This window comes from Oryx dammah, unplaced genomic scaffold (genome assembly GCF_014754425.2).
Source record: "Oryx dammah isolate SB20612 unplaced genomic scaffold, SCBI_Odam_1.1 HiC_scaffold_18, whole genome shotgun sequence".
Taxonomy (NCBI): Eukaryota; Metazoa; Chordata; class Mammalia; order Artiodactyla; family Bovidae; genus Oryx; species Oryx dammah.
Genome location: NW_024070202.1, coordinates 83,242,452 through 83,386,630, shown reverse-complemented (window position 1 = coordinate 83,386,630; position 144,179 = coordinate 83,242,452).

Genomic DNA, 144,179 nt, shown 5'->3' with positions numbered 1-144,179 from the left:
CGAGCTCACTTCACTTCAAGGAATGTAGAAAAGGAAAAAAAGTTTATCCTTTCTTCCTCCTTGAGAATTCCAGACCCCTCTCTCCTTGGGGACCCCTAGACTTCTTATCAACCTGCCTAGGAAATGACTCTCTCAATACAAAAACCCACATATAACATTTTCATCATCAATGTAGAAGTTTGTCTGATTCTAGTTTGTGTTAATTTTTAGATGGATTGTAAGCTTTCTGTGGACAAAGATAGAATTTCATTTTTATTTGTAACTATCATAATCTGCATTCCCATGAATATAGAATGCTGTTCATAATTACTAAATTTTTTTTTGGCATAGTAATGAAAAGAATTGGGTTTATTTTTACAGAGCATTTGTGGGAGACATTGGATTGAATAATTGACATATTAGCATTGTGTACTACTTAAAAATGTCCTATCTTCCTTTAAAAAATTTTTTTCATTGATGAATTATCTCAAGTTTGAAATACTGTGTTAGATTTGTAGGTCTAGAACTTACTGTGTAGTTCTGGACAATTTACTTAAAAGCCTCTGTTTTTCCATCATTAACATGGGAAAAATAGAATTCACAGGTTGATATAATATTTAAATAATATATAAAAATGGTTTAGCACAGAGATTAGTAAATATTCTTTACTCAAAGATGTTTGTTTTACTGTGTCTTTGTGGTTATATCCTAGAATTTCTAAAATTAAGAGTCCATAGTCCATTTGACATTTGGGTTTGGTTCTTTAAAGACATTCAGCATAGTAAACCTACATCTGATACAATTAGATATTTTATATTTATTATTTCATCAGACTATTCAGAAAATCTATTTTGGTACAAGATCCAACAGAACTATTTATGTTAAGATTCCAGCTTAGATTTTAAAAAGTTTAAATTATGCAAATGCAAGTCTAGAAGATACAGATATAATTGATTTGTTGGTGAGATATTAGAGAAATTTATTTAAATTAAAAAATATTGACTTAATTTTTCTACATAACAATTGAACCATGTGAGTGAATGTGTACTAGTCATGTTGTACTCCTTTTGTTCAAGATGTATATGAGGATATCATTTCCCCAGAAGAGGATCACTCTGTATTCTTTCTTCCAGAGGCTATTAGGTACAAATGAATGTACATGGTCATAGCTGGTTCTTTTCTAAATAGTGTGGACTGAAATAGGATATTAGTGCTAGTGCAAAATATTGAATTAAATTTTGACAGTTTGGAATTTGTAGTATTTTAAAGCAGCAAAATCATTAAGGATAGGGAGAGTTTATTAAGCACAGAAACATCAACTCTTAATGAAATCTCATTGATACCCATTTTATAGTGTCCATATCCAGAGGATGACTCTGTGAGTACTCCTCCATTATTCACCAGAATAGAAAAAAAAAAGTGCTTTATGAAAACTATCAAAATCAATTAGAGTTTGTCCACTTTGGGGGGCCAATGAGGCAGAGAATTAACCTCCAACTAATTTCCAAAGTCATTTACCAGCTGATGGCTTAGTACATTTACTGCCACAGGCACCAGGCACTTTGAAACATTTGCAGAATGCATGCTGTAGAGTGCAAGAAACATATCATCTGGGTCATGATAGATCCATGAGCAATGCTCATTTACTTCACACTCATAAAGTCCCCTGGGGTTCAGAAAATACAGAATTTAATTTTATTCTTAAATAATTAGTTATAAAATGCTTCTTTAAAAAAAAGCCTCTAAAGTCAACAAGAAATTCTGTGCTCTCTTAAGTAAAAATTTAAGTTATTCTAAAGGGCACCATGAAGATAGATCATTGATATGAGTTCAAATTAGTTTTACCCTGAAATCCTTTTGTAATAACCAGGAGCCACCTCCAGACATTATGACTTTTAAAGATGACAATACCTCTTATAATGATCAATTGTTTAAAAATAAAATCATAATGGCTTAATATATTCTATGGTCTAATTACCTTCTAGCTTCTAAATTATTGGAGTAGATATTACAAACATATTAATGCTCCATGGGCACACTTTTTACTTGTCTAGAGATTTATTCAAAGTCTAATTATTTTATATTTTTACAGTAATCACTATTTATATCATTTGAGGGTCTGATTTGGACATTAGTCTAAATTTGGGAAAAATTTTATGTTTAAGGATATATATGTGAGTAATAAGTGTTACTTTATATAAAAGCATTAACTGAATATGAGATAAGCTAGGAAGAATATGTTTCCAAAGGTATCAGGATAACAAGATGAGAATATGTAACTCTGTGCTTAGCATCAACATGTCTAAGACAGTCTTCCTTATGCATTCTGCCAGACAGATAAATTAATCTACATTAGCCTCTAAGAAAGATGACCTAATAAAGATTTTCTAATCTAATAAAGATGTAGTGTGAAAGGAAATTAATATTGGGTTAGGATGTATTCAGACTGCCATCTCTAGCACTGGTTGATCAAATGAGACTAAATCCACATTTTCAAAAGAATGAAAACACTTAATAGTATTTGTTTTGCTTTGTTACTGCAGAGTCTAAACAGGTACAATGTTTCCTAATTCAATCTTGATAATATTTATCTCATTAATTCAAAGGCCTGTGGCTTATAATTATTATGTTATACACATAAAAGGAACTCTCAAAACAGTCACATCAGATATATGAGACAAGTATATTCAAAGGGCTGTTTAAGTAATCAGGAAATATCCATAGGGGAAACAGGCAAGCTGAGGATTTCTCAGAAACTTACATGAAGTGAAAGTCACTCAGTCCTGTCCGACTCTTTGCAAGTCCATGGACTGTATAGTCCATGGAATTCTCCAGGCCAGAATACTGGAGTATTCTTTCTCTTCTCTTTCCCTTCTCCAGGGGATCTTCCCAATCCAGGTATTGAACCCAGGTGTCCTGCTTTGCAGGCAGATTCTCTACCACCTGAGCCACAAGGGAAGCCCAATAATGGATTAAGTATGCCATTTACCCCATTAAATTTTAATAAAGTAGAATTAACCCACTGAAATAATGTTCTAATGTGACAGTAAGTTGGGAATTGCTGAGGCAAGCAACAAATATCAGGAAGCAAACTAAAGAGGTGGGCAAGAAAGAATTCCAGTGGTCATAAGGCAACCAAGTATGTCAATTCTATGCAGATGCTGAATATAAAAGTTAATATTTGGGAACAACTCTTCATGTTGTTTGGTCGCTAAGTCACATCTGACTCTTTTGTGACCCCTTGGACTGTAGTCTGCCAGGCTCCTCTGTCCATGGGATTTCCCTGGCAAGCCTACTGGAGTGAGTTGCATTTCCTTCTCCATTCTCAGAAATGTACATATCTTCAAATGTCTCCTGTCTCCTCCAAGCATATATGATTATTATTAAAATCCTCACAAGTTAATGAATAATGTGGACTTTTTTCCAGAAATACCTGAGATTGATCACCATTCCATGAACTTAGGGCCATACAGGAGGTGCAGACGTAAGCGGTGGGGCTGAAGAGGCAGAGGATGGAAGCAGAACATAGTAAAGGAAGCTGGCTCATTCCAAATGCTTTTTACAGAGCAAAGGAAACCATTGAAAAAATGACAACCTACCGAATGAGAGAAAATATTTGCAAATTATATGACCAATTAAGAGTTAATATCCAACATATAGAAACAGTTCATACAACTCAAAATTTAAAAAAAAAAAAATCCAATTTAAAAATGGACAAAAGACATGAACAGATAGTTTTTCCAAAGGAGAAGTTCAGATGGCCAACAGGCATATGAAAAGATTCTCAATATCTCTAATCAGGTAAACTCAAATCAAAACCACAATGATCTATCACCTTACACCTATCAGAATTGTTGTTGTTTAGCCACTAAGTCATGTCTGACTCTTTGCAACCCCATGGATGGTAGCCCACCAGGCTTCTCTGTCCAAGGAATTTCCCAGGCAAGAATAGTGGAGAGTGTTGCCATTTCCTTCTCAGGGGATCTTCCCAACCCAGGGATCCAGCCTTTGTCTCCAGCTTAGCAGGCAGATTCTTTACCACTGAGCCACCTGGGAAGCCCATGTATGAGAATTGTTCAGTCACTCAGTCATGTCTGACTGTTTGAGACCCCATGGACTGAAGCATGCCAGGCTTCCCTGTCCTTCAATATTTCCAAGAGTTGCTCAAACTCATGGCCATTGAGTCGAGATGCCATCCAACTGTCTCGTCCTCTGTCATCCCCTTCTTCTGCCTTCAATCTTTCCCAGCATCAGGGTCTTTTCCAATTAGTCCACTCTTCACATCAGGTGGCCAAAGTCTTGTGCTTCAGCTTCAACCTCAGTCCTTCCAATGAATATTCAGGGTTTATTTCCTTTAGGATTGACTGGTTTAATCTTGCAGTATGAGGAACTCTCAAGAATCTTCCCTAGCACCACAGTTTGAAGACATCAATTATTTAGTGCTTGGCCTTTTTCTATCATTAAAAATAAGATAGACAATGTTCGTGAGGTTTTACAGGAAAGGGAATCCTCATATACTGTTGGTGGAAATATGAATTGGTGCCACCAATGTAGAAAACATTATAGAAGTTTCTCAAAACACTAAAAATGGAGCTACCATGTGACCCAACAATTCCACTCTTGGGTACATAGCCGAAAAAAAAACAAAAAACACTAATACATGAAAATACATGAATCCCTATGGTCATAGCAGAATTATTTACAATTGTCAAGATATGAAAGCAACCAAGTATCCATCAACACTTAAATGGATAAGAAAGATGTGCTATGTATGCACAATGGAATAATACTCCTCCATAAAAAGGAATTAAATTTTGCCATTTGTAGCAACATGGATAGACTTAAAGAGCATTATGCTTATCAAGTGAAATAAGTCATAGAAAGACAAATACTCTATGATATCATTTATATGTGAAATCTAAAAATACAACAAAACAGTTACTATAACAAAAAAGAAGATTCGTAGATTTAGAGTATGAACAAGTACTTATCAGTATGGGGGAAGGGGCACTGTGGAGTTAAGGGAATGGGATGTATAAACTATTAGGTGAAAGATAGACTCAAAGATGTATAGTACAACATGAGAATATAGCCAATATTTTGTAATATCTATAAATGGAAAGTAACCATTAAAATTGTATATTAAAAAAACAATAATACAAATAAATTTTAAAAATTTAAATAAAACAAAATGAGACTAACAGTCAACAAGATATATATTATTTTCCTCATATATCTTCACGGTGGTTTTCAATTTGATTTAGTTTCCTTTGAAGTAAAAGATAATTTTAATAACATACTATAAGCTGACACAACTATAACTATAATATTGTTATCTACCAACTAGGATTTATTTCATTGCATTAAGCATTATTTTTGAGGTGTCTTTGATAAACTTATAAAGATTTTGATACTAAACGCTTCTCAAATCAGGATTGACAGAAGAATCTATGTATAAACTAGAATACAAAATCTCTGTACTTTTTCACATAAACAGGAAATATCAAAAGTAATTCTAATTTTCAATGGATTACTTTGACATATGCCTTCTCCCAGATCCCATCAACAGGGGTTCTTTGCATTCAGTGAGAGTTACTTTATAAAATAGTTGAGAAAAGCAAAATTATAAGGGTACCTCGCTTTTTCAAATCTTCTTTTTGACAATATCATCAGTGAATTAAATCCTGCAAATGTAGCAGATGGCATAAACAAGCTGCTTTTATCAACACATAGCACATGCAAAAGATTAATTGAACTACCTCATCATAAATTATATGTCTCTGTATGTGTATATATGTATATATGTCTAGCAACATTTAGAACTAAGTGATGTTTATTCCCATAGTTTAGTGCAATGACATTAATTATAATCATAACAGTTCAAACGCTACTAAAAATAAACCATGAAACTGTGAGTGTATTTTTAAAATTAAATGTTATTTAACCCCTCTTGGTATTGGAAATGATACTTTAATAGGCTTTAACAATTGAAGAATCACCCTCATCTAAAGATGATGGCATTCTGCTGGTTGGTGTTCTGTGCAAAAGCCATGGCAACCTGCAGGTTCCGAATACTATTTCAAAACACTTACCCCCAAAAGTGTACAATTTCAAAATGGCATTAAAGAACTTGTGACACAGTTGACTGGCTCTGGTTCTCAAACATAAGGAAAAAAATATGAGCTGGTTTCATGTCTTCACTGTTGTAAATAATGTTGCAAGGGGGCTGCAGATATTTCTACAAGATAGTAATTTTATTTCCTTTGAATATATGTCCAGGAGTGTAATTGCTGGATCATAGAGTAGTACTTTTTTTTTTTTTTTTGAAGAATCACTGTTTTCCATAATGGCTGCACCATTTACATTCCCACTAATAGCGCACATTTGCATTTTTCTGGTTATCAGTGATTTTGAGCAAGTTTGTATGTACCTCTTGGCTCATTTGTATGTTTTCTTTGGGAAAATGTCTGTTTAGATTCTCTGCTCATTTTTTAATCAGATTGTATTTGTCATTGAGTAATATGAGCTTTTTATATTTTTTGGATATTAACCCCTTATCAGATATATGATTTGCAAATGTTTTCTTATATTCAGTAGGCTCTTTATATATATATATAAAATTTTCTTTGCTGTGCATAAGCTTGTTAGTTTCATGTGGCCCTAGTATTTACTTTCACTTTTTACATCTTTGCTTTTGGTGTCAAATCCAAAAGTCATTCCAAGACCAATGTTAAGGAACTTATTCCCTATATTATCTTCTAGTTCTGTTTAAGCCTTTTATCCATTTGAGTTGATTTTTGTGCATAGTATACACAAAACCCCTTGGTCCAGTTCAATTCCCTTACATGTAGCTATCCAGTTTTCCCAACACTGTTTATTAAGAGATTCTTCTTTCCCTATTGTATATTCTTGACTCCTTTCTCATAAGTTAATTGACTCTATATAAGCAAGTTTATTTCTGGGTTTTCAATTCTATTCCATTGATCTATATGTCTGTTTTTATACCAATATTCAGTTTTGATTTCTACAGCTTTTTAATATAATGTGAAGTCAAGGTGTTTGATGTCCCCAGCTTTGTTCTTTTTCAAGATTGCTCTGGCTATTCAAGGTTTTGGGGTTCCATACATATTTTAGCATTGTTTTTTTCTACTTCTGTGAAAAATACCAGTGCCATTTTGATAGGAGTTGCATGAATTTGTATATTTTGAGGATAGTATGAACATTTAAATAATATTAATTCTTCCATTCCATGTTCATTAGATATCTTTCAATTTATTTGTATGTTCACTTAAAATCTTATGACCTGTTTTCTCAAATTTGCTTTATTTGTCTTTCTTCTTGTGTTCAAGTTTGAATAAGTGAATTTATCTACTATTCTGATTGGTTATTTTAACTAGATTTAACTACTTTATAAGTTATTATCCTAAAATGCAAATCTTTCCGGTTTGTTACGTTGGTGATCCTTTGCTTGCAAATTTTCAATTTGATTGCTACCATTTTTCTAGAATGACTCTGCCTAATGCCAGTCAATTTTTCACACAATAGAAAAAATTTTTTTTCTTAACAGAGACTAGATCATATCTCCAGTCATCCCCCTAAGCAGCTTCAATGCCATCTCAACACACGCAGAGGGATTTAAAAAATATATCCATTTCCTTGTGAGGTCCTCTAAGGCCCTGAATAATCAGTCTCCTTCCTGGCACTCTAATTGTATTCTCTACCAGTCTCCCTTTTCTCATTATATTCTCATTGCATTATTGTTCTTTCAATTAATTAAAAAGCCACATTCTTTCCCATAATGAGCTTTGTGTATGTGCTGACCCTCTGATGAATGCTGTTTTCCTGCTCTGTGTCACAGACTTGATTCCTCTGAAGGCTCAGACAGTCTCTCCCTGACCAATTCACTTACCTGCTAGTGAATTTTCCTCTTCTGTTTGGCTCCCCTTTTCCTTAGTAACACAATTTTAAAATTTGTAAGTATTATACAATTTTATTTTTTTCCTATATCCAAAGTTAGCACAAAGCCAAATAAGGACAGGCCACTTTCTTGCTTTATACATCAACACATTCCCTAATATAGTTCTTTAGAACTCAGCATCAATCTAATTTTGTGAATGAACAAATAAATGAATAACTAGGTGCTCAATAAATATATGTAAATTGTGTGTCAATCCCAATTGATTTTCCAGAATGTGGCAGTCATAAAGGGAAGTGAAAAATATTTTTGGTGAAGAAAAATATATAAAGTAGGAAATCCATCGTTTGTTTTTTTTTAATGTACAATAGTCAGTTGATTTCCAAAATGTCATTGATGGATTAAATTGTTTACTGCAGAGGAATATTGAATGCCTCAACTTTGATTTATTACAGTTTTACTATAAAGGTAGATTTATACTGTCAGATGTCAAAAAATGTTTTTTGACATCCAGATGTAATATTTATCTTTCAAGTTTCTTCTCAGTTTTCTTTTCTGATTAAATTAAGGTAATGTAAAACAACTTGGTAAACAAGAACTTTTATGTTTCTGCAATTATCTGTGCAGGGAATTAATGTTAGTCATACAGCATAAGAGGTTTAAAAATATAATCATATATAGAGAATGTGTAAATATTCACACATATACATAAAATATTTGTTAACACTTTTGCTTAGATCCATAGCTATGATGATGCCCACAATGCACCCACTTCTTCATTATCCTTTTGTTTCTGTACCATGGTACACAAATGGTATTATTAACTTTATTCAAGCTCAAGAATAAAATTAGGAAAGCAGTAACTGAGTAGAATTTCCAATCAACCTGTCTCTCCTCAAAGAGTAAATGGCCAACTTTCCAAGTGTAATTTCCAAGTGTAACTAACAGTCATCTTTGTGACCTTAGAGTTGCATCTGAACCAAACCTTGAAAGCAAACATGTTCCTCATGATATAAGCTTTACAAGAGATTATTTTTAATTGCTTGCCACCAGCAAAATGTTTCAGTGTCAACTGAGGTACTATTTTTTTTTCTTTTTTTTACATTTGATACCACGTGTTTATCTTGGATTTTTCATTAGCTACTCTTTAATAAGAATTAATTCATTTACTATTTTTGGCATGTTAAGACCTATTAATTGCTTGTGTAACAATAATTTAGTTTAAAGTTTGAATGGTTGATAATCCAAAATAATACTTTTTGATATTTGTATACTATTACTTATTGTGTGTAATATGAAAGCACATCATCACATTTTATAGATACAAGTATATAGTGTTTGCTACACCATTAAAATTGCTTATACTGGCATAAAATCATCCTTATTGTTAGTGTAATATCAATACCATACAAATTTCAGAAAAATGTTGAGTTACCAGAGAAGTTTAAGAACTACCAGTTTAAAAAAATTTATGTACTATTGGTACTTTTAAGCTATTTACCATTCTAGCTAATTACTCCATTTTTTTCCAGTTTTTAAGAATATATCCATTATTATTTCATATGTAATTTTTAAGAACTGTTGCACTCTACAGTTCCCTGGTGGCTCAGACGGTAAAGCATCTGCCTGCCATGCGGGAGACCCAGGTTCAGTTCCTGGGTGGGGTAGTTCCCCCGGAGAAGGAAATGGCAATCCACTCCAGCACTCTTGCCTGGAAAATCCCATGGGCAGAGGAGCCTGGTAGGCTACAGTCCATGGGGTCACAAAGAGTCGGACACGACTGAGTGACTTCACTTTCACTTTCATTGTACTCTATTTAATCTTTTTCAAAAGGCAAAATCATTACCTGAAAACATATTTAGGGATGGAAAATACAGCTGGTCAAAAACTATGTATTTTGAAATGAAGTTTTCCACTCAGTTCAGTAGATCAGTCATGTCCAACTCTTTGTGACTCCATGGATTGCAGCATGCCAGTCCTCCCTGTCCATCACCAACACCCAGAGCTTGCTCAAACTCATATCCACTGAGTCAGTGATGACATCCAACCATCTTATCCTCTGTAATCCCCTTCTTCTCCTGCCTTCAATCTTTCCCATCATGATGTTTTCACATTACCCATTTCTTTGCATCAGTTGGCCAAAGTATTGGAGTTTCAGCTTCAGCATCATTCCTTCCATTGAATTTCAGGATTGATTTTCTTTAGGATTGACTGATTTGATTTTGTTGCAGAAGAACTCAAGAGTCTTCTCCAACACCACAGTCCAAAAGCATCAATTCTTCAGGGTTCAGCATCCTTTATGGTTCAACTCCCACATCCATACATGGTACTGCTACTACTATTAAGTCACTTCAGTCGTGTCCGACTCTATGCGACCCAATAGACAGGGGCCCACCAGGCACCACCATCCCTGGGATTCTCCAGGCAAGTACACTGGAGTGGGTTACCATTTCCTTCTCCAATGCATGAAAGTGAAAAGTGAAAGTGAAGTCACTCAGTCATGTCCAACCCTCAGCGACTCCATGGACTGCAGCCTTCCAGGCTCCTCCATCCATGGGATTTTCCAGGCAAGAGTATTGGAGTGGGGTGCCATTGCCTTCTCCCATCTGTACATGACTACTGGAAAAACCATAGCTTTGACTAGATGGACTTTTGTTGGCAAAGTAATATCTCTGCTTTATAATATGACGTCTAGATTCGTCATAGCTTTTCTTCCAAGGAGCAAGTGTCTTTTAATTTCATGGCTGCACTCACCATCTGCAGTGAGTTTGGAACTCAAGAAAATCAAGTCTCTCTCTCTTTCCATTGTTTCCCCATCTGTTTTTCATGAAGTGATGGGACCAGATGCCTTGATCTTCATTTTTGAATGTTAAGTTTTATGCGAGCTTTTTCACTCTCTTCTTTCACTTTCATCAAGAAGCTCTTCAGTTAGTTCCTCTTTGCTTTCTGCCATATGGTTGGTGTTATCTGCATATTTGAGGTTATTGATATTTCTCCTGATAATCTTGATTCCAGCTTGTGCTTCATCCAGCCCAGCATTTCGCATGATGTATTATTCATATAAGTTAAATGAGCAGGGTGACAATGAACAACCCTGATGTCCACCTTTCCCAAATTGGAACCAGTCAGTGGTTCCATGTCAAGTTCTATCTATTGCTTCTTGACCTGCATACAGATTTCTCAGGAGGCAAGTAAGGTGGTATAGTATTCCCATCTATTGAAGTATTTTTCACAGATTGTTGTGATCCACACAATCAATAAAGCTTTGGCATAGTCAAGAAAGCTGAAGTAGTTGTTTTTATGGAACTTTTTGATGATCCAGAGGATGTTGACAATTTGATCTCTGGTTCCTCTACCTTTTTAAAATCCAGCTTGAACATCTGGAAGTTTTGGTTCATGATGTTGAAGCCTCACATGGAGAATTTTGAGCATTACTTTGTTAGTGTGTGAGATGAGTGCAATTGTGCAGTAGTTTGAACATTCTTTGGCATTGCCTTTCTATGGGATTGGAATGAAAAGTGACCATTTCCAGTCCTGTGGCCATTGCTGAGTTTTCCAAATTTGCTGGCGTATTGAGTGCAGCACTTTCACAGCATCATCTTTTAGGACGTGAAATAGCTCAGCTGGAATTCCATCACCTCCCCTAGCTTTTGTTTGTAGTGATGTTTCCTAAGGCCCACCTGACTTTGCACTCCAGGATGTCTGGCTCTAGGTGTGTGATCACACCATTGTGGTTATCTGGGGCATGAAGATCTTTTTTGTATAGTTCTTCTGTGTGTTCTTGCCACCTCTTCTAATATCTTCTGCTTCTGTTAGGTCTATCCCATTTTATGTCCTTTATTTTGACTATCTTTGTATGAAATATTCCCTTGATTTCTCTAATTTTCTTGAAGTGACCCATTCTATTGTTTTCCTCTATTTCTTTGCATTGATCACTGAGGAAGGCTTTCTTATCTCTCCTTGCTATTCTTTGGAACTCTGCATTCAGATGGGTATACCTTTCCTTTTGGTTTAATCTTCCAGGAGTAAAACAGGTGTGAAAAGCCAGCCCAGTCAAAGAAGACGCCCCACACATTCAAATAGCATCTTAGCGGAGTCCTGTTCAGAGACCTTGAGAAATTGAATTAGACCTGTCACAGCTGGGGGCGGGAGGACCTTACTCAGTTTTAGTGAGGTTCTCAGAGATTCCAAATGACGTTTTAGGAATACTGAAGTTACAGTGTCCACTCAGAACTAAAAAAAGGAGTATCTCATAGGTATTTTTGTTTAAAAGTAGTATGGGGGAATAGTGACTAAGTGTCTTGTTTTGAACTTTTTCTCTCACAATTAAGAAATATAAAACTGGACAAAATACATGGAGCACCTGCACTCGGGCAATAAAAACTGTCAGAAAAAGGTTTTTATATTTGAAAGAAGGGAAACATAAGAGGTAAACCCCACAATTATTTTAGCTTTTTCTATGGTAGAACTTTGCAGGTCATAGCACAGGGAAGAATCAACCAAACATGCTGGGACAACTGAATAGAAACATGCAAAAGAATGAAAATGGACTTTAATTTGCACTGTATAAAATTAGGTTAAAATGGATCAAATATATAAATGGGAGAACTAACTGAACTATAAAACCCTTAGCAAAAAAACATAAGACAAATCTTGAAAACTCTGATTTGGCAAAACATTCTTAAGTACAATACCAAAAGTATGAGCAACAAAAAGAAAAATTGATGATTTCAGCTTCTCAAAATTAAAAAGTGCATGCTTCAAAAGTCTCCATCAACCAACACTGAACTTCCAGCACAATGTGAGAAAATAAGCCCTAATTTTAAAGCCACTTTTTGATGCATATTAATTTTCTTGCATTTAAAAGCCTCTGAAACAAGACTATGATGAAGAGACTGTGAATACCATAGTAAAATGCCTGTGGTAGACAGAATTCTTAGTTGTCCCACAGCATTCCTGCTCCTGGAATCCAAATCTTTGTGTCATCACCTCCACTTGAGTGCAGGTAAATCTGACTTGCTTCTCACAGGTGGAATATGGTGAAAATGATCAGATAATTACATCTCTGAACGCCTTATGTTGCATGAAACTCCATCTTAGCATGTTGAAGAGAGATTTCTTGTTAACCCTGAAGGCACAAACTGCCATGTTGTGGAGAGAGCCATGTGATATGCAATGAAGCAAGCCTCTAGGAACTGAGGACCTCACTCTCCAATCACAAGGAAGTGAATGCTGCAGACAAGTACCTTGGGATGGGAACAACCCAAGCCTGAGATGAAATCCCAGTCCTGGACAATAGGTTCAACCTGGTAAGAGTGTGGGCAGAGGACCCAGTAGCTATACCAGGACTCCTATATAGAAAACAGTAAAGATAAAAAATACGCGTTTCAAGCATCAGAGTTAGTGATAATTTTTTTTATGCCAATTTAGAAAGCTAAAACAATACCCCAAGGGAAACAATCTCTCCAGTTAAAATAAGTTGGTTACATATTTTCTAGTAAATGTTCTTTTAGATCATTATTAACTGCCCCTGTGAGTTCTTAATTTTCCAATTAAGTATTCACATATAAATGCTTAAAAATATCCAAATAAAACATTTAATCTTTACTTCATTATTATAATACTGGTTTTTAAACCATCCCTTGAACTTTAAACTGCTCTAAGATGCAGACTTCTTCAAAGGATGCACTTTGTCTAATTTTTATTCATTAATAACTTATCAATATGTCAAACTTGAGTCTGCTACTTAAAACTATTAATTTAATGATGAAATTTAAATTTTCTAAGAATGAGTTAAATTGCAAGTCAACTGTATTTACAAACCCAAACATAGCAGTACCATAAAATAATTCTAAGAAAATTATCTGCCAAAAAGAATTTATACTTCTTTGTACTACTATATACTTAGAAGGCTGATAAGAGCATAAGAAAGGGAAGGAAAAAGGAAATGAGGAAGGAATGAAGAAAGGGAGAGAAGAAGGAAGGATAGCAAATAACCACCATAGGGCCATATTTAGAGAAGGGCACAGAAATAGCTTGTTAATAAATACATGTTGCATGATAATTTAAAATAAATATTCAAGTAACACTCAGATGAGGAAAGTCCTGAAGGAAATTTCTGGTCTTAATTTGAATACAATCAACTAATCAAGTTGCTGAAAATAACTTTCAGTTGGAGAAAGAAAGATAAATTTTTCACATAAATACATGTGGTTGAATTTTTGTGGGTGTATATGTGTGTGTGTGTGCACATGTGCATTCAACTCTAGAGGAATGATCTTTGGAGGAAAGACACCAAGAATTCTACTATTTAGCTGGGCAAAAACAGATATAATCAAGGTAAAATTTCATTTCATTTATACCTCTTTTGTTTTTTAATGGACAGTATTGTTTTTGTTCATTAATTTTTCACATGTAATTGAGTCATGTGGACATGTTAAGTGTTACCTCATTGCACTCACTGATAGTTTTCTCTTGAACTATATGGCCTCCTGAACTCTAGTGCTTGCTATAATGGTAATTGCAATTTCTTTTTTAATTTTTTGAATCTTATCAGCTTCTGTTCATGATGCCTCAGTGTCTAAAATGTACAATAATTTCTTAAGAGAAAATAAAACTTAAAAAGCTTTTGAATCATCTACTATTAGGCTTAAAGTTAAATTATTTTATTACTCTTGAAAATCGTTACTAATCAAAATGTAAAGCTTTATTTCCTTTGGAAGATGTCAGGAAAGCGTTAAGAGAGTTTAAAGAAAAAGACTATGGAAAATAATTTGAAGATGAAAGGAGATTTTCTGGGAAATACCATGGCCATTTAATTTATTTATTTATTTTTTTTTTTTGATGTACAGTAATTTTTATTTTTTTAATTTACATTTTTATTTTTACTTTATTTTACTTTACAATACTGTATTGGTTTTGCTATACATTGACATGAATCCACCATGGGTGTACGTGAGTTCCCAAACATGAACCCCCCTCCCACCTCCCACCCCATATCATCTCTCTGGATCATCCCTGTGCACCAGCCCCAAGCATCATGTATCCTGCATCGAACATAGACTGACGATTCATTTCTTACATGATAGTATACATGTTTCAATGCCATTTTCCCAAATCATCCCACCCTTTCCCTCTTCCTCAGAGTCCAAAAGTCCACTCTACACATCTGTGTCTCTTTTGCTGTCGCATACAGGGTCATCATTACCATCTTTCTAAATTCCATATATATGTGTTAGTATACTGTATTGGTGTTTTTCTTTCTGGCTTACTTCACTCTGTATAATTGGCTCCAGTTTCATCCACCTCATTAGAACTGATTCAAATGTATTCTTTTTAATGGCTGAGTAATACTCCATTGTGTATATGTACCACTGCTTTCTTATCCATTCATCTGCTGATGGACATCTAGGTTGTTTCCATGTCCTGGCTATTATAAACAGTGCTGCGATGAACATTGGGGTACATGTGTCTCTTTCAATTCTGGTTTCCTTGGTGTGTATGCCCAGCAGTGGGATTGCTGGGTCATAAGGCAGTTGTATTTGCAATTTTTTAAGGAATCTCCACACTGTTCTCCATAGTGGCTGTACTAGTTTGCATTCTCACCAATAGTGTAAGAGGGTTCCCTTTTCTCCACACCCTCTCCAGCATTTATTGCTTGTAGACATTTGGATCACAGCCATTCTAACTGGTGTGAAGTGGTACCTCATTGTGGTCTTGATTTGCATTTCTCTGATAATGAGTGATGTTGAGCATCTTTTCATGTGTTTGTTAGTCATTAATATGTCTTCTTTGGAGAAATGTCTATTTAGTTCTTTGGCCGATTTTTTGATTGGGTCGTTTATTTTTCTGGAATTGAGCTGCATAAGTTGCTTGCATATTTTTGAGATTAGTTGTTTGTCAGTTGCTTCATTTGCTATTATTTTCTTCCATTCAGAAGGCTGTCTTTTCACTTTGCTTATATTTTCCTTTGTTGTGCAGAAGCTTTTAATTTTAATTAGATCCCCTTTGTTTATTTTTGCTTTTATTTCCAGTATTCTGGGAAGTGAGTCATAGAGGATCCTGCTGTGATGTATGTCGGAGAGTATTTTGCCTATGTTCTCCTCTAGGAGTTTTATAGTTTCTGGTCTATGTTTAGATCTTTAATCCATTTTGAGTTTCTTTTGTGAATGGTGTTAGAAAGTGATCTAATTTCATTCTTTTACAAGTGGTTGACCAGTTTTCCCAGCACCACTTGTTAAAGAGATTGTCTTTTCTCCATTGTATATTCTTGCCTCCTTTGTCAAAGATAAGGTGCCCATATGTGTGTGGATTTATCTCTGGGCTTTCTATTTTGTTCCATTGATCTATATTTCTGTCTTTGTGCCAGTACCGTACTGTCTTAATGACTGTGGCTATGTAATAGAGCCTGAAGTCAGGCAAGTTGATTCCTCCAGTTCCATTCTTCTTTCTCAAGATTGCTTTGGCTATTCGAAGTTTTTTGTATTTCCATACAAATCTTGAAATTATTTGTTCTAGTTCTGTGAAAAATACTGCTGGGAGCTTGCTAGGGATTGCATTTAATCTGTAGATTGCTTTGGGTAGTGTACTCATTTTCACTATATTGATTCTTCTGATCCATGAACATGGTATATTTCTCCATCTATTAGTGTCCTCTTTGATTTCTTTCACCAGTGTTTTATAGTTTTCTATATATAGGTCTTTAGTTTCTTTAGGTAGATATATTCCTAAGTATTTTATTATTTTCATTGCAATGGTGAATGGAATTTTTTCCTTAATTTCTTTTTCTACTTTCTCATTATTAGTGTATAGGAATGCAAGGGATTTCTGTGTGTTGATTTTATATCCTGCAACTTTACTGTATTCATTGATTAGCTCTAGTAATTTTCTGGTGGAGTCTTTAGGGTTTTCTATGTAGAGGATCATGTCATCTGCAAGCAGTGAGAGTTTTACTTCTTCTTTTCCAATTTGGATTCCTTTTATTTCTTTTTCTACTCTGATTGCTGTGGCCAAAACTTCCAGAACTATGTTGAATAGTAGTGGTAAAAGTGGGCACCCTTGTCTTGTTCCAGACTTTAGGGGAAATGCTTTCAATTTTTCACCATTGAGGATAATGTTTGCTGTGGGTTTGTCATATGTAGCTTTTATTATGTTGAGGTATGTTCCTTCTATTCCTGCTTTCTGGAGAGTTTTTATCATAAATGGATGTTGAATTTTGTCAAAGGCCTTCTCTGCATCTATTGAGATAATCATATGGCTTTTATTTTTCAATTTGTTAATGTGGTAAATTACATTGATTGATTTGTAGATATTGAAGAATCCTTGCATCCCTGGGATAAAGCCCACTTGGTCACGGTGTATGATCTTTTTAATGTGTTGTTGGATTCTTATTGCTAGAATTTTGTTGAGTATTTTTGCATCTATGTTCATCAGTGATATTGGTCTGTAGTTTTCTTTTTTTGTGGCATCTTTGTCAGGTTTTGGTATTAGGGTGATGGTGGCCTCATAGAATGAGTTTGGAAGTTTACCTTCCTCTGCAATTTTCTGGAAGAGTTTGAGTAGGATAGGTGTTAGCTCTTCTCGAAATTTTTGGTAGAATTCAGCTGTGAAGCCATCTGGACCTGGGCTTTTGTTTGCTGGAAGATTTCTGATTACAGTTTCAATTTCCGTGCTTGTGATGGTCTGTTAAGATTTTCTATTTCTTCCTGGTTCAGTTTTGGAAAATTGTATTTTTCTAAGAATTTATCCATTTCTTCCACGTTGTCCATCTTATTGGCATATAATTGCTGATAGTAGTCTCTTATGATCCTTTGTATTTCTGTGTTGTCTGTTGTGATCTCTCCATTTTCATTTCTAATTTTATTGAGTTGATTTTTCTCCCTTTTTTCTTGATGAGTCTGGCTAATGGTTTGCCAAAAGCAACATTTACAAAATAGCATGTCAGTATAACAAATTACATTGGTAAATTTCAAATGATTTTGAGTGGCTTTGATATACCTGAGGTTTGACTTCTAAAAAAAAATCTTAGAATTCTGAATCATTGATTGAATTTTTCAGCTCATTCAATTCCTAGAGACCCAAACATCTATGAACATCCACGAGAAACTGAACCAAGAGTTCATACTTGAAAGAAACATTAGTTTCATTGTAGAAATAAGTGATGATAGAAAAGTAAAGAAAATAGAATATAAATACAATTTTTGACATGTTTTCAGTCAATGGGTACTAAAAGAATAGATCAAAACTTTCCAAAAAGCTAGTAGTTAGGTATATATTATAGTCCTGGTACCCAGATTCCTTTCAGATTGGAAATTCTCAGAATGTGAAAGGCCATTTATCAGTACTCAGGAAGCTGAAAACAGTGAGCCATATTTAAATTCATATAAAAATATGCACAGTGTCCATAAATATATATTCTCAGATAACATTGCTAATGATGGTTACTCCTGTTAAAAATTATTACAAAAATAATGAACATGTTGCTTGTGATTTGTTGTTACCTAGAAAAATTTACTTTCCTCTTCCAATTGAAAGATAGCAAAACCCCTAAAGCTGCTGGATTGTGTGTTTCCTAGCAGACCATCTGCCCTAACTGCATGTAGAGATGGCCACCTACACTTTTATTACCTGATATGACTTGTGCACATACCTATTACAGATCCATTAACACTATATTTGCAGTTGTAGACTTACTACATATCTCCTCTATTTGTCTGTAAAGCCAGTTGGGAACGTTTCTTATCCTCATTTCTTTCAGGATACCATAGCACCTTTAAAAGGCCTGGAACACAATAAGCACCAATAAAAACATACTGAATAAATATCAACAACTATCAAGACTAAATCCAGCACAATCTCAACCTTTCCACAGTTATGACCCACCTTGGAATGTACCTCATCTTTCATATCTAGATAGGACAAAAAATATAAGAAGGTAATCTTTTCCCAAGTTTACTTGCTATTACTAATATTCACACACTGTTTCTCTTCTGTGATTGTTTTTATCACTCATCTATTAAGAAAGAGTCCATGATAACTTGAGTCAAAGTAAGGACTTAGAGAATTAAAAAGGTGGTTTACTTTGGTAGTCATCCAGAATCACATACGGCCTTCATTCATGAAGCAACATTCATAAGCTTCTCTCCAAAGTCTTTTAGGCCAAGTATCATTGCATATTGCTAGCATTAATATTGACAAAGTCAAGGCACCACTACCTAGAATACCCCTCTGTTATATATATATATATATATATATATATATATAGAGAGAGAGAGAGAGAGAGAGAGAGAGAGAGAGAGAGATGTGCTAAGTCGCTTCAGTCATGTCCAATTCTGTGTGACTCTGTGTACAATAGCCTGCTAGTCTCCTCTGTCCAAGGATTCTTCAAGCAAGAATACTGAGGTGGGTTGCCATGCCCTCCTACAGAAAACTTCCCGACCCAGGAATCGAACCTGCGTCTGTTATATCTAAACTGCACTGGCAGCTGAACTCTTTACCACTAGCGCAACCTGGGAAGCCTGTGTATATATGTGTGTGTGTGTGTCTGTAAATTTATAATTATATGGAGCCACATATGCAATTAAGAAAATGTTAATACCTCCATTTATAAGGTAAAAATAACATGAAATTAATGTTAATAATGTTTTAATCACTCAATAGATAATATTTGAACATGAAATTTCTTTGAAGAAAATATTAACGAGATCGTATAAATGACATGAAAACATTAGTTAGTATAAGTGACACTATTTAAAGTTAGAGCTAGGATATTCTACAAGTGCAAGTCACTGTACTCTAGAATATTTTCAAGGTTTTATTTATCCAATGTCAGCTTTGATATTTCCTGTTAAAGCTGCTTTAAACAACAGCAGTGAATAAAACACACTGAGCTTTTTCCATTACAGTTATCCCCCTTAGAAAAATCACATATGCCTCTTCACCTTTTCCATACATCTAATAGTTAGGTAAGAGAAAAATTATCAACCCATTAGCCCAAGCCTTTATTAAAATGTTGCAATGCAAGAATAGTTCCAAGATTAATGTTCTGAAGGGAGCAAATAACTGAAAGATTTCATATGTTAGAGTGAGGAAAGTTAGTCAATGTTTTGTTTTGTTTAAAAATTAGGCCCTGATCATTATCTCAGAAAGTATGGAGAATCTTACACATGGATCATGGGATGGAAAGCATGACCAGAGTCATGACTTAGCAAATGTTTTTTAACAATCTAGTTTCAGTAAGCAATGGAAGGAGAACAAGAAGTTTAGTTGGAACTATATGAGTCACAGTGGCATCCAGGATCATTCTTAATCCTTCCAGTCCTTCCAGTCAGGCCAGCACTGACTTCAAAGTAAACATATTTAGGTCAAATTTCAAAGTCCAGATTTTCACCACTAGCTGATGTTTCTGAGTCTGAATAATTAGTGAGGGATATTATTATGAGAAGTAATTGAATCTAGAATGCATTCATCAATTTCTCCTCTGACATTTTGTTTTGTATAGTGATTTCAGTTATCATTAGGCTTGGCAGTTACACAGAAGCATTTAAGACTGTAAGAAATACAATGTAGGGCTATGATGGAAAATAAGAGGAATCCTTAGTAATTCATGAATCTTCTGCTTAGTCCTCCAACTATTCCCCTTAGTCCTATTAAGGAAAAAAGTACCCCAAATATCAGATTTTGTCTGAATCCTTCCTCTGGATGACCCAGAAATTGGTACAAGACCTAGGTCTTCATTTTCTTAAAAATACATTTCTTCTGTTGTTTCTTTTATCCCATTATTTTTTTGTGAAAACATCAAATCTTGGAGAACATCAAATCTTGATTAATCTTATAAATTAAGGCATTAGTAGTAAAAGAAAACATCCCTTTTCTAGCTTTTCCCAACCCAGGAATCAAACCGGGGGTCCCCTGCATTGCATATGTGTATGTGTGTATACATATGTGTGTGTATATATATATATATATATACACACATACATATACATACACATACATATATACATATACATATATATGCATAACATACATATATGTGTATATATATACAGACATACACACATATATTGTCTTTCCTAATAGTTCATCTGGAAAAGAATCCATCTGCAATGCAGGAGACCTGGGTTCTATCCCTGGGTTGAGAAGATCCCCTTGAGAAAGAAATAGCTACCCACTCCACTCCAGTGTTCTTGCCTGGAGAATCCCAGGGATGGGGGAGCCTGGTGGGCTGCCATTTATTGGGTCACACAGAGTTGGACACAACCAAAGCAACTTAGCAGCAGCAGCAGCAGCCACTATACTGGCCTGGAGAATTCCATAGATTCTATAGTCCATGGGGTTGCAAAGAGTTGGACACAACTGAGTGGCTTTCACTTTATATATAACCTGTTAGCCTTAGAGAAGCCCACTTTTCTCCTTCTCCCAGCCTTCCTTTGTTCTACCTCCAAAAAGGATTATGTCACTGAACTATTCAAGTACTATGATTTATCTTTCATGTAGCTTTAGTATCTTGGGAGACTTGCATTTTTCTTAACAGACTAGAACAATGGGAAGGCTTGGGAGGATCTAGCAGTATTCTTGTCTGTCTATTGAGTTCTTTCCTTCCACGTTGTCCAAGAAGTTGTCAAGCTGAGACTGATCTTCCTTCCTAAAGCTCTAATGTCTACGACAAAAGCCAAAAATCAGCTTTCTACAAGGTATGGAGCAAAACACTGATTCTCTTCTTTCTGCAGTTACAATTTCTTTATGGATTGTGAACACTTCTTGCACAAATCTTTTTTCATGAACATAGTTGTGAAATACAAAGAGCTAAAGTCCAGGTGTATGTTCAGAAAGAGATTGGCAAAAAAAATCATCTTTCTTGCTTTGATTCTCAGGTCACCATCCTCAGAAAAATGTTTCTATGTGGATCAGTCAAGCCAGGTCTAAATAGAAGTTTTAGAAACAAAACCACAAGTAGAAACAATGTTGTTTCTTTGTTAACCACATCCTTTGTCTATGTATCTTCTTTCAGGCCCCAGATAAATAAAAGGTGGCTTATTAAGGATAACATGCAAGGTTTCAGAATTCTGAACTATGGATTCAATCTTTTGATGTCTTCATGCACCCAAAATATCGTGTTTGTCATATCATGATTACTATTTCATAAGTCTGTCTTCTCCATCACAGAAACACCTTAAAATCAGGATCATTTGTTATTCACATTCTTTTTCCAGGTTACCTTATTGCCTAGCAGGCACTTGATGTTTGCTGAATAAAAGATCAAAGAAATGACAAAAGAACTACAGGACATGCCCATAAGACAACCTAGAGAACATTTGACAGATGGAATTCAAAAACTACCACTTGAATGTTCAACTTACATAAAAACATGCTTTAAAAAATAAAATGGCTGGAAATTAATTGTTGAAGTCAGTTTGGTTTGCGAAGTGTTGACATAGCAAGCTTAGTGTGGTATCAGTTTCTTCCTACTTTTATACATGAAAATGCTTCATGTAAGATAATTAACTACTGAAGATCACATGTAAATTCCTCCATCAGTTTTTGGAAGTATTCTATCTAGCTATGTCTCTACTTTGTGGATACAATTTATTAATTTTTTTTCAGAAAATGTTTACCAAAGAGGATAGATCTATATCTAACATTTTATTTTTAGATATAAATCACAGGGATCCCAGTAATCAATGCTTCTTTTATCATTCTTTTATATAATATTGAGAGATACACTCAAGTATTATTTTAGGCAAAGTAAAATTTAGTGAATTTAAAGTGAATATTAAGTGAATATAAAGTGAATATTGAGAGTAATTCTAAGTTATTACAGTTTTAGCAGTTTGCAAAATGGGATTTCTGAAAAGCATTGTGAAAATGCAAAATTGAATGATTTCTCAGCTTGTTTACTTCAACCTTTTTCTTTTGGTAATATTGATTGTTTTGTATGTTTGTTCTTTGCAGTATTAATTCATCTATTGAAAATAATATTTATCTCTAAGATATTATTTTCTGTTCAAAGTTATGATGTGAAGAAGAATATGAATCTGGCATAAATAGAAGTGATAAGTGCATTTTAACCAAAAACAAAAGCAATGCCTTAAACCCCCTGAAAACCAAAGTAGTTATTATAAGCTGTAGGGCAGAAGAGGCTTAACTATCACAGTATTCACCTAATTTGTATTCAACAACAGGAGTCTCATTTTTTTTTTTAATATTTAGTGAAAGAAAGGGTCTGCATTGATGTTTTAAAACATACTGTCTGATATTCCTCTCATTTGTTTTGGCCCTTCAGCTATAAGAGAATCGATAAACAACAGGCATAATATTAACATTTTAGATTGTGTCTAAAGTGATTATTCAGCTGGCTTAAATCTGTAAACTCAGGTGGTAATTTTGCAATTACTGTGTTGTGATGTTTCCAGCCTGACCTTTTGTTTTTCAGTTAATAAGTGTTATTTCATGATTGGATCTTTTGCTCTGGAAGTTCTTGAGTTGGCTCCTGTTATGAAACACTGATTCGGTTAAACACTGCTATGTTTGATTGCTTCTAAAATGCCTTATTCCAATTTGGAACAGAGAATGGAACTGCATGTTTTCATGTTAATTTAATCTCATGCTCTGGCAGTTAATGTCATATAGGCAATGGCAGCCCACTCCAGTACTCTTGCCTGGAAAATCCCATTGACGGAGGAGCCTGGTGGGCTGCATTCCATGGGGTTGCGAAGAGTCGGACACGACTGAGCGACTTCACTTTCACTGTTCACTTTCATGCATTGGAGAAGGAAATGGCAACCCACTCCAGTGTTCTTGCCTGGAGAATCCCAGGGACAGGGGAGCCTGGAGGGCTGCCGTCTATGGGGTTGCACAGAGTTGGACAGGACTGAAGCAACTTAGCAGCAGCAGCAACCTCAATCATTTTCAAAACTTCCTTAGTAGTTTATTTCAGTAAAGTGTATTGATACTTTAGGTAAAGATGATTTGCACTGCTAACCTACAATATCTATATTGTACTTTTATTTAAAGACTTGACCAAATTCATGTGGACTTTCATGAACTATTTTCTGTTTCTTTCCTCTTATTTAGATTTCTAATCTATTTGTGAAATCTATCATATTAGCAACTGTCTTCCAATATACAGATCTTGAAATTACTTCTGATATTCTCCAAGAATTGGTCTTCATAAAATACTTAATTGCTGAACTCTATTTTATCATGTAAGAGCTATTATATAATTTAATAAGAATAAATGGAGTAAAATAATAAATACCTACCTTGAATAGATATTTATCAACATTAATTCCTATTAATGTCTTTTATCCTAAAACCTTAATTTTTACTCAATCCAAAATTCCTTTTGAAGGAAAATCAAATCTATTAAGATCAGTCACAAAAACATTTTCTTATTAACTAAGAGGGTCATGTTTCAATTCTTCCAATGTGTAACATTCAGTGAAAGCATGAATAGAACTGTCCAGAGTACACAACTGGTGTTTCCTGTCCAGGTTGAGTAGCCTGTCCAGGTTTAAAAGAAGAAGGAAAGTAGGGGCAGAGAATCGGAGGAGGGAGAGAAGGGAATGAACAGAGATCGGATGACCATAATGACCTAAAATCCAACCATCCATCGTGTGTGTGTGTGTGTGTGTGTGTATGTAGTGAGTATGCACACAGTTCTGTCTGAGATTATATGTTTTAAGAGTTGAGGCAGGGTTTTACTGCAGAGATAAAAAATATATAGGACAAATACCCTGCCATTTATATCAGATATCACACTTGTGAGAATACTGTTTGTTTTTTTTTTTAATATAACTTAAGTGTGTGATCCCCACAACCATTTGAAAAGAAATATGGAACTACCAGATATAATTAGAAAAGGGGAAGCATATTTGGAGCTTAGCATCTGTTCCTGTAGAAAAAACAGGTGGCTTTCAGGTAGTTAGTTACCAAATATAATTCTACTCAAATACATCAGACATGATAGCATTGTGTGTAATGTTGAAATACATCTAAATACGTTTTATGAGGCTTGAATGTTGGGACACTAATTTATTATTATACACATTTCTTTGCTACCTGAAACTCAATCAAGACTACTAGAAGTTCCACAACTTAATCTCTTCCAGGTAAATAGAAATTGTCTAGAAAATATGCATACAGGCTTTAAATATATTTTCTAACATAAATACTGTATTACAGAAGATTTTGTTTCAAAAAAAGATTTGTTTCAACCCTGAAAATAAATTCAAAGCTTACTTCAAGATTATTTATTTTGCACTTGTCTGCATTTACATTTTATTACCCAGCATTTTCTTAAGAGGCTTTAAAGTGTTTCAGATAATCTCAAATTTCAGTAGTTCCTGCAATTATTCTTTAAAGCTTTTATAAACTAAACCTGTTTTCTCTAGAGAAAATGAGTTACTAACTTGAAAGTCTTATAAAATTATTCTCATTTATCTTATGAATCTTACTTTTAATAAGTTCAACCCTGTTTTCAAGTTTATTTCATGTATTTCTGACATTTAGAAATTGTTTGAGACTTTTATGTTTTAAGATTAGGATGCATATACTAGAAACTAAGAGTATCACATTCACATTTAGAATGCCAGCTGAAAGTTTAGTATTTACAGTGCACTTATATATGTTAATATAAGCTTACATATCTTGCTTGCACTACCAAAAAAAGTTAAAGAAACATGAAATAAAGTATTTAGAAACATTAATATACAGTTCACATGGCTTGGAAATAATGAGAGAGCCCCTAAATATTATGGAGATAAGACCAAGTATAATGCATAGGAGGACAATTCCGCAGATATGGAAATATCACACTAAGCCTGAGTTATTCCATCATCACACTTTCCTTCAGTCCTCTCAGCCAGGCTTCCCATTGATCCCCATCTCCAGTGAGGTGAATAGTTACAGCCTGTTTCCAATAACTATTGTCTTTGCTTTCAGACCCCCTACACTAAGAAGAAATAAAGGAAAAAGAAAATATGCACCTGCATGTAACAGATTTTCCAAATATATAATCAGATTCTGTGTAACTTTGCATTCAAATGGAAATTTAGAAAAGAATATTTGTCTTTTTTTTTTTTTCTGCTGATCACAGGATTAGCCTGAATGTATTATTTCTTGCTCAGTTCCTTTCCTGTGCTTGGTATAGGAGAGAAAGCTTGAACTTTTAGCTAGGAATTAAATCTAATTCTAGAATTTTAAGTTATTTTTTTGATGAGCACTCTAATACTTTTGGAGAAGGCAATGGCAACCCACTCCAGTACTCTTGCCTGGAAAATCCCGCGGATGGAGGAGCCTGGTAAGCTGCAGTCCATGGGGTTGTGAAGGGTTGGACATGACTGAGCGACTTCCCTTTCACTTTTCACTTTCATGCATTGGAGAAAGAAATGGAAACCCACTTCAGTGTTCTTGCCTGGAGAATCCCAGGGATGGCGGAGCCTGGTGGGCTGCTGTCTATGGGGTAGCATGGAGTCAGACACGACTGAAGCGACTTAGCAGCAGCAGCAGCTAATACTTTAGTGGTTTCCCAGGTGGTGTTAGTTGTAAAGAACCTACTTGCTAATACAGGAGACTTAAGAGACATGGGTTCAATTCCTGGGTTAGGAGGATCCCCTGGAGAAGGGCATGGCAACCACTCCAGTATTCTTGCCTTGAAGAATCCCATGGATAGAGGAGCCTGGGGAGGGTGAGGGAAAGCGGAGGTGGTGCTACAGACCATAGAGTTGCAGAGTCACATACAACTGAAGTGATTTAGCATGCAAGCATATACTTTAGCATTCCCCTATGGAAAGCAGGGGGAGTTGTTCGGTCACTAAGTTATGTCTGACTCTTCCTGATTCCTTGGACTGCAGCACGCCAGGCTTCCCTGTCCTCCACTGTCCTGGAGTTTGCTCAAGTTTATGCCCATTGATTCAGTGATGCTATCTAACCATCTCATCTTCTGCTGACCTCTTCTTTTGCCTTAAATCTTTCCCAGCATCAGGGTCTTTTCCAAAAAGTCATTTCATCACATCAGGTGGCCAGAGAATTGGAGCTTCAACAACATTGATGTACTTCCAATGAATATTCAGGGTTGCTTTCCTTTAGGATTGACTGGTTTGATCACCTTGCAGTCCAAGGGACTCTCAAGAGTCTTCTCCAACAACGCAATTCAAAAGCATCCATTCTTTGGCATTCACACTTCTTAATGGCCCAGCTCTCATATCCATACATGACAACTGGAAAAACCATAATTTTGACTATACAGATCTTTGTTGCCAAAGTGATGTCTCTGCTTTTTAATATGATGTCTAAGTTTTCCATAGCTTTCCTTCCAAGGAGCAAGCATCTTTTAAAGCAGAAACAAGTGGAGTAATATTGCCTTATAACATGATACTAAAATGTAATATATGACTATGTGCAAAACACCTGGACTGTATTTGCTCTTTGTAGTGGGTTGAATTATGTCCCAAAAGATATGTTCAAGTCTTAACCCCCAGTAGCTTATTTGCAAATAAAATGTTGGTAAATATGATTAAGTTAAGAATCACAGGATAAGAACACCTTTGGTTTAGGTGGAACCTAAATCCAATCACTGGCATAAGAGGAAAAATGAGGGAAATATGACAAACATAGGGAAGAAAAGTCCATAAATCATATAAAGACAGAGATATAGATTGGAATTATGAAAGCCCAAGCTGAGGAACATCAGGAGTTTCTGGTGGCCACCTCATATTAGAAGAGAAGTATGAAAGGGATTCTGCCTCAGACCCTCAAGAAGGTATCAACACTGTCGACACCTTGACTCTGGACTGTGAGAGAACAAAATTCATAGAAGGCTGTTTTCTTGTTGCACCCTGACATGGCAGAAAACAAATTTCTGCTGCTTTTGCTATCCAGTTTATTATTTGTTACAACAACTGTAGGAAATTTATATAGTCTTCAAAATTGATTCTAGTTCGCTTTACTATGATTTTGTGTATTTTCAAGGGTGATATCTAGTCAGTATGCCAACATTGCTTTGTTTAATGCTCTGTTTTGATGAGATTTGATCTGTGCCATAATTATTACATATTTTGAGTATTGTTTCTTTATATTTACTTTTAACAGTCTTTAAAACAGTCAATGTATGGCAAAACCAATACAGAATTGTAAAGTAAAATAAAAAAAAATTAAAAAAAAGTTTTTATCAGAATATACTTGATTTACAGTGCTTTAGCTTCAGGTGTCCAGCAAAGTTAATCAATTTTATATATATATGTGTGTATACGTGTATATCCACTCTTTTTTCTATATTGATTTGATTAATTCATCTGAGCACTGAAAAAGTACCCACAGATGGGAATAGAGGTGAATTTATTAAAAGGAGAAAAGGAATGCAAAATTTGTGGAAAGCAGAGGATGGGGTCTAACCAGAGTTATATATTGCCTGATAAAACAGGACATACTATAAGCCCTCAGGAAAGAACAGGAAATATTTAATCATTTATCACTTTTAGAGTAGAAATAAATGTAAGCCAGAATAGCATGTGCCTGAAAAAAAAGTATTAAACATGCCAAAGGTAGGCATAATAACAAGAGTATCAAAGTTTTTTCTAAGACCAAAATTCTGTGACCTTTTGGCTAGATTCCAAATACCCTAAGGCACCTTCATACAACATGCATAATTAGTTTAGCAAACTCAACGTTCTAAGTATTTATGGGAAGTGAAAAGTGGACAAGACATTTCTTGTTCTCTAGAATTTAAAGTCCAATTAGAAGGGTGAGATATATACACCAGAAAATGTAACAGTAAGCAATAGCAAATTATACATCTCATCTAAAAGTTAGTGACAGAAATCAATTACTGATTTCATTGCTCATTATGGATATATTTTAAGAGCTTGCTGTAGGCTATAGATACCAACATGTACTCATGTAATGCCTATGGCATTTCCTTTGCAGACAGCATAGGAATCTATGTTCAACCTCTCATATAGAACCAGAGTTACTCCTTTAATATTGGTTTATTCTACATTTATAAACTTAACCATTATTTTACTGTAACATCATGACTACTAAATATTATGAGATTATATACATCAACATCAGTCAGTTGATTCAGAAGTATAACATTTATTAAACAGAAAGTTGTGAAATATCTGATTTATCTGAATAAAAAGCAATCTGGCATGTTTGCAATGTTTTGACTTACCTAGTTTGTTTTTTAACTTCAGTTTGTATAATGTTCTTTAGAAATGATTTTGCTCTTGTTGAAATCTTTAAATCTAATCTAATTATCTTATTGTTAGTTAGCTTCATATTCAAGATATTAAGTAGGTTTCTTGTTACAAACTACTCTTAACATCCACAATTCATTAAATACAAAAAGGATCTGGGCCCATATTTTCTTGTTTTCTCATCATTTGATATTTTTGGAAAAGCAGGGACTATAATCTCTGACCCTTTGAAATCCTAAGTATTATTTCATCATATAGTTTGTTTCTTCCTTTTAATCACTACTTTCTATCATTCCATGGATTAAATTTGATAGTATCTGAGCCAAAATGTCTCTGGTACATTTTAAGAAATTTTCCAGTGTGTTTATCTTCTCCAAAAGCAACTCAGTTGAAGTCATTAAAGGTATCTTATTACCACTGAGGTTATTTTCTTGTTAATGATCTACATGGGAACCACAACCTTTATGGTAAACTTAGAGATACCATTTAATTGTAACCTTCTCAATAAATTATTTGATTTGCCAATAGTTTAATACATTTTTATATTCTGAATGTTATAATTTATTAAGAAAGTATCAGAAAAAAAGTACTAACTACTAATATTTTGTAATAGCGAAATAAATTGCTAAGTTAACTCTTACAAAAAAGATATGTATCCCATGAGTCAATTGCAAAGACTATTGAAAACATAATAGCATGAAATGTTAACAATTTTAGCAGCTTTATTTCGGTGCTAATTCTGAGTGGAATGGAAGCACAAGCCGTTTTCAAACCTAGGAGTCATTCTTTTGTATTATTGACTTTAAAATTCAAGTGTCAAAACATATCATTAGCCTAACAGTACTTAAACTTATTAAGTTTTTAAGTATTAATATTTCTTAACTAATCTTTCTAAACACGTTCTTTGAGAAAAAATATTTTACTGCTTTCATAGCTCATTTTCAGCCATTATTGATATTCACCTTTCAAACCTGGGCTTATAAAATGTGGCAGTAAATCTAGTGCAATTTATGAATGCAAAAGTGAAGCTATTATCTTAGTTATTGGTAACTGTGGTTAAATTTTTCATCAACGAATGAAGCATTGGTCAGATTTTTCAATAATGGAATTATAAGCTCAAAAATATATAAAATTTTCATTAAAAAGGGCCACACAAGAACCTAAATTCTACCAATAAGGTTAGGATTAAGAGTTCATATCAAGAGATTAAGTAGGACTACTCTTGACTTGTTCCTTCATGGCTGTGTCAATATTCCATCTGCATTGCTTAAGTGGTTAATTAGAGAGATTTAGAAATATAAAATAAAAGAATAACCTTCAATTTCCCTGGAGAATATATTGACCTTTTTCTATTCTTTAAACTCATTTTATTCCTGTTAATGTTTAATTCATATAGCAAATGAACAAAAAGGTAAAACTTTCAGATTGTATAACATCATTGAGCATTGCATAATGAAAAGGAAACTTGACTTAGTCATTTTCCCTGATTTTAATATTGAACTAAGTCAATTTAAGAGTAGCAACCATGGCTTTTTTGATTTGTGAAAAGGTGAGACAAATGTCTTACCAGTTCATATTTGTTGTGACACTCAATTCCTAGTTCATATGTATTTGTGATCATAATCTCAAATTATTTTCATTTCCCCAATATCATATGTCTCCCAAACATTATATTATTGGATACTGAGGATTTAAATAAATGAGTTCATAAGAACCTGTATCTTCTCACACTGATTGGTCACTGTTAAGTAGTGTGAAAATGGCAGCAGTCAGCCCTGTCCATGATGGAAGTATTTGTGGTATCTTAAAGTATCTTAAGTCTGACTTAAGAAGTGAGAAAAGGAATCAAGTATTTAATCAGAAGTTAATCTTGGTTGATTTTCTTGTCTGGTAAAACATATGTATTGAATAATTAATTGCAGAGAAAAACACTTTTGAGATAAAGAATGACATTCTTTAATAGATGATCACACTGAGTCTCTGAGGCTCCTGTAATCCACTGTAGTGTAAGAGGCAGAGTTGAAAGCTGACTCAAGTTCTCTATACTCCAAAACTATATTGCTTCAAACTTGATTTTGAAATAAAAATTGATTAATTATCTAAATGTTAAATAAATTGTCATAATGTAACTACTGAACATGATTTAGAGGGATAACTTAATTTATATTTAATCTATTTGGTTTATCCTTTGCTAGTCCCCATCAGTTCAGTTCAGTTCAGTAGCTCAGTTGTGTCCAACTCTTTGTGACCCCATGAATCGCAGCACTCCAGGCCTCGCTGTCCATCACCAACTCCTGGAGTTCACTCAGACTCACATCCATCGAGTCAGTGATGCCATCCAGCCATCTCATTCTCTGTCGTCCCCTTCTCCTCCTGCCCCCAATCCCTCCCAGCATCAGAGTCTTTTAAAATGAGTCAACTCTTCGCATGAGGTGGCCAAAGTACTGGAGTTTCAGCTTTAGCACCATTCCTTCCAAAGAAATCCCAGGGCTGATCTCCTTCAGAATGGACTGGTTGGATCTCCTTGCAGTCCAAGCAACTCTCGCCGAAGAATTGATGCTTTTGAACTGTGGTGTTGGAGAAGACTCTTGAGAGTTGCTAGTCCCCATAGTTCATCCTAATATTTGAAACTGGACTGTAAAAATAGAAAGAGGAAAAAGCTTTTTTTTATTGGGTATAGTAAATTTTTCAGCAAACATGAGTGATACTAGTTGCTGTTTCTTCTACTTTCTATCTGTTCATAGGTGAAAGATCTTCAAAATGTGAGTTTGAATAGAACTGGACTCATTTTCAGGTATTTGGCTTTGCGTTAATAGAGAAATCCTGAGAGAGGAGCCACTTATATTACAGGAGAACAATCTCTGCCCAAAGTTCAGCCCTTCCATCTTTTGGAACCTGGGCAAAGACACACTCATCCCTGTCTCCAATGCTGATTCCCTCAGAAATCAGAGTGAGTGTGAGAGGAGCTAAAAGGCTGATATTTCTTTAGGCAATCAAGGGAGACATGTTTTGACAATACAATACATCACAATAACTCGTGTTAGATTTTGCCAACAGTGCAAAATTATCACAGTTCCACTATACAGCTAACAACTCCATGCTATTCTAGCCTATTATCACTCACCACGTACCAAAATACCAACCTGTATTTGATCTATCTAGTAGTGAATCACCATTGCTTCTCTGTGGTTCCCCACTCTGATTAATCTGCTATTAGCCACATTTTGACCTTCCTAACTACTCTCTGGAAACTTCTTATATATTCAACTTCTTGACAGAAAACTTCAGTCCTGGGCAAAATTCAAACTTGATTTGAAATCTATACTCCTCTACCTCCCATGTCAATGTTATTGAACAGCCCCTTAAATATTTCCCTAGTACATGGGTGTTTTGTGACTTTAGCTACAATATTCCACTCTTTCTCTAGTCCTGTGAAGATACTGAATATCCTGTAGAACATTAAATCGAGCTTGAAAAATGTACTTGAATAGGCAGCCACAGGAATCTTCAGTGTTCATCTTTGCATTCCTAATAGGTAATTTTCTGTGCACTTCTGGATAATTTTTTTTTTTAATTTGCTTGCCAGCCTAAACAACATAACACAGGGTTATGCCACATTTTCTGAGCTGTTACATTATCATTTAAGGGCCTGGCTGATACTGGAATGAGTATAATTTCCTAAATTCCAAGGAAACAACTTTGATTCAGCTTGAGTGAATGTTTTCCTCTGTTCTAATCATTATGACTGCGGTGAGATAGACTATCATTTTGCACATATAGTTGTGTGTTCAAACTGAGTTTGCACAGAGAGTGAAAAGGAAATATCCAAATGGTGAAGCTTTTCTAACCAGGAATTCTCCTAACAAATCAGACTCAGATATCCAAACCATCTGCACAGAATCTCTACTTTGTATCTACTGGGCAGCTGCAGTGTAACTTGTACAAAACCAATCTTTTGATTTCTATTCTCTTCAAACAAACCTGCTGCTTTTTGAGTTTCCCCATGTCAATTAATTTCAACTTCATTGCTTCATTTTAAAACCTTTTACTTATATACCTTCTATATGGTATAGCACTAAAATCTGTCAGAACAGTCATTTCAACATTCAACAGTCAGAACCACATTCAACTTCTGATGACTGCTTACCATTCCACTGCTTCCAGCCTTGTATAAGACTGCCAACAGCTTTTGCTTGAATTTCTATAATTCTTTCCTGACCAGTTTTGATTCCAACATTGCTCCTACTCTCTACTTTGAACCAAGCAGCTAGAGGGATCATTTTAAAACAAAATTCAAATCATTACACTTTCCTGCTCAAAACTTGCCAGTGTGTTCATGACACTCAGAATAAAACTTACCCTTATTTCCTAACTGAGGCAGCAACCTGTTCCTTTTCTGACCTCATTTCTTCTTACTTTTTTTAAAATTTCTTATCCCTTTTCTGTGTTTTCTGTCTCTCCATATCAAATTTTAGTTCAGTTCAGTGTCACAGTCATGTCCGACTCTTTGCAACCCCATGGACTGCAGAATGCCAGGCTTCCTGGTACGTGACCAACTCCCAGAGCTTGCTAAAACTCATGTCCATCAAGTCAGTGATGCCATCCAACCACCTCATCCTCTGTTATCCCCTTCTCCTCCTGCCTTCAATCTTTCCCAGCATCAGGGTCTTTTCCAGTGAGTCACTTCTTTGCATCAGGTGGCTTAAGTATTGCAGCTTCAGCATCAGTCCTTCAAATGAATATTCAGGACTGATTTCCTTTAAGATAGACTGGTTTGATCTCCTTGCAGTCCAAGGGACTCACAAGAGTCTCCATCACCACAGTTCGAAAGCATCCATTCTTCGGTGCTCAGTTTTCTTTATACTCCAACTCTCACAACCCTACATGACTACTGTAAAAACCATAGCTTTGACTAGACAGATCTTTGTTGGCAAAGTAATGTCTCTGCTTTTTAATATGCTGTCTAGGTTGTTCATAGCTTTTTTCCAAGGAGCAAGCATCTTTTAGTTTCATGGCTGCAGTTACCATCTGTAGTGATTTTGGAGCCCAAGAAAATAAAGTCTCACTGTTTCCATTGTTTCCCATCTATTTGTCATGAAGTGATGGGACCAGATGCCATGATCTTAATTTTCTGAATGTTGAGTTTTAAGCCAACTTTTTCACTCTCTTTCACTTTCATCAAGAGGCTCTTTAATTCTTTGCTTTCTGCCATAAAGTTGTTGTCATCTGCATATCTGAGGTTATTGATATTTCTTCTGGCAATCTTGATTCCAGCTTGTGCTTCATCCAGCCCAGCGTTTCACATGATGTACTCTGCATGTAAGTTAGATAAGCAGGATGACAATATATAGCCTTGACATACTCCTTTCCCTATTTGGAACAAGTCTGCTATTCCATGTCCAGAACTAACTGTTGCTTCTTGACCTGCATACAGGTTTTTCAGGAGTGGGTGAGGTGATATGGTATTCCTGTCTCTTTAAGAATTTTCCACAGTTTGTTGTGATCCACACAGTCAAAGGCTTTGGTGTAGTCAATAAAGCAGAAGTATATGTTTTTTCTGGAACTGTGTTGCTTTTGCAATAATTCAGTGGATGTTGGCAATTTGATCTCTGGTTGCCCTGCTTTTTCTAAATCCAGCTCAAAGATCTGGAAGTTCACAGTTCATGTCCTGTTGAAGCCTTGCCTGGAGAATTTTGAGCTTTTCTTTACTAGCATGAGAGATGACTGCTATTGTGGGATAGTTTGAACATTCTTTGGCATTGCCTTTCTTTGAAATTGTAATAAAAACAAACCTTTTCCAGTCCTTTGGCCACTGCTGAGTTTTGCAAATTCACTGGCAATTTGAGTGTGGCACCTTAACAGCATCATCTTTTAGGATTTCCAATATCTCAACTGGAATTCCGTTGCCTCCATTAGCTTTGTTCATAGTGATGCTTCCTAAGGGCCACTTGACTTCACATTCCAGGATATCTGGCTCAATGTAAGTGATCACACCAGCATTGTTATTTGGGTCATGAAGATTTTTTTGTACAATTCTTCTGTGTATTCTTGCCACCTCTTCTAATATCATCTGCTTCTGTGAAGTCCATACAATTTCTGTCCTTTATTGAGCCCATCTTTGCATGAAATGTTCCCTTGGTATCTCTAATTTTCTTGAAGAGATCTCTAGCCTTTCCCATTCTGTTGTTTCCCTCTATTTCTTTGCATTGATCACTGAGGAAGGCTTTCTTATCTCTCCTTGCTATTCTTTGGAACTCTGTATTCAAATGCTTATATCTTTCCTTATCTCCTTTGCCTTTGGCTTCTCTTTTCTCAGCTATGTGTAAGGCCTTCTCAGACAGCCATCTTGCCTTTTTGCATTTCTTTTTCTTGTGGCTGGTCTTGATCACTGCCTCCTGTACAATGTCACAAACCTCAGTCCATAGTTCTTCAGGCACTCTGCCTATCAGATCTAATCCCTGGAATCTATTTCACACTTCCACTGTATAATCATAAGGGATTTGATTTAGGTCATACCTCTATGTTCTAGTGGTTTTCCCTACTTCTGTCAACTTAAGTCTGAATTTGGCAATAAGCAGTTCATGATCTGAGCCAGTCAGCTCCCAGTCTTGTTTTTGCTGACTGTATAAGCTTCTCCATCTTTGGCTGCAAATAGTATAATCAGTCTGATTTTGGTGTTGACCCTCTGGTGATGTCCATGTATAGAGTCTTCTCTTCTGCTGTTGGAAGATGTTTTCTATAACCAGTGTGTTCTCTTGGCAAAACTCTGTTAGCCTTTGCCCTGCTTCATTTTGTACTCCAAGGCCAAATTTGCCTATTACTCCAGGTATTTCTTGACTTCCTACTTTTGTATTTCAGTCCCCTATAATGAAGAGATGGAGAAGGAAATGGCAACCCACTGCAGTACTCTTGCCTGGAAAATTCCATGGATGGAGGACACTGGTAGGCTACAGTCCATGGAGTTGCAAAGAGTTGGACATGTCTAGTGACTTCACTCTCTCTCTTTCTATACTTCTTTTTGGAGAAGGAAATGACAACCCACTCCAGTTCTCTTGGCTGGAGAATCCCATGGACAGGGGGGCTTGGTCAGTTACAGTCTTCGGGATTACAAAGAGTTGGACACAAATAAACAACTAACACACACACACACACACACATAATGAAAAGGACATCTTTTTTGGGTGTTAGTTCTAGAAGGTCTTGTAGGTCTTCATAGAACCGTTCAACTTCAGCTTCTTCAGTATATCTGGTAGGGTCATAGGCTTGGATTACTGTGATATTGAATGGTTTACCTTTAAAACGAACAGAGATCATTCTGTTGTTTTGAGATTGAACCGAAGAATCCTAAAGCATTGCTACTGGGTATTTCAACTCTGTACGAGGAGATGTTCACCCTTGAGTTTGACATGTTGCCTACTTCCTTGGCCTTCAGGTTTTAAATCCCTTCAAAGCTACTTTTATTAAGCATCCCTCCAAATCATCACAGCTCTTCCAAGCAACTTAATTCTCTATGCCATCTTCTCAAATGCATCATGGAAAATCCTAAGCACCTTTAAATCCAAATAGAATCCCTGTAAATACTCACCTCTATTTTGTAAGGTCAGTTAAGCCACAATCTTGCAGTACGGGTCCTTTTATTGGGGAAGGATGGCAGAGGTACTGTGGAACAGGTGGATACCTCTTGGTTAGATTTCCTTAACGATATATTTTTTAGTCATATGTTCAACTGTTGCATCTATTAAAAATTAAATATCTGTACACCTTTAAAAAGAGAAATTAATTTTAACGAACAATCCAATCTAAATACTTGTAAAAACAATTCTTTCCTCAAATAACAAGTTTCTTTGTTTCCGTCCAATATCACAAAATTACTATGCATATTTGGTGTAATGTCTATCACTTTTTAAACAGGATATTTTTGAAAAGAAACTGGCAAAGTAATGCAAAATGAATTTGGAGGAACTCATAGGTAGATAAAGCTAAAATGAGTATCATTTTTTCTTTTTTAAAGAGAAAAATAATTTTTTTCTACCTAATTTTAAATGATTAAAATAGTCTTGTACTAGCCTGCAAAAGAATGTATTATACTATGATTCATAATATCCGAGAAAAAGACTCTAATAGGTAGGAAATCTAGTGTAATAAACATGGAATTTCAAAAGCATGAAAACTGTATATATAATAAATTGTTCTGAAATCATTAGCTAGTAACTTAAAGAAAATTAGATTGCAAATTCATGCCTATACAATTTCTAAATATAAATATATAATAGGGAAAACTTTTTAATGAAACACTGATCAGAAATATCTGAAATACCTTCTAAACATGACACAAAAAGCAGAAAAAAATCACCATTTGAAGTACAGTATCATCATGAAAAATACATTTAAGAAATCTGAGTAATGTTTATAATATTAAAAATATTTTAAAAATCCATCTTCTTATAAAACAGATTTGTCTTTGCATATAATCTAAAGGGCCTGGAGCTAGAAAGCTACTGCTAAGAGTTTTATTCTCACGGGTCTTTTGCTTATTTTATTCTTCCACCAGCCCTAACTTAAAAGGGCACAGTATGAATCTTGGCAGCTTCACACGCTCTGTCTAGTGTTCCTGAGATGCCATCTGGCACAGGAATCTTGACTGCAGACAAAGCTTAATGACCATCCTAGCTGACAGCTATTATGGATGCATCTTTGCTACTGTTGCACTATCTATGTGCAATTCTAACCAGACAGATGACATTCACAAATCTCAACAGAGTTTTAGGCTGTTTTCAATTCCAAAAGCCTTCTAAGAATGTGATATTTAGCAAGAGTAAGCAGACCGGTGAACAAAGGTGGCACATGTTCTCATACATAATGAACTAATCAATAAAAAGCACAGGCACAATGCAGACAGGAACGTTCTTGTTCTGAGCCGCCCAGCTGCAGGATTCTCCTACTGAAAGTTAAGAGCAATTAATTTTCTCATAATTCAAATCCAGAAGCCAGTATTACTTTGAACTTCAAGCAAAATAAAGGCAAATGCCATTGCAGACAAGAAATTATCTATATAAACTTCTTACACAAACTAAGAATTACATGTGGACACAAAGTTTAAAGGAAACCAAAGAAAGCTAAAATGAGACTGAGCAATTTATAGTACAATTGTATTGTGAGATGAGATGGTGACAACCATAGAAATTATACTTGGACTCTAATTTTTACTAAAATAAATACCCATAACACTGTATTCACAGTCCCGGTACATCAGAGAACTTATATGGCCTATTTCAGTATAAACTCAGAAATCTCATTTGAAGGAAATCATTAAAGCCTCTCTGTAAACCACATCAGAAGGACTACTTGTTGTCTTGGAGCACTTCATTTCCATGGGAAAAATTCCTATTTTGTTTCTGATTTTAAGACATTAACTCAAGTGCATCAGTAAATCAGTTGTAGAACTTTGCCCTCAGCTAAACAATCAGCGGGTGATCTTTCATGAAATTAGTTACCACTTATCTGTTTAAAACAAACAAACAAACAAAAAATTAACTCTTTTTTTTAAAACACTGACTAAAGAATGCCAAGAGAAATAGGACCTTTTTTGCCTGTTTTCTATCTCCATATTGTACACAAAATCATATTTAAATGTCTATTTAATACCAAAATAGTCCATTGAAATTTTGTATAAAGTGACTCCTTTTATATAAGATATATGGTATGGTTTTATATATAAATGTTATAATGGCCCATCATTCATTCTTTCAAGAGAGGGTTTTCTATATGCCAGTTATGTCCTTGGTGCTGGGCATACTAAGTTGGGGAAAGCAAATAGCAAAAAGGCATTGACTGTTTCCTCAAGGAACACTTTGTTAGAGAAGTGTATACTCTGAACCTTCTCTAATAATTCGACTAAATAGATGAATAATTAATTGTTCATCTTCTCTAGTCTCATTACATTTTGACTAGCATTGTGACTTTTAAGATTATTGACTGACCAACCTATAGCTTTGGTAGAAAAATAAGGCCTAGCCAGAGAAGATGGATACTCTTTGATCAGTAGAAAGAATTATGTTTAGGCATTTGTGATATACCAATGTTCAACTTCAACTAGATTATCCTTTCTAAAGAGACCCACAGAAGAGAAGGGGAGCTCTCTTACTGATGGAGACTTAAAGTAAGCTCATCTTGTTGAAAACAATGCAGTAAGTGCTTAAGTAGGAAGATTTAAGTTGTGAACTCTCAAAGATGTGAACTTGCCTCTGGTTCCAGCAAGGAATCAGAAGCTGTGCCGTCTATGCCAGGTGTGAGTGAAGTCGCAGCTTGCCCTCAGTCTCCTGTTGCTGATGATCCTTCTGCCCTACCATCACCCATGCCTCTCCAGTCAGTAACTCTTCTTGCCTGTTCCCGCAATGCTAGCCTCTGTGTGCCAGCTGTTGTACTATATTGCTGTAGTTTACAATGAACTGTACTGTAAGATTTAAAATGTTTTATTTTTGTGTTTTTTATGTATTATTTATGTAGAAAGTATTATAAACCTGTTACAGTGTAATGCTGTACAACTGATTGTGTTAATTAGATACCTTGACTAACTTTGTTGGAGTTACAAACAAATAGGACTTATGAACATGCCCTCAGAATGGAACTTGTTCATATGTAAGGGATTTACTGTAATCCAAATCATATGAATGCTCCTACTGCCATCATTTAATTTGAAATAGTGTAAATTGCTAAAAGTTCACAAAGTAGGCAACAGTCTGTGCCCACTCTAAGAAGTGATTGAGTATTAAAATGGCTTGCATGAAACTAGAAAGTGACTTCAGGGGTGGGACTGGCTCTGTATCTATTTTGATGCCCTTCTTCCCGGACTCAAGCAATCTATTGGACTGGAGGACATATATGTAATAAATTAAAGAATGTAATTGCTAAATGTTAATTAGAACCTTGCTCAAAAACATACAGACTTTATATTTTGCAAATCAATCTGTGTAATGATACTCATAATTTATTGTTTAACTCTCCTGCGTATTACTTTACTTTTATTTCTATGTTTTCATAGATTTATCTGTATTTCCATATTTGTGTATATATGTGTTTGTGTACATAAATCCTGTTTAATGTCATGTTTTGAATGCCAAGTAATAATGATTCTCACTTTTTTCCTAATGGGTATAAAAATTGAAGATTGTAAAAACTATTTTTCATGAAAAAATAATTATAAAATACTATGGAAATATCTCAAATATATTATAGGTCCTTTTGCATTCTTAATGTGTTCTGAATGCAGTAAAGAAAATAATGGCTTAACATTGACTAAAGAATAAATTCCACGTTTCCTATAAGATGTACAAGACCCTTAACAGTACAACTCCAACCTCTCAAACTGTATCTTCTATTAGTCTTTCAATGATGGCTCATATCAGAGCTACTGTAGATGCCTATTTACTAAATTCATTTTATTATGACAAATATTTATTGAACTTTTTTTTAAAGAAGCAGCAACTCCACTGACTTTTTATACATGCCATCTTCTTTGTTGACCTGATGCAAACAGACTGCCGGATATTTCTTCAGCAATGTTGGGTTTATTTGGGATCAGCAGAGAATTACAGTTGGAGTCTGCAACAATGGTGACTCACATGCATGGCAGAGAGGAAGAGAAAGTTGGGAGGGTTATTATGAACAGAGTCTTTGACTTTTCCCTGACTGAGTTCTTGCCAGGAACAAAGAGAAGTTTGTTTGGTTGTTGAGCTCTGCTGTGGTCTCAGAGCATGACAGCTCCTTGATGCTGGTCTCCAAATTTTATTTAATTTTAAAAAAAAATTCACAGCTCAGAATGCTCTTTTTTATCACTCAGACACTAGGCAATTTGATCCTGGTCTCCAAATTTTATTTAATTAAAAAAAATTTTCACAGCTCGGCTCAGAATGCTCTTTTTCATCATTCAAACACTGGGCAACTCCCACTTATTTTACTGTCCATTGTCTTGCTCATCTCCCTCCTCCAAAAACCCACAGCACTTTCCTTGTTTATTTGTGATTGTTAACTGTTCATTTATGTACAGACATTTTCATACAGCAAGGGTGATGTTTCAGCTTATGTACAGACATTTTCATACAGCAAGGGTGATGTTTCTGCTACCAAGTAAAACTCTTATTTTCATATTTTATTTGTGCTTAAACTGAAGGAAAAGACAATTCTCATATGTTGCCATTTGGATCTCTGAAAGTGAAATCATTCATGGTATCCAAAATCATTCATGGTGTCCACAAATGAATGAAAAGATATGCGTTTCAGAATGTAAACCCAAACACAGAACCCTCTAGGTAAACCTTTGATAAAACATACAAAGACACCTCTTGCTCTCATGATAATCATTTTGCATATTATTAGCTGATTGCTTCTGCCTAAGAACTTGTGTAGTGGGTCTTTCCATGAGGAGGAGACCGAAGAGAAGCTAAGAAGCAAAACGAGTTTCTGAAATCATTCAGAGCTAAAAGAGAACCAATCCAGGTGGTAATTGAATTAATATGAGGCTTCAAACTCTGACACAAAATTAACTATGGAAGATCAGTAATGTGTACTTTAAAACAACTTTTTGAGATTTGTTACACAAGGCCCATCTAGTCAAGGCTATGGTTTTTCCTGTGGTCATGTATGGATGTGAGAGTTGGACTGTGAAGAAGGCTGAATGCTAAAGAATTGATGCTTTTGAACTGTGGTGTTGGAGAAGACTCTTGAGAGTCCCTTGGACTGCAAGGAGATCCAACCAATCCATTCTGAAAGAGATCAGCCCTGGGATTTCTTTGGAAGGAATGATGCTAAAGCTGAAACTCCTGTATTTTGGCCACCTCATGCGAAGAGTTGACTCATTGGAAAAGACTCTGATGCTGGGAGGGATTGGGGGCAGGAGGAGAAGGGGACGACAGAGGATGAGATGGCTGGATGGCATCACTGACTCAACGGACATGAGTCTGAGTGAACTCCGGGAGTTGGTGATGGACAGGGAGGCCTGGCATGCTGCGATTCATGGGGTCACAGAGTCGGACACGACTGAGTGACTGAACTGAACTGAACACTTATACCACAATGATTTTAGTAACACGGTTGTACAACCATCACCACAATCTAGTTTTAGGATACCCCAAAAATATCTTTCCTGATATTTTGAATCCTGATAAAAGAAACCACTAATTTATTTTCTGTGTATAGATTTGCCTCTTCTGGATATTCTGTATAAATGATATCATAAAATATCTCTTCTTTTTCTTCTGGTTTCTTTCATTGGTGCAATGTTTTACGTTTCATTTAAAATGCAACATGTGTCAGTAGTTCTGGCTTCCCCAGTGTCTCAGATGGTAAAGAATCCGCCTGAAGTGAGGGAGACCTGGGTTCAGTTGCTGGTTTGGGAAGATCTCCTGGAGAAGGACAAACCAACCCACTCTAGGATTCTTGCTTGGAGAATTCCATGGACAGAGGAACCTGGCAGGCTATACTCCATAGGGTCACAAATACTCAACAGGACTGAGTGACTAAGCACAGCACAGAACATCAGTAGTTCACTCCTTTTTAATTTCTAAATAGTATCCCATGTATGTTATACTGCATTTTGCTTATCCATACAACAAATGATCGACAGTTTAATTGTTTTAAGTTTAGGGTTATTATGAATAATGTTGCAATGAATAGTCATGTGCATATATTTGTGTCAATATACATTTTTGTCAGGTAGATTCCTAGGAATAGGATTGCTTGTCATACGGTAAATTTATTTTTAGCTTTTTTATGAAACAGATAAAATATATTACAAAATATCTGTAACAGTTTAAATTTCTGCCTCCAGTATATGCATTCCAGTTTCTCCACATCCTCAACAGCACTTGCCTTGCTGATTATATTAATTCCAGTGGGTAGAGAAGATTCTCATTGTAGGTTTAATTTATATCTCCCTAATGACTAGTATTTTTAAATGTTTTTATTCTTCTTTGGTAAAAACTCTTCACTTCTTCACTCTTTGGTAAAAGTTCTTCTTTGGTGAATTCTTTTTTAAAAGAGAATTTTTAATTTGAATTGTCTGTCTTCTAACTACTGAGGTGTAAGACTTTTATGTATATTCTGGATAAAACCCCCTTATATGACATATGATATAAAAATATGAGTCTTGTCTTCTCCCTCTCTTTTCATGGTATTTGTTGAAGTACAAGTGTTTGTAACTTTTTTAGTTTATGAGAAATCCTTTTGAGCACACAGGAGTTTATGCTAATGAGGTGGCTGAGATTGGAGTCCTTAAGTAGCATCAAGATGAGGTTGGCTACTTGAAAAACCAGGAGATTACAGAATTGGAAGGGGGTGGGGCTAGAAATTCAGCTCTATAAAAACTCTTGAACAGAGATTTGATGAACTTCCACATTGCTAACATATCCAAATGCTGAGAGGGTGACACAACCCAATTCCATGAGTGACAAAATCTCCCTTCTGAACCTCACCCTATGTACATCTTCATTTGATTATCATCTTCATTATCATATTTCATTCATATTGTAGCATGTGAAATATCCTATATTGTGTTATTATTTTATTAGCCTTTATAGTAACATAAATGTTTTCCAGAGCTTTGTGAGCTCTTTAACAAACTGTTATCAATAATTTCAAGTCAGGCACCATAAAAGATCCTCCTGCTGTCAATGAAAAGTTAATGTCTGTCTATGAAAGAAATGGAAAAATTTTTTTGAGCTAAATTGAGGAATAATTAAGAACAGCCTCTTAGAAAGCTCCCAGAATTATTCTACCCATTAGAAGTCAAAGCACAGTTATCTATGTTTTTTGAAACAGGGCTTTACATTAAATGACAGTTTGCACATTCTATAACTGCAAATGCAAACTGGTGGGTCATCATGTCTCCTTATAAGATGGGGAAGGAATATTGTCTTTCAAAAGGCTGTCTTGGTGCTCAGAGAATGCTGCCATTTATGACTGAGCAGGTATTTCTACCAGAGGAGAGGTTTGGTTGATGCATAATGCAGATACACAGTGCACAGTAGAGGAGGGAGAGGAGGCCAAAAGAGAAATTTTTTTATGTTTAAATATTTTTGTTCCACTGTAAAATATAAAATGTCTTTCACACTGTCCAGTGTCATTTGAGCCAATATAATGAAACTGAATTTGCTTTAGAAGCAAAGGAAATCTTTCTCAGAGGATGGAGATCTGCCAGCTCAGCTCTAGAAAACAAGCTCTTCCCAATAGGCCTGAGCAGGGCTGCTTTATTGGGTTGTTGTTGGGGCAATGGGTGCAAAGCGTTTTCTTGGGTCCAGTGCAGCTACACTCAGTTCCAAGCTGCAGTGCCCAGTGCAACATCTCTGCGCACGGTCCGCATCCTCTGCCGTCGTGAATCAGTGTGAGCACAGCGCTGCTCCACATGAGCACACCCGGCTGAGGCGTCAGTGCAGCCTCTTCTCTTTGGGAACTTTGGTCTGACGTGCCAGGTACAAGGCCCCCTACACACAGCAGGCACCCTATAAGCAAGTGAAACTAGGCTAAGAACAAAAGAAAATGAGAAAAAAAATGATTCAGTTCAGTTCATTTCAGTCACTCAGTCATGTCCGACTCTTTGCGACCCCATGAATCGCAGCACGCCAGGCCTCCCTGTCCATCACCAGCTCCCGGAGTTCACTCAGACTCACGTCCGTTGAGTCAGTGATGCCATCCAGCCATCTCATCCTCGGTCATCCCCTTCTCCTGCCCCCAATCCCTCCCAGCATCAGAGTCTTTTCCAGTGAGTCAACTCTTCGCACGAGGTGGCCAAAGTACTGGAGCTTCAGCTTCAGCATCATTCCCTCCAAAGAAATCCCAGGGCTGATCTCCTTCAGAATGGACTGGTTGGATCTCCTTGCAGTCCAAGGGACTCTCAAGAATCTTCTCCAACACCACAGTTCAAAAGCATCAATTCTTTGGCGCTCAGCCTTCTTCACAGTCCAACTCTCACATCCATACATGACCACTGGAAAAACCATAGCCTTGACTAGACGGACCTTAGTCAGCAAAGTAATGTCTCTGCTTTTGAATATACTGTCTAGGTTGGTCATAATTTTTCTTCCAAGGAGTAAGCGTCTTTTAATTTCATGGCTGCAGTCACCATCTGCAGTGATTTTGGATTAGACTTCATTTTATTTCCCAGATTCTATTTCTATATCCCAGGAATTGTTAATGGGTTTTGCCAGGGACAAAATGATCAAACCTGAGGAGAGAATCATGGTAATCTCTGATTTATAGCTCCTCACTCCAGCAAAAATTTTGCCATAGGAATGCCTTGTGGACTAAATATTTGTGTGTGTTCTTCACATTCTTTTCCAAGTAGTCCTCCATTAATATTTAGAAAAGGTTTTTTTTTTTTTTTTTTAACCCAATTTGTCTTAGCTATACCAAGAGACCAAATCAGAGCTACTTGAGTCAGAGGTGTATTCTGGAAGCATTTTACTTGTGGAGGTGGGGAAGGTGGCAGATTAGTACCAGCAGTAATGGGAATGTGAGAAACACAAGGGGATAAAATGTGAGAGACTGAATTACTGAACAGGAGCATTTTCCCATCCTGAGATTCTATTTTCTATACCACCAACAGAGGAGTTGGACTTCTGTTTTCCTAGATATGATGGAAATCCATTATAATTTATTTATTCATTTTAATGAATTTATTTTTAATTGAAGGATAATTGCTTTACAGAATTTTGTTGTTTTCTGTCAAACCTTAACATGATGATTTATGAATTGTTTATTTCTCCAGGATATGCATTAGGTCTATTTGGGATTAGTCATTGTATTGTTCTGGCTCTTTCTGCAGTGTCTGTCACATGGTAGTCCCTTAAGAAAAGATTATTAAATAAATAAATGAATTCATCTATAGTTAATCTCCAATCTGAGCATCTCATACACCCTTCTTTATATAAAAACATTCTTAAGAGCTGTTGAGGTAGGTGGCCAGAACAATGGTGTACCATTGTGGGATTTTTTAAATTAACTTTTTTATTTAGTTACTTATTTGATTTTCTGTGTTTTTATTTTGAGTTTTTAGAGTGTAATCTGTTATTTTCTTTTCCTTCTTAGTCTGCTGTTAGGAAACCTTCTTTTAAGAATAGAACTATCTTTGTAATGCATTGTTAATTTGGTAACATTGGCATCATTCTTTTATAAGAAGCAATTAAAATGAAACAAATTTTAAAATGTCAGTTCTGCTATTTAGAGGTTCTTCCCTGATCTCAACTTTTAGTCTAAATTGTTGAGATTGTCAAGTAAACACTACTGCGGTTAGTGAGATTTGATTAAGCATTAGTGGTTGAAGGTAAGTATTTAATATATACTTAATTCAGGAAGTTCTATATTATTTAAAATTTTAAAGATCAGTGTTGATAGTTACAGTCATCTGGTGTTTCCTCCTCTACCTTACACATAAATCTTTAAGTGAATAAGGCTATTCGATATTCTCTTGATAGAGTGAAATGATACATTCTCTCTGAATGCCAAAGATAGAGATTCTTAAAATTATGTTAACATGAGGAAGTCAACATAGTGACTATTTATTCTGACTCAACTATGAAGATGTACATTTTTGTATTTATATTCATTACATATTTCTTACTTCTCTTAACCGATAGCTGATGCATATGTACATTAGACTCTTGGCTTATTAGACAAACTGGGTTTGTTAAATTTGCTTGTGTCATTGTTAATACATCTGAAAGGATCCATTGGAGAAAATCCTGGAGTATTAGTTGAGCAGTGTTTGTCCCTCCTCCATGGAGTTTGTTGTTTGGACTTTTTTTTTTTCCCTACAATTCTGTGTTTCCTGGCTTTTTTACTTTTGATAATTTAAAATGCTTATGACATTTTAGCTGATGCAATGTGAAATGTCATTTTCCATAATCTGTAAATGATCATTTTTAGGCTTTGAGCCAGATGTTAATTTCTTGGGCATAACAGTTAAATCCTGCCCATCTCTTTATTTACAGTTGATTTTATCTTCTTACAAAATGTCTGACTGGAACAGCTGTGTGCAGTTCTACTCTCAAAATGAGCATTAGTTGCTACTCCATCTCTGTGTCCCCATGCAGAGTGCACAATTTGAATTTGGAATGATTTACTTTTCCAGGTTCAAGTTCAATGTTGTCTTATTAGAGAAAGAACTCAAATAGACTTAGGGGACCAGCTCTTTAATGCTTCATTCCTGTGTAGAGAATATTCAACAGGATCAACATCAGGCATGGAACATACACGTCTGCTCTTATATTTCATAACCTATGCTATTGAAAAGTTCCAACAAAAAATTGCATTCATACTCTGGCTCATTTTCACACCTTCAACACCAGAAAAGCATATTCAAAATACTGCAGACAGCTGCTGGCCTTGTGAATCTAATGTAATTCTTGATAAGAAGCTTTTGCCTTTGCCCTAGTCATGCTTTGACACAAAAAGTATTTTCACCATGTCACAGTTCTATTGTCAATAAGTGTTAGTAGATATTGACTCACTCTGTGAACATAGCACTTGACAGATGCTTTTCTGAGGACAATGAAAAAGTATTTAAGCAAATGATGATATAAATAGCATTCTTTAACTTGTGTTTTTCCTGAACAGCATTTCTAAGGCAGATTGGCTCACTGATGTTCACTGTTGCCTTCAAGGGATTGTTGTTAAATGTTCTGGTAAATCACTCGTATTTCAAGTTTTCTAAATCATTCAATATACCCTTACTCTTGCTTTCTCCATCTTACTTTTGTAGTTATTTATTTTTTCCTAGAAAGTAAATGAATCTATTTTATACCTTAATAGAACCATTAATCATACCAATAAAACAATCATTTGTCAGAGATTTATAAATGAATACCAAAACCATTCTTTGTGTTCATCCTCAGACTTTTTCTTACAGAACATATGAGAGGGATAAAAAAAACTATAAAACCCATGTTAATAATGCCAAACTCTGACTAAAATATGTTCATACTAGTAAAATGATAGCAATGTACTTTCTGGAATTGAATCTGTATTTAATCACATTGAAGTCAGGGATTGTTAGCTGTCTAATTGAAATGCTAGGCCATAAGCGTTGTTGAAACTAAACTTTGAAATAGTTCTGTTATCAATGACAACTTATAGCAGCATTACTGATGAGGATATATTATTAAAATATTTATCATGCTAGTGGGTGGGATTTTCATTCCTGATGTTTTGATTGTTGTGAAAGTGATAATCTTACAATTCTCACTTTAGGTATGATAAATTTATTTCAAGTGGAACAGAATCAGTCATAGATTGTATATAAACTGTAAATATTTTAACCATTATAGAAAGAAGCAATATTTAACACTAAAATTTCAACTTCAGCTATTTTCCAGTCATGTTATCATTAGTGTACACCATGATTATTTTCTTACATTAGGGACAACATTTACTCTGTTGATAATTTGCATTCTAGCCGGTAGGAAACCTATCCTCTGGGTGTTGAAGAAAGGAATTATTAACTATGTCCACAGTCATTTCCTTTAAAGTCAAATGAACACCTTTCCATTAAAAGAATCATTAAAAAATTAAGTTGAAATATCAAAACAAACACAGTCTCATACATAAAGGTATGAATTGTATTAACTGATCCTTATGCATAAGACATTCATTCATTTATCCATTCATTCATTCACCCATCCCTTCAACATGCATTATACATTTATTTTGCAGGTAGTATATTGTGTACTTTTAACCAAGTAGAACAGGTACCCTTTCATAAATGGTATTTTCACTCATTGGTACATGTCAAGAGAGTATACATAGATGAATACCATATGCATAGGGCATATAGGCAAATATCATTTTTTATTTTAAACCAAAAGACATTCAGTCTGGGGAACAATATTGTAGATAGTCCAACAGACTTCAAAATTCTTCCAAATCTGATTTCACAATAAGTAACAATAATATGCAGATGGATTTCTGGAATACAAATGTAACATTTATCTAGGTAAAATTTCCAGTTTGAATGGTGATACTTTGCTGTAGTTGGAAATGAAAGAGTGGTAACTTCTGGTGGTTAAGAACATGGCTCTGAACTTATCCTACCAGGGATAGAACCCAGGTATTTAATGGCTGTGACTTTGGGAAATTATGAAGCTCATGGGCCTTTGTTAATTTGCACAATGGGAATGATTATATTAATAATATAATCATAACTAGCTGTGTAGGATTATGTAAAATTGAAAGTCGGCATACACACAAATCTGTTAACATAGTACCTGGTCTAGGGCAAATCCTTGCTAAATGTTAGCCATTATTCATACTGTTGTTGTCATTTTTCAGTCACTAAATCCTGTCCTCCTCTTTGTGATCTCATGGACTGTAGCACAACAGGCTCCTCTGTCCTCCACCCAGGATTTGCTCAAATTTATGTCCATTGAGTTGATGATGCTATCTAACCATCTAATACTCTGCCATCCCCTTTTCCTTTTGCCTTGAATTCTTCCCAGCATCATGGTCTTTTCCAATGACTCAGTTCTTTGCTTCAGGTGGCCATAATATTAGAATTTCAGCTTAAGCAACAATCCTCCCAGTGAATATTCAGGGTTTAGGATTGACTGGTTTGATCTCTGTGCAAGGGACTCCCAGGAGTCTTCTCCAATACCACAATTCAAAAGCATGAATTACTTTGTGCTCAACCTGTTTTATGGTCCAAAACTCACATCTGTATATAACTACTGGAAAAAGTAATAGCTTTGACTATACAGCCCTTGGTCAACAAAATGAGGTCTCTGATTTTTAATATGCTCTCTAGGTTTGTCACGTGTGAAGTCACTCAGTGGTGTCCGACTCTGCGACCCCATGGACCCATGGACTGTAGCCTACCAGGCTCCTCCCTCCATGTGATTCTCCAGGCAATAGTACTGGAGTGGGTTGCCATTTCCTTCTCCAGGGGATCTTCCCAACCCAGGGATCAAACCTGGGTCTCCTGCATTCCAGGCAGATGCTTTAACCTCTGAGCCTGGCAATCTTGATTCCAGCTTGTGATTCATCCAACCTGGCATTTTGCACGACGTATTCTGCATAGAAGTTAAATAAGTAGGGTGACAATATACAGCCTTGTCATACTCCTTTCCCAATTTTGAACCAGTCCATTGTTCCATGGCCAGTTCTTTCTGTTGCTTCTTGACGCACATACAGATCTCTCAGGAGACAGATAAGATAGTCTGGTATTCCCATCTCTTTAAGAACTTGGCACCGTTTGTTGTCATTCACACAATCAATAACTTTAGCATAGTCAATGAACAAGAAGTAGATGTTTTTCTGGAACTCCCTTGCTTTCGCCATGATTCAGTGAATGTTGGCAATTTGATTTCTTGTTTCTCTGCCTTTCTAAATCCAGCTTGTACATCTGGAAATTCTCCATTCACATAATGCTAAAGCCTATCTTGAAGGATTTCGAGCATAATCTTGCTAGCATGTGAAATTAGCATGATTGTATGGTAATTTGAACATTCTTGGCATTGCCCATCTTTGAGATTGGAATGAAAACTGAACTTTTCCAGTCCCATGGCTACCACTGAGTTTTCCCAATTTGCTGACATATTGAGTGCAGCACTTTAACAACATTATCTTTTAAGATTTTAAATAGCTCAGCTAGAATTTGTTCACCTCCACCAGCTTTGTTCAAAATAATGCTTGCTAAGGCCCACTTGACTTCACACTCCAGGATGTCTGGCTCTAAGTGAGTGACCACACCATAATGGTTTTCTGGGTTTAAGACCTTTTTTGTACACTTCTGTGTATTCTTGCCAGCTCTTCTTACTCTCTTATGCCTCCATTAGGTCTGTACCATTTTTGTCCTTTATCATGCCCATCCTTGCATGCAATATTGTTATTCAGTTCAGTTTAGTCGCTCAGTCATGCCCAGCTCCTTGTGACCCCATGAACTGCAGCACACCAGGCCTCCCTGTCCATCACCAACTCCTGGAGTCCACCAAAACCCACGTCCATTGAGTCAATGATGCCATCCAACCATCTCATCCTCTGTCATCCCCTTCTCCTCCTGCCCCCAATATCTCCCAGCACCAGGGTCTTTTCCAATGAGTCAGCTCTTTGCATCAGGTGGCCAAAGTATTGGAGTTTCAGCTTCAACATCAGTCCTTCCAATGAACACCCAGGACTGATCTCCTTTAGGATGGACTAGTTGGATCTTCTTGCAGTCCAAGGGATTCTCAAGAGTCTTCTCCAACACCACAGTTCAAAAGCATCAATTCTTCAGTGCTCAGCTTTCTTCACAGTCCAATTCTCACATCCATACATGACAACTGGAAAAACCATTGCCTTGACTAGACAGACCTTTGTTGGCAAAGTAATGTCTCTGCTTTTTAATATGCTATCTAGGTTGGTCATAACTTTCCTTCCAAGGAGTAAGCATCTTTTAATTTCATGGCTGCATCACCATCTGCAGTGATTTTGGAGCCCAGAAAAATAAAGTCAGCCACTATTTCCACTATTTCCCCAACTATCTGCGTGAAGTGATGGGCCCGGATGCCATGATCTTAGTTTTCTGAATGTTGAGCTTTAAGCCAACGTTTTCACTCTCCATATTCACTTTCATCAAGAGGCTCTTTAGTTCTTCTTCATTTTATGCCATAAGTGTGGTGTCATCTGCATATCTGAGGTTATTGATATTTCTCCCAGTAATCTTGATTCCAGCTTGTGCTTCCTCCAGCCCAGTGTTTCTCATGATGTACTCTGCATATAAGTTAAATAAACAGTATGACTATATACAGCCTTGATGTACTCCTTTTCCTATTAGGAACCAGTCTGTTGTACCATGTCCAGTTCTAACTATTGCTTCCTGACCTGCATACAGGCTTCTCAAGAGGCAGGTCAGGTGGTCTGGTATTCCCACCTCTTTCAGAATTTTCCACAGTTTATTGTGATGCACACAGTCAAAGGCTTTGGCATAGTCAATAAAGCAGAAATAGATGTTTTTCTGGAACTCTCTTGCTTTTTTGATGATCCAGCAGATGTTGGCAATTTGATCTCTGGTTCCTCTACCTTTTCTAAATCCAGCTTGAACATCAGGAAGTTCACAGTTCATGTATCACTGAAGCCTGGCTTGGAGAATTTTAAGCATTACTTTACTAGCATGTGAGATGAGTGCAATTGTGTGGTGGTTTGAGCATTCTTTGGCATTGCCTTTCTTTGGGATTGCAATGAAAACTGACCTTTTCCAGTCCTGTGGCCACTGCTGAGTTTTCCAAATTTGCTGGCATATTGAGTGCAGCACTTTCACAGCATCATCTTTCAGGATTTGAAATAGCTCAACTGGAATTCCATCACCTCCACTAGCTTTGTTCGTAGTGATGGTTCCTAAGGCCCACTTGACTTCACATTCCAGGATGTCTGGCTCTAGGTGAGTGATCACACCATCATGATTATCTGGGTCATGAAGATCTTCTTTGTACAGTTCTTTTGTGTATTCTGCCATCTCTTCTTAATACAAACTCATAAATATAAAAAGCTATTGACTTAGCAATCTCTAAAACTTTTTTGTTTAGTTATTACTGAATACACAAATATTGAGCACTAGGATTTTAAGAATCAAGAAATATGACAACCATGGTAGCAATGTCAAATAGGTATGTTGTTCTTGTTGTTGTTCAGTCACTAAGTGGTGCCTGACTCTTTATGACCCTGTGGATTACAGCAAGCCAGCCTTCCCTGTCCACCATTGTTCAGACTCACGTCCAGTGAGTCAGTAATGTTATTTCACCATCTCATCCTCTGCCACCCTCTTCTCCTTTTGCCCTCAATGTTTCTCAGCATCAGAGTCTTTTCCAGTGAGTTGGCTGTTTGCACCAGGTAACCAAAGTATTGGAGCTTCGGCATCAGCATCATTCCTTCCAATGAATATTCAAGGTTGATTTCCTTTTAGATTGACTGGTTTGATCTCCTTGCTGTCCAAGGGACTCTTAGGAGTCTTCCACAGCACCACAGTTCGAAAGCATCAGTTCTTCAGAGCTCATGTTATAAAATTCAAATGGTCAATTAAATTAGAAATAAAGGAACATTTTTTAGAAGACAACATGTAGTTATTGGTTTACATATAAGTAATTGACAATCAAAATTTATTTCTTTGCTTCCTAGGTATTATAATTACATTTCATTAGGAAATTTCTAAGGAAAGTAAAGATAACCCCAGAATACCTGGAGTTACTTTATCTTGAAATGGCATTTGAATTATCTGCTTTTACCTCTTGTATTAACTTATCTAGAGCTATTACAATAAATAGGTTCTAAGTAAAACTGTGTGGTTGAAAACATCAGGAAAAGAGAATGTGTTTCCAACAATTGGGAGATGAACATATTGTACATATAAACAATCTCCTAAATGAGAACATATCTCCTTTTGTATTTATTATCACTTTATAGTTCTTTATTATGTATCTACCTTCCTGACCTCAAGAGCACAGATCAATAAGATCTTAACAGGCTTGTCAGCTCTAACTTTTATTATTTACATGTAGTATAAGTACGTCTATTTGCATTTTTTGATAACTTGTTCCATAAAAGACTTAGAGACAAAACATACAAACACAGGAGAATAACTAGCAAAATATTAGAATGGGACTCAGTTTTGTCTGAAGCATGAGAAAATAAATGCAAGGTACCTAAGTAAGTGTATGAAAATAACTTCTCTGAATATACAAATTTTACAAAAAAAAAAAAGAGAGAGAGAGAGAGAGAGAAAGTATTCTTTGCATCTCTATCCAGAAACAGGCCTGGGATACAGCCCATAGAAACTTAGAAAGTTAGAAGTGATTTGGCTAACTAGCTTTTGTGGTAAGAAGGTTGAGAGTGGATGCTGTCTTGATGCTGACCAAGATTCCTGGGGATCATTAATTCATGAGACATGTTTCCCCTGCATCAGACACATCCATCAGGACAGAGTGATTATGTGGTAATCTTGGCTCTCCTCTCTTAGGAACCCCAGTAACTGAGAGTGGCCCTCAACATAAATATGATAGTCTATGTGGCTCAGACGGTAAAGCGTCTGCCTGCAGTGTGGGAGACCCGGGTTCGACCCCTGGGTTGGGAAGATCCCCTGGAGAAGGAAATGGCAACCCACTCCAGTACTCTTGCCTAGAAAATTCCATGGACTAAGGAGCCTGGTAGGCTACACTCCATAGGGTTGCAAAGAGTTGGACATGACTGAGCGACTTCACTTTCACTTTCATGGTTTGAAAAAGAAGTCACCAAATACCTCCACCTAGATCGTTGGAACTAAGGAGAAAGAAGTCCAGCAGGGAACCTCTGAATAACCACTGATAGTGTGCTAAAAGGCAGGATATCAGCTTTAACCATCTTCTAGACCCACCCAGGGATATGAACTCTTGCATCTGCCAAACAAGAGAGAGAAAAAACATATCCAAGTCAGATTTACCCTATTTTTCCTTACCTCTTCACTCTTCCCTGTTTAGATAGCAGAAGGAAATAAAACTGCAACCGGGAAATGGAGGAGGACAATTCTTAAAAAATGTTTCCTGTGTAAAAAAAAAACAAGTGTATTGTTTTTGCCTTTTCTTTATGTTCCCTAAGATATTTGTTAACCTAGGAGTATATTTATGGGGTAAGAACATAATATTTTTGGATGATGGTTATTTTTTCATTTAAGATGTGGTGAGAATTTGAGAATGCAGAGATACTACAAGAATGATGGCAAAGAAACTTAGGTTCTTCTTTGTTAAAAATATAATTTGAAGTCTTAAGAAATGTAAAAGTTTCTGTTTTTTAAAAAAAAGTAATCTGAGATTACATTAAGCTGGACTATAAACTGGAATACTTAAGTATATTCATGGGGTTTATTTATCAGTATTATAACATGAGGCTAAAGAGTTGTAAATATAACGTTTGCATGTCTAGTCAGATGTGGCTATTTCCATGACAGATAAATACACTTTTGCCACTTGGTACAGCAATAGTAAAAGTATAATAAATATGCACATTAGGATTTCCAAAGATATATCTTTCTCCATAGCAGATTTACTAGACATGAAAATAAAGCTTTAATGGTGCTTGGTGGAGTATTAAAATTATTGCAGAGTGCCTGCTTTTAATGCTAATGTAAGACAGAAACTTGAACCATATGTTAAGCCATTGATTCACAAACTTGCCTATAATCAGCTGGAATGCCACAATAAAAGTAAAATACAAAAAAAAAAAAAAAGAAGAAGAATGTCTATGTTTCACCTTCAGAGATTTAAATGGTCTAGGGTGGGTCTTAAGCTTTGAAATTTTTTAAAGATTCCAAAGTGATGCTAATGTGCAAAAAATTTTGGGAACCTCCAAGCTAAGCAGTCATTTTTGTTTTATAATGTTTGTACTCACGTGCAGCAAGAGCAATTTCTTAGTCGTTAGTGTAACTGCTAATTCTGTAATGAAACAAAACCAAAGTTCCACAATTTCTGTAAACAGAATTATCGGGCCAATTCCAGAAAGCTCTACAGTAAGGTTTAATGTTGCATGAATTTGCTCTGTTAAAGATTCCTTAAAAGGAAGCTTTATATTTATTATGATATGAATAGTTTACTAAGTATTATATCTAGTTTAAAATTTTTAGCAAAATTTTGTTTAAAACTTGGTTATATCCAAATGCTATAAGGCTTTATCCCAGCTATCAGAAAACTGAACCTGCATTACATAAAAAGCAGTGTCCTGAGAAAGACAATTCTTAATTTATGTATCTATCTAATTTACTCATACAATCATTTATGAATTCATTCATTCTGATATTCATGTGCTAAGTTATTACATCTTTCTTTCAATCAATGCCTTTTATGTGTCAGGTCTTGTGCAGAATGAAGGGGAGAGAAGAGGAAAAAAAAAACATTGTTTCCTTGTTTAGAAATTCTATTTTCATTCTATTATCCTTGCATAGTAACTTTATTTGTTATAAATTATACAAAGGAAATAATCAGATGAGCACAAAGTATATACCTATGAATATTATGCCACATACAAATTATGGCAGAAATTTCAGAAAGGGAAAATTTGCAATTTATAGTAAATCTACATTCAAGGATTGGGGCTGGTTTACAATTTTCATTTTCTTGTTTTTCCTCTTGTATTTCTTCCAACTTTATTAGATATAATTGACATATATCATTGTGTTAATTTAAGATGTACAATGTGATGATTTGACACATTTATATTATGAAATGATTACTACAGTAAGTTAGTTGATACCTCCATCACCTCTCATAACTATCATTGTGTGTGTTGGGAGAACAGTTAGGATCTAGTTTCTTAGCAAGTACTTCTAATTTTCAATAGTCCATAACAAGTATTGGGAAATTCTTGTTACTTGTTAAGAACATTAACTCAATTTGGTTTATATATGTCCAGCTTGTGATAAATAGGGATCGAATCTAGGTCTCCTGCATTGCAGAGGATGTTTTCCACTGTCTGAGCCCCCAGGGAAGCCCTACTTAAGCAAAACCTAATTCATTTCATTACACAGTATTTTCATGTATCTGAATGTTAGCAGTGAAGTTACTTTCTTAATATTGCTGTCCTGCCCTCCTACCCAGATAACAACTTAAAACAAGTCTTGCATGTTATATGTGTGGTTATATACTTTACTTTGAAGAAGGCAATGGCAACCCACTCCAGGACTCTTGCCTGGAAAATCCCACGGGTGGAGGAGCCTGGTAGGCTGCAGTCCGAGGGGTCGCTAAGAGTCGGACACGACTGAGCAACTTCACTTTCACTAATAATCTGCTACTAACCTTTACCACAACTCAATTATGTAGGTTATTTTTGGCTTCATTTTTTGTCTAAGAAAATTAAGGAACAGGGTAAAATAACTTGCCAAATGGCATACACTGATTGAATAGCTGAGCTTAGTGTTGAAGGGCCAAGGAATATACTCTTGGCTATTAATCTGCATTCTTAATGAAGAGTTCAGTTAAGTTGCTCAGTCATGTCCAACTCTTTGCAATCCCATGAACCACAGCACACCAGGCCTCCCTGTCCATCACCAACTCCCAGAGTCCACCCAAACCCATGTCCATTGAGTCGGTGATGCCATCCAATCATCTCATCCTCTGTCGTCCCCTTCTTCTCCTGCCCTCAATCTTTCCCAGCATCAGGGTCTTTTCAAATGAATCAGCAGACTATATAATTTTATAGGTACTGGAGATAAATTTTAATTTTATACAGGAAATGTTTCATTACAGGGGGATAATACATAATTCTGCTATCCCTCCCACATTTATCTTTCTTTTTTTAAAAAAAATTATTTTATATAATGAGTACTCCTTAGTTATAATCAAGAAAACAAACATATATACAAAGGTAGCTATACAAGTTTCCCATATATCTGAGGAGCAGGAAATCTCCCTCTTCTTTCAGGCCGAGCATTTGCAGTAAGGCAGGTGTGCTTTCTAATCTCATCTCCAGACCTCATCTCCAGTGATTAGCAACCAGCGTGCTCCTTGCCAGGTTCAAAACCTAGGGGCAAAGAAGAAGTAAGAGGATAGGATAGTTCTTAGCTGCTAGTTTCACTCCTTTGAGCCTTACATATATTTTAAGTGGCCTCCCTGGATGGGCCTATTAGGTGAGAGAAGCCAATTATTTATCAGTGTTCTTCATATTTTTTTGTTGTTGTTGAGCCTTATCTTCAGTGCTTCTTTGGAGTTGGTAGAAGCACCTTTACTTTGGGTACCTTTGTTGGCTCCTTCCACAGTCACTGACAATCAAGTGTGTGACTTTCAAGACTTTCTACTAAGGCCCCTGTCACCCTCACATGACCCTTTTTGAACAATTATCAATATCAAGGTTGTAGAGAACAAAGAGATTTATTGGGGATCTTAGAACTGCAATTTAGGAGACAGATTTAGGTCAAACTATGAGTGGTCCAGGGAAGAAAATAAGTTTAGGGGCTTATGAAGTCAAAAGCCAGGGAGTGCAGGTTGGATCCTTGGTCAGGGAGCTAAGATCCATATGCCTCAGGGCCAAAAAAAACACAAAACAAAACATAAAACAGAAGCAATATTGTAACAAATTCAATAAATACTTTAAAAATAGCCCACATTAAAAAAAAAAAAAACCCACTTAAAAAAGGCATAAGGGAAAATGTTGTTAAATTTGTCTGGCAGAAATATGATTGATTCTGACCAAGAAGGAAAATACCTGTCCTTAAGGGATAAAAGTTGTCAAAAATTATCTTAGAATAAGGTTTGGTAAATATGTTGAGTTTCTGAAACACTGGCAGGTGTTCTAGATGACTACCTTAAGACAACATGGTCAAACATCAGATTCCATTGGCCTGAAATATGCATAAGTCACAGTTCCTCAAAAACCTTCCTCAATAACTTTAGCTCTCTTAGGAATATTGACTCCATTTTGACTGTTCTTTCATACCCTATAGAACAGGACATTTGACTAACCCCACATGGATTTTTCTCTCTTGTTCATATCTGATCAGCAGGAAGCTTTCATCTATCCCTTGTCTCAGTGGATTTTAGGCAAACAGACTGATTTCAGTTATGAGTAAATATATATCTTTAAAAATAACAATAATTTTCCCTAATGCCAAAAGAGAAAGAAACCCTCCCTCTTTTTCTTTCAGAATATTTATTTAGAAAACTGTACTTTCTTTTTCTGCCCCTTAGAGATGTGTGTAAATTATTTTTAAAGGCTAAGTAAACCACATTTACAACCTAGAAATGTCTTTCTTAAGCACTTGGAGGCTATCTCTTTGATTCAAAATCAAGGAAAATATCGCTTCTATCTCCCAGTGGCAGGATGGTGCCACCTAGAACCAAGTTGCAAAACTAACTTCTCTCATAATGATACGAAAGACTGTTTTTCCTTTGAATAAAGCCAACTAGCTAACACAGTTACCCCAATTATCAAGTGAATTTGGGGTGAACTATGTGTGGTGAATGTTGCTGTCAAGTCCTCTTATTTGAGTACTAATATTGTTTATTTTGAGATCACGCATGCAATGTTGTATCTCATTGACTATGTGAAACACTGAGGTTCTTTTCTGTCTTTGCAAACTTTAGCAGGTTGCTTTAATGGGCTTCATATTCTGGTTTAATGCTTATTCAGTAATAGAGTTGTTTTATTTTCTCTTTTGTGAAGAAGATTTCTGGGCTGGGAGGATGTTTTGGTTTTTAATTATATCCTAATGCAGTGGAGCAGCCCTTACTGTCTGACTCCACCACCAAAGCAGTTAGTCTATCTACCATTCTCTTCCTCTGGAAGTCCTTAGTCCACTGTCTGTTTTCTTTTCCCCAATTAAGCACCTAACCTTGGTACATTTTATAGGTTACATCCTCTTTCACTTCCCTGAAAGGAATGATTGGAGCTATGATTAGGGTAACAATTTTCTCTATTCGCCAATCACTTCTTTTCATGGTCCCTGTCCCCTTCTTACAAATTTTATTGGGCTCCTGGATCTGCTGCTGCTGCTGCTAAGTCATTTCAGTCATGTCCGACTCTGTGCAACCCCATAGATGACAGCCTACCAGGCTCCCCCGTCCCTGGGTCTATCAGGATACAATTTCTTGGAAACTTAATTCTGTACATGGAAGTGAAAGATTCATAATCACTTTGGAATTCTGCCATTTATATTGTAGAAAGCTCATTCAAATATGGGGAGACAAGTGTTGTATTCAGGCATCCTGTTCCAATTACATTACTTACAATAGTAAAGCATACATGATGCAGTAGGAATACAGAAAAAAAGAATTATTTAATTTGCCTGGATATGGGCTACAAGCTTTAACAGTATTAAGTTCTCTTCAGGGAAATATTTTTCTCTTGTAGTTTTGCTTGGTTTGTTATGTGAACTTTATGCCTTATTCTTTTTAGCAGCTATGTACTCTAATGAATAGATCTCTCTCTCATAAACACACACACACACTCACTTAGGACTTTCATAGTCATCATTACTAGTGTACTTACAAACTGAATTCATTTTTAAATATATCATGATTAAACAGTCAAGGCATATTAATGATAATTATTTTGGTATAGCAATGTCTATAATTTAAAATATTTCAGTCACAGACAGGATGTATCAGGCAAATAACAGTTCAAATTAGAGTTTAAGGAATTCCCCAATCTGAAATTCACTGTCCAGAATCAGATCATCTTAATATGAAATGTCACTTTAGGGAGAACTGCAAGCCTCTGCTATCTTTAACTTGATCAAATCAAGAGATTTTGTTATTTTACATCATCGTAATCTACATTTGTAAAATTAATGGTATACTAGCTAGTTATTGTTAGGTATGGATTGATGTAATTAGGTATTCATTGATGTAATTAATAATATTGGAAACATGTTATCTGAACAAAAGATTTTTGGAGCCATCCTTCTAATTTGTATTAATAGGTATAAGAATCTAGCCAGCCTAATATATGTTCTATACACCAAGGAAATGCTCTGTAGGCTTACTTTCAAACAAAACAGTTCAGATGAGGCTTGGACTTCCTTTTATGCAATTTGAATATTGTAGAATTTGCTCTAAGCAAAAGAAAGGAAAGGCAGGATTTTCTGAGCTCATAGAGGGTTTGTGACTATTTGATAAGTTCTAGGGGAATTTGGTGGGAGAGTTGGCTTGCTGCCTAATTAATTTCAGTTATTGGGAAATAAATATCTATTGCTTACCTCACTCTTGAGGATCAAATGATAAGAATCTAACAGTTCTGTATCACAAAGCTATTTCAGACTGTTCAGTGCAGCCAGTGAGAGATGGAGTAATAGGATCACAAGGAGGAGAGTGCATGGAAGCAGAAGATGCATTTTGAAAAATGAGTAGTGTGACCAGAAGGTGTGAGGGGAGACATTTCATCAGGGGAATATTATGAGATTCTCTCAAGGCAAAAAACAGTATGACCTAATCATTCTAACAGAAACTGGCTGAAAGTTTGGAGTTTTAGAGTAGAAAAGTAGGCAAAAGCAAGATTAAAGAGAGATATATATGATCTACAGAAGTACTTTTCAAACTTTTTAAGGCACAATTCATAATAAAATATATTTTCTATTACACGAGCATAAACACAAAAAATTAAAATTTTACCAACTGCTGCATCTTATGAGGTAATAAATGCATACTTTATATTCTAACCTTATGTTTCTAGTCTATTTCATTTTATTTTGTTTAAAATCCTGGTTTTGACTGACTAAATTGATTTTCTAACACATCGCTGGATCACTCTTCACAGTGTCAAAACTCCACCCTGAGGAAACTCTGCCCTATAGAAAACTGGGCAAAACGTTAGTATGACATATTGGAGCTACTGGGAGGTTTTAAACATTTGTGATGACTGGAAAGATTATTGCATTGGTAGTATACAGAATGGATTAGAAGTGTGAGGCTGGAGGTGGAGAAGAGTGCTAGAAGATTATCACCATAGTCCTAACAGGAGATTATGAGTACAGGAACTGGGCATTAAATTTGGGGATTGGCAGCAGGAAAGATTTAAGAGATAAGTGAATAGAATTAGTGGGATTTGCTCACTGATTATATCTGGATGTTTGGTGTTGATGAAAGAGGTGAAATTACTGACAGAGAAGATTCAAGAATGTTTTCCAAGTTGTCCATTTTATTTGCATATAGTTGCTGATAATAGTCACTTATGATCCTTTGTATTTCTGTGTTGTCTGCTGTGATCTCTCCATTGTCATTTCTAATTCTGATTTGATTTTTCTCCATTTGTTTCTTGATAAGTCTGGATAATGGTTTTTCAATTTTATTTGTCTTCTCAAAGAACCAGCTTTTGGCTTTGTTGATTTTTGCTATGGTCTCTTTTGTTTCTTTTGCATTTATTTCTGCCCTAATTTTTAAGATTTCTTTCCTTCTACTAACTCTGGGGTTCTTCATTTCTTCCTTTTCTAGTTGCTTTAGGTGTACAGTTAGGTTATTTATTTGACTTTTTTCTTGTTTCTTGAGATATGCCTGTATTGCTATGAACTTTCCCCTTAGCACTGTTTTTACAGTGTCCCACAGGTTTTGGGTTGTTGTGTTTTCATTTTCATTCATTTCTATGCATATTTTGATTTCTTTTTTGATTTCTTCTGTGATTTGTTGGTTATTCAGCAGCGTGTTGTTCAGCCTTCATATGTTGGAACTTTTAATAGTTTTTCTGCTGTTATTGACATCTAATCTTATTGCATTGTGGTCAGAAAAGATGCTGGGAATGATTTCAATTTTTTTGAATTTACCAAGGCTAGATGTATGGCCCAGGATGTGATCTATCCTGGAGTAAGTTCTGTGTGCACTTGAGAAAAAGGAGATATTCATTGTTTTGGGGTGAAATGTCCTATAGATATCAATTAGGTCTAACTGGTCTATTGTATCATTTAAACTTTGTGTTTCCTTGTTAATTTTCTGTTTAGTTGATCTATCCATAGGTGTGAGTGGGGTATTAAAGTCTCCCACTATTATTGTGTTATTGTTAATTTCCCCTTTCATACTTGTTAGCATTTGTCTTACGTATTGCGGTGCTCCTATGTTGAGTGCATATATATTTATAATTGTTGTATCTTCTTCTTGGGTTGATCCTTTGATCATCACAGTGTCTTTCTTTGTCTCTTTTCACAGCCTTTGTTTTAAAGTCTATTATATCTGATATGAGTATTGCTACTCCTGCTTTCTTTTGGTCTCTATTTGCATGGAATATCTTTTTCCAGCCCTTCACTTTTAGTCTGTATGTCTCCCTTGTTTCAAAGCAGGTCTCTTGTAGAACTTATATAGGAGTCTTGTTTTTGTATCCATTCAGCCAGTCTTTGTCTTTTGGTTGGGGCATTCAACCCATTTACATTTAAGATAATTATTGATAAGTATGATCCCATTGCCATTTACTTTATTGTTTTGGGTTTGAGTTTATACACCCTTTCTGTGTTTCCTATCTAAAGAAGATCATTTAGCATTTGTTGGAGAGCTAGTTTGGTGGTGCTGAATTCTCTCAGCTTTTCTTGCCTGTAAAGCTTTTGATTTATCCTTCATATTTGAATGAGATCCTTGAAAGAAATGGACAAATTCTTAGAAAAGTACAACTTTCCAAAACTGAACCAGGAAGAAATAGAAAATCTTACAGAAACATCACAAGCACTGAAATTGAAAATTAATCAGAAAACTTCCAACAAACAAAAGCCCAGGACCAAACAGCTTCACAGCTGAATTCTACCAAAAATTTAGAGAAGAGCTAACACCTATACTACTCAAACTCTTCCAGAAAATTGCAGAGGAAGGTAAACTTCCAAACTCATTCTATGAGGCCACCATCACCCTAATACCAAAACCTGACAAAGATGCCACAAAAAAGAAAACTACAGGCCAATATCACTCATGAGCATAGATGCAAAAATCCTTAAAAAAAAATTCTAGCAAACAGAATCCAACAGCATATTAAAAAGATCATACATCATGACCAAGCAGGCTTTATCCCAAGGATGCAAGGATTCTTCAATATCCACAAATCAATCAATGTAATATACCACATTAACAAATTGAAAAATAAAAAACATGTTTATCTCAATAGATGTAGAAGAAGCCTTTGACAAAATTCAACATTCATTTATGATAAAAACCCTCCAGAAAGCAGGAATGGAAGGAACATGCCTCAACATAATAAAAGCTATATATGACAAACCCACAGCAAACATTATCTTCAATGGTAACAAATTGAAAGCATTTCCCCTAAAGTCAGGAACAAGACAAGGGTGCCCACTCTCACCACTACTATTTAACATAGTTTTGGAAGTTTTGGCCACAGCAATCAGAGCAGAAAAAGAAATAAAAGGAATCCAGATTGGAAAAGAAGAGTAAAACTCTCACTGTTTGCAGATGACATGATCCCCTACACAGAAAACCCTAAAGACCACCAGAAAATTACTAGAGCTAATCAATGAATATAGTAAAGTTGCAGGATATAAAATCAACACACAGAAATCCCTTGCATTCCTATACACTAACAATGAGAAAACAGAAAGAGAAATTAAGGAAACAATTTCATTCACCATTACAATGAAAATAATAAATGCTTAGGAATATATCTACCTAAAGAAACAAAAGACCTATAGATTCAATGCAATCCCTATCATGCACTCAATATGCCAGCAAATTTGGGAAACTCAGCAGTGCCCACGGGACTGGCAAAGGTCAGTTTTCATTCCAATCCCATAGAAAGGCAATGCCAAAGAATGTTCAAACTACCACACAATTGCACTCATCTCACACGCTAGGAAAGTAATACTCAAAATTCTCCAAGCCAGGCTTTGGCAATACATAAACCCTGAACTTCCAGATGTTCAAGCTGGCTTTAGAAAAGGCAGAGGAACCAGAGATCAAATTGCCAACATCCACTGGATCATCGAAAAAGAGAGTTCCAGAATAACATCAATTTCTGCTTTGTTGACTATGCCAAAGCCAATGACTGTGTGGATCACAATAAACTGTGGAAAATTCTGAAAGAGGTGGTAATATAGACCACCTGATCTGCCTCTTGAGAAACCTATATGCAGGTCAGGAAGCAACAGTTAGAACTGGATGTGGAACAACAGACTCGTTCCAAATAGGAAAAGGAGTACGTCAAGGCTGTATATTGTCACCTTGCTTATTTAACTTCTATGCAGAGTACATCACAAGAAATGCTGGGCTGGAAGAAGCCCAGCTGGAATCAAGATTGCCAGGAGAAATATCAATAACCTCAGATAAGCAGATGACACCACCCTTATGGCAGAAAGTGAAGAGGAACTCAAAAGCCTCTTGGTGAAAGTGAAAGAGGAGAGTGAAAAAGTTGGCTTAAAGCTCAACATTCAGAAAACTAAGATCATGACATCTGGTCCCATCACTTCATGGGAAATAGATGGGGAAACGGTGTCAGACTATATTTTGGGGGGCTCCAAAATCACTGCAGATGGTGATTGCAGCTATGAAATCAAAAGACGCTTACTCCTTGAAAGGAAAGTTATGACCAACCTAGATAGCATATTCAAAAGCAGAGACATTACTTTGCCAACTAAGGTCCATATAGTCAAGACTAGGTTTTTTCCAGTGGTCATGTATGGATGTGAGAGTTGGACTGTGAAGAAATCTGAACACTGAAAAATTGATGCTTTTTAACTGTGGTGTTGGAGAAGACTCTTGAGAGTCCCTTGGACTGCAAGGAGAACCAACCAGTCCATCTAAAGGAGATCAGTCCTGGGTGTTCTTTGGAAGGACTGATGCTAAAGCTGAAACTCCAATACTTTGGCCACCTCATGCGAAGATTTGTCTCATTGGAAAAGACTGATGCTGGGAGGGATTGGGGGCAGGAGGAGAAGGGGACAACAGAGAATGAGATGGTTGGATGGCATCACCGACTCAATGGACTTGAGTTTGAGTGAACTCTGGGAGTTGGTGATGGACAAGGAGGCCTGGCGTGCTGCAGTTCATGGGGTAGCAAAGAGTCAGACACGACTGAGCGACTGAACTGGACTGAACTTAACTGATGAAGCTACCAACAATATTTTTCAGAGAACTAGAACAAATAATTTCACAAATTGTATGGAAATACAAAAAACTTCAAATAGCCAAAGCAACCTTGAGAAAGATGAATGGAACAGAAGGAACTAACCTGCCTGACTTCAGTCTCTACTACAAAGCCACAGTCATCAAGACAGTATGTTACTGGCTCAAAGACAGAAATATAGATCAATGGAACAAAATAGAAAGCCAAGAGATAAATCCGCACACCTAGGGACACCTTATCTTTGATAAAGGAGACAAGAATATACAATGGAGAAAAGACAACCTCTTTAACAAGTGGTGCTGGGAAAACTGGTCAAACACTTGTAAAACAATGAAACTAGAACATTTTCTAACACCATAAACAAAAATAAACTAAAAATGGATTAAAGATCTAAACATAAGACCAGAAACTATAAAACTCTTTAGAAAAACATAGGCAAAACACTCTCTGACCTAAACCACAGCAGGATCCTCTATGACCCACCTCCCAGAATATTGGGAATAAAAGCAAAATAAACAAATGGGACTTAATTAAAATTAAAAGCATCTGTACAAGAAAGGAAACTATTAGCAAGGTGAAAAGACAGACTTCAGAATGGGAGAAAACAATAGCAAATGAAGCAATGGACAAAGAATTAATCTCAAAAATATGCAAGCAACTCCTGCAGCTCAATTCCAGAAAAATAAACAACCCAATCAAAAAGTGGGACAAAGAACTAAACAGACATTTCTCCAAAGAAGACATACAGATGGCTAACACACATATGAAAAGATGCACAACATCACTCATTATCAGAGAAATGCAAATCAAAACCACAATGAGATACCATTTCATGCCAGTCAGAATGGCTGCTATCCAAAAGTCTACAAGCAATAAATGCTGGAGAGGGTGTGGAGAAAAGGGAACCCTCTGACACTGTTGGTGGGAATGCAAACTAGTACAGCCACTATGGAGAACAGTGTGGAGAGTCCGCAAAAAACTGGAAATAGAACTGTCATATGACCCAGCAATCCCACTGCTGGGCATACACACTGAGGAAACCAGAATTGAAAGAGACACATGTTCATCGTAGCACTGTTTATAATAGCCAGGACATGGAAGCAACCTAGATGTCCATCAGCAGACGAATGGATAAGAAAGCTGTGGTACATATACACAATAGAATATTACTCAGCCATTAAAAAGAATACATTTGAATCAATTCTAATGAGGTGGATGAAACTGGAGCCTATTATACAGAGTGAAGTAAGCCAGAAAGTAAAACACCAATACAGTATACTAACACATATACATGGAATTTAGAAGGATGGTAACGATAACCCTGTATGCAAAACAGCAAAAGAGACACAAATGTATAGAACAATCTTTTGGACTCTGTGGGAGAGGGCAAGGGTGGGATGATATGGGAGAATGGCATTGAATCATGTAAATTATCACATGTGAAACGAATCTCCAGTCCAGGTTTGATGCATGATACAGGGTGCTCAGGGCTGGTGCACTGGGATGACCCAGAGGGATGGGATGGGGAGGGAGGTTGGAGGGGGTTCAGGATGGGGAACACATGTACACCCATGTCAGATTCATGTCAATGTATGGCAAAACCAATACAATATTGTAAAGTAAAATAAATAAATAAAGGAAAAAAATTTCTAGGCCAGTAGAATAGATAACGTGTTTGTGTGTAGAAGGGATTCCCAAAGATACCGTACACAAGAAAACCACAGTTCAGTTTTATTTATTTTCTAATAAGAGAAATTTACCATATTCTCTAGTTCTCAGTGTGACTTGGAAGTTTCCATGATTCTGTATTTTTTTTTTTTTTTGGTTGTTGTGTCTTTTTTTTTTTTTTAATAGAACATCTTAGGAAATATACTAGATATTTAGAGCTTAACAGCTGTCTGATCCAATGGTTCCCAAATCTGGTGCTTCCTGAAAGAGAGTTTCTCTGGGAGGAGGATTCAAGGACATGCACTGTTTAACAAGCTCTGCAGTGGAGCTTTGCAACAGTTCTATGGCTGGAATGTGGCAACTGCTGGTTTTTAAATATGAGAAAACTGAATTTCTGTGGTATATAGTGGTTTCTAAAATGTTCACTGTTTAGATGTTTGACTGGAACTAAAATCTACCCAGGTTAGTGCTTTTCTCCACATCAGTGCTTTCCTCAAAACCCTTATACTTTATTATTTACTGATTACCTTGCCTTATACTTTTAAAACAGACTGCCTGGCAATTTCACCTAAAAATATTTCCATTCTTCCACATTTTCAATCTTCTTTCAATTCTGTCTGTAAGATCTGCCCTTCTTTATTGCTAAGACTCCTCTCCAACTGATTTTTTATGGCTCGCACTGGCTCTTTTTTCTTTCAAGATCAATGTGTTGCTCCATTTGCTTTCTAAGATCAATATTTTTTAGAGGTTCCACCAGCACGTGCTCTTTGTAAATACTTCCTTCGGCTAGTTATATTACTCACACTTCGTTGTTAGAAACTACTCTTCTATATTGAAATGGTTAGGGTAGAAAAGAAAATGATCTTTAACACTGGATAAAATATATACAAAACTTATCTTACCTGCCTTATTTATTTTAAAAGCTCATTCTTCCTAGGGAATTAAACATCATTAAGATACAATTACCAACAACCAAAAATATTTAGGAGGGTACTACGAAGTCTCATGTTTGTTAAAAATCACTGTGTGTGTGCGTGTGCGCACATGTGTGTGTGTGCGTGTGTGTGTGTGTGTGTGTGTGTGTGTAGAGAAACTTATTTCACTCTATTTCAAATTTCCACTTATTAAAATAATAGATAAAGAGTAAAATAGAGTAAAGATTTGTTATTAATACTTTAGTGATGCCAGGATAATGTACAATGTGGTATCTTAAATTTATCAACAGAGATCAATAAAGTGCTCTGTCTTATGTCTTAATTTTAAAATAGTGAGTGAAAGGTGGTGATGATCTAGAGATATGAGTAAAATCATCTGTTGAATCATTAAAAAAACCAAGAGAATTCCACATGAACATCTACTTCTGCTTTATTGACTACACCAAAACCTTTGACTGGGTGGATCACAACAAACTGTGGAAAATTCTTAAAGAGATGGAAATTCCAGAACACCTTAAGTGTCCCCCTGAGAAATCTTTATGCAGGTCAAGAAGCAACAGTTAGAACTGGACATGGAACAACAGACTGGTTCCAAATTGGGAAAGGAGTACATCAAGTCTGTATATTGTCACCCTGCTTATTTAACTTATATGCAGAGTACATCATGTGAAATCTGGGCTGAATGAAGCACAAGCTGGAATCAAGATTGCCAGGAGAAATATCAATAACCTCAGATATGTAGATGACATCATGCTTATGGCAGAGAGTGAAGAGGAACTGAGGAGCCTCTTGATGAAAGTGAAAAAGGAGAGTAAAAAAGCTGGCTTAAAACTCAACATTCAAAAAACTAAGATCATGGCATCCAGTCCCATCACTTCATGGCAAATAGACAGGGAAACAATGGAAACAGTGAGATAATTTATTTTCTTGGGCTCCAAATCACTGCAAGTGGTGACCACAACCATGAAATTAAAAGATACTTGCTCCTTGGAAGAAAAGCTATGACCAACCTAGACAGCATATTAAAAATAAGAGATATAACTTTACCAATAAATGTCCATCTAGTCAAAGCTATGGTTTTTCAAGTAGTCATGTATGGATGTGAGAGTTGGACCATAAGGAAAGCTGAGGGCTGAAGAAATGATGCTTTTGAACTGTGGTGTTGGAGAAGACTCTTAAGAGTCCCTTGGACTGCAAGGAGATCCAATCAGTCAATCCTAAAGGAGATCAGTCCTGAATATTCATTGGAAGGACTGATGCTGAAGCTGAAATGCCAATACTTTGGTCAAGTGATGTGAAGTCCTGTCTCATTGGGAAAAAACCTAATGCTGGGTAAGTTTGAAGGCAGGGAGAGAAGGGGACGACAGAGAATGAGATGGTTGGATGGCATCACTGACTCAATGGACGTGAGCTTGAGCAAGCTCCAGGAGTTGGTGATGGACAGGGAAGCCTGGCATGCTGCAGTCCATGGGGTCGCAAAGAGTTGGACAGGACTGAGTGATTGAACTGAACTGATATGTATAATTTATTTATTAAATAATAAATCATATTCTATAACCCTGCAGCCTGATATTTTTGAAAATTGGAATTTCTTTATTTGTATTCATTTATAATGGCAAATGATTTGAAAGAAACAGATATTATTTGAATATTGACTATTATTTACTACCAGTTTAGCTATTATTTAGCATGGGTGGTAAAAAGTAAACATTTGTTTTACAGAATTATTGTTGGATTAATGGGTCACTCATGTGAAGTAATGAGGAAGTTGCAGTCACACAGTAGGTGCCAAATAAAATATTATTGTTCATAAATGACTGTTTTCACAAAGTTGGAGTGTTTTTGTTAAGTCACTAAGTTGTGTGCAATTATTTGTGACCCCATGGACTAGAGCAAGCCAGCCTTCTTGGTCCTTCATTATCTTCCAGAATTTGTTCAAACTCATGTCCATTGAGTCAGTGATGCCATACAACCATCTCATCCTCTGTTGCCCCCTTCTCCTTTTGCCTTCAATCTTTCACAACATGAGTTTTTCCAGTGAGTCAGTTTTTGCATCAGGTGGCCAAAGTATCGGAGCTTCAGCTTCAGCATCAGTCCTTCCAATGAATATTCAAGGTTAATTTCCTTTAGGATTCACTGGTTTGATCTCCTTGCTCTCCAATGGACTCTCAAGAGTTTTCTCTAGCACCACAATTTGAAAACATCAATTCTTCAGCACTCAATTTTCTTTATGGTCCAGCTCTCACATTCATATATGTTGGAGTAATCTCCCATTGTGTCAAAATGTTAACATTTTTAAAACATTTTATTCAAAGTCTGTCTACAAAAACTGCATAGCTTCTGCCACTTTTAAGTGTGTAAAGTAAATAAAAGTAAAGTAAATGTCGCTCAGTCGTGTCTGACTCTTTGCAACCCCATGAACTGTAGCCTACCAGGTTCCTCCATCCATGGGATTTTCCAGGCAAGAATACTGGAGTGGGCTGCCATTTCCTTCTCCAGGAGATCTTTCCAACCCAGGGATTGAACCCAGGTCTCCCATGTTGTAGGCAGATGCTTTACCTGAGCCACTGGGGAAGTCAGTGTAACAGAATTTAAGTGTGTAACAGAATGGAAATGTTATTTTTAAATGGGATATAAAGACATAGGATTCCCTAAAATTTTTCTCAGAGACCATGAATGGAAGAGCAAGGAGGTGATTGCATGGGAGGCATTCTTCAACCCAGTAGAAGTTGTTGTGGTTGCTCATATATGAGGGTTCCTTCTAAGATTTTCTTAGAATATTGGTTTCTGTTGCTCAAAGAAGCACAAAAATTCAAATAAATATTGATATACTATTTCCCTGAAACTTTTTTGAAACACTTTATACCTACAGCAAAGTTGAAAGAATAGTATAATCAGTTCAGTTCAGTTCAGTCGCTGTCATGGCCAACTCTTTGCTACCCCATGAATCGCAGCACACCAGGCCTCCCTGTCCATCACCAACTCCCGGAGTTCACTCAAACTCACGTACATCGAGTCGGTGATGCCATCCAACCTTTGTCGTCCCCTTCTCCTCCTGCCCCCAATCCCTCCCAGCATCAGAGTCCTTTCCAATGAGTCAACTCTCTGCATGAGGTGGCCAAAGTACTGGAGTTTCAGCTTTAGCATCATTTCTTCCAAAGAACACCCAGGACTGATCTCCTTCAGAATGGACTGGTTGGATCTCCTTGCAGTCCAAGGGACTCTCAAGAGTCTTCTCCAACACCACAGTACAAAAGCATCAATTCTTCAGCGCTCAGCTTTCTTCACAGTCCAACTCTCATATCCATACATGACCACTGGAAAAACCATAGCCTTGACTAGACGGACATTTTTTGGCAAAGTAATGTCACTGCTTTTCAATATGCTGTCTAGGTTGGTCATAACTTTCCTTCCAATGAGTGTCTTTTAATTTCATGGCTGCAGTCTCCACCTGCAGTGATTTTGGAGCCCCTCAAAAAATAAAGTCTGACACTGTTTCCACTGTTTCTCCATCTATTTCCCATAAAGTGATGGGACCAGATGCCATAAATGCACATATATCTTCATCTAGGTTTTTTTTATTTTGATAGTCACTCAGTCGAGTCTGACTCTCTGCAACCTATGGACTGTAGCTTGCCAGGCTCCTCTGTCCTTGGAATTCTCCAGGCAAGAACACTGGAGTGGGTAGCCATTCCCTTCTCTAGGGGATCTTCCTGACTCAGGGACTGAACATCTAAAATTAATCAGTGATTAACATTTTGTCACATATTCTTTATATTTCAGTCTGCCTCTGTCTCTCTTGTTTCTGTCTCTGTAGATAGATATGTAACGAGATCCTCTCTCTTTCTGAACTGTTGTTACAATTTGCCCTTAAATATTTCAGCAATTGTCTCCCAAGAATAATATAATTCCATTATTCTACATAAGGCTAAGCCTAGTATAATAGTCACATTTAAGAAAATTAATATTGATAGCATATTGGAATCTGTATCTATAATGTCTATATGCAAAATTTTCTCATATCCATTAAGATTTAAAGGAAAATTCAGAATACAGTATTTAGCTGTCATATCTCTTTATTTTAAACTGAAACCATTCCTGAGCCATTATTTGGCTGTCTTTCATATTACATTCATGTCTTTTTAAGAATTCAGGCCAGTCATTTTACAGAATGAGTCTCAAATCAGAACTGTTTAATTGCTTCCTTCGGGTTAGAATCAGTTTTTTCAAATGATGGCAAAACTGCTACTAATGTCAATTTTATCCCATTATCATTAATGGTAAGCTTAATCACTTGGTTAAGGTGGTATCCACCAAATTTTTTCATTATAAAGCCCTCTTTGCCAATCTATTTAACATGTATTCTGTGAGATGATACTCTGAGACTTTGTGAGTATCCTATTCTCAGTATAATTTAGCCAATGATTTCAATATCCATCTGCCATTCCTTTTATATTAATTAGTTATCCATCTTCCATAAAGATTTTTCCCTTCTTGCCTCATAGTTTAATTTATTTTTAACAAATTATCCATGTGGATTAATGTACTCATTTTAATTCATTATATTAAAATCCATTATTATCATAATTCATTTTCATGTTAAAATTGTCCCACCCTGAGCCAATGAAAGTTCTTCAAGCTGCCACCTTTGTTTTATAAAGGTTTCCTTACTTTCTGAAGTAAGTTGCCTACCAAACTTAGGACATAAAAGTAGAATTTAGGCTTACTTTTTCTCTTCTGTCCCCACCTTGGTATCTACCTTTTCCTCCAACGACCTGGGTTTACTTTACCTGAGAATGGTTTTTAGAAGCCAAGATTCAGGGCTATGAGTTTTCTTGTTGCTGCTAGGGTGTCATCGCCTCTAGGCAATCTCAGCAGATATTAATTACTGTACACACACACACACACATATATATGATTTTTTTTATCTAGCCAGTAAGCTAAATATGAGTGCACACTGATATCTTAGATGCTAATCAATACCACACATTTTATTCTAGCGTATTTTCTTGCTTTCCTGTAACTTTCCTGACAGTGAGAAATCTTATTTCCAACATTTACTATTCACTTAGATATTTGTTCAGCCCTAGTATACTTTTAAGAAATTCATAACTGTTAACTCCTACGTCCATGAGAAGCAAATTTTCCCACTAGTATACACTATCTCTGTACTATATCTTTAGTTTTAATACTTAGAGTTTTTAATCAAAAACCATTTTACAAAGTTAATTAGGTCAACTCCCTTTTGATCCCAACAACTTTTGTGCAGTTATTTTATACATTTATAAAGTAGTCATATTTATTTGTCAAGGTTTGCATTTCATTCAGGGATGCCTTGACATGTGATTGATTTATTATTGTCATTCTAGTTTGCATAAATTAAAGTTCACTATTTTGTAATATACAGTTCAATGGGTTTTGACAAATGTATAGTGTTTACTACAACAGTATCATACAAATTATTTCATTCACCCTAAAATTCCCTTGTTCGTTCACTTGATTGTTGACAACCACCCTATTCCTCCAGTCTCTGGTAACTACTGGTATTTTCTGTCCTTATAGAGATGTTTCTTTAGAAACATCATATGAATGGATTCATAATACGCAGCCTTTTAATCAAGCTTCTTTCTCTTAGTAAAGTACCTTTAAGGTTCATCTATATACTGCATGAATCAATGGCTCATTCTTTTTTATAGTTGAATAGTATTCCAATGTGTGGATGTACTACAGCTGTTTATTCATTTCCCTGTTGAAACTGTTGAAGAACATCTTAATTACTTTCTCTTGTTTTAGTTTTTTGTTTTCTGTTTATATATAAAGCTGAAACAAACATTTATATATAAAGCACACAGGCTTTCATGTAGATATAATTAACATGTGTAAACAACTAGGAGTACGATTATGTAATTCTTGGGTCATGTACTGAGTTTATATTTAACTTTAGAAGGAAAAGGAAACACACTCCAGTATTCTTACCTAGGAAATACCATGGACAGAGGAGCCTGGTGGGCTGCAGTCCATGGGGTTGCAAAGAGTTGGACAGGACTAAGCAACTAACACTTTCACTTTCACTTTAGAAGAAACTGCAAAACTAACTCCTTAAGTGGAAGACAGCAATGAATGCAAGTACTTGTTGTTCTCCTATTGATTCTTACAGGTAGATTTTGTATCCTATACATTACCAAATTATTTTTTGTTTGTATATATGAGCTAGTCATGAAGTTTTAGGTATATGATCATATCACTTGCAAATATAACTCAATTCACTCTCTTTCCAGTTATTATGCCTTTTATTGATTTTGCTTTAATTATAGCAGCCAATATCTCTCAAAAATGTTCAATAGCAATGTTGTTGTTTTTGTTTAGTTGCTCAGTTGTGTCCGACTCTTTGTGACCCCATGGACTGCAGCACACCAGGCTTCACCATCTCCCAGAGCTTGCTCAAACCATTGTCCATTGAGTCAGTGATGCCATCCAACCATCTCACCCTCTGTCATCCCCTTCTTCAAATTTCATTTGCCTTATTTTCTTCAGAAATTTTCAGAATTTTTCCATGGATATTTTTAGTGAGGCTACTCTATCAATTTTTGCTGCTTTCATTTTCTGATTTAATTATCAATTTTATGTTGTTTTCACAAAATTTGTTTAAAAGTTTTTCATCTTATATCTGGAATATAATATTAAAATTATTTGATCTTTTAAGTTTAATAGAATTTTCCTATGAGATTATCTATGTATACCATATTTTTGTTGTTATTTTTTTTTTCTCTTTCTTGTGTGATTGTTGTTTAATAGTTTTCAAGATTTTTATGATTTACATTCCCTATGCTTCTTTAAGAAATTTCTGGAAACTCCCATCAAATATAATTAATTTAAAAGTTTATTTTTCCTAATCCATCTAATTCTAGATTTCTCTGATCTTTTCTAGGCAGTCTCAAGAGGATCATTCATCATGTCTGAATTACTATTAGCTGTGCCCTTCATTTTTAGCCATAAATTATTCACTCTTTATTATTTGTGTAGGTATTTGTTTTAACCAATTTCAAACTCCCTTTAATTTAATTGCTCATCATTTCTATTGCTAAAGAGAACAGCATTCTTCCAATGCATGCAAAAAAAAAAAAAGGTGTTCATTAAAGAAAATAGCTACATAATTCTACATTTGTCTCTTATGAATCTTCTTTTCCTGGCTGTGCTAACTGTGCTTGCATTCTGTCTTCTGGCTGATATAAATTGAGGAGTTCTTTAAATTAATGTTGATGGAAAGGTCTTTTCCTGGTCAGAGTCTCAATTTAAGTTTTTTTAAAAATCCATTTCATAGCAGCATGACATTCTTATATCTGTTTATGCTACGAAAACTCAAAACAAATAAATATGTTCTTTGACTATGCTGTTTGTTTAGAAGTATTTAACACTAAGTTAATAATATGTAATCTTTTGTCCTTTTAAAGACTTTCCCAAATTCACTCCAAGTTAATCTTTTTACTTACTATACCTCTATGTTACAATCACTAAAGAGTTCCAATTCAGTACACAGTGTTTACATTTGCATGACTGAGGATCCTAGTCAGTTTTCACACCTTGCCAACATAAGACTGAACTGAAGAGGGAATTTCAGAAAAGAGCAAGTTAGACTAGGCTAATGTATAGATGCTTCACCTTGAGGAATAATCTGGTTTTATCAACATTTACTTCCATAAGTCACATAATTTCCTGATTTCAAAACATTTACAGCCAGAGTCGTGGTAAAAGAAGAAATGTTAGGAAAGTGTTTAGAATAGAAATAGTTTCATACTTAGGCAATTACAGAGCTTCTTCTAAGGGATACTACTACTTCGTTCACCTCTTCTATGTCATAAATTTTATTCAAAACATCTAAAACAAGCATATCATGTTATAGTTCTATTATCTTCAGTATATTATTAGGATAGAAAAAGATTTTAAGATCAATTTTATCCCTTCTATATGCTAGTCTCTTCTACTCTTCTGGGACATCTCAAGTGGTGCTAATGGTAAAGAACCTGCCTGCCAATGCAGGAAACAATGCAGATTTGATCCCTGGATCAGAAAGATTCCCTGGAGTAGAAAATACTGGCTCCAGTATTATTGCCTGGAAAATTCCATGGACAAAGAAGCCTGGTGGGCCACAGTTCATGGGGTCACAAAGAGTCAGACTGGGCTGAGCCACCAAGCACATCTACCCTACTACAAGCACAAATTAGAATAACTTAGCCCTACCACCTGGGAATCCCTGGTGGCTCAGTAGTAAAGAATCCACCTGCAGTGTAGGAGATATGGGTTTGATCCCTGGGTTGGGAAGATCCCCTGAAGGAGGAAATGGCAACTCACTCTAGTATTCTTGCCTGGGAAATCCCATGGACAGAGGATCATGGTAGGCTACACTCCATGGGGTCACAAGAGTCAGTCAAGACAGAGACTAACCCACTACCACTTACATCCTACATAATTAACATCTTTGCCAGTATTGAATAATGGTAACCTATGGAAAGATACTTCCAGGTTGTTTTACTTTCTTTTAATTTTTATCTTTAAGAGCAATTTCATGGCATTGTCCTCTTGCTGGAAGGATTAAGAAACAAAGAATATATGTAAGGAATTCCATATATATGTATATTTATACACATACAAACAAAAATATATAACGATAAGAGGACAGACTATCCCCTTTGGCTCTCTTCCAAGTCAAGCATTAGATAACAAGTAGAAATAGAAAGTTAGGGGAAATGTTCAGTTATTTTTATATGTTCATGGAGAAATGGATAAAATTAAGTCATTGCTTTAAAAGCAAGATCATTATATCAAATGTATTTCTTGCAGCTTTTAAGATCCTTTAATGTCACTAAAATTATTCCTGAAATCTATGGCATATAGATGACTAGTTGTCTTCATTTCTATTATGTGGAATGGCAAATAGCGAATTAAGAGACAGAACACTTGGACTTTTAAGTGCTTTAAGCATCCAGCTTGTTGTCCTGAAATTATTGTGCATTTTGGAAATGATTTTCTCCTATATATAACCTGTTTGTGCTAAATTATTAGTTGGGAAACTACTACCCATGGGTCAAACCATACTTCTGCCCAATTTCGTACATAAAGTTTTATTGGAACACAGTAATGCCCATCTGTTTAGGTATTGTCCATCTACTTTCCTGTTACAATGGCAAAGTTGAATAATTGTAAAATATATTGCATTGCCTGCAAAACCTCAAATATTTACTATCTAGGCTTTTATAGAAAAAAAATTGCTAACACTTGTGTTATGTGATTATACTTTGGTTCCCTTGTGGAGTAGTTTCCCTTGCTCTGTCTCTCTTATCTCATACTTCCTGTTTTAAATATTATTTGTGGAAAAATATTATCAAACAAGGGTCAGGCTCAGAAAAGCCTTCTATACATCCATTGACCGTTACATGTGAAAGTGAACAATAGATTCAATTATCTTTTTCTATGTCCTCAGCTTCAAGAGAGTGGTAATAATGAATTGGTAGATAGATACATAGATAGATTTATGCACATGGATCTTCAATGTGATTTATAAATTTTTATCAATCAACTATGGGTTTCAGTGAATTGGTATTGGATGCCAGTAAGATGGCAGCTGGGCTTTGTAATACCAGACCTATGCATTTTAGGGAGCACTCCCTGCTTTTAGAGCTCCCCAAGTGGTGCTATGGTAAAGAATCATCCTGCCAGTGCAGGAGACACTAGATATTTGGGTTTGATCCCTGGGTCGGGAAGGTCCCATAGAGGAGGAAATGGCAACTCACTCCAGTATTTTGCCTGGAAAATTCCATGGATATAGGAGCCTGGTGGGCTACAGTCCATGGGGTTGCAAAGAGTTAGACATGACTGACAGACTGAGCATGCACGCATGCGCACACACACACACACACACACAGACATCTATTTCTTCATTAACTCACCCAAGTCCAGCAGATTAGTTCTATCCTATTTTTTCATCAGACCAAGCTCATTTTTATTCTTTAGTAGTCTGTATAATTGCTCCACTAGTTATCCATAGTGGATCCATTATATGTGGCAATTTATCTTCCATACAGGAACTCAAATAAGATATTTTACAGAAATAAAAATGTGTACAAATAAGAAAGGAAAAGTAGAACAGGAAAAGATTAGCTGTGGAGGGGAAATGTAAAAACACATGGGTGAAAGAATGTAAATGTAAAAACAATGTAAAAACAAGCATGGGTGAAAGAATGACTGAGACAGAAGCTACAATCTGGTGACCAAATAGTAGACTACAGTTTGCAATTGAGAGATGCAAAATGAAGTCATTAGTGGAACAATTGCTAAAATCTGAATAATAAGTAGTATTATAGTAGGTAATTCAATTAATAGCATTATACTAATGTTAATTTCTTAGTTTTGCTAAATATACTATGTTATGTAAGGTGTTAATGTGAAGGGAAACAATGAACAATTTTTGTATCACTTGTATTAGCGTGGAATTATTGCCTGGAGAATCCCATGGACGGAGGAGCCTGGTGGGCTACAGTCCATGGGGTCGCAAAGAGTCGGACACGACTGAGCGACTTAACTTTCACTTTCATTTCAAACTAAAATGTTTAAAAGGTGTATATTCTTCATATTAAACAGCTCAGCAACTAGTAGAGACAGAAAAATTGGCAACAAATCACAACAAAACATAATATGCCAAAAATGCTCTGAAAGTGGTTTTTCTCAAGGTATCATGGACACACAAGACAGTTTTTGATAACCCAAACAACAGTTCGAAAAATGGAAGTGAAGTCGCTCAGTCGTGTCCGACTCTTTGCGACCCCATGGAATGTAGCCTACCAGTCTCCTCCCTCCATGGGATTTTCCAGGCAAGAGTACTGGAGTGGGTTGCTATTTCCTTCTCCAGGGGATCTTCCTCACCCAGGGATCGAACCCGGGTCTCCCACATTCCAGGCAGACGCTTTAACCTCTGAGCCACCAACTTATTAAAAATGAAAGTAGATAGATATCAGGCAGTTCTTCCTGGAGATGTTATTAAATTTCCTTGTAATGGATAAGTGTAAGATATCCATGCAAAGAAAAGGATAAAGAATTCTAGGCTGGTGTAACACCATGTTTAACGACATCAAAACATGAACAAACATGGCACTTTTGGGGACATTTGATAAGAATAAGAATGATTTTTTAGAAGTGAAGTGGGAAGAAATAATACTATAGAGATTGGCAGTAAATGTAATCATTGGAGACTTGTATATTATACTAAATAATTCAGATTTTAACTTGAAGAAAATAGAGCTGATCAGTTTAACAGAGATTGATATGATCAGTTTTATGTTTTACAGTGTTATACAGAAGGCTATGTGTAGCATGGGTTTGAAGGGATCAATAATGAAAACTGTGAAGAGTAACTATGACTATCTTACTTCATCCTAGGTGAGTTAGGACACTAGATATATGATTTGAAAAGAATGGAAGGTTTTAGATACTATTAATTAGGTGAAATTGCCATAATTTAGTATTGCTTGAATTTGGGTCTATTGAAACAGGAAAAACTAGAATAGATCTAGGTGACTGTTCAGAAAACTAGTTGCTAACAAGCATTATGCATCAAGACAGAAAGAAAGAGGTGAACGGCTTTGCTTGGGAGAAAAATAAAAGGTCACCGTGTCCATTTTTACCCATTATTTTTGTTGCTTTTAGAACACAAAGAGTCTGTTGTTGCCCAACAGTGTCCCTCAAAATGAACTTTAAATTTGGAAGTTATCGTGTAGTTGACTATGTTAGTTGACTTTCCAAGTTTTCAGTGAAGAGAAAAAAAACAATAAAAATAATACTCTTGGAAAACATTTTTACCTCTGATTTCTGGAAAAATAAAACAAAAGATAGTAGTTTTGCAGTAAATAACAGAAAGCATTTCAAGAAAAAAGAGGAAAGGCACAAAACTCTTAAATGTTTGGGGTGCCAAATAATAAAATGATTGAAAATATCTTGGATTTAGTAACTAAAGACTCATTGATAGTTAATTTGTATAACTTTTTAAGATGCCACATGTAAGAAATATCATAGGATACTTGTCTTTCTCTGTCTGATTTACTTCACACTGTATGACAATCTCCAGGTCCAACCATGTTGCTACAAATGGCATTCTTTCCGTCTTTTGTATGGATAAGTAATACTCCATCATATAAATGAACTTACAAAACTTAGTGCCACAGATGTAGAAAACCAAGTTACAGTTACCACGAGGGAAGTGGAGGGGAGGAAGAAATTGTGCAATTGTAATTGACATGTACATACTACTATATATAAAATAGATTACTAATATGATCCAACTGTGCAACTAACATGGGAAACTCTACCCATTACTCTGCAATGACATATGAGAAAAGAACCTAAAAAAAGAGTGAATATATATATGTATGTGTGTGTGTGTGTGTGTGTGTGTGTGTAACTAATTCACTTGCTGTACATCTGTAACTAGCACAACATTATAAATGAACTATATGCCATTAAAAAAAATTAATGTGAAAGGAGAGAATAAATTCATTGATAACTCAAGAGAGGTATTTTAAAAGCCAAAGTGAGGTATATTGAATTGGATCAAGATTTATGGAAAAAATGACACTATTCGTGTCTGTATGTAAATGATAAAATAGTATTAAAGTGTCTTTTAAGATGGTATGTATCATAAGTGTGTGCATATAAAATGCAAGTAGAGATAGTGTAGAAAGAGGAAAAATAGATAACTGGTGGTAGTAAAGTCCTCCGTATTTTAGAACAAATTGAGTCCTGGGTCCAAGGGTAAATTTTATTGTTGATCAGGAGACAAAACTCCTTTAATATATGAAAAAGGTAGAGGAAAAATAAGTTATAGTAGAATAATCCTGGGCTTTGAAGAAAAACTTCAAACTAAAATGACTTAACCTATTAGGCAACTTTAATATGTAAGATAAATATATATCCTCTACAACCTCAGTGTTTAAATTAAAAGGAAAAATGTTTTAGAGTTTGTAAAAGATAAAAGAGGTAATAAAAGTAAATGAAAACAAGCTTGGAAATAGAATACTCCACTGCCTATAACACAGGAAACTAGAAATGCAGAGGAGCAATATGTCCATGTTGTGAGAGAAAAGAACTGTGATTTAACAACCCCATCCTTTCTCAAACATGTGAAGATGGATCTAGATCCTTGTATTTTTCAGAAGAAATTTCTCAAATAACTTCTCTGGGTAAATGGCCTCCCCTCAGTCATTTCATTCAAGACTGTTTAAATGGCACCTTTTAAGGAGGATTTTCCTTAACACCACAACTAAACTTGCAACACACTCTATCATTTTAAAGGGATGTGATTTTCTTTTGTCATCACTTAACAATATACTACATGGTTATTTGTCTATTGTTTTCACTACTATTTCTTTATTGCCTACGACAGCATCTGATTTCTAAGTGCTCAATAAATACATAAACCAGCAGCTGAAAATGAAACTTCATGGTTTTATTGTCTCTTACAAGCAGGAAGGAATATTATCTGCTCTAAAAACAAGAGAACTGTGATGCACTTGTGAACATGAGGAAAGTAGTCCAAGTTTCAAATTGTTTAGGACAGTTGAAAAGTTAATTAAATAAGGCATACACAGAGGGATTTTTAAAGAGCATTTAATGGGTCATTTACTCATTTATTCACTTAACATTTCCTGAGTTCTTACTGTGCTAACATTATCACTTCCCTCCTACACTCTCAAGGATTTGGCTCTTTAGGTCATTTGAGATTTGTGTCATTACTTTCTATTTCTTACTCATCACTTTCCCTTTCTACTGGGTATTTCCACCGTCATATAAACACACCAGAAACAATCCTATTCTAAAAACTGTTTTACACTAGCTCTACATCTCAATTCAATCTCTGCCCAGATTTTCCTGCTATGTTTAAAAGCAACATATCTCTAGTACATGTTATCACAATCATTTGCTATTTTTTAAGTGTGGAAAAAGTTTTAAACTATCAAAGAGTACAGTGACTCATATAATATTCACCTGTGCAACACTATAGTTAAAATTATCAGATGTTAATATTTTGTCATATTGCTTAAGATCTTACTTAATTCAAGGAAACAGCACATAATTGATAAAACAGAAGTTTCCTTTTTATCATTTGTAATCACTCTTCTCCCTACTAGAAGTAAAGACTGTTATAAATTTGGTATTTATTTACCCTCTACCCATTTGATGTAGGGGCTTCCCTGGTGGCTCAAATGGTAGAGAATTTGCCTGCAGTGTGGGAAATCTGGGTTCAGTCCCTGGGTTGGGAAGAGCCCCTGGAGGAGGGAAAGGCAACAAACTCCATTATTCTTGCCTAGAGAATCTCCATGGACAGAGGAGCCTGTGGGCTACAGTCCATAGGGTCACAAAGAGTTGGACAGAACTGAACAACTAAGCACACAGCACATTCTCATATTGATGAATAACTATTCACTTTTCATTATATTTTATATCATTATGCATATGTATTATGTTTTACAAACTTGTATCTATCATAAGTTAATATTGTAACAACTTAAATCATCTTCCATGAGTAATTTTATTTAAGTAACTTTGTTTCCATATCCCACCAGTGTTATCATATGAGTGGATAATTGTGACAACATGTACAGTGTGAAAAGAAACTTTGGAGGAAAAAAGAAAGCACTGAAAGGGTGACTGTAAGAAGGGGTTAGGATGCTCAAGGAGAAGAGTGAAAAATGCACACAAAACTGTTATTCTTGCCAAGTGAATGTTTTAGGCAGAGGCATATGTCAGCAATATCAAATAATTAGTTCCAGAATTTTAAAGGTTATTGATATCCTTGCCAATTATTATTTTAATAAAGTGGTGGGGTAGAAATGAGGTTAAGAAAGATTATTATAGGTAAATGAACAATTGAAAGAGAAATTATCCTTTCAAAGAGTGTGACTGAAATACACACACACACATACACACAGCTGAAACAGAAGGTAGACTTAAAAACTTGCCATCTTAAAGGAAAAGGAAAAAAGTTCAAATGAAAGGAAGGAACTGTGCCCACAGGAATATTTGTTTACACTGGCTGAGAGCTTCTTACAAGATGACTAAAAATTATTTTTTGTTTTAATGTTAATTTACTTTTCAGGAAAAACATGTTGTATATAAGTGTGGCAATAAAAGCTCACTTTAGTCTTCATCACAGCAACATCAAATGCACAACACTGTGAATGACTATCTATACTGATGATTTTTCTGAGCATAACTCAAACATCTTAATCAAATGAACCAAAGGAACCAAACATTATCAACTTTCAAGAATTCAGCTCATTACTTAAAAATTAAAATTAAAAAATCCCCTCTACTTAATGAGTAGAATTGTGGATTACATGTTCATGGTTGTAAGAATTAAATCTAAAATTTAAAACTAAATACAAATCAGTTTAAATGTTAGTTAATCTTGAATGCATTGATGCATGCTATAAAACTCCTGAGTTAACAAAATGATAAAAGTAAAATAAAACTTCAGATTATATATGAAATATAGAAAAAAATATAAAGAATATCATATGACATCCCTTATATGTGGACCCTAAAAAGGAATGATACAAATAAACTTACTTACAAAACACAAAGAGACCCATAGAAAACAAACTTATGGTTGCTAGGGGGAAGGGATAGTTAGGGATTTGGGGAAGGTCATGTATGCACTGCTATATTTAAAATGGATAACCAACAAAAAACTATTGTATAGTACATGGAACTCTGCTCAATGTTATGTGTCAGCCTGGATGGGAGGAGGTTTTGGGGGAGAATGGATACATGTGTGTGTAACACTGACCCTTTGCTGTTCACCTGAAACCACAACAGTGTTAATCAAGTGTAACCCAATACAAATTAAAAAGTTTAAATTTTGGTATGAAAAAGTAAAAAACACAAAAACATTGTTCAACATATGAAAATAATTTTATGACTAGACGTATCTCCAGGGTATCTTCCTGAACAAGGGTTGAACCCAGGTCTCCTGCATTTCAGGGTTATTCTTTGCCATCTGAGCCACTAGAGAAGCTTCTACAATATTAATAAATATAAATATATTAAATGTTTTTTAAACTAGATCATAACTAACTTAAAATCAAACTTATTTCTGAAATAACAGTTGGATTGAAATTGAAATATCAGTTGGATTGAAAGTGAAATATCAGACAATATAGAAAACAGTGATATTAAAACAACTGTATATTGGAACTGATGAGAACTAGCTAAAAATTTGTGTCTTGTAAAGGTAATATGAACCAAAATTAAGAGGCTTAATTTTCCTGTTGAAAATAAGAGAACAGGCTGCTCATCCCTTCCTTTTAACTAGATCATTGATTTTAGAGTACTCATAATTGTACTCATTAAGCCAGTCAATCCTAAAGAAAATCAGTCCTGAATATTCATTGGAAGGACTAATGTTGAAGCTGAAGCTCAAATACTTTGGCCACCTGATGTGAGGAACTGACTCATTGGAAAAGACCCTGATGCTGGGCAAGATTGAAGGCAGAGAAAGGAACAACAGAGGATGCGATGGTTGGATGGCATCACCGACTCAATGGACATGAGTTTGAGCAAGCTCTGGGAGTTGTTGATGGACAAGGAAGCTTGGCATGCTGCAATCATGGGGTCGCAAAGAGTCAGACACAACTGAGCAACTTCACTTCACTTCACTTCATAGTTCATTCTGAGAACGTGTATGTAATTGTGTCTGTTTGGCCATCAAAAAAGATGAGGTTTCTTTCTATCTGCAATGTTTTTTAGCAGGTTATCTATGATGCCTACCACATTATAATTTAATTCTTATTCAAAAATACAATTATTTTCTTTCTCTTTTAAATTTGTAGAAAGGTTTTCTCTGTTGGAAAGAGACCTTATTTTTAATTATATTTCCTCAACACTATTGTAAGTACTATTGCTTAAGTACTCAGTTACAAGAGCTCAAGAAAATGATTGGATTAAAAATTCATTTGTTAATATTTTCACAATGCATGATGTTAGTAAATCAGAAGAAAAAGTAAGTATATGATCATATTTCTTTTATTATTTTAATAAAAATTATCAATAGTTTTTGGAATTTGTTTTATGTTATTTCCTTGCCATGCTTTCTTATAATACTAAATGTGTTCTTACCATATGACACAATTGCACTACTGACAAAAAAAAAAGACAATTTATCCCAGCAAAGTAAAAACTTACGTTCACACAAAGTCTTATACAGACTTAACACCAAACTAAAAAAATTGCAGTGCCCTTCAAAGGATGAATCATTAAACAAATTGTGGTGTATCCATTCCATGGAATACTACTCAACAATCAAAAGGAAAAATTTATACATGGAACAATTTCAGTGGATCTCAGGGAAGAGAATTATGCTGAATGGAGACAAACAAACAAACAAACAAAAAAGCTGATCTCAGAAGACTACAAGATCCTATTTATATAGCAGTTTGAAATGACAAAGTTCTAGAAAGGGAGAACAGATTAGAGGAGTTTACTGTCTGAGCCACCAGGAAAGCCCAGAAAGAAGAGAGGTAGGTATGGTTATAAAAGAGTAACAAGAGGGAGCTTAGTGATGGAATTGTTTGCATATTAACTATGTTGGTAGTCATGCAAACCAAAATGTGACAAATTTGCATAAAACTAAATGTTTGCACATGCTCACACCTAAAACTTGCAAAGTCTGAATAAGGTTGAAGATATGTATCAAAATCACTTCCCAGGTTGTTATTCCCAGGTTATTTTTAGTTAATTGAAGTGCTTCCAATAACTTCCGGATGTAAAACCTGGATTTTGTAAAAGCAGAGGAACCAAATTGACAGTATCTGTTGGTGCATAGAAAAAAACAAGGGAATTCCAAAAAATATATACTTCTGCTTCATTGACTGTGAGAAAGCTTTGATATGTGGATCACAACAATGTGTAGGAAATTCTTAAAGAGATGGGAATACAAAACCACCTTATCTGTCTCCTGAGAAACCTGTATGCAGGTCAAGAAGCAACAGTTAGAAATGGAATAATGGACTGATTCAAAACTGGTAAAGGAGTACATTAAGGCTGTATATTGTCACCCTCATTGTTTAACTTATATGCAAAGTGTATCATGAGAAATGCTGGGCTGGATGAACCACAAATTGAAATCAAGACGAGAAATATCACCAACCTCAAATATGCAGATGACACCACCCTTATGGCAGAAAGCAAAGAAGAACTAAAGAGCCTCTTGATGAAAGTGAAAGAGGAGAGTGAAAAAGTTGGCTTAAAGCTCAACGTTCAGAAAACAAAGATCATGGCATCTGGTCCCATCACTTCATGGCAAATAGATGGGGAAACAGTGGAAACAGTGGCTGACTTTATTTTGGGGGGCTCCAAAATCACTGCAGATGGTGATTGCAGCCATGAAATTAAAAGATGCTTACTCCTTGGAAAGAGAGTTATGACTAACCTAGACAGCATATTAAAAAGCAGAGACATTACTTTGTCAACAAAGGTCCATCTAGTCAAGGCTATGGTTTCTCCAGTAGTCATGTATGGATGTGACAGTTGGATTATAAAGAAAGCTGAGCACAGAAGAAGTGATGCTTTTGAACTGTGGTGTTGGAGAAGACTCGAGAGTCCCTTGGACTGCAAGGAGATCCAACCAGTCCATCCTAAAGGACATCAGTCCCGGGTGTTCATTGGAAGGACTGATGTTAAAGCCGAAACTCTAATATTTTGGCCACCTGATGCGAAGATCTGACTCATTTGAAAAACCCTGATGTTGGGAAAGATTGAAGGCAGGAGGAGAAGGGGATGACAGAAGATGAGATTGTTAGATGGCATCACAGACTCAATGGACATGAGTTTGGGTAAACTCCGGAAGTTGGTTGATGGACAAGGAGGCCTGGCATGCCATAGTTCATGTGGTCGCAAAGAGTCGGACATGACTGAGTGACTGAATTGAACTGAACTGAAAAGCAGGAAGTGAAGAGGAACAAAAAAGCTTCTTAATGAGGGTAAAAAAGGAGAGTGAAAAAGCTGGCTTAAAACTCAACATTCAAAAAACAAAGATCATGGCATCTGGTCCTATCATTTCATGAAAAACAGATGGAAAGAAAGTGGCAACAGTGGCATATTTTGTATTCATGGGCTACAAAATTACTGTGAACAGTGTCTGCAGACACAAAATTAAAAGGCACTTGCTCCTGGGAAAGAAAGCTATGACAAACCTAGCAGCATATTTAAAAGCAGAGACATCGCTTTCTGACTATGGAGGTCCATATAGCCAAGGCTATGTACAGTCAAGTATGGATGTGAGAGTTGAATCATAATGAAGGCTGAGCTCCAAAGAATTGTTGCTTTTGAACTGTGGTCCTGGAGAATACTCTTGTGAGTCCCTTAGACAGCAAGGAGATCAAACAGTAAATCCTAGGGAAAATCAACCCTGAATATCTATTAGAACGTTGGCCACCTGATGCAAAGAGCCAGCTCATTGGAAAAGACCCTGATGCTGGGAAAGATTGAGGTCCAGAGGAGAAGGGGGCAACAGAGGAAGAGATGGTCGGATGGCATCACCAACTCAGTGGAAGCCTGGCATGATGCTATCCATGGGATGCAAAAATTGGACATGACTTAGCAAGGGAATAACACAACCATTGGAGTAAACTAGCTTAGGGTGTCTGAAATCTATTATTTCTTAAAATGCATCTGAACATACAATCATGTAATTTTTCCTTTGCATTGTAAAACATTTAAATTCAGAGCAACTCAGCAAAAAACAACCACTTTGTATTACTTAGCAGTAACATTCTATATTTCTATTACAGAAAAGAATTTTTCTGAAATATTAAATCATAAATAATTGTGCCAGAAATTATCTTCTTGGTCACACAACACACTATTAATTATTTTCATGAAATCAAAGTCACAAAGTTGATGCTATAAACCCACCAATTCTGAAAGAAGAACATGCTTTTACTAAATACCTGATATTCCTCAAATCTCATAAATGATTTATTACTCACATAATCCTTGCATAAAATTCAGTCATATGCATGACAGAAAAATACTAAATATTAACAGTTCTGTAGAAATCACATACAATGCAGGAGAACCATGTTCGACCCCTGGGTTGGGAAGATCCCCTGGAGAAGGGAATGGCAACCCACTCTAGTATTCTTGGGTACAGAATTCCAAGAACAGACTATATTTCTGGCAGGCTACAGCCCATGGGGTCCCAAAGAGTCAGACAGAACTGAGTTACTAACACTTAAGAAATCATTTAGTTCAGTTCAGTTCAGTTGCTCAGTCGTGTCCAACTCTTTGCAACCCCATGAATCGCAGCACACCAGGCCTCCCTGTCCATCACCATCTCCCGGAGTTCACTCAGACTCACGTCCGTCGAGTCGGTGATGCCATCCAAACATCTCATCCTCGGTCGTCCCCTTCTACTCTTGCCCCCAATCCCTCCCAGCATCAGTCTTTTCCAATTAGTCAACTCTTTGCATGAGGTGGCCAAAGTACCAGAGTTTCAGCTTTAGCATCATTCCTTCCAAAGAAATCCCAGGGCTGATCTCCTTCAGAATGGACTGGTTGGATCTCCTTGCAGTCCAAGGGACTCTCAAGAGTCTTCTCCAATGCCACAATTCAAAAGCATCAATTCTTCAGCGCTCAGCCTTCTTCACAGTCCAACTCCTACATCCATACATGACCACAGGAAAAACCATATTTACAAAAAATAACACGTACAGAGAGTTTAGATGCTATAGCATTCAACAAAGCAATGATAATCATGCACCTAGTGTTTTGGAAATGACACAGTGCCACACATTTTAAAAAATCAATGAACATTTTATAAAATGTAAATTCTAACTTTCCATTAAGAGACATATTATGAGTAAACTGTAAGAAGTATTTTTCAAAGAATTGAGTAGTTTCCAATGAGCTGCACATATGAAACCAAGCATTAGTTTTTTTCCAAACTCCTAATTTTGCTCATCGTCCTCTACTATCCCCTTTGGTAGCCATAATTTTGTTCTCTATGTCTGTGAGCTTATTTCTGTTTTGTAAGTAACTTCATTTGTATCAATTTTTTTAGATTCTACATATAAGTGATATTATACAATATTCGTCTTTGTCTGACTTACTTCCAGTCTTTTATCTAGGAATTTAATCCATTGTGATTTTGTTTTTTGTATATGATGTTAGAGAATGTTTTAATTTCTTTCTTTTATATTCAGTTGTCCAGTTTTCCCAGCACCACATATTGAAGAGACTATCTATTTTCATTTCATAGTCTTGCTTCTTTTGTTGTAGATAATTGACCATGAGAGTGTGTGTTTATTTCTGGACTTTCTATTCTGTTCTTGTCTATCCTGTTCATCTATATGCTTGATTTGTGTCAGTACCACACTGTTTTGATTATAGTAGCTCTGTGGTGTCCTCTAAAGTTAGGAGGCATGATTCCTCTAGATTTGTTCTTCTTTCTCAAGATTGTTTTGGCTATTTGGGATCTTTTGGGTTTCCATATGAATTTTAAGATTATTTTTTCGAATTTTGTGAAGAATGCCATTGGTAATTTGATAGGGATTGCATTGAATTTGTAGATTGCCTTGGGTAATAAAGTAATATTAACAACATTGATTCTTTCTTTTCAGGAATAACATACGTCTTTTCATCTGTTTGTGTCATCTTCAGTTTCTTTTGTCAGTGTCTTACAGTTTTTAGAGTACAGGTATTTTGCCAATGGTAATCAAGAATTACTTTTTAACTAACAAATAGAAGTGTATTTATAAAATATAAATTTTAATTTTTAATGAAGACATGCATTTAAAATAAGTAATCCTTGGGGGAATTTAAAACACACCATGATATAATGACAAAACATGTTATTTGCAATAAAAACATTTACTATCCTTTTGTATAATTCTCTATCAAGCTTGAGACAAGAAGTATCTGAATGATATCTTTTAAAATATTTATTTATTTGACTGAGCCAGGTCTTAGTTGCAGCACACAGGATCTTTGATATTTGATGCAACATGAAGGATCTTTAGTTGCAGTGTGTGGTATCTAGTTCCTTGATCAAGGATCAAACCCAGGGCCCTGTGTTAGGAATGCAGAATCTTAGCTACTGGGTCACCAGAGAAGTCCCTGAATGATATCTTGAGGAGTACATATTACCATACAGACAAGACAACATAGAAAAGCATGGTTATCTCCTAGAGTATGATATGATTAATTGATAGGTCATATTTTAAATCTCAGTGCATGCAGTGAAGGAATGAAGATTAAGAGTACATCAGTTCAGTTCAGTCGCTCAGTCATGTCTGAATTTTTGCGACCCCATGAATTGCAGCACGCCAGGCCTCCCTGTCCGGAGTTCACTCAAACTCACGTCCATCAGGTCGGTGATGCCATCCAGCCATCTCATCCTGTGTCGTCCCCTTCTCCTCCTGCCCCCAATCTCTCCCAGCATCAGAGTCTTTTCCAATGAGTCAACTCTTCGCATGAGGTGGCTGAAGTACTAGAGTTTCAGCTTTAGCATCATTCCTTCCAAAGAACACCCAGGACTGATCTCCTTTAGAATGGACTGGTTGGATCTCTTTTCAGTCCAAGGGACTCTCAAGAGTCTTCTCCAACACCACAGTTCAAAAACATCAATTCTTCGGCACTCAGCTTTCTTCATGGTCCAACTCTCACATCCATACATGACTACATCCATACATGGAAAAACCATAGCCTTGACTAGATGGACCTTTGTTGGCAAAGTAATGTCTCTACTTTTGAATATGCTATCTAAGTTGGTCATAACTTTCCTTCCAAGGAGTAAGCATCTTTTAATTTCATAAAAAGCTCTAAAAACAAAGGACATTAAGTCAGAAGCAAAGTAAAAAATTATGGATGGAGAAACACCAAAAAACTCCAAATTAAAACACCAAGCGTCCCTGGAGGAAAAAAATGCTTGACAGTAAGTCAATTATTACATAAAAACATCATATGGGAGAAGGCAAGGGTGGGAGAAGCTATGAGAGAGTAGAATTGAAACAGGTATATTATCATATGTAAAATAGATGACCAGTGCAAGTTTGATGCATGAAGCAGGGCACTCAAAGAAAGTGCTCTGGGACAACCCAGAGTGATGGAGTGGGGAGGGAAGTGTGAAGGGGGTTCAGGATGAGGGAACACATGTGCTCCCATGGCTGCTTCATGTCAATGTTTGGAAAAAACCACCACGATATTGTAAAGTAATTATCCTCCAATTAAAATTTAAAAAAAAGAAAGTCATTTGCCATGGCCCCACTGCCATCAGGATAAGACCAAAAGAAATTTGAATGAGCCATGAAAGAAATTAGCTTTATTGGGTTTTACTGCTTTATTTCTGTGAGGGCAGGTTTGATGAGAGTAATAATATACATAATGGAAATAAAGATGATGAGTATACTTGCTAAAGAAAGCCAGTCTTCCCTTATAGTTTAAAAGGAGTCTATGAAATAAGGATGATGATGGTATGAGATAAAAAGTTACTGTCTCAATATACTGTAGGTGAAAGGGGATTTCTGGATCATTTCACTGAAGTATTTAAATTGTAACCTGGAAGCTTTGTGTTTATTTGAGCATAAATTTGAAAATAGAAGTTATCCCATAAAAATATTATTTTGTTTTATCATTATTATTCTAAAGAAACTTTAGGCTTAATAGGACCTCAAATTGGGCATCTCAAATTCATGAACTAAGAACACTGAAAAACATAACCTGGAATATAAATAAATGTATTTGCACTATTACAAAACCCACAATGCTTAATAGAATTTGTAGATGTGGCCCCAGATTTTACTTCTCCAAATCATAAAGAGAAAACAGATTTTTAAAAGGCTGGTTACATTCATCAAGACAGTATGGTACTGGCACAAAGACAGAAATATAGATCAATGGAACAAAATAGAAAGCCCAGAGATAAATCCATATACCTATGGACACCTTATCTTTGACAAAGGAGGAAAGAATATACAATGGAGAAAAGACAATCTCTTTAACAAGTGGTGCTGAGAAAACTGGTCAACCACTTGTAACAGAATGAAACTAGAACACTTTCTAACACCATACACAAAAATAATCTCAAAATGGATTAAAGATCTAAACGTAAGACCAGAAACTATAAAACTCCTAGAGGAAAACATGGTAAGACACTCTCCGACATAAATCACAGCAGGATCCTCTATGACTCACCTCCCAGAGTAATGGAAATAAAAGCAAAAATAAACAAATGGGACCTAATTAAACTTAAAAGCTTTTGCACAACGAAGGAACCTATAAACAAAGTGAAAAGACAGCCTTCAGAATGGGAGAAAATAATAGCAAGCAAAGTAACTGACAAATAATTAATCTCAAATATATGCAAGCAACTTCTGGAGCTCAATTCCAGAAAAATAAATGAACCAATCCAAAAATGGGCCAAAGAACTAAACAGACATTTTTTCAAAGAAGACATACAGATGCCTAACAAACCCATGAAAATATGCTCGACATCACTCATTATCAGAGAAATGCAAATCAAAACCACAATGAGGTACCACCTCATGCAGGTCAGAATGGCTGCTTTAAAAATCTACAACTAATAAATGCTGGAGAGGGTGTGGAGAAAAGGGAAGCCTCTTACACTGTTGGTGGGAATGCAAACTAGTACAACCCCTATGGAGAACAGTGTGCTGCTGCTAAGTCACTTCAGTCATCTCCGACTCTGTGTGACCCCATAGACAGCAGCCCACCAGGCTCCCTCATCCCTGGGATTCTCCAGGCAAGAAGACTGAAGTGGGTTGCCATTTCCTTCTCCAATGCATGAAAGTTAAAAGTAAAAGTGAAGTCACTCAGTCATCTCCAACTCTTAGTGACCCCCATGGACTGCAGCCTACCAGGCTCCTCCATACATATGGAGATTCCTTTAAAAGCTGGAAAAGGAACTGCCATATGACCCAGCAATCCCACTGCTGGCATACACACCAAGGAAACCAGAATTGACAGAGACACCTGTACCCCAATGTTCATCTCAGCACTGTTTACAATAGCCAGGACATGGAAGCAGCCTGGATGTCCATCAGTAGACAAATGGATAAGAAAGCTGTGGTACATATACTCAAGGGAATATTACTCAGACATTAAAAAGAATGCATTTGAATCAGTTCTAATGAGGTGGATGAAACTGGAGCCTATTATACAGAGTGAAGTAAGCCAGAAAGACAAACACCAATACAGTATACTAACACATATTTTTGGAACTTAGAAAGATGGTAATGATAACCCTATATGCGAGACAGCAAAAGAGACATAGATGTATAGAACAGTCTTCTGGACTCGGTGGGAGAAGGAGATGGTGGAGTGATCTGAGAGAATAGCGTTGAAACATGTATATTATCATATATGAAACAGATCGCCAGTCCAGGTTCGATGCATGAGACAGGGTGCTCAGAGCTGGTGAACTGGGATGACCCAGAGAGATGGGATGGGGAGGGAGGTGAGAGGGGGGTTCAGGATGGGGAACACATGTAAACCCATGGCTGATTCATATCAATGTATGGCAAAAACCACTACAATATTTTAAAGTAATTAACCTCCAACTAAAAAAATTTTTTTTTAAAAAAAAGGCTGGTTATAGGTCAGATGCATTGATCTAGTAAGACTGTGAAAGTTGCTCGGGCACCTGAGGATAAATTACTTGTTCTTAACTGAAAAGGCAAAGAAAAAATAACTTTGAGACAGAAAATTTTCAGGAGAGACTATTATGGCTGCCTTGTGGAAATTCCAAATTGTTAATATTCAAGACACCTACTTTAGTTACTCTAAACCTTCTGAAGAAAAAGCACAGATAATGGAGAGCATATTTTTCTCTTAAAATTCTTACTAGTAAAAAAATATATTATTTCTTTACTGCATTAGGGTAATGCTCTTTAATTTTAGTGAATTATTTCATATTTGGATTCTATTTGTTTTGTAAAAAAAATGTCCTGCAAAAATTTGTCTTAATGAATTCTTCAACAACAACAACAAAAATACACCCTTGACACTTGGATTTTCAGTGTGATTGATGTTTTATTCACACAGAGTTCAATAGGGTACCTGACCGTAAAAAATCTTATTTTGCCAAGTTGTTCATTTTTGAAGGACAATCATAAAGACTGTTCTAAAATAAGAGTTTGGATAGTGAGCTATATACTGTATATAATATATATATATATATATATATATGCCTAATTCATTAAAAAATTTAAAAATAGCAATTACAACATAGAATTACGTGCTTCATTTATTTCTGTGGTTGCATTGCCCTATAGCCATGGTTCTCTAATTTGAATGTGCATCAGAATGAGTTTGTTAGAACACAGATTACGGAACCCATCCTAGAGTATCTGGCAGATTTCTCAGATAATGCTAATGCTGCCAGTCTGGTGACTACACTTTGAGAAACGCGACCCAAGAGGAATTCAGAAAAGGAAAGATGTAATTGTAAACTGGGATAGTTGAGCATGTTTTGTTTTTACACTGTGATTCAGATTTATACTGAGTAACAGTCTTAATCACCGTATAACATTTATTCAGGCTGGTGATGATAACCTTAATTTAGGTATTGTTCTTATCTTTTATTTCCCCTCATGCTCCTTTTTCTTCTTTTGGCTGAGAACAAATAGTCTCATCAATTCTTCATAGCAGTCTTTACTTTTGTCTAAAAGGAAGGGTGTTCTTGTCCTAGTTGTTTAAACTGAATCTCTCTTATCTAGTCCAAACCAACTTCCCAATAACATTTCCTAGCCTATATGTATAACTTGTTTTGGACAAAACTGTCTCTTCTTTAAACCAATCAAATTGTTTCCACTGACCAAAGCAAACTTCATTATTGAAGCAAGAGAGACCAAGCTGGGCTACACACACTATAATGAGTGTCATATACAGATAAACTCTGCAGTGTCAGCAATGTTTGCTCAGTATTTCCAGTTGCAAAAGCAATGTAAATAGTGTAAGGTCAGGATAAAGATATAATAGGATGAAGGCACACAGGCCAGTATTTCATTTTACATTATTCAATGAAAAATTTAACACAGTAACTCTTTTATAACTTCAATAAACATTTTGGGGGGCTACATGAATTATTTTTGTTTTTCCTGATAAAAATATATCATATTTATATAAAAAAGGTTATGCTTTGTGTTTCTCCTCTCTAAACCCTACCTTTGGTGCTCTTCCTAGAAAGGCAGAGGTGCAGAAAGATTCACTTTTTTAAAAGAACTAAGGAAAGCTTTCAAGAAAACAATATACATTAAGATATATTTGCTGACATTCACATTAAGTATTAAAGCATATTCACAACATTTATACAAGAAGGTGTTGATATTTTTGTGAGTGATAAAATCTTTAAATATGGCTCAAAGCTTTTATTTTATGAATAGTGAAAGAAGAGTATCATATCTCTCTGAGCCCAAACTAATATAATAATAGTCTTTCTGGATATCAAGATTTGAAGTTAATTGGACAGTAAGTGGCAAACACATTGCAGCCTCCACCATCTTATGCTTGACCAGAAGGTTGAGTGCTCAAGAAGTGTCTGTTCAAATGCAATGTTGCTGTTAGCTTTCCAGAGTCTATCCAGGCCCCACAGTTCTCTCACAGAACCTTCAAGCCAAAGAACAGCTTTTCATCTTTTTTTTTTTTCTTTTACTTTTTTCCCTTTCACTTTTGATGAGAGCTTTTAGGGTAAGGTGTTTTATTACTCATTGTAAGAGTAAAGGGAAAACTCCATGAACCTCAGTGATACAGTATTAATTGAGCTGAAACCTTACCAATCAAGAGATGTACAATAATAATTAATATATTCAATCCCCATATACACTAAATAGAGCAAAATGAATAGGCTTCAAAAAATTTTTTTCCCATATGTAAGGAAATAATTCTGTTACTATAGTGCTTTCTATGAAATTTCATATTTCTTAAAATCCAAATAGCTAAAGAGCCATGCTTCCATAATCAAAACCAATTAAAGGTTCAGAAAATCTGAGGGATGCTTTACTCATAATGATTCTAAGCAGGTAAAAATTATTACCACATCACTAATTATTCTTCTGCAAATTATTTATCAAGAGATGTGGACTTTTGAATAAACATAAAATGCAAAATAAAAAGATGTTAAGTAAATTAAGAGTTTGCCAGCTTTAGATATTTCTGGTTCATCCTCAATTATATCCTTATCTATATTTATATGGAGCAAAAATGTATATAAAGATTAATAGAAAATGTATATATGTAGAATTGAAAGAATTTATTTCTTATAATTTCCCTATAGCATTTTCAGGCATATGTATTTCTGTAATTTATGTATTCTTATGACTCCAAAATAAGAAAATGACAAAATATGGCATTCTAATGTATCATTTTATTGTATCATTTAATTTATCATTTTTTTTGAGGTTCTAGTAGAAATAGAACCTCAGAATTTTGAGCCATGTCATTGTCAGCTGCACAAATATTATCTCATTAAAATGCATAGATAGTATCTCTTTAAAATTTCTTCAGTAAAAATGAGAGTGAGTTTTCAGCCTACACACTGAACAAAAATCTGACAGGTTTAAAGCTAGAATTCTTCTTAACTGATTGATACTGAATAGCTTGCTTACACTTCATTCAACTCAAGATCTTTCTATAAACCAACCAGTCACCTGAGAGAAGAATTTTTCTCAGTGTAATATACGATGTGCATTGTCTCCTCTCGAGTCATTTTTCTTATAACAACGGCATAAATAGAATCTTCTCAACTTACATGTCACTTGCACGTGTTAAGTATGATATAAAATAAAAATCTATGCTTTTGTTTCTAATTTATACACACGAGTTTCTTTTCATATTTTCCTCTACTAAAATTTGGAAAGATTGCTCATAAAACATTGTAAGAATTCAAAATGCTATTTTAAGAATACCTGTTTCTATGTGTGGAAGATAACTTGACATTTATTTACTTGTGATTTGTCCCTAGAGATAGACTTGGAGGAAAATGATAGAAATATTGATTGTCAGCTTGTGGGTAAGCATTAATCTTTATAAGTGGCACAGGGATGAACTCGTATTTCTACAAAAAATAATTTGGGGAATGAATCCAATATATTCCTTTTGGAAATAAAACTTTCTAACTTATAAAAAATAAATATTAAAGTGACTAGGTTGAAATGAGGTAGCAACTGAATTATAGCTAGTTCTGTTACATGAATGAGCCTTTCCAACTTTTTTGCCTGGGGCCCTCTATGCAAAATGACCTATTAGGAAATATCAAAAAGGAAAATAACATGATGTTTTATTCCTAGGTTAAGCACTGAGTTCAGCATAGACTTAAACATGTCTGTTAAACATGTCTGACTCATTGGAAAAGACTCTGATGCTGGAAACATTGAGGGCAGGAGGAGAAGAGGGCAATATAAAAGGAGATCATCAACTCAATGGACATGAGTTTTAGCAAACTCTGGGGGATAATGAAGACAGGGAAGCCTGGTGTGCTATAGTCCATGGGTTTGCAAAGTCAGACACAGCTGAGCGACTGAGAGACTGAACAGCAACAAAACATGTCTGTTAACAATATTGCCATATTCCCATTTTATCCTGGAGTATTAACTATAAATTTACTCCTTAAGAGCATGCTGCTGCTGCTGCTGCTAAGTCACTTCAGTCGTGTCTGACTCTGTGCGACCCCATAGACGGCAGCCCACCAGGTTCCCCCATCCCTAGGATTCTCCAGGCAAGAACTTTTCCAAGGTCCAGTCATCAAAAAAAAAAAAAAAAAAAAACCTTCTCTATTTCCATCCCAATCCTAAAGAATTATTAGGATTTTGTTAAGATATCACATCTGATATGCCAAGATAAAACCATGAATTTGCTGTTTAATGATACTGAAGAAGGCCTCAGTCACATCTGGAAGGGAGTGAGGTGTTTGAGAATTGACAGAAGGAGTTTATACAGTAATCATGGAAATCTGACTCTGCTTGAGAGAACACCTGGAAGAGAAAGAACAATGTAACAGATGGGGCAGTGGACACATGGATGCCTATAAGAACTAAGCAATGAGTATCCTGGCTACAATGGGTATCCTGGGCTTCCCTTGTGGCTCAGCTGGTAAAGAATCCACCCGCAAAGTGGGAGATCTGGGTTCTATTCCTGGGTTGGGAAGATCCCCTGGAGAAGGGAACAGCTGCCCACTCCAGTATTCTGGCCTGGAGAATTCCGTGGACTGTACAGTCCATGGGATAGCAAAGAGTCAGACACAACTGAGCGACGTTCACTTTCACTTTCATCCTGGCTGTGAGTGACTGGGAGAAAGACTTACTGGCATGGAGAAATGGAATCACAGGAAATTAATTTACCCTAACACTGCCTTAGTTCTTTCTCCAACTACACTCCATTGACTGGAAAACTAATTTACAGTTAAGGGATTTGAATTGAAGAGTAGATAATGCGAGAAGGAAAATAAGAGAAAGTGACTCCCTCCTCCATTTTCAAAATTATTTACTTTCACTGAATGTCTTGCTATCCTCTTTCATAGGTATATCTAAATTCAGCATAAAATTTACAAAGTCACTGAAGAACTTATGAAAAAGGAAGAATTTTTAAAGTGCAGTGTAATTTTATTTTTAAAATGTTTGTAGTAGATATAGATAAGCTATATTCAAATCGTGAAAGGAGAGGTTAATTAAAGAAGATATGCTAGGTTACACGGCAGAGCCTAGCACATCCCTTGACTCTAGTATATAATTTGATTACAACTATCTTGAGTGATCTTAATCAGTGGCAAGGTCAATGCTCTTAAAGTTTAATGCATTAAAAGTTCAGCTTCTACCTGGGTTGCATAAATCTGCAAAGAGCAACAGCTAGATAAACTGTAAAGAGAACTCTCTGGATAAAGTACAAAATCATGATTTTCTATAAGCCCATTAGGGAGTTGAGGTCATTAGACAATGAAGCACTCTGCTTTCAAAAAGAAACAAAGACCTCTAAGAAAAGATATCTAAGGCAGAATATGGATAAAGAGGGACTAGAAGCCATAGAATTGGGTAAGAAAAAAAAGGCTTAAATTTTGGTAAAGGACAAGTATAGCTATATGGCAGTTTAAAATCCTCAAGAGACACAGACTAAAGAAGGTTTCACGCTCATTTGCAAGTTCTTTTCTACTAATCTCTACTAGTTACCCTCCAGAAAAACTGGGGACAGGATAGTTGAACAGAGGAAGCCCCTGTGGTTATACAAGGATGCAAGATCAATGAGCTGCGGCTGTGGGAAGAGCTCAGAAATTCACATTACCACTGATCCTTCTCTTATACAGAGAAAACACTCAGCTTCTGAGGGGTGGGCAGGAAACAGTGGCAACTTTATGATACAGTGGCAACTTTATGATACAGTGAAAGTTGACTTATTCCTGATATAGTAGGGAAGGAAGCTTTCTTCCTACCTTTGAGGAAAAGCAGGCTAGGAGAACATACCTATATAATCATAGATGTTCTACCAGTGAGGAAAAGGCAGAAACCCACCATAGATACCAAGTGAACTTTGGCTACAGTAGGAAAGCTCACACCATTTTCTAATCACAAGTCCTGTCTAATAATGGCTGGACCAGAAAACCACACTGCTGTCACCCTTCACCACCAGTGTAATCAAACATCAAGTAAGAAGCAACAGCATTCCACCACGAAAGGAAGGGCAAGAGGACAGAGAGATATTTTCTTTTGTATCAGCTATATTAGCTGCTTGAAATAGAGCACCAATACATAGAAATATGCCCCTGATCATGAGCCTCTCTATTAATTATCATAAGGCTGTGGTAGACCACTGCTAGAAGAAATTGATGCCTTTAGTACACTAAAGTTACCAAAATCAAAACAAAACTCAAATTCACTTCTACTCCTGAATAGAATGATTCAGCCACCCACAATTAATAGCAGACAGAAGGATGGTCATGCTCATTTCAAAAGACAAATTTTATTTACCTGGAGAATCCCATGTATGGAGAAGCCTGGTAGGCTACAGCCCAGTCCATGGGGTCACAAAGAGTTGGACACAACTGAGCGACTTCACTCACTTCACTACTATTCTACACTCTGTAATCAACAATCAGTAAAAGGTTATGAGACAAATGAGTATAAAAATACCCAACTTGGTCAAAGAACAAAGAAATCAGTGGAACTAGAAATGAAGTCGTTCCCATTGTTGTAACTATCAGTCTAGGATTTTAAACAAACTATAGTTTCTACATTAAGTGATCTAAAGGAAATAATAGAAAAATGAATAAACATACAGGCTTCCCTGGTGGCTCATTGGCAAAGAACCTGCCTGTCAATGCAGGAGACACAAGTTTGATCCCTGGATTGGGAAGATCCCCTGTAGAAGGAAATGGCAACCCTCTCCAGTATTCTTGCCTGGGAAATCCTACAGACAGAGGAGCCTGGTGGTCTATAGTCCATGGGGTTGCAAAAAATTCAGACATATCTTAGTGAGTAAACAACAACATCAATAAAATAGACAACTTCAAGAGGAGATGAACTCTCTAAAGGTCAAATGGACAGAGCTAAGGGAATAAGGAAGTGGATCAGTGGAAATAACCAAACTGAAACACAAAAGGAAAAGGAGAGGGGGAAAATAGAGTATCCAAGAGCTGTACATTATTCAGCAGTCCAGCATATATTTAACTGGGGTCTCATAAAGACAAGAGAAAGAACAAGGTATAAAAACACAGGAAAAAAGTAAAAATTGATGGCTCAAATTAAAAAAAAATAAAGATGTCAAACCATGGGTTCCAAAAGGCTACAGCCTGAGTAAGATGATTACTAAGTACATACATATACTGAAGTCAAATGCTGAAGTCAAAAATAAAATCTTTAAGGCAGGGGTGGGGAGCCAAGGGTGGGGAGGGGACATAATACCACATACAGAAGAACAAAGAGAAGAGTGATAGTAAACCTCTCCTCAGGAACCAAGCAAATCAGAAGTTGATGGAATGACTTATTTTAACTACTCAAAAATAAATAAATAACACCCAAACAACCACAACAAAAACCTGTCAAGCCAGAATTCTCTAACTAGTGAAAATAAATATCTTTACCAAGTGAAGATGACAAAAAGACTTTTGCTTCAAAGCCTAAGATAATTTATTGCCAGTGCAGACACAGTATGAGAAATGTTAAAGGAAATTCTTCAAGCAGAAGGAAAATGAATTCATATTGAAAAGTAGATCTTCGCAAAGAAATTTTGAGCTCTGGAAATGGTAGAAATGAAGCACAACAATAAGCTATTTTGTCTCTATTTTATACCCTATTGCTTTACTATATTAATTCGTGAAAAGTGTACACTTTTAAACTTCCACTTGTTAATTTATAATTTACTTGCCTTATAACATTTTTAAGAGAGTATCATTAGTGTCTTGATTGTACTGTATAGAATTATTCAAGTACAAAAATATTCCTATAAGTGAATCTAGACAAGTAAGTATTTCTATATGAACTGTAGTGACTGCAAATATTCTTTTGGGGGAAATCTGACAAATAATAAAATTATAATAATTTTACATGTAAAGAAGTGCACTGATTTAAGAATAGTGGCAAAAATGAAATACAAGGTGACTTATTTTAAATTTTGAAATTCCCAGTCTGTCATACTTTGGCTGTCTGATGCGAAGAGCTGACTCATTGGAACAGATACTGATGCTGGGAAAGATTGAGTACAGGAGGAGAAGGGGGCGACAGAGGTTGAGACGGTTGGAAGGCATCACTGACTCAGTGGACATGAGTTTAAGCAAACTCTGGGAGATAGCGGTGGACAGGGAAGACAGGCATGCTGAAGTTCGTAGGGTCACAAAGAGTTGGACACAGCTTAGTGACTGAACATGTTTGCTTGCTAAGTCGCTTGAGTCATGTCTGACTCTGTGAGACCCTATGGACTGCAGCCCGCCAGGATCCTCTGTCCCTGGGGATTATCCAGGCAAGGATACTGGAGTGGATTGCTGTGCCCTCCTCCAGGGTATCTTACCAATCCAGGGATCTTCCCAGCACAGGGATCAAACCTGTGTCTCTTACATCTCCTGCACTGGCAGATGGGTTCTTTACCACTAGCACCACCTGGGAAGCCAACAACAGGTAATTCAATTGTAAAGAATCCACCTGCCAATGCCAGAGATGCAAGAGACTGGGGTTTGATCCCTGGATGGGGAGATCCCTTGTAGGGGGATATGGCAACCTACTGCAGTATTCTTGCCTGGAAAATTCCATGGAGAGAGGAGCCTGATGGACTACAGTACATGGGGTCGCAAAGAGTTGGACCCAACTGAGCACGCGTGCTACAATATGCTATTGTAAAATTTGATATTGTCTAAGGCAAAAGATCTCTAGTCTTTCCCATTCTGTTGTTTTCCTTTATTTCTTTGCATTGATTGCTGAAGAAGGCTTTCTTATCTCTCCTTGCTATTCTTTGGAACCATGCATTCAGATGCTTATATCTTTCCTTTTCTCCTTTGCCTTTTGCTTATCTTCTTTTCACAGCTGTTTGTAAAGCCTCCTAGGACAGCCATTTTGCTTTTTTGCATTTCTTTTCCATTGGGATGGTCTTGATCCCTGTCTCCTGTAAAATGTCATGAACCTCCATCCATTGTTCATCAGGCACTCTGTCTATCAGATATAGTCCCTTAAATCTATTTCTCACTTCCACTGTATAATCATAAGGGATTTGATTTAGGTCATACCTGAATGGTCTAGTGGTTTTCCCTACTTTCTTCAATTTATGTCTGAATTAGGCAATAAGGAGTTCATGATCTGAGCCACAGTCAGTCCCCAGTCTTGTTTTTGCTGACTGTATAGAGCTTCTCCATCATTGGCTGCAAAGAATATAATCAGTCTGATTTCAGTGTTGACAATCTGGTGATGTCCAGGTACAGTCTTCTCTTGTGTTCTTGGAAGACGGTGTTTGCTATGACCAGTGGGTTCTCTTGGCAAAACTTGATTAGCCTTTGCCCTGCTTCATTCCATACTCCAAGGCCAAATTTGCCTGTTACTCCAGGTTTTTCTTGACTTCATATTTTTGCATTCCAGTCCCCTATAATGAAAAGGACATCTTTTTGGGGTGTTAGTTCTAAAAGGTCTTGTAGGTCTTCATAGAACCATTCAACTTCAGCTTCTTCAGTGTTACTGGTTGGCGCATAGGCTTGATTATTGTGATACTGAATAGTTTGCCTTGGAAACGAACTGAGATCATTCTGTTGTTTTTGAGATTGCATCCAAGTACTGCATTTCAGATTCTTTTGTTGACCATGATGGCTACTCCATTTCTTCTAAGGGATTCCTGCCCACAGTAGTAGATATAATGGTTTCTGAGTTAAATTCACCCATTCCAGTCCATTTTAGTTCGCTGATTTCTAGAATGTCAACTTTCACTCTTGCCATGAGATAAGAAAGCCTTCTTCAGCAATCAATGCAAAGAAATAGAGGAAAACAACAGAATGGGAAAGACTAGAGATCTCTTCAAAAAACAGAGATAGAAGGGAATATTTCATTCAAAGATGGGCCCTATAAAGGACAGAAATGGTATGGACCTAACAGAAGCAGGGATATGAAGCAGAGGTGGCAAGAATACACAGAAGAACTGTACAAAAAAGATCTTCACGACCAAGACAATCGCGACGGTGTGATCACTCACCTAGAGCCAGACATCCTGGAATGTGAAGTCAAGTGGGCCTTAGAAATCATCACTATGAACAAAGCTAGTGGAGGTGAAGGAATTCCAGTTGAGCTATTTCAAATCCTGAAAGATGATGCTGTGAAAGTGCTGCACTCAATATGCCAGCAAATTTGGAAAACTCAGCAGTGGCCACAGGACTGGAAAAGGTCCATTTTCATTCGAATCCAAAAGAAAGGCAATGCCAAAGAATGCTCAAACTACCACACAATTGCATTCATCTCATATGCTAGTAAAGTAATGCTCAAAATTCTCCAAGACAGGCTTCATCAATATGTGAACCGTGAACTTCCAGGTGTTCAAGCTGGTTTTAGAAAAGGCAGAGGAACCAGAGATCAGATTGCCAACATCTGCTGGATCATCAAAAAAGCAAGAGAGTTCCAGAAAACCATCTATTTCTGCTTTATTGACTATGCCAAAGCCTTTGACTGTGTGGATCACAATAAACTGTGGAAAATTCTGAAAGAGATGGGAATTCCAGACCACCTGACCTGACTCTTGAGAAATCTGTATGCAGGTCAGGAAGCAACAGTTAGAACTGGACATGGAACAAGAGACTGGTTCCCAATAGGAAAAGGAGTACATCAAGGCTGTATATTGTCACCCTGCTTATTTAACTTCTATGCAGAGTACATCATGAGAAACGCTGGGCTGGAAGAAGCACAAGCTGGAATCAAGAATGCCAGGAGAAATATCAATAACCTCAGATATGCAGATGACACCACCCTTATGGCAGAAAGTGAAGAGGAACTAAAAAGCCTCTTGATGAAAGTGAAAGAGGAGAGTGAAAAAGTTGGCTTAAAGCTCAACATTCAGAAAACTAAGATCATGGCATCTGGTCCCATCACTTCATGGGAAATAGATGGGGAAACAGTAGAAACAGTGTCAGACTTTATTTTGGGGGGGGGGTGCTCCAAGGTCACTGCAAATAGTGATTGCAGCCATGAAATTAAAGATGCTTACTCCTTGGAAGGAAATTTATGATCAACCTAGATAGCATATTATAAAGCAGAGAGATTACTTTGCCAATAAAAGTCCATCTAGTCAAGGCTATGGTTTTTCCAGTCGTCATGTATGGATGTGAGAGTTGGACTGTGAGGAAAGCTGAGCACAAATAATTGATGCTTTTGAACTGTGGTGTTCGAGAAGACTCTGGAGAGTCCCTTGGACTGCAAGGAGATCCAACCAGTCATCCTAAAGGAGATCAGTCCGGGATGTTCATTGGAAGACTGATGCTGAAGCTGAAACTCCAGTACTTTGGCCACCTCATGTGAAGAGCTGACTCATTGGAAAAGACTCTGATACTGGGAGGGATTGGGGGCAGGAGGAGAGGGGGAAGACAGAGGACGAGATGGCTGGATGGCATCACCGACTCGATGGACATGAGTTTGTGTAGACTCTGGGAGTTTGTGATGGACAGGGAGGCCTGGCGTGCTGTGATTCATGGCGTCGCAGAGTCGGATATGACTGAGCAATTGAACTGAACTAAACTGAAGGCAAAATGTGCTTACTGACACCCAGAAACATAACATAATTTTAACAGATGTGTGAAGAATATTTGTCAACAGTATCATAACCTTGCCTTATTTGAAATGTAGCCAATAAAAATGTACTTCTTTTGTGTGCCTAAAAGTCTGTCAGTTTTTTCCTGTTCCTTAACTAAAGCTCTGCAAATGACATTTTAGCACTTGTATTTTGCATCAAAAATTGCCAGGGGGAAATAAACCTTTGATGAACTTCCATATGTGTCTCATTAAGAATTCACGGAAGATTTTATTTGCCAAATAAAAAGCAAGATGTTATTTTCCAGAATCAATGTGAAAATTATAGCAATAAAATGAAATTTCTCCAATCACAATAATTGGTATGTAGATTGACACTAAATACATAAGGAATTACTTACTCTCTCACACTTAAAATATTGGAGAAGCATCAGAAATGAGGGCCTAAAGAGCAGAATTGCATTATGATCCTGAAAATATAGTCAAACATAAAATATAAACATTTTGTTTATCATATGACTGTCTATAAATGAAAAATATTTTTAAAAGAAGCAAAAATGGTACATAAATGGTAGTAGTCCAATGTCCCAATGTAAGGAATGAAAGATGCCTGATAGTGGTATCTCTTTTATTACCAATTATGCTATTCTCCCCAGTCTCAACTACTAATGGGAAGATTACATCAGAAGTGTGCTCTTATAGCATATTATTTTCTCTTTCTCACTTCTTACCTCTCAAAGCTTGGCTTAAACTCTGTTACTTTATCTACAAAGGCTAGATTCTGCCATCAAAGCTGAGAAAAGCAATCTCTCAGTGAGTGGCTTTACAGCTTCAAGATCATGCTCATGAGTGCAGGACATTTGACAAAACTGGGAACTCTGGTGCCCTTGGTTTAGTTTCTTTAGATCCTGCATGCATCTGCATCTTCTGAGTCTTTCTGTCTCCCCAGGGTCCTGTCACTTGACTTGCTTCACCTAGCTCTCCCTGCCATCATTGGCAATGAGTTAGACTTCTAGAGAGTACTGAGAGAAGTGGTGCCATCTATTATTTGCTCTGAAGCCAGCAAATGTTAATAAAATAGCAAAGCCTTGGAATTAGGCAAAGGTAACATAACAGAATAAAAACAAAATTTGCTATCTCAGTATTATGATCTGCCATGAATGATCATCATATAAATAATATAAAATATAGGGGAGCCAAAAGACTTAAACTGGACCCTCAAAAGTGATATCTGAATAGGACATGGTATTATATTCATTAAAGTATTTTTTAAAATATTAAAAACCAAGAATACTCAGAATAATGGCTCTACAATTGCTTCTATCCTGTTGAAAGGAAATTAATGCTGAGAAAGGAACTGGTATGGAAGGGTTGAATCATCTTCCACATTATAAGTAGTGATTCAACTTGATGCAGAAAGAAAGTTACTTTTCCCCTAACTAAGGGAAAATTAGCTAGTATAGAAAGATTTGTAAAACAAAATATCCACATAGAGTTAATGTATGAGGCAGAGAGTGGACGCGAGGAGATTAATTATTAATTCTTATTTTATCTTTATTTTGTATGAAAATATTGTTCTTAAAGTATTATATGCTCCTCTCATATTGCAATATAAAGATGGATGTGTATAACAACCTGCTACCATCTTGAAGCTTTCTATGTATAATTTTCTGTCCATGGAATTCTCCAGGCAAGAACACTGGCATTGGTAGCCATTCCTTTATCCAGGAAATCTTCTGTACCCAGGGATCGAACTCTGTTCTCCTGCATTGCTGGCAGATTCTTAATCATCTGAATCACCAGAGAGGCCCCATATAATTTTCTACTTTAGTAAATAAAATAAATGTTTTATAGACATAGTAATTTTTTCTTTCTTAACTCAAATTAGCAATGCTCCAAAACTTGTAAATGGTAAAAATAGATTTAGCATATGATAAGTGAAAGATATCCAATTCTACTTGCATTTAAATATATGTATTTCATTTTTTACACTATAAGTCAAACTCCATCTATAGTTATTTTCTCTATATCCAAACCCATTCTCTGCTCTATGATTGGGATTCTGTGTATTACAATTCTGTTTGCCAGCTGGATTCTTGTTGCTGATGCTGCTGCTAAGTCGCTTCAGTCCTGTCTGACTCTGTGCGAACCCAGAGATGGGAGCCTACCAGGTTTTTCTGTTCCTGGGATTCTCCAGGCAAGAACACTGGAGTGGGTTGCCATTTCCTTCTCCAATGCATGAGAGTGAGAAGTGAAAGTGAAGTTGCTCAGTTGTGTCCAACTTCGCGATCCCATGGACTGCAGCCCACCAGGCTCCTCCATCCATGGGATTTTCCAAGCAAGAGTACTGGAATGGGGTGCCATTGCCTTCTTGTTAGACTCTGAAAATAAAGAGATTTAAGAGAGACAGACAAAAATGTGGGAAAAGGAAAATAAGTTATACATCCTCTCCTGTTTTACTTCAAATTTTCTTTTTCTATTTGTTCCTCTTATTGATGCTTCAAAAAGGCTTCATCCCCCTGGAAATGGCAGATAGATAGCTCAAGAAGCTGCCGTTTTCCAGTATTCATTGAGTAAAGCTCATGACACTCCCTCAGTTGTCCCAGCACCAGCCATCCAGCATCCTTTTTAAGAAATGGGATTTCAGCCCTGAAGAGTCCTTCCTTCGTGCTTCTAATTTTTAATCATTGCAAGCTCTTCTCTTCATTGTTATCCCTAAGATTGCTAAATGATTCTTGTAGTTACTAACCTTAATTTTCCCTTTTCTATTTTTTAATCACTAGTTAACAGTTATTATATTATATATATATATATATATATATATATATATAAAATTCTTTCTGTTAAACTAATTTATGTAGTGTCTTCCTCCTCACTGGACCTGACTCACTGATTAAGACGTTGGTACCAGGATTGGGAACTCAAAAAGGAGACCCTCAAAGATGAAGATTTGGAATCAGTTTGGTCATGTCTTTGGTCAGGAACAGAATACTGAGCATCTTACAAACAGGAAAATAAAATACAACTAATCCATATGATATAGTGACATTATTATTAATTACATTATCATCTGTTTTATGGTGTGTTTTATGGTGATGAAACATGCGCCCTGGAGGACTAAGTGGCTGCTTCACTCAACTGTTAACTGCAGTTATAGTGACCCCAAGGAGTATCTGGAGCACTTACAGGAAAAAAAAAAAAAAAACACCTCAGCTCTTTAAACTCTCATCTCAAATTAGAGTCAGATAACTGTGGAGATTCTATGACCGTCCCCAAATAATCCCTATTTCTTTGTAGCCACAGGCCTGGTCTTAATTAAAGTCAAACAGAAACTTTAATTGAATGGGTCGTAAAATTATAGAAAGTTGAATTTGCAGCTGCATCAATTTTCTCTCTTGTAAAGGTTAAGGTACTGCTTGGAAGAGAGTTGGATCCTCACAATAGGAAAGGTTCATTGGGATGGATATGGATAAAGCTCAGGATCTTCAAGTCTAAGTGTATGTGTTCACTGAGCTTCCTCTGCCAGTAGAAGTATCCTGTTCTCTTGTTTCTGCAAATATCAGCCTCTTCTTGCTTGAAGAGACTATAACCTTGAGAGAGTTAACTTAAACCGGTTGATAGGGAGTCTTAAGTCCAAGCCCCCTTTAAGAAGGAGGTGAACATTCTTTTTCACATTCTTTTGCCTTAGACATGTAGATCTCATTGGCAGAATATCTCTTGCTCAAGGACATGCTTTTTTTGAGCTCAGAATGTATGTTATGGGAGATTTGGGTAAAACTTCCACAACCTTGAGTTCCGGGTTAACCTGTTCCTTCTGGTTAATCGTGTTGATGTCATCCCAGAATGTATGTTATGGAAAAGGGTATGGGCAAAATTTTCACACCCTTGAGGCATTCCTTTTATCAGTTCTCAATAGCTAACAGAAAAGTATATAACGCCCTGCTTAAACTCATGAGGCAGGTAATCTTTCTACCCCCTTCTGATGACTATATCAAAAGCTTTTTCTGTCACTGTCACTTTAATAAAATTTCTACTACTCAAACTCTGAGTGACAGAGAGTGTCTTTGGCCCCAGAGTTAAATCTTCTTTGGAGAGCGCGAATCTGGTGGTACCAAATACTGTAAGCTATACACTATCTTCTTATGGCTCACCTGAGATCTCAAGACAAGGTAAAGTTATCAACCTCATCTTTCAAATGGATGCTTATTCTCGAGGCCATTGTATTGACCTTCTGTCCACAACTAGAGTCATATCACAGCATATCCAGAAAGGCAGGTACAAAGTAGATGTGCACATGTGTATGTGTGTGCATGTGCACGTGCTCAATTGCTCAGTCATGCCCAATTCATTGCTACTCCATGGACTGTAGCCTGCCAGGCTTCTTTGTCCATGTGATTTTTCAGGCAACCACTGGAGTGGGTTGCCATCTCCTCCTCTAAGGGATCTTCCCCATCCATGGATCTAACCCACGTTTCTTGCATCTCCTGCATTGGCCGGTGGATTCTTTACCAAAGAGCCACTTGGGGAAGAAATAACTTATACATCAAAAAAGTTGCAAGAATTTGGTGCATTTATATTGGAAGAAATATGGGAGTATGATTTAGAGCTAGATCCATTTCTGAGATGATACCACTGTAATGGGAGAAAGTGAAGAGGAATTAAAGAGCCTCTTGATGTGGGTGGAAGAGGAACGTGAAAAAGCTGGCTTAAAACTCAACATTCAAAAAACTGAGATCATGGGACCCAGTCCCATCACATAATGGAAAATAGATGACAAAAGTGGAAACAATGACAGATTTTATTTTCTTGGGCTCCAAAATCACTGGAGGTGATTGCAGCCATGAAATTAAAAAATGCTTGCCTCTTGGAAGGAAAGCTATGACAAACCTAGACAGCATATTAAAAAGCATAGATATCACTTTGCCAACAAAAGTCTGTCTAGTCAAAGCTGTAGTCATGTACAGTTGTGAGAGTTGGACTATAAAAGAAGGCTGAGTGCTGAAGAATTGATGCTTTTAAGTTGTAGTGCTGGAGAAGACTCTTGAGAGTCTCTTGGACTGCAAGGAGATCAAACCAGTCAATCCTGAAGGAAATCAACCCTGAATGTTAACTGGAAGAACGCTGAAGGTGAAGCTCCAATACTTTGGCCACCTGATGTGAAGAACCAACTCATCAGAAAAGACCCTCATGCTAGGAAAGATTGAGGGCAGGAGAAGAAACAGGCAACAGAGGATGAGATGGTTGGATGGCATCATTGACACAATGAACATGAGTTTGAGCAAGAAGCCTAGTGTGCTGTAGTTCATGGTGTCTCAAAGAGTTGGACATAACTTATCAACTCAACAACAGCAATAAACCGAAACCTAACTTTTATAACATAGTAAATTCTATAAATGCCATATATTATTCATGCATGCATGCATGCTAAGTTGCTTCAGCCTTGTCAGACTCTTTGTGACACTATGGACCGTAGCCCACCAGGCTCCTCTGTCCACAGGAGTCTTCAGGCAAGCATACTTGCCAAAATGGGTTGCCATTTCCTTCTCCAGTATTATTCATTGTCATTGTTGTTGTTCAGTTGCTAAGTTGTGTCCATTTATTTATGTTAATAAATAGATAGTACCTGTAGTTTATGTATTATCACTTTTAATTTGCCTCAATCACCGGTAAGATTGTCAACTATTATCCCGATTTTATAAACACTCGCACAAACTCATGAATGTCTAGGGTCAAGTGGTTGTTTAGTGACATAGATTGCATTAAACCCTACATCTATCTGTCACATATGGTTTCTCTTCACCCCTATACCCTATTTTGAAGTAAAGCTTTATGATTAACATTTTAAAATCATTTATTTATTTACTTTTGGCTGTGCTGGGTCTTTGTTGCTGCTTGTGGGCTTTCTCTAGTTGTGTCAAGTGGGGGCACCTCTTCCTTGTGGCCCATGCACTTTTCATTACGGTAGCTTCTCTTGTTGCATAGCACGGGCTCTAGGGGCCATGGGCTTCCTTAGCTGTGACACACGGGCTCAACAGTTGTGACTCCTGGGCTCTGGATCACAAGCTCAATAGTTGTGGTACAGTGGCTTAGTTACTCTGCAGCATGTGGAATTTTCCCAGATCAGGAATAAAACCCATGTCTCTTTCATTGGCAGGGGATTCTTTACCACTGAGACACCAGGGAAACACTATGATCAGGATTTATTTCTCTCACTGACACAAACAGTGCAATGTGCCATTAAAGGAACTCAGCAGAGTAAATTCAGAATACTGGGAAAAATACAATTCATGAATATCCTTTGTTGAGTAATATTTATATTTGAATAAGTATATATATGTATATATATATTTGTATAATATATATACTATATATATATATATACATATATATATATATTTCTATTCAATTTAAGGGCCTGCTTCATTTCTTTTATGAGAAATCAAAAGAAGTTTAATAACCTGGCCTGAGCCTAGAATCTCTTGTTCTTATATTCAAGATATACAGTTTGTGGACTGTTTCACATAGATAAAACCAATTATTTTCTAGCATTTTGCATTCTTATAAAATATACCCATTATCTTCTGTTTTGTTTCCTTCACATTTGATGCTTTTTTCTATCCCATCCCATCTTTCTCCCAAATGCCATCCCATACTGACTAGGTGACACCACCTGAAAACTTCATCCCTGGCCATTTCTAATGTATCATTCGGTACTATGTTGAGTTGGGCAGGCTTCACAATGGAGAGGCACATGAACACACCAGACCACTAGGCTGAGATATTGCTCCGGTTCCCTCCCTTCCTCTAAAGGTACTCAGTATTTCAAAGATAAAAAAGCAGAAGAAGGATCTGATTGATCATGCACTTTGGAGTCTGGCACTTACTTAGATTGGGGTCCATCACTGAAACCCTCTAGATTTTAGTTTCTTCATATGTGCAAATAGAACAATAATCCTTGCCCCTGAAGTTCCTGGGCAGACTCGATGTGATTCTAGCACAACCTCTAACTAGCATGGTACCTGGGAGATTTATGTACCCAGTATTAGAAATAGTCTACCTTCTGAAATAAAGCATCGAATACCCCCTCTACTATTAGCAGCAAAATGACTGTGTGTGTGTGTGTGTGTGTGTGTGTGTGTGAGTGAGTGAGTGAGTGTCTGAGAGAAAGAGAGAGAGATGGGGAGGAGGAAACCTGAGAAAAGGAAAGTGTAGGTGAAGGGAAAGAGAAGAAAACTTGTATATGTAGATAAAACATTTTATGATTAGAAGACTAGCATGTGGTTTTTTTTATTAAAGCAAAATATTTAACTTAGATTACAGAAATCCATAACAGCAAGTCTATGATAACATTGGAAAAAATGAAGCACAAGTTTAAGGCAATTGTTGCAAAATTTTGTTTCAAAACTCAGTACAAGTATGTGAGAGAATTAGAAATCTGAAATATAAAGTTAACTAAATTATTTTCAAATTCCTTATGCCCATATAATTGCAGCTAAATAAAACTTCTAAAATTTAGGAAATTTATAGATTACTAACATTTAATTCATCAAAAATTGAGGGCCAATTCATAAATATCGTGTAATTAAGCATTTACAGAAAATGCTGCTTATCCTGTGTGTTTAAGGCACAGCAAACCAAATAGCAGAGGTTAACATGACAGATACCATATGAATTCACTCTTATCAGACACATTCAAAAGTTGTTTATTTCAAACAATGAAATGCAACTCAGTCACCTCTCCACACTTTTGCAGAAGGAAATGTGCGCATTTTCACATTTCTGGTTAGATTAGGGAACGCAGTATGACCGTGAGGCTATTGACGGAGGTTAGCAGTAGTCCTGGCACAGTTGCATTGGCCTCCTTCCTGGTGGCCTTCTCGGAGAGAGATGCCTTTTGCTTCCCACAGCTTTGTGTCCAATCAACCACTGAGCATCTGGTACAGCAGATGGGCTCTGCCCTGTACCTGGAACAGTCACCAGCAAGCACAATCAGTGCTTCCTCTGTTTCTGCATGAATTTAGTTAGTGTTCTACTTTCAAATCATCCACCCTAGGATATAGTTATTGATCCCCAGATTTGTTCAGGGCCATAGAGCTTACCAAGGTGAATGTAGACATAAATTCTTACCTTAAGAGCTGTGCTCAGTTCTGCATCCAAATCTTGTTTCTGATGTTTCCCTGATCAGGCTTACTTCTGATCTGACATAGATGGGTTTAATTTATGCCTAATATTTTCATTTTTATATTGTATTTCTTCTTCATGTTATATGCTCTTCTTATGTTGCTTTGTTTTATCAACTATCCCAATCTCTATGTCTTGTTACTATTAATATTCAGCTAGGGAATACAATTGACAAAAGTTGGCTAGGGAAATTCAATACACATAAAACGACTGAACAATAAAATATCCTTTTATTTTATCCTAATCCTAGGCTGATATTCTGTGATCATGGCTGTTTCCCTTTGCTCTAAAGACAAAATCATGGAGTTCTGTAGTCAGCTCCTTCAGGTTCTGCCTCAGCTACAACCTTTGTTACCAAACTAGGTTTGTTTTGTCCAATGTACAACAAAACAAAATACTGAGATTTGCAGCAAAGAGAGGGTTTATTCACAAGGCAACCAAGTGAAGAAATGGAAGAGTAAGTCTCAGATTCACCTTTTCAAAGACAAGGAGTTCTTGGTATTTATTGGATAAAGAATATAGAAGCAGGGCAGTCTGAGGCATGAGGAACATGGGGCAAGAGATTGAAAAATGGTGCAGTAATCATTCTGCACAGGTGTAACTAAGGTGTAACTAAGTTACAATTCTGCACATTCAAAAATGGAGGCACTCCTATGATCTGAGGGTGGAGTTTTCAGCCTCCTTATACCCAAAGGTCACAGAACAGACAGTTGCACATGCCTAGTTGGAAGGTCAGTGGTCCTATTCAGTCTTAACTGGCTCAGCTTAAACTAGACAAAGCTGACTTCAAGTTTCTGGAAAACAACTTCGGCATACTTATTATTGTTTAGGCTACATACCACTGGAAGTACATGCAAATCTTTTGTAGCAAGTTAAAATTACCTTGATTAATAAAGGCAGATTTCAAATGAAATTGATTTTACTAATGACCACCCACTGTTTCACCTTGGCCGGAGTTATGAGCTTCCCAGGGTAACCTATATCCAGTGACTCAGCGAGATGGGCATATAAAGGCCTGCTCATTTCACCAAAGCAAGACATGGAGATATGTGTTCTAGATTTAAACCCTGCCAAAATGGCAGCCCACTCCACTGTTCTTGCCTGGAGAATCCCAGGGACAGGGGAGCCTGGTGGGCTGCCATCTATGGGGTCGCACAGAGTTGGACACTACTGAAGTGACTTAGCAGCAGCAGCACCAAGTTAGTTGAGGGCTCCTTGAGGCTCATATGGTAAGGAATCTGCCTACAATAAAGGAGATCTGGATTCAGTCCCTGGGTTGGGAGGATCTCTTAGAGAAGGAAATGGCAACCCACTCCAGTATTCTTGCCTGGAGAATCCCATGGACAGAGGAACCTGGAGAGCTGTAATCCATGGGGTTGCAATGAGTTGCACATGACTCAGCAACTAAACCACCACACTACACCAAGGTAGCTGAGGATTTAGAGCATAGCACTTGAACTTTTAAACATCTTTCAGCATCTTCTTTCAGAGGACCTAACTTGTGATACATGCAGCAAATAGGAGTATGATATGCATATCCAAAAATATTAAAATATGAAATTACCATCTTGCAATCTGAAACTCCAAGTTCCATTCAGGCACTAGTATTGTTAGGAGACAGCTAGTTAAGACATAAAATAACTGTGCTTACAAAAGCTGAGAAAACATAAACAATTCTAATATAATAAGCCATAAGTACCTGGCCAAGTAAAATTTTATAAACTTAGTGTCTGTAGCAAAAAAATAAAAGAGAGAGAGAGAAAAAAAAAAAGAAGACTAACATTTCGGTGAATGCCTCTTTTTCTGCTTCAATCTCACGGAAGCCAGCATCTATTCTTCTCTCACATGAGATAAGAAACTTAGTTTAAGGAAAAATATTCACATATCTGCATGTACACCATCATAATCTCCTTCCTTAAATTTTGGATAAAAATCTTCTCCCTCTCCTATTTCTGGCCCACCCATCTGAATCCTATTCCCTTTCACAATCTCTGAGACTTTATTCCATTGATTTACTCTTTTTTTTCTTACTCTTCAACCTCAATCTCTTAGTTTTTAAATATGTTCAAGGCTTTCCCAAAAATATTTTTTGCTATAAGAGAAATTATAATTTTATTTTTGTTTTCCACTTGGATGAGCAAATTGCTTCAGTATCAGTTTATGAATAGTAAATTAACACCCAAAGATTTGAAATATAAAATATTTACTATACTAAACTCTGCTATAGTCACAGACTATGACTGTTTGACTAGTATTAACTAAAATTAAGTATTTTGGTCACTATATCTATAATATATGTTTTTGTATCCTATAAAGAACAATCTTTCTTATTATACTTGATGATATACTTGATAAGTGAAAGTGTTCGTTGCTCAGTTGTGTCCAACTCCTTTTGACCCCACATACTGTAGCCCACCAGGCTTCTCTGTCCAAGTGATTTCCCAAACAAAAATACTGAATACTGAAGTGGTCAGCCATTCCCTTCTCCAGGGGATCTTCCTGTATCCAGGAATCAAACCTGAGTCTCCCACATTGAACACAGATTCTTCACTCTGTGAGCCACAATGGATGCCCCATTATACATTATACTTGATGATATACTTGATTGTTTTCTGGGTAGAAAATAATATAGTACCAATTTATCCAACACTAAATATTTGTTAGGTTGTAGAGAAAATAAAGTTTTCTATATCAAGTTGGAAATTAAATATTAGTTTAGCTATTTTGAAGGGTAATTTGGCAAAATCTAGAAGAGCTGAACAAGGGTCTGTTCACTGATTATTCTATTATTAGACAGAATTTTGTAAACATATATGGTTATTAGATCATAACTTGTGAAAACAATTATTCATCAATATCAAATGTTAAATAGAATAAAAACCATAGGTAATGATTAATAAAACAGTGTGTACACATACACAAGGAAGTATAATGTGTTATATTTACATAAGAATTGTGAAGAACTATATAGCCTTTAGAATTTATATGTGGCCATGGATGCATTTCAAAAATGAGAGTGAAAAATATTGTCAAAGAAATATAGTATAATGCCGTAAAGTTTAAAAGTAATAAAAGTAGTCCTTAAAGTTTGTGTTAAAATATAAAATCAGTTCAGTTCAGTTCACTCAGTCGTGTCCAACACTTTGTGACCCCATGAACTGCAGCATGCCAGGCCTCCCTGTCCATCACCAACTGCCAGAGCTTACTCAAACTCATGTCAATTGAGTCGGTGATGCCACACAATCATCTCATCCTCAGTCATCCCCTTCTCCTCCCACTTTCAATCTTGCCCTGCATCAGGGTCTTTTCCAAGGAGTCAGTTCTTCACATCAGGTGGCAGTTTCAGCTTCAGCATCAGTCTCTCCAATGAATATTCAGAGCTGATTTCCTTTAGGATGGACTTATTGAATCTCCTTGATGTCTAAGGGACTCTCAGAAGTATTCTACATCACCACTGTTCAAAGGCATCAATTCTTCAGTACTCAGCTTTCTTTAGGTAAAACTCTCACATCCATATATGATCACTGGAAAAACCATAGCCTTGAATAGATGGACCTTTGTTGGCAAAGTAATGTCCCTGCTTTTTAAGATGCTGTCTCAGTTGGCCATATATTTTTTTTACCAAAAGCAAACATCTTTTAATTTCATGGCTGCAGTCACCATCTGCAGTGATTTGGGAGCCCAAAAAAATAGTCTGTCACTGTTTCCATTGTTTCTCCCATCTATTTCCCATGAGTGATAGAACAAAATGCCATGATCTTACTTTTCTGAATGTTGAGTTTTAAGCCAACTTTTTCACTCTCCACTTTCACTTTCATCAAGAGGCTCTTTAGTTCTTCTTCACTTTCTGCTATAAGGGTGGTGTCATCTGTATGTCTGAGGTTATTAATATTTTTCCCAGTGATCTTGATTCCAGCTTGTGATTCATCCAGCCCAGCGTTTCTCATGATGTACTCTGCATAGAAGTTAAATAAGCAGAGTGACAATATACAGGCTTGATGTACTCATTTTCCAATTTGGAACCAGTCTGTCATTCCATGTCCAATTCTAACTGTTCTTTCCTGACCGACATACAGATTTCTCAGGAGGCAGGTCAGGTGGTCTGGTATTCTCATCTCTTGAAGAATTTTACAGATTGTTGTGATCCACACAGTCAAAGGCTTTGGCATAGTCAACAAAGCAGAAGTAGATCTTTTTCTGGAACTCTCTTGCTTTTTTGATGATCCAATGGATGTTGGCAATTTGATCTCTGCTTCCTCTGCCTTATCTAAATCCAGCTTGAACATCTGGAAGTTCCCAGTTCACCTACTGTTGAAGCCTGTCTTGGAGAATTTTGAGCATTACTTTGCTAACCTGTGAGATGAGTGCAGTTGTGTGGTAGTATGAGCATTCTTTGGCATTGCCTTTCTTAGGGATGGGAATGAAAGCTGACCTTTTCCAGTCCTGTGGCCATTTCTGAGCTTTCCAAACTTGCTGGCATATTGAGTGCACCAGTTTCACGGCATCATCTTTTAGGATTTGAAATAGCTCAATTGGAATTCCATCACCTCCACCAGTTTTGCTCATAGTGATGCTTTCTAAGGACCACTTGACTTCACAGAATGTCTGGCTCTAGATGAGTGATCTCACCATCATGATTATCTGGGTCGTGAAGATCTTTTTTGTATAGCTCTTCTGCGTATTTTTGCCACCTCTTCTTAATATCTTCTGCTTCAGTTAGGACCATACCATTTCTGTCCTTTATTGTAAGCCCATCTTTGCATGAAATATTTACTTCGTTTCTCTAATTTTCTTGAAGAGATCTCTAGTCTTTCCTATTCTGTTGTTTCCCTTTATTTATTTGCATTGATCACTGAGGGAGGCCTTCTTCTCTTGCTAATGTTTGGAACTCGCCATTCAAATGGGTATATCATTCCTTTTCTCCTTTGCCTTTCACTTCTCTTCTTTTCACAGCTATTTGTAAGACCTCCTCAGACAACCATTTTGCCTTTTTGCACTTATTTTTCTTGGGGATAGACTTGATCATGGCCTCCTGTACAATGTCAAGAACCTCCATCCATAGTTCTTCAGTCACTCTACCTACCAGATCTAATGCCTTGAATCCATTTGTCACTTCCACTGTATAATCATAAAGGATTTGATTTAGGTCATAGCTGAATGGTCTAGTGGTTTTCCCTACTTTCTTCTATTTATGTCTGAATTTGCAATAAGGATTTCATGATCTGGGCCACAGTCAATCCTAGTCTTGTGTTTGCTGACTATATAGAGCTTTTCCATCTTTGGCTGCAATGAATATAATCAATCTGATTTCAGCATTGACCATCTGGTGATGTCCATATGTAGAATCTTTTCTTGTGTTGTGGAAGAGGGTATTTGCTATGACCAGTGCATTCTCTTGGCAAAACTCTATTAGCCTTTGCCCTGCTTCATTCTGTACACCAGGGGCAAATTTGCCTGTTACTCCAGGTGTTTTTTGACTTCCTACTTTTGCATTCCAGTCCCCTATAAGGAAAAAGACATCTTTTTTGTGTGTTAGTTCTAGAAGGTCTTGTAGGTCTTCACAGAACCATCCAACTTCAGCTTCTTCAGCATTACTGGTCAGTGCATAGACTTGGATTACTGTGATGTTGAATGGTTTGTCTTGGAAATGAACATAGGTCATTCTGTCATTTTTTATATTGTATCCAAGTACTGCATTTTGGACTCTTTTTTTGACTATGATGGCTACTCCATTTCTTCTAAGGGATTCTTGGCCACAGTAGTAGATATAATGGTCATCTGAGTTAAATTCACCCATTCCAGTCCATTTTAGTTTACTTATTCCTAAATTGTTGATGTTTACTCTTGCCATCTCCTGTTTGACCACTTCCATTTGCCTTGATTCATGGACCTCACTTTCCAGGTTCCTATGAAATATTGCTCTTCACAGCATTGGAATTTACTTCCATCACCAGTCCCGTCCACAACTGAGTTGTTTTTGCTTTGATCTGTCTCTTCATTCTTTCTGGAGTAATTTCTAGATTGATCTCCAGTAGCATATTGGTCACCTACTGACCTGGGGAGGTCCTCTTTCAGTGTCCTATCTTTTTGCCTTTTCATACTGTTTATGGGGTTCTCAAGGTAAGAATACTGAAGTGGTTTACCATTCCCTTCTCCAGTGGACCATGTTTTGTCAGAACTCTCCACCATGTCCTGTCTGTCTTGGGTGGCCCTACATGGCATGGCTCATAGTTTCATTGAGTTAGACAAGGCTGTCATCCATGTGATAAAATAAAAAATAAGAGGGTAAAAAGCAATTTGGACAGTATCTTTCTCTAGTAACAGCTGCCTTAGAGGATGGGAAATGGGCTAATAAACAGGATAAGGAGCTTAAACTGAAAATGTTTTATCATTAAAAATTGTGGTCTGAAGGAAATATCTTAAGATTTGTTAATTCTGAATGTTGGGCATAGAGAAAGTCTAATTATTGGTGCTGGAAATTTAAAGTCATTAAATTTTGTTTTGTTGGTTAATTTTTGAACAAGAAATGAAATATTACTGATGAAAAAGACATGTCTTTTCAAGTGGTTTTATTTTAACAAAATATTGTTTTAAGACATATAGGAAAAGACAGATACAATAGTGAGTTGTATCAGATGACAAAACAAGTATAATTTTTAACTGTAAGAATTAACTCAATAGTCACTAGATTTCAGATCTTAATAGAGAAAATCTGTTTGAAGAATCTCTTATTAAGTTGTGTGATTGACATGGGAAAATGGATGAGCAATGGAGGCAGGAACACAACTACCACTAGTTTAGTCAGCTTATTTACTTTTGAGATGAGCAAATGAAGGTGAATATTGCTCACATGACATCTTTATGTCACTCCACCTTCTACCCTGTGCTTTTTGAAAGCACCATGTTTTCAAATTTCTCTGCCAATTTCCTAGTACATTCCTAAGATTTTTTAAAATCAGTTTCAGGATGTTTGTGCATTAATATAATTGCTTCTGTAAGAATTTTTCTAAACATTAACAAATATTATGTATGTAGAAACATAATATAAAGTTTGCCTTTTGCACTATTAACAGTTTAATTCTCATATTTTAGAAAGCCTTATATAAAATATAAGGGTCTGATATTTTCTTCTTTTAAATTCCATTAGTATTCTATTTTCAACATGTCTTTAGAAAATATTGATTTCTGTCTGGATTGTTTTGTGGCTACTAATTTCTTATGTGCATTGCTTTTTACATAAAACTAATTTTTGTATCATTGAAAAGATATTGAAGAGTTCATAATGGCCCATGAATCAACACTAAATGCTTAATCTAACCCTTCACCCCTTACTGATTGTATCTAAGTCAACAGTAATTAAGCTCAATATTTTCTTTCTGTCTCTCCCCAAAGAACCTCATCAGTTGCTGTGTTACTTTAACATGACTTCCATTTCTGTTGCTCTGCCAATATCACCTTGTCTCTCAGGAAATGGGCTGTGTACAAGGGAATAATCTTTAAAGAATAAAGTTGATCTATGGCTGGATGGCATCACTGACTCGATGGACGTGAGTCTGAGTGAACTCCAGGATTTGGTGATGGACAGGGAGGCCTGGCATGCTGCGATTCATGGGTTTGTAAAGAATCAGACACGACTGAGCGACTGAACTGAACTGAACTGAAAGTATCTCCATGACCACTATTCAGTATTGCTCTGGAGCTCTGCAGAATACTAACTTTACTCAGAGGCATAAAAAAATGAATAAAAAAACACAGTTGGATATATTTAAAATATTATCCCACTCTTGTTCCTATAAAATTGATTTCAAAACAAACAGTTCAGGTAATCCAAGATTTGGATGGCTTCTAACATGATTTGCAGTTGTCAGTTACAAAATAGATCAACTAAAATTAATGGAAAGTTTTTAGGATAGCCCAATTGTTAATGCTTCTATGATAAATATATATTTCAATTTTTTTATAATTTAGATTGTTGCTTAGAAATTTTGTTTAGCCTTGCAAATAAATGTAACAGTATAAAGTATTATTCCCCTTTCATGGATCAGAACCTTGTCATGGTGAGGGGCTTGCGTAACTCAATGAAGTTATGAGACATGCCATGCAGGGCCACCCAAGATGGATGGGTCATAGTGAAGGGTTCTGACAAAATGTACTTCACTGGAGGAAAAAATGACAAACCACTCCAGTATTCCTGCCACAAGAACCCCATGAACAGTATGAAAAGGCAAAAACATATAACACAGAAGATTAGCACCCCCAGGTCCTATATGCTACTGGGGAATACTGGAGGGCAGTTAATAATAGGCCCAGAAGGAATGTAGTGGCTGGGCCAAAGCATGAATGATACTCAGCTGTGGATGTGTCTGGTACTGAAAGTAAAGTCTGATGCTATAAAGAACAATATTGTATATAAACCTGGAATGGTAGGTCCATGATTCAATATAAATTGGACATGGACAAGCAGGAGATGGCAAGAATGAACACTGATATCTTAGGAATCAGTGAACTAAAATGGACCGGAATGGGCGAATTTATTTCAGACAACTATTTTATCTAAGACTGTAGAAAGACTCCCTTGGAAGAAATAAAGTAGCCCTCATAGTCAACAAGAGCCCAAAAGGTAGTGCCTGAGTGCAGTCTCAAAAAAGACAGAATGATCTCAGTTCATTTCCAAGACAACTCATTCAACATCACAGTAATCCAAGTCTATGACCCAACCACTAATACCAAAGAAGCTGAAGTTGACTAGTTCTATGAATACCTACGAGACTTTCCAGAATTAATATCATAAAAGATGTCCTTTACATCATAGGGGATTGGTATGCAAAAGCAGGGAGTCAAGAGATACCGGGAGTAACAGGGAAGTTCGACCTTGGAGTACAAAGTGAAGCAGGGCAAAGGCTAACAGAGTTTTGTCAAGAGAATACACTGGTCATAGCAAACACCCTTTTCCAACAACGCAAGAGATAATTCTACACGTGGACATCACCAACTGGTCAGTATTATAATTAGATTGATTATATTCTTTGCAGCCAAAGATGGAGAATCTCTATATAGTCAACAAAAAAGACCTGGAACTGACTGTGGCTCAGTTATAAGCTCCTTATTGCAATATTCAGGCTTAAATTGAAGAAAGTATGGGAAAACCACTAGGCCATCCAGGTATAACCTAAGTTAAATCCCTTATGATTATACAGTAGAGGTGATGAATAGATTCAAGGAATTAGATCTGATAGACAGAGTGCCTGAAGAACTATGAACAATGTTCATAACTGTACAGAAGGCAGTGATCATCCCAAAGAAAAGAAATCAAAAAAATCATCCCAAAGAAAAAGAAATGCAAGAAGGCAAAGTGGTTGGCTGAGGAGGTTTTACAAATAGCTGAGAAAAGAAAAAAAGTAAAAGGCATGGGAGAAAAGGAAAGATATCCCCTACTTAATGCAGAGTTCCAGAGAACAGCATGGAGAGATAAGAAGGTCTTCTTAAATGAACACTGCCAAGAAATAGAGGAAAACAATAGAATGGGAAAGACTAACGATGTCATCAAGAAAATTGGAGATATCAAGGGAACATTTCATGCAAGGATGGGTATGATAAAGGACAGAAATGGTAAGGGCCTACCAGAAGCAGAAGTTAAGAAGAGGTGGCAAGAATACATAGAATTACTATAGAAAAAAGGTCTTAATGACCCAGATAACCACAATGGTGCAGTCACTCAACTTAGCCAGACATCCTGGAGTGTGAAGCCAAGTGGGTCTTAGGAATAACTTTGTTATTTCTCGTTGTTGTTCAGTTGCCCAGTCATCTCAAACTATTTGCAACCCCATAGACTGAAACTCACCAGGCCTCCCTGTTCCTCACCATCTCCTGGAGTTTGCCCAAGTTCATGTTCATTGCATTGGTGATGCCATCCGGCCATCTCATCCCCTGATGCCCTCTTCTCCTCTGATGCCCTCTTCTCCCCTGATGCCCTCTTCTCCTTCTGCCCTAAATCTTCCTAGGATCAGGGACTTTTCCAATGAGTCTTCTGTTCACATCAGATGACCAAAATACTAAAACTTCAGCTTCAGCATCAGTCTTTCCAGGGAATATTCAGGGTTGATATCCTTTAAGATTGACTGGTTTGATCTCCTTGCTGTGCAAGGGACTTTCAGGAGTCTTCTTCAGCACCACAGTTCAAAGGTATCAATTCTTTGAACTAGAAGGGATAGAATTTCAGCTGAGCTATTTAAACTGCTAAAAGATGATGCTGTTAAAGTGCTGCACTCAATATGTCAACAAATTTGGAAAACTCAGCAATGGCCACAGGACTGGAAAATATCAGTTTTCATGCCAATCCCCAAGGATGACATTTCCAAAGAATATTCAAACTATTGTTGTTTCTACCTCTTTATTTGCTATTGTGAATACTGCTGCAATAATCATGGCAGTGAAAATACCATTTTGAGAACCAATTTCAAAATTTTTGGATATATAACCCAAAATAGGATTACTGGCTCACATGGTAGTTCCATTGGCTTTCTATTGAAGAAATTCCATAGCATTTTTCCTGCTGACTGCACTATTTTACATTCCCAGCAATAGTATACCAGGGTTATACTTTTTCCATAGTCTTGCCAAAACGTGTTACCAATTTTAAATTTTATAAAACTTATCCAAACAGATATAATTCCTCATTGTGGTTTTCATTTGCATTTTCCTAATGACTGGTGACATTGAGTATTTTTTCATATACTTGTTAGCTATTGCATGTCATCTTTGGAGAAATGTCTATTTAAATTCTTTGCCCATTTTAAAATCAGGTTGCTTGAATTTGGGGGTTTTTTGCTGTTGAATTATAGCAATTCCTTATTTATTTTGGATATTAACCACTTTTCAGATATATGGTTTATAAATAATTTATCCCACTGATATGTTGCCTTTTTACTCCGCTGATGGTTCCCTTTGTTGTGCAGAAGCTCTTTAACTTAATGTAGTACTTTTGCCTAAGTTTTTCTATTGTTGCTTTTGCTTTTATTGTCATATTCAAGAAATTATTGTCATGTAACTTTTGTAACAACTGTCATGTAAAGTCATGTAACTTTTCCAATGTTTTCTTCTTCTAAGTATTTTACAAGTTTAGGTCTTATATTTAAATCTTTAATCTATTTTGAGTTAATTTTTTGTGTATGGTATAAACTAAGAACACAACTTTTTGTTCTTTTGCATGTGCATATTCAGTTTTTCCACAACTTTACTGAAGTTTCTTTTACTCATTTTTTATTCTTGGCACTGTTGTTGAATATCAATTGACCATATATATGGGACTTTTTCTGGACAGTCAATTCCATTCCATTGTTCTACACATTTGTTTCTTTGCCAGGACAATATCGTTTTAATTATCATAATTCTGTAGTATGTGCTCAAATCAGGAAATGTAATGTCTCCAGCTTTGTTCTTCTTTATCAAGATTATCTCAGCAATCCAGTGTCTTTTGTAGTTCCATATGAATTGTAGAAGCGTTTTCTTATTTCTATTTAAAAAAATTCATTAGTAATTTGATAGCTGTCACACTGAATCTGTAGCTTGCTTTGGACAGTATGGACAGTATTTTAACAGTATTAAATCTTCCAAGTCATAACTCCTGTCTTTTTAAATTTATTTAATCATTGATTTGTAATTTTCAGTTTACATGTATATCATCTTCTTGGTACATTTATTACTAAATATTTTATTATTTTTGTAGCCATTATTTTTTTTTCTGATAGTTCTTTGTTAATATAGAGCAACTGAACTGATCTTTATGTGTCTTTTTGTACTTTGTGACTTTATTTATTTATTAATTCCAACACTTTGCTTTTTTTGCAGTCTTTGGGATTTTCTATGAATCAATTCAGTTCAGTCTCTCAGTCGTGTCCAACTCTTTGCGACCCCATGAATCACAGCACGCCAGGCCTCCCTGTCCATCACCAACTCCCGGAGTTCACTCAGACTCACATCCATCGAGTCCGTGATGCTATCCAGCCATCTCATCCTTGGTTGTTCCCTTCTCCTCCTGCCCCCACAACCCCTCCCAGCATCAGAGTCTTTTCCAATGAGTCAACTCTTCGCATGAGGTGGCCAAAGTATTGCAGTTTCAGCTTTAGCATCATTCCTTCCAAAGAAATGCCAGGGCTGATCTCCTTCAGAATGGACTGGTTGGAACTCCTTGTAGTCCAAGGGACTCTCAAGAGTCTTCTCCAACACCACACTTCAAAAGCATCAATTCTTCGGTGCTCAGCATTCTTCACAGTCCAACTCTCAAATCCATACATGACCACTGGAAAAACCATAGCCTTGACTAGACGGACCTTTGTTGGCAAAGTAATGTCTCTGCTTTTGAATATGCTATCTAGGTTGGTCATAACTTTCCTTCCAAGGAGTAAGCGTCTTAATTTCATGGCTGCAATCACCATCTGCAGTGAGTTTGGAGCCCCCCAAAATAAAGTCTGACACTATTTCCACTGTTTCCCCATCTATTTCCCATGAAGTGAATGGGGCCAGATGCCATGATCTTAGTTTTCGGAATGTTGAGCTTTAAGCCAACTTTTTCACTCTCCACTTTCTCTTTCATCAAGAGCTTTTTAGTTCCTCTTCACTTTCTGCTATAAGGGTGGTGTCATCTGCATATCTGAGGTTATTGATATTTCTCCCAGCAATCTTGATTCCAGCTTGTGCTTCTTCCAGCCCAATAATGCTGAAAAAGCTGAAGTTGAACGGTTCTATGAAGACCTACAAGACCTTTTAGAACTAACACCCAAAAAAGATGTCCTTTTCATTATAGGGGACTGGAATGCAAAAGTAGGAAGTCAAGAAACACCTGGGGTAACAGGCAAATTTGGCCTTGGAATATGGAATGAAGCAGGGCAAAGACTAATAGAGTTTTGCCAAAAAAAATGCCCTAGTCATAGAAAACACCCTCTTCCAACAAAACAAGAGAAGACTCTACACATGGACATCACCAGATGGTCAACACCGAAATCAGATTGATTATACTCTTTGCAGCCAAAGATGGAGAAGCTCTATACAGTCAACAAAAATAAGACCAGGAGCTGACTGTGGCTCAGATCATGAACTCTTTTTTGCCAAATTAAGACTTAAATTGAAGAAAATAGAGAAAAACACTAGACCATTCAGCTATGACCTAAATCAAATCCCTTATGATTATACGGTGGAAGTGAGAAATAGATTAAGGGACTAGATCTGATAGATAGAGTGCCTAATGAGCTATGGCTGGAGGTTCGTGACATTGTACAGGAGACAGGGATCAAGGCCATCCCCATGGAAAAGAAATGCAAAAAATCAAAATGGCTGTCTGAAGAAGACTTACAAATATCTGTGAAAAGAAGAGAAGTGAAAAGCAAAGGATAAAAGGAAAGATATAAGCATCTGAATACAGAGTTCCAAAGAATAGCAAGAAGAGATAAGAAAGCCTTCCTCAGTGATCAATGCAAATAGAGGAAAACAACAAAATGGGAAAGACTAGAGATCTCTTCAAGAAAATTAGAGATACCAAGGGAACATTTCTATGTATAGAATCATGCCATGGGCAAATAGATATAATTTTCTTCTTCCTTTCTAATTTGGGTGACTTTTTGTTCTTTTTTTTTTTTTTTTTGCCTAATTGCTCTAACTACTTGTAGCCACCACACTGGGGATTAGGTTTCAATATATGAATTTTACAGGGGGAAATGTCAATATCCCTTTGTGACTATTAGGTGATTCTCATACCATCTTGAAAGTTCATCCCTGAACCATGCTCTGAACCTGATGTTGGCCTTAGGTGAGGTTAACGAAAGCTACTTAGCCTGAGTGATTCTTTACACAAGGTTTGAGACTGTGGTCCCACTTTCCAGGGTTTTCTCATACCAATTGACATAATGCCAGATGCCAATAATCTTCAAGTGTCTGACATTTTAACTTGGAAAGCTTTACCCACCATTCCTCTGTCTCCATAGATAACTTGGTATTATACCACTAACATGGTTTATAAAACTTGAGTTTTGATTATTATTTCCTTCTTGTTTAATCACTTTCCTCTTGAATCTACTTTTTTCTAGAATTATATCCCATTTGCCTATTCTAGACCAGACCATCCAGGCTATCACTGCTTTTACTCCTTCCATAAGCAAACACATATACAATTGGGTACCTGCCTAGATGCTGCATCTTGATCGCAGGCCTTGATCATTTCAAGGAGTTTAAACCCCAGTTATGGCATAAATCATGTATTGCTCTGTATTTCCATGTAAAACATTGAAATCAAAAATAGTTTATCTAGACAGTGGCTATACAGTCAACAAAAACAAGACCAGGAGCTGACTGTGGCTCAGATCATGAACTCCTTATTACCAAATTCAGACTTAAATTGAAGAAAGCAGAGAAAACCACTAGACCATTCAGGTATGACCTAAATCAAATCCCTTATGATTATACAGTGGAAGTGAGAAATAGATTTAAGGGCCTAGATCTGATAGATAGAGTGCCTGATGAACTATGGAATGAGGTTCGTGACATTGTACAGGAGACAGGGATCAAGACCATCCCCATGGAAAAGAAATGCAAAAAAAGTAAAATGGCTGTCTGAGGAAGACTTACAAATATCTGTGAAAAGAAGAGAAGCAAAAAGCCAAGGAGAAAAGGAAAGATATAAGCATCTGAATGCAGTTCCAAAGAATAGCAAGAAGAGATAAGAAAGCCTTCTTCAGCAATCAATGCAAAGAAATAGAGGAAAAGAACAGAATGGGAAAGACTAGAGATCTCTTCAAGAAAATTAGAGATACCAAGGGAACATTTCATGCAAAGATGGGCTTGATAAAGGACAGAAATGGTATGGACCTAACAGAAGCAGAAGATATTAGGAAGAGATGGCAAGAATACACAGAAGAACTGTACAAAAAGGATCTTCACGACCCAGATAATCATGATGGTGTGATCACTCATCTAGAACCAGACATCTTGGAATGTGAAGTCAAGTGGCCCTTAGAAAGTATCACTATGAACAAAGCTAGTGGAGTTGATGGAACTCCAGTTGAGCTATTTCAAATCCTGAAAGATGATGCTGTGAAAGTGCTGCACTCAATATGCCAGCAAATTTGGAAAACTCAGCAGTGGCCACAGGACTGGAAAAGGTCCATTTTCATTCCAATCCCAAAGAAAGGCAATGCCAAAGAGTGCTCAAACTACTGCACAATTGCACTCATCTCACACACTAGTAAAGTAATGCTCACAATTCTCCAAGCCAGGCTTCAGCAATACGTAAACCATGAACTTCCTGATGTTCAAGCTGGTTTTAGAAAAGGCAGAGGAACCTGAGATCAAATTGCCAACATCTGCTGGATCATGGACTAGCAAGAGAGTTCCAGAAAAACATCTATATCTGCTTTATTGACTATGCCAAAGCCTTTGACTGTGTGGATCACAATCAACTGTGGAAAATTCTGAAAGAGATGGGAATTCCAGACCACCGAACAAGCCTCTTGAGAAATCTGTATGCAGGCCAGGAAGCAACAGTTAGAACTGGACATGGAACAACAGACTGGTTCCAAATAGGAAAAGGAGTATGTCAAACCTGTATATTGTCACCCTGCTTTTTTAACTTCTATGCAGAGTACATCATGAGAAACTCTGGACTGGAAGAAGCACAATCTGGAATCAAGATTGCTGGGAGAAATATCAATAACCTCAAATATGCAGATGACACCACCACCCTTATGGCAGAAAGTGAAGAGGAACTAAAAAGCTTCTTGATGAAAGTAAAAGAAGAGAGTGAAAAAGTTGGCTTAAAGCTCAACATTCAGAAAACTAAGATCATGGCATCTGGTCCCATCAGTTCATGGGAAATAGATGGGGAAACAATGGAAACACTGTCAGACTTTATTTTGGGGGGCTCCAATCACTGCAGATGGGGATTGCAGCTATGAAATTAGAAGACGCTGATTCCTTGGAAGAAAAGTTATGACCAACCTAGATAACATATTCAAAAGCAGAGACATTACTTTGCCGACTAAGGTCCATCTAGTCAAGGCTATGGTTTTTCCAGTAGTCACGTATGGATGTGAGAGTTGGACTGTGAAGAAGGCTGAGCGCCAAAGAATTGATGATTTTGAACTGTGGTGTTGGAGAAGACTCTTGAGAGTCCCTTGGACTGCAAGGAGATCCAACCAGTCCATTCTGAAGGAGATCAGCCCTGGCATTTCTTTGGAAGGAATGATGCTAAAGCTGAAACTCCAGTACTTTGGCCACTTCATGCGAAGTGTTGACTCATTGGAAAATACCTTGATGCTGGGAGGGATAGGAGGCAGGTGAAGAAAGGGACGACCGAGGATGAGATGGCTGGATGGCATCACTGATTCGATGGACGTGAGTCTGAGTGAACTCTGGGAGATGGTGATGGACAGGGAGGCCTGGCGTGCTGTGATTCATTGGGTCGTGAAGAGACGGACACGACTAAGCAACTGAACTGAGCTGAACTGAACTGAACTGAGACAGGTGATAATGCAGAGATCATCTGCATGCAGAAGATATTACCTCAGAGGCTTTCCCAAACTGCCTTAAATAGCCCTTAGAACTTAGTAGATTTACAGTGTAAATTTCATTATTTATGAACCATTTTTTTTAGTAAATGCTGTGCATTCTATATAAATAATCAATACTCATTTAATACTCTATAAACTAAGTTCCAGGTTACAGTAGTAATTTGTTTTCATTTTACTTTGCTTATAGGATTCAATACCCATATTGTAGATGATTTCATATTCCAGAGACAAAAGTTATTTGTCTATTAATTAAATGTTTACTAAGTGTTTATTATATGACACTTTAAGAGAAAAAGCCATGATTTTATGTCATGAAAATAAGTAGTTTAAAATAATATGCAAATTATGATAGGCATACAGAATGTCATAGTAGCACATTCTCTTCTCCCTTTTGTATAATTTTAACCTCAGTTCAGTTCAGTTCAGTCACTCAGTCGTGTCCAGCTCTTTGTGACCCCATGAATCGCAGCACACCAGGCCTCCCTGCCCATCACCATCTCCCGGAGTTCACTCAGACTCACATCCATCGAGTCCATGATGCCATCTAGCCATCTCATCCTCTGTCGTCCCCTTCTCCTCCTGTCCCTCCAATCCCTCCCAGCATCAGAGTCTTTTCCAATGAGGCAACTCTTCGCATGAGGTGGCCAAAGTACTGGAGCTTCAACTTCAGCATCATTCCTTCCAAAGAAATCCCAGGGTTGATCTCCTTCAGAATGGACTGGTTGGATCTCCTTGCAGTCCAGGGGACTCTCAAGAGTCTTCTCCAACACCACAGTTCAAAAGCATCAATTCTTCGGCACTCAGCCTTCTTCACAGTCCAACTCTCACATCCATACATGACCACAGGAAAAACCATAGCCCTGACTAAACCTACCTTAGTCGGCAAAGTAACATCTCTGCTTTTGAATATGCTATCTACGTTGGTCATAACTTTCCTTCCAAGGAGTAAATGTCTCTTAATTTCATGGCTTCAATCACCATCTGCAGTGATTTTGGAGCCCCAAAAAATAAAGTCTGACACTGTTTCCACTGTTTCCCCATGGGACCAGATGCCATGATCTTCATTTTCTGAATGTTGAGCTCTAAGCCAACTTTTTCACTCTCCTCTTTCACTTTCATCAAGAGGCTCTTTAGTTCCTCTTCACTTCCTGCCATAAGGGTGGTGTCATCTGCATATCTGAGGTTATTGATATTTCTCCTGACAATCTTGATTCTAGCTTGTGCTTCTTCCTGTCCAGTGTTTCTCATGATGTACTCTGCATAGAAGTTAAATAAGCAAGGTGACAATATACAGCCTTGACGTATTCCTTTTCCTATTTGGAACCCGTCTGTTGTTCCAATGTATATATATGGAATTTAGAAAGATGGTAATGATGACCCTATATGCGAGACAGCAAAAGAGACACAGATGTAAAGAACTGTCTTTTGAACTATGTGGGAAAAAGAGAGGGAGGGATGATTTGACAGAATAAAACTGAAACATGTATATTATCATATATGAAACAGGTCGCCAGTCCAGGTTCAATGAATGAGACAGGATGCTCAGAGCTGGTGCACTGGGATGACCCTGAGGGATGGGATGGGGAGGGAGGTGGGAGGAGGGTTCAGCATGGGGAACACATGTACACCCATGGCTGATTCAGGTCAATATAAGGAAAAAACACTACAATATTGTAAAGCAATTAGCCTCCAATTAAAATAAATAATTTTTTTAATACAATGACTGAAAAACTCATCATGTTTTACAGTATGGGTTGTAGTGGGATGATGTGTGTATGCCAAATTAAAAAATCTATCTGTGGCTTTAAAAAATGTTTAAATAAGGATTTAAGGGATGCTTTGTAAAAACAACTTAATTGAGGCATAATTTAAATATAAAAACTGAACATTTTATGCATGCAATTCAATGAGTTTAGACCTATGCATACAATTGTGAAACATCACCACAAACAGGTATATCCATCACTTCCAAAGGGGAAGAATTTTAAGTTGTATTAAATAATTATGGAATTAACCCAATTAAAATAGATGAATACAGAGAACAAAGAGATATATGATATATAATGTTCAGTGAAAAGTTGGAGAATTTAAAGCCTATGTGATTACCTTGCCTTAACTAAAAGAAGGTATAGTTGTACCAATGAAACCAACCTAAAAAGAATGATTGATGCTACAGACGTATAAAAGATGGTCAGATTGTAGATGTGGTAGGAGAATTTGATAGAGTTGAATCTAATATCTTTTAAATTTTTCTCCAGGATGTGCACATGAAAGAGGAGGTGGTGCTTTGGATTTTTAAGTGTTGAAAAAAAGCTTGAAACAATTTTTAAAGAATGAGTGTTTGAAATAATGGAGAAATATAAGAAAAATCTGGATAAGTCAAACCAACAAGGAGTATGCTTAGGATGTATAAAATGTAAGTAAAACCTAAGGAGTAATATGCATTATGATATATTTAGTATTCTTGAGGTAGGAGGATGAAGCAATAATGTGCATTGTTCTCAGAATTGAATAAATGGTATAAAAAGACTTTTCTCTCAAGTTGAAAAATATCTTGAAATATTTATTGATGTAAACTTGCATACATGTGCATACTTAGTTGCCTTACATTATTTGCCCTTTCTTCAAAGAATCAGCAGTATCCATTATCTGAAGAAAACATCAAAACTAAAGGATGTTTTTCTCTAGGGTATCAGTGTTTTTGATTTTCAGGAGACTAAGATTTTGAACATAAAAAGCTGAAAGACTAGGGAAGCAACATACTATATTTGAAAGAATGTTTGTATTATTTAGGTAGTTTGGAAGTATCTTCAATGAAAGCTACCCCAAAACACAATGGCTTAAGCAAAGTAAAAATATATTCTAATTTCACATAAGAGCCTAAGGTTATGGTCTAGTCTAGTATGGAGGCCCAGCAGTGCTAATGACCCAGGTTCTTTCTCTTATTTTCTGACATCCTCAACACACAGCTTATATCTTTAGTTTCCTTAATCAAAGCACACATTACAGCCCTTGGGAAATGAAAAATAAAGGAAGTATAGGACATGCCCATGTTCTGGAAGAAGTTGCCAATCTCACATCTGCTCATGTTTCACTGACCAGAACACATGACCACCCCCAGCTCCAAGGTAGAACAAGGACTGTAGCTTTGTAGGGGGAGGAGGTATGTTCAGAAAAGGGTGCACAGTCTGTGGTCAGTTAAAATCTGAAGATTCTATTTCTAAAGGAAGAAGAAAGTGATACATTTTACAGCAGTCTCTAATACTATATATCCCTTTGGTATATTAAAATTATAGATACAGAGGATATAGTCAACATTTTCACAAGACAAGGGAACCAAGTGAGTGATTCAGTTACTGTATTCATCTCAAGTCTAAGTCCTCTGGATATGGGTACTCTCTTCAGCAAGTCTGTGTGTAATTGATGACTTAATCCACCTTTTTCTATCTCAAATAGTGTAGCAGAAACAAAAAGAGTGCAATTCAAAGTCATCCATTCAGAAAAGGAAACATTGTCAGTCAGTTGTAATGATAAATCCCCCATGAAATAATGCAGTGAGAATCTTCATTAGAACCTGTAGACATCATGATTTGGGTCTCTGAAAGTATCTTGTGCACTATCCTTCATGGCCACCTATGTTCTTCCTGGTGATTACATAACTCTTGCTGGTACAATTTGGGAACACAAAAGTTTTCCTTCAGCAGTGAACAGTCATGTATGTGCAATTTCTTTCACATAAAAAGTTCTGTTAGTAGAAGTCCAATAAGAAAATGAACAAGTGATAAATAAAGATGCCTCAATAGGTCTCTTATCAAGAAACCAAGTAAAGATAACACCTTGTAATTGTTCTTAAAGTCAGAAGCCTTATCATTTATTTACAAATGAGCTGATCCTCCAACATAAAATAGATACTTGCTTTGGGAAATGGAAAGTTTGGCAGTGAAAACAATACATTTACTGCAATATGTGTTGATCACTGTTGATCAGACTATCACTGTTTGTCCAAGAACAAGTGATGAGAGTAGCTTAAGAAAACTTCGTGGTCAGAATCTTGACACTGTTAGAGCCTTTTTCATATCACTGCTTTAATTCAAGAGCACGAAATTGCTCACTGTCTTCATCTCTGAGAAGCCTCAAATTATAGTTTTATCCCTCAAACTAGACTGCAGTCTATAGGCAGTAGGAGGTCCCCTGGAGCAAAGCTATATTCCCTTCCTTCAAGGTAGGTAAAGTTGGTAGCTTGATTTCTTCTCTTAGTCCTACATATTTAGTACAAGTAGAAAGAAGAAACTGACACAAATCAATATTATTAATTTGAAAACATTTCCCCATATTTCCTAAATACAGTTGGCTTTTGGCCTGACTTCCAAAATATTTCAAGCAACAGTTTTGTTTTGTTTTAGAAGAACAAGGTTCACCAGTTTTCTGGTACACAATATATGTTTGCTTGTTCCATTCCAGTCAAATGTTAAACCAAAATAGTTTAGACTTTTTTCTTCATGTGAGTGACCCACTTTTGTTAGAATATTTTATAGTAGTTAGGATAAAGACGTAGCTGTTGAGAACACAGAGCACGTTAAACAGGACAGTTGTGCTATCTCAATAAAATTCTAGAGAAGCTTCCAAGGAACGGTATATTTGCTTGTTGGTCCTGGGTACTCATATTCCTCCTAACTTGTTTCCCTGTCATTTTTAAGATACACATTTCATCTTTTAGGGTCAAAATGTTTGCTTCGGTTCCTGGCCACATTCTATGCACAAGAGGAGAACTGAAGCATAACCTAAAATTGACATGAGACCTAGAAACAAGGCTAAACTAAAGTTTGAATGGCTATTCTTTCCTATGTAACAGAGAGACAAAGGCCACACAAGCATTGTTTGGCAAATGCAGTTAACATAATGGGCTTCCCTGGTGGCTCAGATGGTAAAGAATCTGCATCACCATTTTTAAAAAAGGATCCCAGATTTCATGAAGTTGCTTGTTAATTATTTAATATTTTAGCCCATTATTCAATTTTATATCTAATACAATAACCTTATTCTAACATTTTCTTTGTAAAATCACCTTTGAAATTCATGATTTGGGGATGGTTTTTGACCTTGTCATAACATATTGCATGTTTCCTCATTAATTAACATATTAAATAAAATCCTTGGTACATATTCATTTTCCATTTGCTTGATTGTCATGATTTTAACTTCTGAAAATTATACTACACCAAAGGCAGGCCATTCCCTTTAGTGTCACAACCTGAAAGTTTCCCATATTTTTATGGTCATAATGTCCTATCACTGCAGATAGTGACTGCAGCCATGAAATTAAAAGATGCTTACTCCTTGGAAGGAAAGTTATGACCAACCTAGATAACATATTCAAAAGCAGAGACATTACTTTGCCAACAAAGGTCCATCTAGTCAAAGCTATGGTTTTTCCAGTGGTCATGTACGGATGGGAGAATTGGACTGTGAAGAAAGCTGAGCGCTGAAGAATTGATGCTTTTGAACTGTGGTGTTGGAGAAGATTCTTGAGAGTCCTTTGGACTGCAAGGAGATCCAACCAGTCCATCCTAAAGGAGATCAGTCCTGGGTGTTCATTGAAAGGACTGATGCTGAAGCTGAAACTCCAATACTTTGGCCACCTCATGCAAAGTGTTGACTCATTGGAAAAGACCCTGATGCTGGGAGGGATTGGGGGCAGGAAGAGAAGGGGATGACAGAGGATGAGATGGCTGGATGGCATCACCGACTCGATGGACATAAGTTTGCGTAAACTCCGGGAGTTTGTGATGGACAGGGAGGCTTGGTGTACTGCGATTCATGGGGTTGCAGGTCGGACACAACTGAGCGACTGAACTAAACTGAGCTGAATGTCCTAACATCGTCACAGAACTACAAAGGAGGCTATTAAATACAGAATATTTTTTTTTCTGGATGTCAAGAGGCCCAGGTGAAATTCACTGGATTTCATAATAAAGGAAAAGGAAAGCAGATAGTGAGTGTTCCCTATTGCTTTATAACTTATCAGCCATCACTGGTTTCTTACCCTAGATGAGATAAGATTTTCCTGTGGTATTTCATAAAGAGAGATAAATCGAAGGGAAACACAGTAGTAGATTCTAATGAGAGGTGCTGCTGCACTCCCAGATATGAGTTCTCAAAATAAGTGAAATTGCAGAAGCCACTCGCCTGGTTAGGGAGAATCCGAGAACAGAAGCACCCAGTACCATGCATTTTCAGTGAAGCCTTGCAGTTCACATGGTGTGGGTGTTAGAAAGCTGAGAGGGCTGTATGGGGTATTTAGGCTCACGGACCCTAGACAGGCTAGATGAGGAACCAGCAATCTTTTATTACAAGGACCAGACAGTAAACTTTTTGTCTTTGTAAACCATACTGCCACAAGCAAAATTATTCAACTTTACCGTTGTAGCACAGAAGCAACCATAAATTATACTCTTACACAACTTTGGACATAACAAAAATTGAATAGATAGTTAATTTGAATTGAGTTGTACACTATGCTTTGCTTGGAACAAAAATAACAAAGACCTATTTACTTGGAGATTATCATAATAAAAGGAAAATTAACAGCCTGTATTGAGATTTGACTTCTGATATAATCAAATTCCTTTGTGTTTATTACAAGGTACTTTTTACAAATTTGTTTCTAAATAATCATCTTACTACTGCTAATTTAACATTGAAGTCAGTTTTCACTCACAGCTATATTGATAGGAAGTGTCAGATTTTATGTTATTATTTTTACTTATAAGCATTAAAATACTTTAATCAAATTGCATAGAGCAGGCCAACATGAGTTAAATTATTGATTTTTAAATTGCTATATTGTATAAGTCATTATAAATATTTCTCAAGTTTTTTTATTGCATTTGAGTGAAACTTTCATTATGATTTGCCTAGATATTCAGGTTAGAAGAATTATTGTGATGGCGCTAATTCTTATATTCTTCTCCTTTCAGATTCTTAGTAATTTAGGCATTAGAAATGTATATACCAGCTTTTCCAGATGAAGAAGACCTGTATGCACTGCACACTAACTCAAGAACTGTCAATCATGTATAGTGAGTAGCCTCCTGATTTTTATTCTAAGTATTAAAATTAGAAAGTAATCTAAATGTTTTTTCTCCTAAAATGTCCACCTGTATCATTTAGTAATGTTACTATTCTTTTAAAAGAAAAAAAAAAAAAAACCTGTTTTCTAGGATACATTTTGGAATATATATGTTGTTAAGATAACAGGGTAAACTCTGCATATAAACTGTTAAATAAGGCTCTATTTTTTCTCTTTTCTACAGTTTTCAGGCTGTACCATAAATTGCAAAATTTTTGTGCTTATTAACTGTTGTTTCCAGTCTCTAAAGTATAACTTCCATAAGAACAGAAATCTCGGTCTCTTCTGTATATGAATACATCCTAAGTATTTAAAATATTGCTTGACATAAAGCAGGTGTTCCCAACAATTTTTTTTGTCAAATAAATGAATCCTATTAAAAAAAAAAAAAACTTCTCTGAATAAACCTACCATATGTTGCCAAGGCTTGTCACAAACTTTATAATACATATGTTTAGACAACTATGTATCTTATTGCTAAAAAGAAAAAAAAAAACTGCAGTCACTTTCTAGTTCTATAAAAAGAAAAGGCTAATTTTAAAATTTATTTTATGTAGGCTTCCCTGCATTAAAAAGTATTTTTTTAATTAAGACGAATGGATGCAGATTAATTTAAAGACCATATGTATCGATACAATAAGATAACTGAATATAATTTAATAACATATTTAATGTAAAATGAGGAAGGCAAAAATACAGGTTTTATCTGGTTCATGAGTAATTGTTTGCAAATTAAATGTCTAATATCGAAAGAAAAAGGCAAGAGTACTGGAGTGGGGTGCCATTGCCTTCTCCAGAAAGAAAAAGGTAGTGGTACCAAAAAAAAAAAAAAAAATACCTTCATTTTCTTAAAAGGAAAAAATATCAGTGAAAATTCTAAAGGAATTAGTAAAAAGATAATTATAGGACATAATGGATACTTTTACAAAATTAATTTACAGAAAATAAAAGTACTCCTCCTATACTAATTTGGTTTTCTTTTTGCTTTTACACAAAATGCCTAAGACCTACCATTATCACAGTAAATATATGTCTGTTAAAGCATAAACAGTTTGAATTTTTTAGCTCCCTACTAATGTTATCTGATGTTTCTTACTTCATTCATTCATTTCTATCAAATATATTGTGATAAAATTTATATACATAAAATGCATCCATTTTAATTTTACAGTTTGAGGAGTTTTGACACATGCAAACATCTGTGTAACCAAGATACCAATCATGATCAACACTTTTATCACCCCAAACTTTACTTCATGAACGTTAGCAGTCCAAGGTAACTACCCATCTCTGCCACAATAGAGGCACTATATGTTTCAAAATCACCTTTAAAATGTATAAAAATTACATAATCTTTTTTGTTTCTGACTTCTTTCACAAAGCATAATGCTTTTAGAATTGTCCATATGTTGCATGTATCTATTCTTCTTTATTGCTAATAATTTTCCATTGTACAAATAACAGCATTTATTCATTCACTCACCTCTTGCTATATATTTGCATTTTTCAGTTGTGATATTACAGGTGCTATAAAATATATGTAAAAATGAGCATATGTTTTCATAGCTCTTATGTAAATATCTATTGATGAAATGCATGGATCATATGTTAAGTATATGTGTGCTATTTTTAAAAAACTTCCAAATTATTTTAAAGTGGCTATATCACTTTATATTGTCACTAGTAATATGTGAAATTTGTCATTACTCTATATCTTCACCAACACTTGGCATGGTCTGTTTTGTTGGCTTGTTTATTTGTTTTAATTTTTTCATTTTAGTTGAAATGTATTAGTGGGTAATTGAAGTTTCAATTTGCTTTTCCCTGATAGTACTTTTTTAATGAGTGTATTTCCTGCACTGTCTTAATCAGAGCAGCCCATTGTTAAATAATTTATATATTATGTTTCCAGCAAGAATTAAAATTTTAAAGTAAGATTCCATTGGGAAAATAAAGCTAAAGATTCTCTTTAACTGATATTTGTAAATGCCTCTTTGCTCAGAAAGTGGCTTATGTTGATTGGGGTTATTTTGCTCCATTTCAGCATTTTCAAATACTTGAGGCAACTAGAGCAAGCATTAATATAGAAGCAGGAATGGGCACCTTATATCAGGTTATAAATCATGTTAAATTTAAGGTAATGATCCTTTTTAACTTGATATAAGATATCCATTTCAAAGAAGGGAGGGAAAAAAATTCACCATGATTAGAGATGTGACAAAAAATAAAGTGTCATTGAAACTTACCTGTTTATATGCACCTCATTATTTACATCCATTTTATTACTAATTTTTAAATATTAAAAACTTTACCCCTTCAATCTGAGTTTAGCAACCAATTATAGTGCTCACTAACCATTTATGGTTGTCTCATTCATTAGGGAAATGTGTTCATTAATGTCAAGAGACTGTTTAAAACTATGAAAAAGGACATAGCAAAAATTTCCCAGCCAACAGAAATACTGGAGAATAAGCAAGCCTAAGATGAATGTTTGTGGAACTCTTGTAAGAGTTGAATGTGAAGAGCAGAGACTTCCAGGGCATATAATTAGATTATTTTCAACAAATAGCACAAGCAAATGTTAGCAATGATCTTTGCTCTGTAAGTTTCTATTAGATTTCTCTTAACCTGGCTAATATTTCCAATCTTTAATAGCACAACTTAAAGCCAAAATGCAAACGTTTCCTTTTATATGTTGAGAAACAAGGACATTGCAGTGAATACTCTGATATGTCCCGAACTTGCCTTGAGGACTTGGTTAAAACTCATAATAAATAATTCCAGAGAATAAATTTTTCATTAGCCATATTTGTCATTTCATGCATAAGAAACCGCATAGAGACTTAGCTATATTAAATGGCCTATCCTTGACCCAAAGAGCAAGGAAGAAAAAGTTGTATGGTGCTGTCTTCTTTCACCTCTATCTTTCAAATAGTCACTACGTTTAAAGATAGTAGGTTAGCTTAGTTTGTATCTTCATAAAATAATTAGAGAGTTGTTAAGAAAACCATTCTTTCTGGTGGACGCAGTTAGATCCTCCTCTTGAAGAATATGGGCAGTCTGTTATTATTATTAATAGATACCATGCCATGGGCCTCATAAAAAGACAAATATCTTCCTATGATAAACAATGCTTGAGGCTTGGCACCTTGGATTGAGATTACTCTTGAGCAAGTAATGCATGGGCTTCCTGAGTCTCTCATATGGCTTGACCAAAGTTTATTTTGGCTTAACCTTATACTTTCACTCACTTACTTCATTAAGTCAATGTTTGATTACCTATCTCTAGAACAAAGTATAAGCAAAAATCCATTTTCACATAGCAGTTCTCAGTAGAGTTCACTGACGATTTGACAAAATGTTTTCCTACATGGGGGAGGTGCCCATCAAAAATCTATCTTTCTAATCTATTTGTTCTCCGTCTGGAAAAATGATGGCTACAACATCACCATGGTAGCCTTACATTTTATTGTTCCACCCCCAACTTATGTCAACTGAAGAGAGGTACAGTTTAAGAAATGTTTAATATAATATCAACATATTCTTAGAAAACATAAATAACAATATATAATTCATCATCTATACATAGGAGTTAAAATAAGAAAATATAAATTATGTCAGAAAATTTCCTCCTGCCTTTAAATAAGATACCCAAGAATTATCATTTCTCCCTCAAATCTAATAAGTTATTCATTGGAAAGTTCACTCTAGAGTGCCCAGGATGGTAGGTGAAATATAACCATAACTGTTTATCTTTGGAGCCTCAGAGTCATATTTTTCCATAGTTACATTTTAGAAACATTTATGATTTTAGAAGTTTACTATATCTTAGCCTAGATTTTAACCATCTAATGTTTTTGGAATGAGCAAGAGGACTTTGTCAAAAGATAGCTAAGATCAGGGCATTACTGAGCATCAAGACAGAAATAGTTGATTAAATTAGGTGAAAATACACCCTCAATAAGAAGGAAATATTTAGAAGAAACTTCATTCTTAATTGGGGGAAAGGTATCTCATCATAAGTCAAACACTTTAGATGAGATGAAAGAATGGAAAATTATGTTGATAAGAATTAAATTAAATTGATTAAATGATATTTCAGTCTGAAAATTTGGTCATTTTTTTGGTCTCAAATTATCCATGTCAAATTTACAGACACAACCTAAAACTGCAGGATTGCTATCTCAATTAGCTTTCAAAATTGCTCTTTTGTAAATTACTGAAGCTTTCACTGCAGATGGTGACTGCAGCCATGAAATTAAAAGACGCTTACTCCTTGGAAGGAAAGCTATGATCAACCTAGATAGCATATTCAAAAGCAGAGACATTTCTTTGCTGACTAAGGTCCGTCTAGTCAAGGCTATGGTTTTTCCAGTAGTCATGTATGGATGTGAGAGTTGGACTGTCAAGAAGGTTGAGCGCCGAAAAATTGATGCTTTTGAACTGTGGTGTTGGAGAAGACTCTTGAGAGTCCCTTGGACTGCAAGGAAATCCAACCAGTCCATTCTGAAGGAGATCAGCCCTGGCATTTCTTTGGAAGGAATGATGCTAAAGCTGAAACTCCAGTACTTTGGCCACCTCATGCAAGAGTTGACTCATTGGAAAAGACTTTGATGCTGGGAGGGATTGGGGGCAGGAGGAGAAGGGGACGACAGAGGATGAGATGGCTGGATGGCATCACCAACTCGATGGACATGAGTTTGAGTGAACTTCGGGAGTTGGTGATGGACAGGGAGGCCTGGCGTGCTGCGATTCATGGGGTTGCAAAGAGTCGGACACGACTGAGCGACTGAACTGAACTGAACATTTTAAAACAATGATAATGATAAATTCCTATTCTTGGAGGTTATCCAGTATAATTCTAACCTTGGTTAATGAGTATAGGTCTTCTTGTTTTTACATATAAATTTCTAAGAATAATTAAAAGCTTGCTTTTTGTCAAACTCATGTTAGTGTTAACTTCAGCAACCCTATTATTAATACTAGCAATTAATCCAGGTTGACACATGAGGAGAACTACAGAAAGAAGCCTTAAGTCTTGCCTTGAAAGAGCATGCCTTGGTTTAAAGCAGGGGTATACAAAGAGAAGGTAGTGACATATTATGGATTCCTTTTGCACCTACTAAAGTAAGAGCTGAGAAATGACTTAAAGATCTCTCCTTAAATTAATGGGATCATATGGGTCCTTGTGTTGTTATAAAAGGTTTGGGCCAATATAAAGTTTTTATGTTTTATACCAAATATATTTCATTTTAAAAAATGGATTGATAACTATTTCAACTGATTTTAAGACATTTTCCCAATTTTCATAGAGCCAAATTTATCTTTATCTTAGACTAATCAGAAATGGACAAAGGGATACTATGGAGTTTGAGGTCCTCTAATCTATTCAGGAAGCAACAGTTAGAACTGGACATGGAACAACAGACTGGCTCCAAATAGGAAAAGGAGTCCATCAAGGCTGTATATTGTCACCCTGCTTATTTAACTTCTATGCAGAGTACATCATGAGAAAAGCTGTACTGGAAGAGGCACAAGCTGGAATCAAGATTGCCAGGAGAAATATCGATAATCTGAGATATGCAGATGACACCACCCTTATGGCAGAAAGTGAAGAGGAACTAAAGAGCCTCTTGATAAAAGTGAAAGAGGAGCGTGAAAAAGTTGGCTTAAAGCTCAACATTCAGAAAACTAAGACCATGGCATCCGATCCCATCACTTCATGGGAAATAGATGGGGAAACAGTGGAAACAGTGTCAGACTTTATTTTGGGGGGCTCCAAAATCACTGCAGATGGTGATTGCCGCCATGAAATTAAAAGTCGCTTACCCATTGGAAGGAAAGTTATGACCAACCTAGATAGCATATTCAAAAGCAGAGACATTACTTTGCCAACAAAGGTCCATCTAGTCAAGGCTATGGTTTTTCCAGTAGTCATGTATGGATGTGAGAGTTGGACTGTGAAGAAAGCTGAGTGCCAAAGAATTGATGCTTTTGAACTGTGGTGTTGGAGAAGACTCTTGAGGGTCCCTTGGACTGCAAGGAGATCCAACCAGTCCATCCTAAAGGAGATCAGTCCTGGGTGTTCATTGGAAGGACTGATGCTGAGGCTGAAACTCCCTTTGGCCACCTCATGCGAAGAGTTGACTCATTGGAAAAGACTCTGATGCTGGGACGGATTGGGGGCAGGAGGAAAAGGGGGACGACAGAAGATGAGATGGCTAGATGGCATCACCAACTCGATGGACATGAGTCTGAGTGAACTCCAGGAGTTGTTGATGGACATGGAAGCCTGGCGTGCTGTGATTCATGGGGTCACAAACAGTCAGACACGACTGAGTGAGTGAACTGAACTGAATCTATTCAGACCTTCTAGAACTAACACCCCCAAAAATGTCCTTTTCATTATAGGGGACTGGAATGCAAAATTATGAAGTTAAGAAACACATGGAGTACAGGCAAATTTGACCTTGGAGTACAGAATAAAGTAGGGCAAAGGCTAACAGTTCTGCCAAGAGAATGCACTGGTCATAACAAACACCCTCTTCCAACAACACAGGGGAAGACTCTACACATGGACATCACCAGATTGCCAACACCAAAATCAGATTGATTATATTCTTTGCAGCCAAAGATGGAAAAGCTCTATACAGTCAGCAAAAACAAGACCATGAGCTGACTGTGGCTCAGATCATGAACTCCTTATTGCCATATTTAGACTTAAATTGAAGAAAGTAGGGAAAACTACAAGACCTTTCAGAGATGATCTAAATCAAATCCTTAATGATTATACAGTAGAAGTGAGAAATAGATTTAAAGGACTAGATCTGATAGAGTGCCTGATGAATTA